The following is a 144,179-nucleotide window of genomic DNA, read 5'->3' as shown; positions in this document are numbered from 1 at the left end:
TCTATTAAGAACCCACTTGCAGTGTGCAGGGCACCGTACTAGCTGTTAGATAAAAGAAAGTCTTTAAGGCTCGATTCCCTCCCTTAAAGAACGTAGAGTCGAGGTGGGACTTGGTGTAGACATCAGTAGCCAGCCGAGTTGGCTATGGCTTCCTCCACAGGCTCCTCCCCGGTAGATTGAAAGCTCTTTGAGGGCAGGGAATATGTTCTGCCTCTTTTTTGTACCCCCAGCATCTAGCGCGCTACTTCTCCCATAGCAAGAGCTTAATAAATAGATTGCTTAAAAGTATGAAAGAAAGAGGAGGTATAAAACCACGGGAGTGTCGGGAAGGGACCCTCTGCCCCCCCTGACCTCCTCTACCTGCCTTTACCGTTTCAGACGGCCGCCGGCTCCCTGGACAACTTCTGCTCTGCGCCCAGCGGTGCGGCGACCACCCAGGTGGGACCCTACGCCTTCAAGATCCCATTGTCCATCCGGCAGAAGATCTGCAACAGCCTCGATGCTCCCAACTCCCGGGGAAACGATTGGAGGCTGTTGGCCCAGAAACTGTCTATGGATAGGTGAGTGCTCCGGGCTTCCTGCTCTCGCACCACCCCTCACGTCACCCTCCCAACCATGGCCATATTCACCGGCACTGAAAGGGGTTCTTTGAGTCCTCGCACCCCTCACCCAATCCCGTCTCCTTCTCACTTGGATTATCTTTAGCTCTGGATTTGAGCTCATCCTTCAAGCGCCGAGTCTCCACTTTGAGCCAGCCCCTGTGTTATGGAGGATATAAAGGGGAATATCAGATAAAGCCCCCAACCCTCAAGTAGCTTATAGTCCAGTGGAGGGGTTTGTAGCCCGCTGGCTGTCTCACTTCTCTGAAGACTTATGATGGCAATGTAGTTCTTTAAAAGTGTCTTGTGAAAATGATCTCATTTGTTAGCATAGATTGTTATTATCCCCACTTTGTAAAGGGAGAAACTGAGTCACAGAAATGCAGTCACTTGCAGCTAATCCCCCAAATGGGTCACAGGATTTGAATCCAGATCCCCCAAGTCCAGCTGTTTCCTTCTGCCCTCCCCTGATGCCGTCACCTGCTGATTCCCCCCCCCCCATTAAGGAACCAATGCTTCTCTCTCTCCACCAACCCCAGGTACCTGAACTATTTTGCCACCAAAGCAAGCCCCACGGGGGTGATCCTGGATCTGTGGGAATCCCTGCACCAGGACGACGGTGACCTCAACACCCTGGCCAGTGCCTTGGAAGAAATGGGCAAGAGTGAGATGCTGGTGGTCATGGCCACGGACGGTGACTGCTGATGCCATCCTGACTGCCACCCATGGACAGAGGAAGGGTGGAACTATAGGGGGCATGACAGGATGAGAGCACAGGGAAAAAAGGGGGTGAGTTTGGGGATGGGGAGATGTCCTCTCCCACCTCACCCCACAACTGCAGACAGGGGTCTCCCCATTCTCTTCCTCTTCCTCTTCCCACTCTCACTTACCATAACCAGCCTTAGGAAAGCTACACACTCCATTGACAAGAGAGCCTAGAATCCCCCAGCCCCAGATTCTATCTCTTCCTGCTCCAACCCTCCTGCCGCAGGGAACTTGGGACCACGGCTCTGTGATGGCGAGAGTCTCAGTCAAAGGGGGAGGTGACCCCTCCACCACCGCCCCACAAACACATATATGCACAACAGCTCCCACGGCCCTCGGAGACCAGGGCTCTCTCTAAGGCTTCTGGGTTGGATTTTCTTTCCATTTCTTTTAAATGATGGGTTTCTCTCTCCTCCTAATGCCCTACCCTGCTCTCCTCCTTTAACATCACTTTATGCTTTGAAGAAGTCCAGTATGAGCTAGACAAATTGCTTTCTTCTGTCAAAAAGAGAGAGAGAGAAAGAGAGAACTTTAGATAGATGGCGATTAAAAGATCAAAGAAGAAAACCACAAAAGCCGCAACGAAGGAAAAAAAAAAAGAGGGGAAAAAACCCAGTTTCTTAGGAAACGCAAAATGATTTATTATCCAGATCTTTGGATGAGTCCTTTTTAAGAAAAAAAAAGAAAGAAAACTAAAAACAAACAAAAAAAGATTTAAAAACTGTTTCCTTGAGTGGATGAGTGGTGCATTTGGGGGTGTGGACAAAGGTCACAGAGAACACAGAAATTGAGGGAAGAAGGAGGGAGAGAGGGAGGGAGGGAAGGAGACCAGCAGAGGCTGACTGGAAAAGAAATCAGTCTTGGGCTAAATTCAGAAGAGATGTGTGACAACAAGAAGGCTACATCACCTGGCTTTGCTCATCTCCAGATGCTTAAGAATTCCCCCCCTTCTCTGGGGTCTAGGGGGAGAAGGAAAAAGACAGGTTTCTGCTGAGCAGGGTGAAGGGAGGAGAGTGGGATAGCATTGTCGGAAAGGGTTGACGCTGGTAGATAGCCTGACTGATGTTGATGCTAAAATTATTAGTGGGGGGCAGCTAAGTGGTGCAGTAGATAGAGCACCAGCCCTGAATTCAGGAGGACTTGAGTTCAAATCCAACCTCAAACACTTAACACTTCCTGGCTGTGTGACCCTGGGCAAGTCACTTAACCCCAATTGCCTCAGCCAAAAATAATAATAATAACTGTTATGAGATTTAGAAGGTACCTGGCAAAGCCACTTATGAAGGAAGGCAGCCCGCCTGCCCAGGTTAGCAAAGGGGGCTAGGGTATACGTGTTGCGCCATGCACAACACGATTGCTGGTGCGTCCTGGCGGATGCTTATTCCTTGTTCTGGCCTCCCTGTATCCCAGATGGAGCATGCACTCCTAAAATCCCTGTGCGGGAGAAAAAAATAAGAGAAACAGACTCAAGCTGGATACATGTGGTGAGGAGGCCAGAGCCCACAAGCTAAGCCAGATTTGGGGGGCCAGCAGCTAGAGATCTCCAAGAGCTCCTTAACCGGCCAAGCCCAGCAAGGCCAACAGCTGGGACTCGGGGCCCACTGCTCCAGAGAATGGGGCGTCCTCTGCCCCTTACCCAAGGGTAACCGACTTCCTGGTATAGTGAAAAATACGAAATTAAGCGTCAGCGACTAGCTATGTGGCCGTGCTGGAATCGTTTCCTATTTCTGCACATCAATCCGAAAAAAGGAGGGGGGGACACAAACTGTGCTTAGAAGGGATTTTCCATCTTTTCCCATAGTTCCTCAGAGAAAGGGACTATAGTGCATTAGAACTCAGCTCTCACTACCTCTGTGGCTTAGGGAAAACCCCTAAATTCTCTGGGGCCCAGGGTTTTTTTTTCCGTTATGTAAGGAGAGATTTGGATCTGATGACCTCTGGCCTTCATCAGAAGTCTGGATCCTGGATTCTGAGGGTCTGGGATCAATAATCCAGTAATACTCCTCTGGAGGGACAATGGCTTGGGGGAGGGGTAGTGCCAAGGTGTGGATGGCATGGGCAGATATTTCACTCCTGCCTTCTCGAATCTCATTTCCAAGGGCTGCCTCCTCTCTAACCGTCCTTAGAGAGGTCTTTTCCAGGTGTTAGTATGTGAGAAAGTTTGAATGGAAGCCTCAGGGCTAGTTCTGGGCTATTTTACCAGACATGGAAGTGGAGGCAATATGTGTGTCTATTTACCTCCGGAGGCTGAGCCTGGCCCAGTGAGAACCCCTCGCAAGGGCCAGCAGTTGGGTGGGCTCTGTCCCAGGAGGAGAGGTCAGGAAGTAAGACTCCCTCACTAGCGTTCCCACAATACATCTATTTCTGGGAGGGGGCAGAAAGCATAGGAGGACAAAGGAAAAGGGGGACCTGGGACCAGGAAGGAGGGCAGAGTCCTGTTTCTTGAAAGTTCTGTCTCCTGAGGGGGCGAGGTCTTGCCCCGGCTGGTCCCATCCCATGGCAAACACTGGGTATTGCTATTTACAGGCTCATAATGAGCTCCTAACTCTATCCTCACACCAGCCCAGACTGGGAGCTTGCGCCGGTTCCCTCAGGTCTTCCTCTGGCTATTATCTCGGGACCTGCCGGAACATGTGCCCGCGTGTGATTGCTGGGAATTCACCCGAGGAGCCCGGCAGACCCTGTGCCTTTGAAGATGCCGTTCATCTGGGACGCGGCTCTTTTTACAGTGCGTGAGGCGAGGACAGGCTGGGCATCCGGGGCTGTGAGCTGGAGGCTTTATGGTGGTTCTCACAACTGGGTGGGGTAGGAGGAAAGGAGGGTGGGAAAATCTCCCTAACTCAGGAGGGGGCAAAAGCTGGACCATGGGTCTGGAGAGGAGGTGGCCATCCCAACTCGGGGTGTTTACCCTGGAGGGGAAAGTCTCCCCACAAGTCAGTTGTTAGTAATCAAATGTTAGCGACTGGCTGGAGGCAAATTGGACGCTGGAGCAGCTCAAGCGTAGGGACGGGGGCCACTGAGTGATACCGTAGTACACAGAGCCCCGGACTTCAGTCAGAAACACTTCCCAGGTTCAGATCTGACCTCTGATGCTTGGGAACTGTGGGAATCTGGGCAAGTCACTTCACCCTGTTTCCCTCAGTTTCCCCATCTGTAAAAAAAATGAGCTGGAGAAGGAAATAACAATTCTGGGATCTTTGCCAAGAAAACTCCAAACGGGGCTAGGCTCAGACACGACTGAAGCAACTGAACCATAATCGCAGGGATCAGGTGCCCAAAGAAATCATAGGGATTCTCCTGATCTTTAAAATGGGGAGGGGGCTTAGGCCTGGACTCATCCTTCCAACCACAAGTCTATGATCCTGCACCCAGCGACCTGGGTCTTGTTCTCTGTCAAATGAAGACAGTGTGGCATTAGATACAAACTTTGGGGTCCTGTTTCTAGCCTCAGTGATTTCTGTCATCTCCGAGGGAAATGCCGAGAAGCCCCAGCCTCCGAGGGCCTCGCTTTCCCAGCCTCCTTGCCTCCTTTGTCCCTTTTTCTACGACTCCAACACCTCCCTCTGCTCTTCTTGCGGATCCCCCCTCCCCTGTTGCTCTGTGATGGCCCTGGCCGGCCCATTCCCGGGCTCTGGGGTTGGCAGAGTAGATCGGCCTTGAATGGAGAGCGGAGTCTTCTCAATTCCTGGGAGTGATGGGAAGGTTCAGCGCCCAGAACCAGCTCGTGTGGGGCCCCCAGGAAGGATCCAGCTGCCCGGAGCTATAAATAGGCCCCATAAAGGGCTTCCTGAGCCCCTCATCAATAAGGTTTGCTGGCACAACTGCCTCCCCCAGAGGCAGAGCCGCCCAGAAGATGGATCCCGGTGTTTCTCCAAGGCTTCGCAGACCATCGAAGGGTGTGTGTGAGTGTGTGTGAGTGTGTGTGCCTTGTGCGTGTGCTGTATTCTATTGACTACATACGATGTATGCTCACTTATTTGTCTCCAGTCTGGGATATTTGAAGTGTCTATTCCTTGCTCCCAGAACCCTGAAATCAGCCTTTCCAGACTCCATGTGCCTCTCTGCTCTCCCTGCCTTTCTCTGTCTTCTCTGAGACCTTCTCCAGGGGCTCGGGGGCTCCTGGGGTCCACAAGTGGGCCAGTCTAGGCCCTGAGAGGGACCAGCAGCTCTGCCTGTGTCCCTGGCCGGCGAACGGACAGGCAGGTACTCACACGGCGGGAGGGGGGCTTCCGGTGGCTGGGGTGGGGGGAGTGTCTTTCCGGGGGGAAAGGGCCAATTGCTATGCTCAGTGGGCATCCTCTTTTCCTATTTATACATGGCAAGGGATGGGGCAGGGAGGCCAGGGGCCGGAATGGCAGCTCCTGAACCTGCAGCTGTTTTTTTCTGTAAAATCCAAACCTGTAAATAATGTCTAACGTTCCTATTGTAACAGAATTAATTTTTATGCATAAATTATATTTCCTAGTCCAATAAAAAATGAAACCAGGTGAATCCTGCTGCCAACTTCTGTTTTGGCACATTGGAAAACTGTGTTTGGGCTTCTTCTGTCCTTCACCTGACCCTGAAGGGAAAGAGGAAGGGATCATTAAGTCAATCAACAAACATCTCCTTTCTCAGGGCCACAAGTGTGAGAGCTTAGAAGGAGGAAACTGTCCCTGCCCTCCGGGGTTCTCCAGCTTAGGGAACCCCAGTATGATCATTCAGGAGCTGGTTAGAGGAGGGAGGGTACCAAAGCTGGTCCGGCCAAGGAAGGCTCCCTCTGGGATATGGCAGCTCAGATTTCCACAGGTGTCCATGCAAGGGTATGGTATCCATTTTACAGGTGGAAAAATTGGGGCTCAGATGTAAGTGAAGTTCCTCCCCCGCCAGAGTTAGTCTCAGAGCCGAGATCTGAATCCAAGTTTCACCAGTGAGAAGCTAAGGGATGGTATGAGCAAAGCAAGGAGTGTTTGTGGAGCAATGAGAGAGAAAACGGGCACAGAACCTACAGGGACGGTGGGCAGAGATGTGGTGTGCCAGGGGCGTTGAAGCCAGCTTGGTGAAGGTGACTTGGGGGCAAAGCCGGGAAGGGCCAGACTTCCCAGGGGGTGGGGAATGGCCTCCAGGTCGCCACAGAGGCCCCGCTACAAAGCTGGTGGCCCCTGGCAGAGCCGTGTCGTCCGGGGAGAAGCTGCTTACCAGGCACAGGTGTTCAGGCCTAGAGTAGAGAGAGCGGCCGGGCCGGGGTCTAGGATGTGAGGGGCCAGGCCTGGGACCAGAGTAGGGAAGGAGGGACAGCTAGCATGGGGCCTCGATGACTGAGCATTTGTCAGGCTGGGGAAGCCCTGGAGAACCAGGAAAGCTCTCAGGCCTGAGGCCTCTGGGGGGCCGCCCAGCCTGCCACCGTCCCCAGGGCTGTGGTCCCCCTCCTCCCCACCAGGGCCAAAAGCCTTCTCTTTCTTAGTGGGAGAAGAGTAAAATGGGGAGACAGCGTGCTGGCTGGCTGTGACACCTGTGCAAGGCTGCTCTCTCCAGAGGAAGGACATCCCCCAGCTACAAATCCCCCCTCCCCCGCCAGGTCTCTGGACTCACTGAGGAGTCACAGATAGCCATATTTATTTTCTTGCATCTCGCTGTAGTCGCTATTTGGGGTTTTTATGGTGTTCTGTATGAGTTTATACAAGCTTCCTAGAATTCCTCCTCTCTAGCCTTTTTCACGGTGCAATCATGTTCCATTACACTCACAGAATGCAGCTTTCTCCCGATTGCATCAGGGAGAAGGAGCACCTGCCCAGCCCTCCCGCTCCCGGCTCGGGCTCCCCGTTGCCCCAGAGCCAATTCCGTTGCCTGATGAAACTGGCAGTGCAACTTGACTGCTGGACTCCAGGGTCCATCTATCCCCCTGAAATGCCTCTGGGACCACATTACTGTAAGGAGGGAATGTAGACATATGGATAAATACAGTAATTGATGAAGGATTGGGAGAGGGAGAGGAAGCATTCATACAGAGGCTACTAGTGCTGGGCACTGTGCTAAGTGCTTTACAAATATCTCAGCTGATCCTCACAACAACCCTGTTATTATCCCACTTTTACAGCTGAGGAAACTGAGGCAAATAGAGACAAACTCCGTGCCCAGTGCATACAGATAGTGCCTTGTATATTCTACATGCCGCCTCAGACGTTTATTAGCTGTAGGGTCTGGGCCAAGTCAACTAACTTTTCTGTACCTTCACTTCCTTACCTGAAAAAGTGGGAATTGGCTTTGATGATCTTAAAGTTCCTGTTCTATCTAAATTTATGATCTAGAACCCATTCCAGTTGTATAATCTAGGTGCAAGACTCACCACCAACAGGGGGCCCTTTTCCCCTTTTCCCTCCCCGTTCCCACTACCTGGAATGCCTCCGTGTTATTTGAGTCTTCTCACAACTTGGATGACAGAAGGAATCACTCCCTCTATTCCTTCTAGGGAGATGGAAGGAATTCATGCCTTACCCCTGCTCTGTTACCGTACCTTACAGAACTTTTGCACCAGGCCTAGTCATCAGTCCAGACACATATATTTTTGGCCTTTCCATCTACCCTACAACTGAACTTTTAAAAAAAGATTTTGTTTTCCCCAATTAGAATATGAGCTCCTTGCAAGAAAGAATCATCCCCTCTTTTTCTATTTGTAGCCCTGGCATTTAAGATCATTCTTGGTATATAGTAGGTACTTAATAAATGCATTTTCATTCAGTCATTCATTTTTAACTTAATAAATTTTGTTGAATCAATGGGGAAAAATCATTTCTTCCTTTAAAATTTCCATTCTGTGCAAAGCTAGGCAGCATAGGGACTGTTTTTGTCAGAGACAGACCCAAACTGTGGAGTCAACTGTTTTTGATTGTGCTGAGTGAGGTAAAAGGAGAGAAGGGTAGCAGTGGGGAGGAGATGCAGAGATATCGTAGCTGCTTCTGCTTCTTCTGGGGGAATCCATTTATTGAGTGGATGTAAACAATGAAAGACTTTAAAAATGGATTGAAGGTAACAATTTCTGTGACCTATTGTTTTTAGGAAGGAGACAAACCGGACCAATTAGCTCTCTTCTGTCATCCTTTAGTATCGATAAAGTATTTTCTCACACAATTATCTCTACACTGCAGAACCCTTCATGATTAGGGGCTTCACTTTGAATTACTCTTCCAGTCATGAGGAGGCGTCCATCCAAAATATTCCTCTGGTACCTCATTATGGTGTGGACACGACCCTGTTCCGTATAGGTCGTGCAGGAGGAGTATAAGCCTAAGCAGCACCTACCAAGCCGGAAAGGCTTGTACATCCAAGAAAAAAGTACATCCGGAAAGGCTTGTACATCCAAGGCAATGGTAGAAGTCTAGTAATCCTATCTCAGGTCCTTGAACTCCTTGTGAGTTCAAATCTGGCCTCAGACACTTAACACTTCCTAGCTGTGTGACCCTGTGCAAGTCATTTAACCCAATTACCTAAAAAAAGATCTGAAATGAATTCCTACCTCAGACACTGTCATTTAACTCTTAGTTTAAGAGGGAAGTATTCCCAGAGCTGCATGATCAACCAATCAGAGGTTGGGAAGATGGGTCACATCCTCCCTTCTCTGCGAAAGTTAATCATCGAATTTGTCTCCAGCACCACTGTGTATCACCCATAGTTGCCCAATGGTCCCCCACTCTACAATTTTCCAGTTCTATACCAACTCCCGACTTCTCTCCTTCTATCCATCTCCTTTGGGTGATTATAACCTGACCCTCAGGCACTTATAATCATTAGTATGCAGTTACCATTAAAAAAGAGTCCTTCTCCCTAGTCTGTTGCCCAGGATACTGCCCCTGGATCACCTTGTTGCTGTAGCAGGTACTTCTCAGCTGGCAGGGGCCAAAGAGGAACTGGTCACTCCCACTTCTTTTTGCTTTGGGTGGGACAAAATGAATCACCCAGGACAAGGGGGCAGGATCTTTCCTCCTAACCTCCCCCTTCTGCCCTTCTCCAAGGTGGAAGCAGCCCTGTCCTGCCAGTTACCCAAGTTCAAAGCCTTGATGTAGCAGGATTCCTTGTTCTCACTTTCACTTCCCACACCAAATCTTGATATTTCCATCTCATCTTTCTATTCTCATGAAATTCTGCATCAGTCCTTGCCTTTTGCCTGGACCATAGCAAGCACTTCCTAACTGGTCTTTGAGCATTTGTCTCTTCAATCCAATCCCCTTCCCCAGTTGCCAAGGTGATTCCCCCAAAAGTCCACATCTCACCGGGCCAGTCCCCTCCTCTATAAATTCCAGTGGCTACTTGCTAACTAACACTGATCAAACATGACTGAGTCTTGATTTCATGGGACCATGTGTGTAAAGCAAGGAGGGACTTCAGGGACCACCTCGCCCAACTCCCTTACCCTCTCATCAAAAATTACGTTATGTGACTTGTCTAAGGTCACACAGGCAGTAAACATCAAAGGTGGGATTTGAACCCATGGTTTTTCCTTCATTGTACCTTACTGATTTTAATTTTTTATTTATGTAGAAGCATATAGTAAATAAATATACACATATCAGGAGCAGATGCTGAAAAGAATTTTTGTTTAGTTTTGTTTTCTGACAGAAATGCATAATCAAAAAGATGAGGAACATTATAACTATATCATAACTGGATAAAAGGCTATAAAAAAGGAAGGAGCAGCTAGGTGGTACCATAGTGCATAGAGAGCTGAGCCTGATATCAGGAAATATCACTCATCTTTGCATGTTCAAATCTGGCCTCAGGCACTTAGTAGCCGAGTGACTCTGAGCAAGTCACTTTACCTACCTCAGTTTCCTCATCTGTCAAGTGAGTTGGAGAAGGGAATTGCATTCTAGCATCTTTGCCAAAAACAAACCCCAAAAGGGGTGACCGGAAGAGTTAGACACAGGTGAAAATGAACTAAATAACAAAAGGACGGTTTTTGTTTTTCTTGGCCCCAGAGAGTAGAACTTATAGCAATAGATAGGAGAACAAAGTAGTCAATTTAGGATTGAGGCAAAGAAAAGCTTCCTAATAATTAGAGCTAATCTAACTGAACCAATTAGGAAAGGAATGGAATCTTTCTTACCGAAGATATATTTAAACCACAGACAGGATGACTTGTTATTGCATGTATTACAAGGAGTTTCTGTCCTGATATAGTTTGGACTAGCTGATCTCAGCTGCCCCTTCCAAATCTGTGATTTTGTTGTCCAAGGAACAAGTTATCTAAATCCAGAGAGGCTCATTACCGATTTGTCATTGGGTGATGAAATTGCTAGTCACAGTAAGCCTAAAACACCATCTACAACATTATGGAGGAGGAATGAACTTTATATTGGTGGAGGGAAGGGCTATATCAATAAGAACAGAGCTGTAACTAAAATGGGGCAACTAGATCTTTGCCACCAGGTACCAACATTTAAATGAAGTTTAACAGCATTTTAGCCCCTTGGACTTTTAGCCCAAGTCCAAGCCCAACTTGAAAATAAGAGAACTTAGAATCTAATTTGCAAGATTGATTAGCTAAAATAAAATTCTACCAGATGGCTCATCTTCACCTTTCTTCTCCCATATTTCTTCTCTGCATTTATAGATGAACTCTCTGACCTCCTAACTTATTTGAGTATATTTAGCAGTAGCCCAAAAAAGGAGTTCTGGCATCTGAGCCAGATAATTCTCCCATAATTCAATTGGGGAAAATGAATTTTGTGTCTCTAGCCCCATTATAAACATGATTAGCTATGGTTTCACCAATGAAATCTCTGAAGGATTAAAGTCTAAGAATATAATAAAATCCAACAGCACTATTCTTATTCACTTGCCCTGTGATGTACAGTTTGTGTACATTAAATTAGCAGTTAACTAACATGACCTATGACACAAAGTAATATGTAAGAATTACAATTTTTTAAAAATTACATGTGTTTGTGTGTATATGAACAAATATAGCCATGCTGGAATCGTGGAGATAATTAGATTTTAACATCTTACTGGTTCCATTTTGTTCCCAAAGTTTTTTAAAGTCTTGATTAAATTTTCTAGTGTTTGCATAAAAACAAAACCCAAAAGACATGGCTTCCAGTCCCTGACACAAGTGACTCTCTGTATCACCTCAGAACCTTATTGGGCCTTCCTCAGCAGCTGCCAGTGCATCCTTGCTTACCTCTCAGGCTCTTGTATTAATTGACTGAGATGATGATCATGAATATACTTTGAAAGACTCTATCCAGAGACAAGATTTTTATTTTCAAACTAGTTGTAGGATTAGACAGAAGGTACTATTGGTCAGGGACTTCAGATGCTTTTAAGAACTAGATTGAGTATGACAGGCATCTTATTGCCAGTTTCTCAGCTATGTCTCTAGGTATGTTGTTGCTGACTTGAATTGAAATGGCATCAGGAGGTAGTAGCTACAGAGAGCCAGGCACAGCTGTCAAGCTTTAGAAGAGAGATGGGAAATGGGGAGAAGATTCGATCCTTGACCAGATAAACTTACAATCCAAACATGACAAGGGGAACAAGTTTTTCTGAGAGCTAGATCAAGGGCAGTGAATTTAAAGGCTGTTAGAAGCACAGGTAGTCCCTCAGCATCATGGAAACAGCAGCTGTTAGCATTACTTAAAATAAGAATGTTCTAAAATGGTAGCCTTCTTTAGGGTGGGATTGGGAGGGAAGGAAGGAGAATTTGGAGCTTAAAATGTAACCAAGGGGATCAATTAAGTGACACAGTGCATAGATCATTGGCTCCCGAGTTCAAATCCGTCTCACACTTACTAGCAAGTCACATAACCCCAATTGTCTCACCAAAAAAGTAACCAAAAATAAATTAAATTAAAAATAAAAACTGAAAAGAAGTGAAAAAGTAAAATAGAAAAGCTCCAATGTGGCTCACTTTCTACCCAAAGTGAATTACTTTCCAACTCAGCCTAGGGTTAGAGTCGGGAGTTTCTGTCCATGGAGAAGAATGGAGTTATCATTAGTGTCCCAAATTGTCTTAAAATGTTGATTTTGAGAGAAGAATCAGAACAAAATGGGATGGAAGGAAAGGTGAATGCAATGAATTAATCTATAAAATGAAAGCAGATAGCAGAATGGATTAAAATTATAACCCAATAATATGATGTTCACAAGCAATCACTTGAAACAGAAAGACACACCAAGTTAAAATAAAGGGCCAGAGCAAAGATCTAATATGCTTCAGCTGAACTTTAAAAAAAGGCAAGGATGGTAATGTGATCTCAGACACAGCAAAAGCAAAAATACACTTAAGTAAAAAAAAGGAATAAACAGGGAAACTACATTCTGCTAAAAGAGATCATAGAAGATGAATAAATATTTAAAAATCAGAGCAGGTTTCTATGATAAAGGTCTTATTTCTTAAATCTACACTGAGTATAGAAAAGAACCAAATTTATAAAAAATAAGAACCAGTCCAATTGATAGTCAAAGGATATAAACAGGCAATTTTCATAAGAAGAAATCAAAGCTATCTTTAGTACTACTTTTTTAAAAAGCTCTAAGTCACTATAGATTAGGCAGGGTTTCTCAAAGTATAGCCTGTGGGCCAGATGCGGCCCGCTGAGGATGTTGCAGGGTTATGGCAAATGGGCTGAGGCGCAGAGACAGAGTATGAGTTTTTGTTTTTATTCTAGTCCGGCCCTCCAACAGTCTTAGGGACAGTGAACTGGCCCCTATTTAAAAAGTTTGATGACCACTGGAGAAAGGAAAATTAAAACGGCTCTGAGGTATCATCTCACACCTATCAGAACTGACAAATTCTAAAGGGAATGAAGGAAAAAATAGGTATAGTAATGAATTGTTAATAAAGTACTGAACTGGTCCAGCCATTCTAGAAAACAATTTGGAATTTTGCCCAAAGACCTATAAAACTGTGACCCAGCTACATTACTACCAGCTTTGTATCTCAAAGATTTCAAAGAAAAAAAAATACTTATGTGTACAATAACATTTATAGAAACTCTTTTTGTGTTAGCAGAGTTAGAAATCGAGGAGATACTCAGCATTTGGGGAATGGCTGAACAAGTTAAGTTGTGGCATATTATTGTGATGGAATATTATTGTGCTAGGAAATGATGAGGGGGTGATTTTAAAAAACACATGGCATGACCCATATGAACTGATACAACATGAAATTGAAAAACCAGTGTGGATCATCATACACAATAAAAGAGAGGTCATAATGATGATCAACTGTGAAAAACTTAGTTACTTTAATGACTACAATGATCCAAGACATTTCCAAAGAATTCATGATGGAAAAAAAATGCTATCCACCTCCGGAGGAAAACTAATGAACTCTGAGTGCAAATTGAAATATAATTTTCTCACTTTATTTTCCTTGCTTGTTTTTGAAATATGGCTAATAGGAAAATATATTTTGCATGATTTCACATGCATAATTGATATCATTTTGCTTGCCTTCCCGGTGGGTGGGGAAGGAGTTGAAAGGAAGGAAGGAAAGAATTTGGAACTCAAAATTTAAAATTAAAATAATGTTAAATAAATTTAAATTTATTTCAGGACATCTTTCCTACTGCTGGTTCTGAACATGGTTTGGCCTTGGGTAACAAAAATATATATATTTCTTAGCATTTCTAGATCCAAAGTCAGTCTCAGATTTACTAGCTGTATGACCTTGGGCAAGTCACTTAATCCCAATTGCTTCACCAAAAAAAAAAAAAGTAAACAAAATTAAATTAAATTAAAATTAATTCATAAAATTCATAAAACAAAATTCAAATGAAATTCACTCATATCCAAATTGTGTGTGTGTGTGTGTGTGTGTGTGTGTGTGTGTGTGTGTGTGCAGAGGTGGGGATGGAGGGAAGGAAAAGTGCTTAACATCTCTCTAGTTTATTAATCAATTCCTTTAGTAGAATGTCCTTAGCTCCCTTGATTTGCTAGAAAATCCCTTTCCCCATGTCGCCTTTCCAAGGGAGACAAATAGGTTAACACAAATGAACATTAATGGATAAATGAGGACTGATGTAACAAAAAACATACAAGTTAGGTGAATTCTACAGCTTACCCTCAGTTTCCCCAACTGTGAAATGGGTATGAAAACAATAGTCCTTACCTCCCAGAGATGTTGTGAGTTTCAAATGAGACAATCTTTCCAAAGTGCTTAGCCTGAGTCTGGCACATAACAGATGCTAAATAATGTTAGTTATATTATCATCATCATTATCACTGCATTTTCCCACAGCTTATTGCCACTCTAGTCCCTTGGTGATGAGCCATATTGCTAGAGAGTTCATCTTTGAGTCAGAAAGACCCAAGTTCTGATTCTGACCCATCACAGCTGCTTGACTCTGGACAAATCATTCAGCTCTTCATTATCCCAAGCAACTCTCGAAGTTGGTGAGTTGTAGAGCAGTTTGTTGATCTGCTTTGGTAGCTGGGGGTGGGGGTAGGAGGTGCAGTTCCTTATTTAATTTTAAATTTAATTTTAATTTTTAAAAAAGAATTAAAAAAATTAACTACTGAAGGGGCAGCTAGTTGGTGAATGTAGTGGAAAGAGCACCAGCCCTGAAGTCAGGAGGACCTGAGTTCAAATGTGGCCTCAGATACTTAACACGTCCTGGCTGTGTAACTCTGGACAAGTCACTTAACCACAACTGCCTCAACAAAAAATATTAACTAACCACTGCTGCTGTTACAATGCCCGGTTTGATCTTGGGGTATACAGATGATTATAATTCCATCTCATCTGGGCAGGAGACATCTAATTTTCCTTCTTTTTGAGTCATTCTTTCCTCTGATTTCCTCTCTGGATTATGGGTGTGGGGAGGGTACATCAAGCCAGAAGTTCAGGATTTGAATTCTGGCTTTTGTATTTGTTTTCTGGTTTTCTGGGTGATATTGAAGTCACTACATCCTCTGTCTGGGTTTTGGTTTCATCATCTTTTATTTATTTGTTTGTGCTCAGAGTCACATAGTAAGTGCCTGACAGATTTGAATCCAGTCCTCCTGACTCTAGCACTTGTGTGCTATCCATTGCACCACCTAGCTGACCCCACTCATCTCTATTTTTATTCATTTGTTTATTTATTTATTCATTTTTTCCCAGAGCAACTTTCCCAAGGCTCCCAAGGAACACCATCCAGCTGCCCCTGCTCATCTTTTAGATGGATAAATTGTACCACATGACCTCTCAGGCCCTTTCCAGCTTTAGAGCTAAGATCCTAAACGCTTTAAATGCAGAGTATTGTTAGCTCTAAGGATCCTAAGCTCTCAGTCCAAAGGCTGCATTGTACATCAATGGACGTGCTGTTTGTTCTAACCCTCCAGGGCCAGATGATTCCAACTTAACAACAAAGCCAGTAGGGAGGAGTGATTTGTGCGGAGCTCAGCAAGCCACAGTCCTTTACTGGTCCATTGGGTCTTGTTCTCCAGGCAGAGCCTGAGTCTCCCTAGGGGAAGGTGAGGGGGGCAGATTCCAGGATACAACCCACAGGAGCCTGGGGGAAGGCACATTACTTATTGGACTTTCCTTTGAGTGAAAGTCCTCATGTCAGAAAATTCTGGCCTCTAAGTCATCCGGGTCTTTATTTGGTGGTAATGGAGGCTCAAAGTCTCTTGTAGGTACTGAATCCCAAAGTTCCAGGGTTGGAAAGGACTACTCAACCACTTAGTTGGCCCCATAGTCCAGCCAAAAAGAAAGTGTTTCCTCCCCTGGCACATCCTAGAGCCAGAGGAGCTGGGTTGGAATCCCACTTGGCACTGACTACCCATGTACCTCAGTTTCCTCACCTTTAAAATGTGAAAGGTCAGACTAGAAGGTTTCTGAGGTTTCCTCCAGAGCCAGATCTGTGGACTCTGAGCTTTCAGTAAGGGGGAGACTATCCCCAAGGCAGAGTATTCTGATTATTTGGACATTTTCCTTGGCACCAAAGTCTACATTTAATTCCTTTCACAGGGGAAAAAAAAATGGTCCAGCTCAGATGGCGCTTCTTCCATGAAGTCTTTCCTGGCTCCTCTAGCTGGAAGAGTTCTTTCCCTCCTCAGATTTTCCCATTGTCCCATCTCACCCTACTCTCTACTGCATGTTATATATCCCAGCCCCTCAAATTGTCCCCAATTATGTGTAATCTCCTTTAGCTCCATTAAAAAATCTTTGCACTCTCAGAGAGCAAAGTGACTTACACCAAGTATGACCACAATAGGCTGTTCAATCTCCATGGTCCTCAATTTTCTCATCTGTAAAATGGGGCTGATAACAGGTTGTGGTAAAACTCAGATGAAAACATACAGTAATGCTTTGTAAATTCATCCGTGTCAGTTATCATTGTAATTAGGCGGCTAAGATTTGTCAGATGGAACTGAGTAGCACATAGCCAACTTTTTTAGGATTAGCAGGGAAGGGGAGCTGAGCAGAATCTCAGTGATGGATTGAAGGGAATGTTAATTGCTACCCAGGCAAGAAGGTTGGGGGATAGTTCCTTCCTCGCAATGGAGTCATGGACTCTTTAGTCATGCACCAGAGAAGGGGTCAAAGTTTGGAGGACAGGCTCAGAGAACAAGCAGGAGACTGAGCCAGACTTCTACTAGGCAGCCGGAGTACTGAGCAAAGGACCCATCTGGCTCAAAAGGAAACTGATCTTGTGGCTTGGAAGCAAAGGGAGAAGTCACAGAGGGACACAGAAGTGGGACAGGGAAAAACAGGCAGAAATTGGTGGGAATTCTGGGATGGGGCAGAGATGATCAGGAGGAAGGAGGGCAACCTTGGAGGGCTGAGGAGCAGCCTTGCTGTGGGTATCCTGTGGCAAGCACGCTTTGGTGCCCCAAGAAGAGCTGAAGGAGGAAAAACAAAGTTCTGCTAATTTCTGGGCTTTTAGGGAGGAGACCTCTAGAAAAGAGAAGGGAACTGTGGAAAAGGCTGTTCATGTGGCAGGGAAGCATTCCCCAGCGTGGCCAGCAGATGGCAATAGAGAACAGATAATTCTGTCTACACCTATGTTGCCACAGTAGGGCTCTACTGGTCACAGCCATGCTGCCCCCATGTTGAATGGGATGGGAGCTGCTGTAGTTTATCGGAGCAGGAACTCCCTCAGTGCAAGTCAGAGCCTTCCATGGGGCCTCAGATATTTACTAGGCAAGTCACTTAACCCTGTCTGCCTTGGTTTCCTTTTCTGTAAAATGAACTGGAGAAGGAATTGGTGAATCACTTTGCCAGGAAAACTCCAAATGAGGTTATGAAGAGCCAAACACAACACCTAGAGATCAGAAGTCACAGAGAGAGAGACATGGGGGGGGGGCAGCAGCTACTAAGACATTAAAATGGTAACTATGAGATCAAGCCTAGACATGGAGATCTTTTATTTTTAAATGTAAAAAATCATTCTTAGTGATCCAAGAACAGGTGACAGGCTGGCTTTGGCCTATGGACCATAATTTGCCAGCTCCTGTGCTATCATGAATGACGTATTGAAGTGGGAGAGTAGCATAGCAAAATGAAGTTGATGCTGGATCTAGAATCAGGAAATAATCCGGTCAAATTCTATCTTTGATCTGACTTAGTCACAGGAAAATCCCTCTCCCTCTCTGAGCCTCAGTTTCCTCATCTGTAAAATGTGATGATCATATTGAAATTACTTACCCCCACCAGTTTGTTCTGAATCTCAAAAGTAGCAATGCATTAAGCTTTATCTTATTTATTTATTTATTATTTATTTTTAAAAATATATTTCCACATTTATCATGCCACACAAGAAAAATCAGATTAAAAAAAGGAAAAAAGAGAATAAAACAACAAAAAGCAAGCAAACAGCAAAAAGGTGAAAATACTTTGTTGTGATCCATACTCAATCCCCATCTTTCTTTTCTTTTAGTTAAATTGATATTTTTTAAAGTTATATTTAAAATAGTTATGTTTTTAAAATATACATATTTGAAATGTATATTTTAAATAGTTATCTTTTAATATACACATATATATTTTTTTAAGTTTGCAGATCCCAATTTGAGGATCTTTGGGTGTACTTCTGATTTTTTAAAAATTAATTTTATAACATTATTTTGACAGTACTTTTATATAGATAATTTTTTTATACAACATTATCCCTTGTACTCCCTTCTGTTCTGAATTTTTCCCCTCCTTCCCTCCACCCCCTCCCCTAGATGGCAGGCATTCCTATACATATTAAATATCTTATAGCATATCCTCGGTACAATATATATGTGCAGAACTGAATTTTGTTGTTGTTGTTGTTGCAAAGGAAGAATTGTATTCAGAAGCTAAAAATAATCTGGGAAAAAAAACAAACAAAAAACTAAAAATGCTCACAGTTTATACTCATTTCCCAGTGTTCCTTTTCTGGGTGTAGCTGATTCTGTCCATCATTGATCAATTGGAATTGGATTAAGCTTTATCTTTTGCATTTAATTTAATTACATGTAAACAAAATCTTTGCATTTAATTGAATTTAATTACATGCAAATTAAAATTTAAATATTAATTAAAATTTTTTAAAAATTCCAATACATTAAATTTGGAAGAACTCTACATAGCACTGATTGTTAGCATCAGAATAATGAAGAAAATCTGGGAGGTTGCTAATAAGGAGCTCCGGCTTACAACTAAGGTAAGGGGAATGAATACTTAGGATTGGAAAACTACCCTGGGGGAGATGTCCCATTGTAATATATGTCACTGTGGACTGTAAATGATAAAAGGAATATCTGATCTAGGGTTGCAAAGGGGACCGCCCTGCCCAGGGAATCAGGGGTTCTCCCTCCCTGAAGGAAGGCTGACCCATTCCTCAGGAATACTGGAGGCAAACCTCCTGTTCAGGAATTTATAGCTCTATAAGTTCCCTCTCAATTCTCCCCAATTTTGTTATTCTGTGTAGTGTCTGAGAGTGCTGCAGTGACCGAAACACTCCACGAGGTGGTAGCATTGACCTACAGTGTCCTTCTCTCTCCTAGCAACTGATTGCCTTGATTAAAAGCTTCACATATCTCCTATGGGGCAGAAATCTGCGTGGGGCTGGAGACACAGAGGGAATCATTAAAAATGCCTGTGCGGATGGAAAATATTTAAGCTATCTCTGAATTGCAGGTCACTGCAGAAGAAAGGATGGATCTCCACTCCATTCTCAGAAAATGTAGTTATTTATCACTTACTGTTTGCCTCTAATTAGGGCAGCAGTTGAATTCTTTCACTCCCCTTGTGGCTAAGAGATCAGAAAAACTGACCAAAGCCTACTCGATCGGGCAGTTTGGGGGTGGGATTATATATCCAGCGCTGTGAGAGACCCCAGAGGCCATAGAGTTTAGCTCCATTATTATACAATTGAAGAAACTGAGGCAGGCAGGGCCTCAGTCAATTTTCCAAGCCTTGGGGAGAGTTTTGTGGTGGCATAAATTACAGAAGAATTGCTATCTGCATGAGAGAGTTTCCTTACCCAGGAGCTCCCTACACTGATGAAATCACATAAATGGAAAATAAAAACTTATCTCACTGCATAGTACTAAAAAAGTGTTTTGCTGACCTAAAAGTGCCATATAAATGTGAGTTGTTATTACTACTGAGGCCTACCTTCAAATAGCCTTTCTTGAGTAACTGAGCTTCATCTTCCTTGGAATTCCCTTGACCTTTATTAAGTAGGTATACACCCATTAGGCACTGACATGAATTTTAAATGACAAAGAAATAGCTATTGTTCACATAAAAACATGCACACCTGGGACCTCAGTCTGGGACATCTCCAAATCTCAAAAAAATTTATTTTGTTTAAACTTCCAAACCCTAAACCATTTGGAGCTATTCATCATCAAAGAATATCAAGGTATTTTAATAGAAGACTGATTGTAATGCCATTGGCAAACTAAGTCCTCCTGGGAGAATGGGAAGAGCATGATATTTGCAATCAGAAAAGATGAGTCCCAAAGATCTCCTTCCTGGTCATATACTCCAGGGAGATCAAAGATGAAAAAGACAAGTCCAATGTGGGCCAAAATATTCATGGATGCTGCTGAGTGAAACGAGCAGAACCAGAAGATCATTATACACTTCAACAATGATACTGTACGAGGATGTATACTGATGGAAGTGGATTTCTTCAACATAGAGAAGAGCTAATCCAATTCCAATTGATTAATGATGGACAGAACCAGCTACATCCAGAAAAGGACTGGGAAATGAATGTAAACTGTTATTTTTACCTTCTGAATCCAATTCTTCCTGTGCAACAAAAAATTCGGTTCTACACACATATATTGTATCTAAATTATACTGTAATATATTTAACATATATAAGACTGCTTGCCATCAGGGGGAGGGGATTGGGGGAGGAAGGGAAAAAATCTGAATAGAAGTAAGTGCAAGGGATAATGTTGTAAAAAAATTACCCATGCATATGTACTGTCAAAAAAATGTTATAATTATAAAATAAAATAAAAAAAAAATTAAAAAAAAAAATATTCATGGATGCTCTTTGGTGTTCATTTAAAAAAAAAAAAAAAAACCAACTAGAAACAAACCCATCAGCCCCATCCACTGTGTATGTAGGATGTGCACAAAATGTAGTGTGTGAACAGAATGGTAAATATGGTGAATGCAAAAAAACCGGGTAAGACTTTCAGGTACAAAGCAAAACCAAGTTAGAACACTATGCACACGACTACAGATAGAAACAAAATAACAGTAAGGCAAAGAGAAAGGCTGTGAAGTTACCATGATCAGTTCTGGCTCTGCTCACTGCAGAAGTGAGGGATGACTGGATATGGCAGGGCCATTTAAAATTTGAATTATATTGAAAATGCAAAATTTAAATTTTGGATATGTGAATGGGTTTACATCCAGAAATAACTGTGATAGAAAAACCAAGGCACAAATCTGACTTTTTTTTTCCTTTTTATTAAAAATATTTTTTTATTTATTTAACATTTTTTCCCAGTTACATTCAACAAATAAAACTTTTTAAAAAGATGACTTGAGTTTGAGTCCTGGCATTGCTTCTGTTGTGTCTCAGTTTCTTCATCTGTAAAGTGGTGGTATTACATTCATGTATGTGTATGTATGATGAGGTCAAGGTAGCAATTCCTAGTTCAAAATAAAATGGCAAATTCACAAAGGCCACTCTCTTTGCCAAAAAGTGAGTTTATTTAGGAGAAGAGGTTACAGACAAAATGAAGAGGTAAAATAGGCAGCAGGGGTGGCAAATATAATGTAGATTTGGGAGAGCAACAAGGTTGCCAAGGAAAGGAGTTTGTAAGAGTCCATTAAAGGAATATGTCATGAGACCGGACTGGCAGATTAAATCCATAGAAGAATTTAATGGACTAACCAGCATTAGCTATAGTAAGGAAAAAGATGTCATTAAAGGGGAGATACTGTGAGGAGGAAAGAGCACCTCATGGTGTGCTTAGTTTTGAAAAGAACTTAGCAAAGATCTTTTTGTGGACATATCTTTTAGAGGGGAAATACAACTTTAGGGGTTTTTCAGGGGAAGTACCTGAGAAGAATTTGGTGGCTAAGTGAGAAGGATCAAGGAGGAGCTAGATGAATTGCACTTTGCAGATCAGAACACAGATCTCTCTCAAAATATGCTAATCAATATCTCAAAGGTTGTTTTAAAATATCCAATGGAGATTCATAAAGAGTTCCATTCATACAATCCCTCTATACAATCAGGATAGTCTGGGACTTGGTTGTGCCTAACAATACCCAGTTGGGCTTCTTCCTGACAAGGGAAAGGAGTAAGCTCAAAGTCCACATTGTGTATATATGTATATGTAGGTGTATATTTATATATATTTGTGTATCTATATATAGATATATACATATTTGTCTATGTGTATGTATATATGTGTATATACATATACATACATACACTTTTCATACTATTGTTATAAGATACATAAGCTCTGTTTCCTCATAAAATGTTGCTTTTTTAATAAAGCTTTTTATTTTCAAAATATATATGGATAATTTTCAACATTCACCTTTGCAAAACCTTGTGTTCTAAATTTTTTCTCTCCCTTCTTCCCATCCCCTATCTACAAGTCATCCAATATATGTTAAATATGTGTAATTCTTCTATACATATTTCCACAAATATCATGCTGCACAAAAAAACCCCAACAATCAGATCAAAAAAGAAAAAAAAAAGAGAAAGAAAACAAAATGCAAGTAACAACAACAAAAAGAGTAAAAATATTATGTTGTGATCCACACTCAGTCCCACAGTCCTCTCTCTGGGTGTAGATGGCTCTCTTTACCAAAGGATTATTGGAACTGATCTGAATCATCTCACTGATGAAGAGAACCACATCCATTAGAATTGATCATCATATAATCTTGTGTTGCTGTGTATAATGATCTCCTGGTTTTGCTCATCTCATTTATCATCATTTCATGTAAGTCTCTCCAGGTCTCTCTAAAATCACCCTGCTGATCATTTCTTAGAAAACAATAATATTCCATAACCTTCATATACCATAACTTATTCAGCTATTCTCCAACTGATGGGCATTCATTCTGCTTCCAATTTCTTGCCATAACAAAAAAGGCTGCTTTTTTGCACATGTGGTTCTTTTTCCCTCCTATACGATCTCTTTGGGATATAGACCCAGTAGAAACATGCAAGATCAAAGGGTATGCACAGTTTGATAGTATTTTGGGCATAGTTCCAAATTTCTTTTCACAACTCCACCAACTATATGCCAGTGTCCAAGTTTTCCCACATCCCCTCCAATATTCATCATTTCTTTTCCTGTCATCTTAGCCAATCTTAGAGGCATGTAGTAATACTTCAGAGTTGTCTTAATTTGCATTTCTCTGATCAATAGTGAATTAGAGCGCCTTTTCATATGATTAGAAATGGTTCTAATTTCTTCATCTGAAAATTGTCTATTCATGCCCTTTGACCATTTATCAATTGGAGAATGGCTTGAATTCTTATAAATTTGAGTCAATTCTCTGTATATTTTAGAAATGAGGCCTTTATCAGAATCCTTGAATGTAACATTTTTTTTCCTCAGTTTATTGCTTCCCTTCTAATTTTGTCTGCATTGGTTTTGTTTGTACAAAAACTTTTTAGTTTAATGTAATGAAAACTATCCATTTTGTATTCAATAATGTACTCCATTTCTTCTTTGGCCACAAATTCCTTCTTTCTCCAGAGATCTGAGAACAAACTATCCTTTGTTCTTCTAATTTGCTTATTTTCTTGTATTCTTTAGGTCTAAATCATGAACAGATTTTGACCTTATCTTGGTATATGATGTTAGGTGTGGGTCAATGCCTAGTTTCTGCCATATTAATTTCTGATTTTTCCAGTAGTTTTTGTCAAATAGTGAATTCTTATCCCAAAAGCTAGGATCTTTGAGTTTGTCAGACACAAGATTACTATAGTCATTGACTATTTTCACAAAATATTTATAATGAATCTTAGAGGAATGAGACTTCAAAGCTTACTTGTCTTTTGTCTTCATTTTTTAAAAATTACATTTTTTCATGAACAAAATTCTATTTTCTCTTCAGTTCTTAAAAAAAATGCAAAAATTTTGTTATAAATGTACATAGTAAAACAAAACAAATGCCCTCATTGGCCATGTTCAAAAAATGTCTCCTTAAGAGGTAGATAACATGCTTCATATCATCACTCCTCTCCAGATCACCTGCTCCATAATATCTCTTACAAGTGACACATTTAGCCTCCATTAGTAATCTCAAACAATGGACCCATTAGAAGGTGGTGGTTAAATATTCCAACTTTGTATGCACTCTTTTTGGCACAACAGGGAGAGGCATGGAAATGGTTCCCATGCAGACAGATTTTCCCTACATCAAGTCAGAGATAAAAATTCTCCTAGTCTAAAAAACCCTGAAGGATTCTTGAAGACCTTCATATTCTCACTCCTATTGGGAGAGTATCCAGTGATTCTCCCTGGAGAATTTTCCCCCCAAATCTAAAATTTAGAGATGAATTCAGCTCACCACTCTTCAGAGAACATTCAACTGTCATCAAAGCCAATATTACATTTCTCATACTCTTTCCAGACTGGTATTGGCCATGTGGAAGACGCTGGGAGCTCTGAGTTTAGGGACCAGCTACCCAAGCAAATACCTCTGGAACCCATAGGGAATTACAGAGAAAGAAGGTGCTGTCCGGGTCCTGGAAAAGCTTTACTGCTCTCTACTGCTGTCTAGCATCCCTGCATCCTTGCAAATACTGCCTTCCTTTCCTTCTACCTGCCTTTTACTCTCATGGAAAAACACACCTCCAAAATTCATTCTGCCATTATTGCTGGAGTGCTGCAGTGTTGGAGGTCACTTTCTAAAACAGGCATTCTAACCCTGCTAATGTTAGGAGCACCAGAGCCCTCCCTTTCCCCTTCATCCTGAATATAGAATATAGAATCACACAAATTTGCTTCCCAAGGAGTACATGAAGGACTCTTTTTTTATAGAGAGCCACTCTTGCATCAGGTATTAATCATAACCCCAGAGTATCCTGAGCTCTTGACCTGTCTGAAAATGGACAGAGTTCCCAAATGGGCCAGATTGAAAAGACCATGGATATGGAGCCTGCGAAGATGGCGCCTAATCTCTGCTACTTTGTTACTTGGACTATTGTCTTCAGATGCCATATTCCATAGTATGCCAACATGTCCATGGGATTTGTGTTTGCCATTCCTTTTCCAACTCATTTTACAGATGAAGGAACTGAGGCAGAGTGTGATCCTTGCCACACTGCTAGGAAGTGTCTGAGACTTGTTTTGAGTTCAGTTCTTCCTGATTCCAGGCCCAGCACTCTAGCCATTAAGTCACCTGGGCAAATCATTTAACAAAGATGGGGGCCTGCCCCATCAGAGGTCTATCTTTTTGGATTCATAGGGTTTGGAGGAAAAGATCCCTAGATTTGGATTATGCTTCCTAATCCAGTTCTTCCAATCATGAATAAAGGTCCTCTATCTTTCTAGGTGACAAGGGGAAGGTGGATAGGAGGCCTGCAAAATCAAAACTATTTTCATAAAAATACTAAAACATTTTCATTTCCAACAATAAATATTGATAAAGTCCATATACACTCCTCAAGGAGTTTAATTCTTTTGAAAAAAATTTAATGATAGTTGTTATTTTTAAAATGTATGCAAAGAAATTTTTCAACATTGACCTTTGCAAAACCTTTTGTATTCCAAAATTTCTTTCTTCCTCCTCCCAACCCTCTGCCCTAGACAGCAAATAATCTAATGTAGGTTAAACACGAGGCACTCAATAACTCTTTCAATTATAAAAGGATCCTGAGATTTAACAGTTTAAGAATTGCTGCTCTAAAACTTCAGCTCATGTTGGCCCCAACTTCCTCTCTAGAGTTGTGCTCACCCTTCCAGGTTCACTTCTTCACAAAGGGATACAAAGAAGGAAAGAAAAGGTTTGGGGGCCATGGAAGACATACCACTGAAAAAGAGAGGTCTAAAAAACTTGGATTTGAACTCCTGAGCAAATTAGGATTAATTAATAAATAATTAATCATTTAATAATAAAATTAATTAATTATTCTCTCTGTGCCTCAATTTCCTGGTTTGTAAAATGAGGTGCTTGGTCTAGAAGGACTTTCAGGTCCCATCTCCTATCTCTAAATTTATGATCCTATCACTGAGCTCTGTGGCAGACAACACAGGTCCCGTTCTCTGAACTTTTGACTGAATCTAGGGAAACTATAACAAACTATGGGTCATTCCAGGGCAGCCCATTGGATTGTAGCCCATGGCTCTTCCCTTGCCCAGAGTCCCTGCCATCTTAATCCTGCAGAAGCACACCTGCAGGAGAATATCACAGTATCACAGGCCCATACATCAGCATTCACATTCTATTTGGACCACTGGGGTGGATTAACTCCACAAGACCTCTCTAAATCAAGTTCTGCTGACAGAGCAGGCTGCTCCAAACACCCTTTCACCAGACCAAGGCAATCCAGGCCATCCAACCTCATTGCATTTGGTGAAAAAGACAAGAGACTACTTATTCCTCCCAAACCCATGTTCTTTTCTTCTCCTCCTTATGCTCCTAAGCCCTACTCAAGCCCAATTCCATGTTCTAAAAATCTCTCATACATACTGCCTCCTCTCCTTCCACATTGTTTCAAGCTTTCATGATCACATAACCAAACTATTGTAGTAGCTGCTGAGGGGTCTCCAGGCCTACCCCAGCTTCCTGTGCTTGCTGATGTTGTTCTATCATGTCTGACTCTGTGACCCCATTTTGATTTTGCTTGGCAAAGATATTGGAGTGGTTTGCCATTTCCTCCTCCTGCTCATTTTACAGATGAGAAAACTGAGGCAAACCATAATTACAAGCTAATAAGTGTCTGAAGTTGGATTTGAACTAGTTTTCCTGACTCCTAGTCTGGGGCTCTATCTACTGCTGCCTGCCTACCTTTTTCTTGCTGTTAAAGTGGTCTTCCTAAAGCTCAGGTCATACTATGTAATTCTGCTTTATTCAAGAATCTCTAGTGATTCCCTATTACCTCAGGAATCAGATATAAAATCATCAGTTTCTCTTCTCTCTACAATACCCCTCGCTATTCCTTAAACGCAACTCCAGCCTCCCAAAACTCTTGCCTTTCAACTGGCTATCCCCCATGCATAGAATTCTATTCTGACTTCCCAGCTTCCTTCAAGACTCACCTCAAATGCCTTCTGTAAGAAATCTTTCCTTGTTCTCCCCAATGCTAATAGCTTCCTTCTGAAATTATCTTCAATTTTCCCTATATCATCTTGAATGGATACACTTGTTTGCACATTGTCTCCCCAATCTGAAGACCTATCTTCCCAAGTTCAAATCCAGCCACAGACATTTTCTGTGAATGACCCTGAGCAAATCTGGCCTCAGATACTAGGCCAGATTTGCTCAGGGTCATTCACAGAAAATGTCAGATACTTGCTGCGTGACTGAAAAATTTAATTTGATCCTATTTGTCTCAGTTTTCTCATCTGTAAAATGATCTGGAGAAGGAAAAGGCAAACCACTTCAATATCTCGGCTAGGAAAACTCCAAATGGGACCAATAAACAGGAGTTCTTATTCCTATTCTCAGTAACAATGTGAGTTTCTTAAGGTCAGGGATTGTCTTTGCTTTCCCAAGTCACTACTTAGTCCAGTACCAGGCACATAGTAAGTGCTTAATAAATAATTATTAATTTGCCAAAGATTTGACTATCATATTTATTTTGTACCTATTTTATATTACATGTTGCTTCCCCTAAGAAAATAGAAGCTCTGAAGAACAGAACCGTTCAATGTTTGTCTGTCTATTCCTGACTACTCCTGGCACATATTAGGAGATTAATAATGGATAAAATGACTTTAGATTTAGATGTGCTTTTAGCAGGGACTTCCTTCTTTATCTAATTCTTTGCTACATTTCTAGCAGAATTTGATATTCCTGCTCAATAACTTGCTAATAATATAATGTCACAATTGTAACACTTGCACAATTCCAACTCAGTTACATACAAGTAAGGCCGGGCCTGACTTCCCCATCTCTTGAAATTGTATTTCAGCTTTAAAATTCAGCTCTCCCATCCCTTCACGTCCTCCATCTCCCATTCTGTCTTTCCTACTAAACCCAGTCTTTGCATTATCATCAGCCATAATCCCTTGAAGTATCTGGAGTCCCAATCTCTTTTTAGTCTCTTTTTTAACCTCGCTGTCGGTCACTGCGGTATTTCGCAAGTGACTGCCCCAGACGCCCCTACCTCCCTGACTTTCTGTTGTTTGCAGTCTGTAATTCCTCATCCCCTGTAACCCCTACCATCTGATTGCTCTGCTTTGGCTCCAGGACTGCCGAGCATCGTTGGAGCAAGTGATGAAATTGAGCTGATTTCACCCACTACAAATTCATGGTACATGAACTCAGCTGGACCCTCACTGCTACTCAACAATCTTTCTTCTCTGCCCTTATCAATTCCTTAGCTAATCTCCCATAGCAACTACTTCAGCCCTTTTCTTCTCTCTTCTTTTTTCTTTCTGCACCCCAATCCTTGTACTTGCAGCTGATACTTAAACCTGTTATTTCGCTGAGGACACTGGGTCTTGTACTCTCAGCAATCCTTTCGATCATTCAGGCATTTATTAAGTACTTACTATGTGTCAGTCACTTTGAAAGACACTGGGAATAGAAAGACAAAAAATGATGCAATCTCTGCCATTAAAGAGCTTAAATTAATCTAACCCATTTCTCTTCTATTTCTCACACCTGACCAATATCATCTTTGCTGTTCTTCCATCCAGTATATTGAGAAGATGACAATTATTTGCAATAGTCTATCAGCCCTTTAATAAAGTTACCCTCTTCCTCTCCAGCTGTGTATATTCCTCCAAATATTCTTATTTATTTTCCAAAAGGATACGAGGAAGGCAGTGAGGATTACTTGCGATATCGAGACTTGTTTATGGACAGCCAGCTAACATATCCAGACACAGAACTTAAATCCAGGCCTTCTCAGCAAGACCAGTCCTCCTCTACTGCCCCACGATACTTTTCATTCATGCTGGAAACTGAAATTTGAGTAGAACCTTAAGGTTTGCCATGACCTTCACATCAGTCCCCCAATGACTTTGTGATGGAGGTAAAACATTATTGCTATTTTTTAGCCAAGGAAACTAAGTCTCAGGTTAAATATACATGTCATTTGTTCTTCATTTTCGAAGAGGACCAAGAGATCAGGCATGTGATGTCAAGACCATGAAGCAAAATAGATTTGAGTGAGAGAGGGTTGTGCAAAGGCAACAGCCTCACTTTCTCCCCTGGAGTCATCTGGGTCCAGTAGCAAGATGTAGATCAAAACTGCTTGAACTGTGGTCACAACACTATATGGGCTTGTGCAATGAATGTGTTGGTCACCAAAAAAATTGGCAACGGTGAAAGGTTTCTGAATGCAATGACCAAAAATTAATTCAGAATTAAATGAGTAATGAATCTGAGGTGTTTCTGGCAGTGTTTGCCCATGTGGTATTGTGTAGCTTCACTGCAGCCTTGGTTCTGACCACACAACTTGTACCTTTTGCACTGTGTATGCATGAACGCTGCCAGAAACCCCTGGGTTCAGATCTGAGAGTGGATTACATAAACATTTCTCAGGTGAAAAGTAGTCTGATATAGATGAAGATGGCCCTGGATGCAGTGGGGACCTCTCCTTTTTAAATATGTTCTTTAACAGATCTCAGTTTGACTGAGGCAACACCCATTCAGTGATTAAGGCTAAGTAAGCACTGAGGCAAAAAAATGGCTTCTTTTATCTAGTCCAAAAAAAATCTGGGAGGAAAAGACCTCAGACTTTCTGGCCAAAAGAGCAATAATCCTATTTATTTTTACTCTGAATCAATTGGGCCCAAATAATGACTATTTTGGCCACAAAGTCTGAGGTCTTCCCCTCCCAGATTGTTTTGTTTTGGGCTTTTTGGACTAGATAAAAGAGGCCATTTTTTTGCCTCAGTTCTTACCCAGCCTTAATCACTGAATGGGTGTTGTCTCAGTCAAAGTGAGATCTGTTAAAGAACTTAGCTTAAAAAAGACCAGGATCTCCCATTGCATACAGGGCCATTTCCAGCTGTCCTGATTTATATCTTGCCACTGGATCTAGAGGACTTTGGAGGGGAAAGTGAGGCTAGTGAGCTTGAATATACATAGCTTAGAATCAAAGGCAGGATTCAAACCCAGATTTGTTGGTTTCAATGGCAGGACTTTTCTCCACTATATTGTTGTTGCCTTTTTTCTTTTTGGAAGTGCATATCACAACAACTTAGGCCAGCTGTGTGGATCAAAGGTGGCAGTTGCCCACTCTAAAGCAAATACTTAAATGAATTAGAAAGGCTACTCTTTATTCATTTGTTCTTTTCTCTCTCACTATCAGGAGTCTCCCAGGCTTCTCTACCAGTGAAAATTCAACAACAGCAAAAACAACACAAGAGCAAAATACACTGGATTTGCTCTCTGAGAATAAGGCCAGCTGCTGCTCCCCTTCTGAATGGGGTCACAGTTGTATTTCCCTAATACTCGGGACTTGAGTTCCCATCTGGGATATTCTTTTACTGAAATGCTTGGTGATTAGCACCCAGTTTCATTTTACCAATTAACATATATTGAATTTAAAGGGGTATTTTTGAGATTACATTTTATGTCTCAGATAGAAAAGAAGATATTTATAGCAGAACAAAAGTTACAGACTTTCCCCCCAATACCTGGGGTGCACAGTCTTTCCTATGTCACTTTGGTATCTGGGAAGACTTAGCTCAGATTTTAAAAAGTTTTGACATAGCATTTGTTCTATCAAGTTCTCTTCCAAATCTGGCACAGCTGATTGATGAATATGTCCACAGTTCTCCTACTGCTGGGCTAGGCTAACACCAACAAAAATAACACCAAGCATTTATCTAAGGTTTTAAAGTTTTTCAAGCACTTTACAAATATTATCTCATTTTATCTTATATTTTTTCATCTTTTTACAGATGAAGAAATTAGGTCACAGAGAAGTCAACTGACTTTGCCTGGAATCGCACAACTAGTGTTTGAGGCAAGACAAAATTTAAATTTAAATTTAACTGTAAATCAAGTCTGACTCTTCCTCTAAGGTCATTCCTGCTAACATCCCCACCTTCACCCAACGATCTGCCATGGCCCTTCTTTTCTTCTTTCTATACTATTTCACTTGGTGATCTCATCAGCTCTTCTCAGACTTTATCATCTCTATCCTGAAGTTCTCTCAGATCTACTTAGCCAGACTTAGCTTTTCCCCTCAATTCCAGTCTCACATGTCCAACTGCCTATTAGATGTTTCTAACTGGATGTTCCATAAATATCTTAAATTCAAAATGTACCAAATAGATTTATAATTCAACCTCCACCTGACCCCAAGTCACATACATATACCCCTTTGGTCTTTTGAACTTTTCTCTTACTGCCAAAGGTACCACCATCCTCCTAATCACCTAAGCTCCCAATTTAGACACTATCCTCAATTCCTCACTTTCTCATCCTAACAGATCCGTTGCAAATTTCAAATTCAAATATCATCTTATGTATACAATTCCTTCTCTGAAAAGGGCTACCATCCTTGCCCAAATGTCCATCACCACATGCTTGGACTATTGCCTATGGTTCATCTCCCTGCCTCAAGTCTCTTCTCACTCCAGTCCATTTTCCATTCAGCTGTTAAACTGATCTTCCTAAAGCTCCAATCTGACCATACTACTCCCTACCCATCACCATTTAATAAACTCTAATGGTTTCCTCTTATCTCCAGGATCAAATATAAAATCCTCTGTTTGTTATTCAGAACTCTTCATTATCTGGTCCCTTTTCGGTCTTACCACTATTATTATTGTGCCCCCACTCCCACCTCTGCCAATGTGTATTGTGATCTATTGCCACTGGCCTCTTCAATGTTCCTCAAACAAGACACTGAAACAAAAAAGGTCATTCTATCTGTTTCTTTGGGAAAATAGAGACTATCACAAAGCCTAATAATCTGTGCTGCTGATTATAGGGAATAGTTAAGACACAATTATTCTGAGATCCCAAAAAGGCATGGGACGTGCTCCATTTGCTTTTTATACAGAGTATGGATATAAAGTTCCTTCCTGGTTCTATTTTATTATGTGGAACTTTTGGAGGCTATTGCCATCTACATATGATTCATGCTCTTGTATTATGTGGTAAAAAAAAAGTATTCTGATTTGACTTCTGAACTAGAACTTAATGGATAATACAAAATGGATGATCAATTTCTCATCTCTTTATTTCTGTCTCATGGTAGAAAAAAAATACTAGTTGAAGATGTAACAAAAAATAAAGATCCCAAAGTCCTGGTTTGAAAAGAATGTTTTGTGTCAACTGTTCTTGTTATACCTTATTAGGAAATATTTATCATTTTAGAGAATGTTCTCAGGTAACCTGTCCAGGATCACACAGGTATATGTGACAGAATTAGCATTTGAACCCAGGCAGCTAGATGGCAGAAGAGAAGGAATGCTTGAGTCAGGATGACTAAGTTTGGAATCCATCTCTGATAGTAGTTTTGGGATGTGTGGCAGGTTAATACTTCTCAGTTGAGCTTCCTCTTTCAAATGGGGATAATAAAAGTATGTAACTCATAGGGTTGTGATGATCAGATGAGATAGCCTATGTAAAGTGCTATGAAATTGTGAACTATTATTATTATTGTTGTTATTATTGTCACCCTGCTCCTCATTTGTGTAAAAGGAACAAGCTTTCCAGGATGCCCCATCTGGCTGCCATATCATCCCTTTCACCAGGCACAAAGCTGAGATCTAGCCACTTCTCATTCCCCTTCCACGTCATTCCCTGAAAGTTTAAATGACTCCATCCAGCACGTTCCTCCAAGCTGCCTCTTTCCCACTATCCTTCCTCTTACCCACCAGCCCTCTGCCTACAGCCATCTCAGGCTTGGGGCTTTCATCACTTTACCTGATGGACCAGAACGCTCTCACAGAATCCAGATGAGCCTCCAGTGCTAATTGCCAGCCCTCCCCATGGTTCAGCCTCTCAGGCTGTCAGCAGCCTGACTTAATCCGGACTGCTGCACATCTTCAACTTGGAATCAGAATATGATGGACTGCAGCAGCTCCAAAATGCCCCCCCAGCTGATGGATGATGGTGCCCGCTGGATTCCAGGATGGCCCCCGGAGCTCCCTGGTCTAGCATGTCAATGCAGCTGCAAATCTTTTTAAGACTGACTTGCAAACCTCAGACTGGCCTAATAATGGGCTGTTGTTCCTGAGTTCTGCTGCCCTCTGCTTTCAGTTGTATTTCCAGTAGTGGGGATAGAGCCACTCTATCCCTAGCATAGTACCTTTTGTGGCCACAAGTGTCACTGACCCAGCAGGTGTTTAGGACTAAGAGTTAAATCTATTATGCTAAAATGCCCCCCCCACATACACTTTTTCCCCAATGGTTATTATCCTCTGCTTAGGGTCAAGGTACGGGGTGTCCAATCAGGTCACTATGAGCTTGGAAGTCACTACCACAGATGAGGCACAAATAGTGTACATCAACATTTGTGGTGGAAATGGCTCTAAATGTGCAGATCTCACATTTCTTTTGTAATTTTGCTTTGCTCATAGAGAAAAGTAGAGCTGGCTAGTAGGACCCTCAGACAACTGAGTATTAGCAGTGGGACTTTAGAATACACTGGAATGGAGCTTAATCCATAGAATTTTAGAGCTTCAGAGTTGGGTGGGAGAGAAGAGAGATCATAGAATCCTTCATAGTCATTTTCAAGGTGTCAAGGAAGACAGGAACACAGAGATTCTGTAGTGTCTGCAGTTACTCTGAGGTTTTCAGGGAAGTGTCTGCAGTTACTCTGAGGTTTTCAGGGAAGTGTCTGCAGTTACTCTGAGGTTTTCAGGGAAGTATCAAACCTCAGTCTGGCTGGGACCCTTTTCTTGTGTTGTCTGTAGAGAAGAGGAGGAACAATGCTGGTGCTCTAGTCATGTGGTTGGCCGCCTGAATTGTCAATCAATCCATTTTATTGTTTATAAGACATTTCAGCCTGGGGCACAGTGTAACATATGTGACTAGCTGGTGTAGGGAGCACCACTAGAACAACATTCTATAATCATTGGACCTCACCGACCACTGAATCCAATCTCTTCATTTTACAAATAAGGAAAATGAGGCTCAGGGAGGTTCAATGACATACTTCTCCTAGACCACACAAGGCAGTAGAAGTGGGACCCTCCCTTAACGGTCCTCCCTCTTATACCGCACTTCCTCCCTAACACATATCCCAGCACCCTTTGCCTACTTCCAGCAATTGCCTTTCTCCTGGCCCTTATATTTCAAGTGGCTAAATGTATCCATTGTGTGATAATAACTCATCTTCATATCTTGCTTTAATGTTTGTAAAACACTTTCCTTCCCAAAAGTAAGAGTATTATTATTTTCGTTCTACAGATAAGGTAACTATCACAGAAAGTTTCAGTAATTTATCCAGCAATACACAGTTACTTACTATCAGCAGGATAGCTGGAACAAGACTTCAAATCCAAATCTCTTAGCTCCAAGTTCCTGACTCCTAGCATGACACACGGCTTTGGGCACAGCGGCAGCTGAAGTTAGGGGTTTCTAGGCAGAACTGAGTTTTTCTAGGTTGTCCTGGCTCAGCCTGCAATAGCCAAAAGGAGAGCGGAGGGCCAAGACAAGGAGGGAACAGGCATTGGAAGCTTTGGGGGGGGGGAAGGTTAGATTTCTGAAAAGATTTGGTAACATAAGATCAATTTATTGACACATTAATAAGCCTTATAAAGAAATGGTTGGTCCTCTTGAAGAGTTTATATTCTGTAGATAAAGGAGTATAATAATCAATCATCAATGAGTATTTATTAAGTGCCTACTATGTGCCAGGCTATGCTAGATGCTGGAGACACAAGTAAAGTAAATGAAGCAATCCCTACTCACATCATCCATGTCTGATCACCCCTTTTGCACAGATCGTGAACTTTGTCGATTAGAAAAGTAGAGCTAGCTAGTAGGACCCTCAGACAGCTGAGTATTAGCAGTGGGACTTTAGAACACACTGGAATGGAGCTTAATCCATAGAATTTTAGAGCTTCAGAGTTGGGTGGGAGAGAAGAGAGATCTTAGAATATGGAACACGGAATGGAGGAGCTGTAAGGGATCTGGGAACACACACTATACTAGAGCTGGGATCTAGAACATGGAATACCAGAGCAGGAAAGGGCTCTAAGGGCATAGGGTGTGTGTGTATGAGGCAATACTTAGGCTAGACAACATAGAACATTAGAAAAGAAAGGATTTAGAACATGATATTTGGAACCTTAAAACGAACAGAACAAAACTGGAAATTAACTTAATCCAAAGGATGTTGGGGAGCAGGAGAGGAGGAGTCACGGCCCTTAGACAATAGAAGGGACTTTTAGAATCTAGAATAGCAGAACACAGTGCATCAGAGGTGGAAGAGAAGGGACCTGGGACCTGGAGTAATAGAACACGGCACCTCAGAGCTGGAGGAGACCTCCCCTGGAGGGCAGGATTGTCCCTTTTGTCTTTGTCATCTCCAGTTCTTGGCCCGTGCCTGACCCACACGAGGTGCTCAATGGGTATTTGACAGACTAGGAAACTGAGGCCCAGAGATTCCCACAGCGGCCGAGCAGCCCGTCTGCCGGGTTCCCAGGGGCGGGCCCAGGCCGGGGGCGGGGAGAGGCCGCCCCCGAGGAAGGGGACGGGGAGGAGCCGGGAAGGGCGGGCGGAGCCCCGGGAGCCAGCTCGCTCTCTGAGGCTGCGGCGGCCCCGGGGGAGCAGCAGCGGAGCCCGGAGGAGGCGACAGTGAGTCTGGGGGGAGCGCGCCGCCGCGGCCCCGAGGGGGGGATCGGGCGGGCCCGGGCCCGGGAGCGCGTGGGGTGCGCGGGGTGGGCCCCGGCCCGGATCCTGGCGGTCGGAGCTCTTTCTGGCCCACCCCGCTCCCCGGCGGCCCGGCTCCTTCCTCCCCGTCGCTTTCTCTTTCTCTGTGGGGCTCCTGGGCCTCGCTCACGCTCTCGCAGCTGGCTGGGCCGGCCTGTAGCTCCCTCCTCCTCCCGGCAGCTTTCCCCGGCAGCGCCCGGCCTCCCCGGGCCTTCCGAGCCCCCTCTCGTCCGGAGCTGCGGGCCTTTCCCTTTCCCCCTCCGGCCTCCCTCAGCTCCTGGCATCTCCCACCTTCCAGCCTGCGCCCCTCTCCTTCACTCTCCCATCTCTGTTTTCTTCTCTTCTCTCTGCATACGGCCATAGTGGACCTCGGTTTTTTGTTTGTTTATTTACCCCTTCTTTTCCCACCCCGTAGATTTCTCGATGCTCCTGCAAACCAGCTTTGGGGCTGGGGGCGTAAATAAGAATAGACAAGACAGTACGATTTAGTGGAACCGGGAGGCCACAAACCTGGACTTACATTTCGGCCCCGCCAATAGTAGCTGTTTTACCTGAAGTTTCCTCACTTTCCTCACCTGTAAATTAAGGGAATCCTGCTGGATGAGATCCAAAGTTCCTTCCAGTCTAAAACTATGATCCTAAGAGGAACTAAAGCCGGCCTGTGCCGCCCTAGAGGTCTGATCGAAGATGAGCAGCTCCTGGAATTAGTGGCTCATAAAGTTGACCTCCCTGTGTCAGAAGGGATAATAATAGCTTACCCTGGCTAATAATGCTCCATGCCTTCAAAGCTTCCTCACTTGGATTATGCTCACTCTTCGAGGTAGGCAGTTACCCCATGGGGAAACTGAGGCACAGAAAGGGGAAATGACCTGTCGAAAAGGACAGAGCTGGTAAAGTTGCCACTAAAGCTCAAGGTCTTTTGCTTCCAGAGCCTGGATACTACCATGGCAGCGCCATTTCTTTGTTCTTTGCCCACACGGATTTCCTCTTCCCCAGGTGATAGATAATAAGAGCTAATATTTATATAGCATGTGTGCCAGGCATTGTGCTAAGCACTTTGCAAATATTAAGTCTTTCAGTCCTCACAACAATCCTGTGCTATTATATTTCCATTTTACAAATGAGGAAACAGACAAATATTACAAATTTTAACTCTTTTGATTCACACAACAATCGTGTGCTATTATCACCCCCCCTTTTATAGATGAAGAAACCCTGGCAAAAATTACACATTTTAAGACTTTTGATCCCTACAATAATCCTGTGCTATTATATTTCCATTTTATAGATGAGGAAACTGAGGCAGATATTACAAATGTTAATCCTTTTGATCCACACAACAATCCTGTGCTATTATTATCCCTGTTTTACAGATGAGGAAACTGAAGCAAAGCATTAAATGACTTGCCCAGGGTCACACAACTAATAAGTATCTGAGGTTGGATTTGAATTCTTCCTGATTCCAGGCCCAGTGCTCTATCCCCCATACCTCTTAGCTGCCACAGTGATGGAAGGCCCACTGGGGTTCCATAGCTGGTGACTATACAAAGTGGACACAGAACTTGGAATGATATTCCAAGGGTGTCTATCACTGAATACTACATTATTCCAAAAAAAAGTATTTTGGGTACCCCCTTATTCCATACCCCTGAGCTATGTGCTACTGCAGAAAAGGCAGTAGTTTCTGGCCAAAAGTTGAGTGATCAGGATCACTCATTAGCCAAGAAATAAGGATACAAATAATAGAATAGCAGAACTGGAACTTCAGAGACCCTCCAAACCATCTTTAGACCCAGAAGGAAACTCAAATCCAGAGGTTAACTAAGCTGAGCTTTAAAACCTACTCTCTGAGCCTCAATTTCTTCATGTGTCAAATGGGAATAATAATACCTACCCTATTTATCTTCAAAAGGCATCAAGGTATCAGAAATCAATTGCTATCTCCTGGCCTTGCACCCAGGAAAGTTTAAGTCCTAACTCTGATTCATAATAGCTGTGGTCCTGAGCACTCTTAAATTAGAGAGGGAGCTTCCACACTGGGAATTCCCCATGCTGACAAATCACAGGTCTGCTTTCTCCACTCATGCCCTCCTTCTTCAGAAAAAGTAACTAGTGTGCAAACTCATGAAGCTCAATGGTATAAACTGTTTTTTTTTTTTTTTTTTTTTCAAGTTTAAAACACTCTTAAATATTAGGTGGCAGGAGTAGGAGTGACGGTGGGGGCAGTAGGAGAAGGAAAGGGCAGAGGTCTCTATTTAAGTTCAAGCCTCTTAACTCTGTGGAGAGTGTTCATTCCTCTATACCAGAGGCATCAAATTAAGGTAGAAACAGGGCCACTAAATTATACATAAGCATCCTGACAGATCCTCATGGTGACCTAGAGAATTACATATTAAGAGATCATTGGTAGTGCCATAATGCGCAGAGCACAGGCATTGAATCAAGACTTGAGTTCAAATGTGCTCTCATTTTTTGTGAGACTCTGGGCAAATCACTGCTGTGTTTGCCTCAGTTTCCTCATGTGTAAACTGAGCTGGTGAAGGAAATGGCAAACTAATCCATATCTTTACCCAAGAAAACCCCAAATGGAGTCATGAAGAGTCAGACACAAATTGAAAATGTTCTATTATATTTTTATTTTGTTAAATATCTCCCAGTTTGATTTGAATCTGTTTTGGGGTCTTTGAGTGTTTGACACCTCTGTCTACATGATTCAGACCCTTCAGGAAAGCAAGAGAACACTGGTTTGTTCCTATTCTTTGGTAGCCCATCCCTTGTCCCTCGGTTTTGTGGTCAGCCTCTGTCTTCTTTCATTTTCCCATCTAGAAGCTGGTAAGCTAGCTTCTGAAGTCTGGTAAGGTTTCATTCTATATTAATGCCTTGGACTGAAAGAAGAAAGACAGAGAGACAGAAAAAGAGAGAGAGACACACACACACACATACACACACACACACATTCTGAGAGACAGACAGCCACAGAAAGGAAGAGGAAGAGACAGAGAGAGAGAGAGAAGAGAGGGAGAGACAGAGAGAAAGAGAAGAGAAACAGAAAAGAGAAGGGGAGAAGAGAGGTAGAGATAGAGAGAGCCAGAAGAGAAACAGAAGAGAGAGGGGGAGAAGGGAGGGAGAGAAAGACAGAGAAAGAGAGGAGAAACAGAAGAGAGAGGGGAAGGAGAGAAGGGAAAGAAGAGAGAGAGAGAGATGGAGAGACAGAGAGAGACAGAGAGATGGAAAGATAGAGAGGGAGAAAAGAGAGACAGATACACAGAGAGAGGGAGAGAGACAGAGGTAGAGGGAGAGGAAGAAAGAGAGACAGACAGACAATGAGAGAGAGAAAGAGAATATTAATGGTTCATTTTGACTCTAACCCTCCTAACTCCCAACTTTGAGAAACTTGCTCAACCTTGACAATCCTTTTCTCCACGATGCCCAAAAATAATTAACAAGAAAGTCACTCAATTCGGTTTGGATGAGGTGCAGAGTGAGCCCTTCAGGTATCTCCTCATTTTTTTTCCCTTCCCAGAGTGGGCATAGAGTGTCTGGGGAAAAGCCATTCCTCTCTTCCTTTCCCTGCTGTTCCATGTGATTCAGAACTTATCTGCTTAAACATTTTAAAAAGTGAAATCAAAAGTCAAACCATGCTGGCGAGTTTGGAGGAGCAAGATTCTCTGCAAGTTGCAGTTGAGCTTGGAACGTGCTCAGGCCGGGGAGTTTAAAATAGAAATGCTGACACCAATGCCTCGATGCCTACAGCTGGACCAGCTTGCTTTGCAGCCATACAGAGTTATATGTTACAGTTATTAGTCTGGCTGGGTCAGATCACCCCAGTGGGGCCCGCCATTTGTTTCCTATCATCTCCCATGCTTCTCCTTCTTTAGTGGGTTATCCCACCAGATGAAGACAGCCCCATTTTGTCCAATTTGATGTGAATGTAGATTCACTCTCATCTGTCCTGGCTTTTCTTGTGATCCTGTTTGGTTTGAGGGAGGAACAAAGAAAGGGACTGATGGGGATCCCATCTTTAGCTTTATGGAAATATATCTGATTTTTTTTTCAAACTTTAATAGGGAGATGCTATAGAAAGCACAAAAATAGATGTTCTCTGAGAGCCAAATTCAACACCCAAACAGTCAGGCATTGCTTTATTTTGTGTCTGAGACCAGCAGGGAGACTGCTGCCCAGGATGTGAGAGGTGGGGAGAGTGCTACTGGCTAGGATGAGTGACTCAAGTGCCATTATTTCTGTGTAGCTCCAAGACTCTGAAATGCTGTCCACACCCTTTGTGTTTCCTTCCCCCAGGAGAAATCTCCCATCATTCCACCCTGGTTACAGTTCTGCAGCTAGATAATAAAGGTAGAGATAAAAGAGGGGTCCGAAGCAAGCTGAATTGAATAAGACTCTGTTAAATATATTCTCTCTCTCTCCAGCGTTCCTAGAGTAGTTCAAGATAGGAATTTGACCCAAGATAAGGGAAGTGGCCCAACAAACCAGGCTTAATTCAGGTTAGACTTGTTACTTAGGCTTGAGATTGAAATGAAATAAGTCTCTTAAAAGAAAGTCTGATTGTTAGCAAAACTTAGTTATAGCAGACAAAGGATATTCAGAGCAGGGGGAAGACATCCAGCAAGGTTATAGCACTGATTCAGGTGGGCACAGTGTCTCTGCCTCTGTGTTCATGGTGGTCCACTGTCATGACGCCTGACCGAGGTGCTGGGTGAGTGTTCACATTTTAGATTTTGTTCTTAGGGCACCAGAGAGCTGCATCACCAGTCAGAGCCTACGGTTCCCTGAACTGACTAAATACGGAGAAGGGTTACAATCCTATTAAGGAAAAGTCAGTCTAGTTTATAAGGGAACAAGGTTTTAGGCTACTGCACTTATCAGAGAGTAATGTCCACCATTCTCTCTCCTTATACCTAAAGTTTTCCTATCAGGTTTTGGAGGCCTCCCTGGGTAAGAAATCCCTATTTTATTTAATTCCCCCCCCCCCAAGTTTTACTGTTGCCTTTAGTTTTTAACACAAGTCATTCCTCTTGAACCACCTCCCCCTACAACCTTTGTCCTTTTTAACAAAAGAAAAATATAACCAAATAACTAAATATAACCAAACTAACCAAATAAAGTGACCTTATCTGACAGTGCCTATATCACATACTGTAACCATATTCCTCCCCCTCTCTCCCGGGAAGGAATACATTTCTTAAAATTTCTTTGGGACCAAAATTGTCATTGCAGTTAATCATAATTCTTTTTCTTTACACTATTTACATTATAGATATGATTTTCTTGATTTTGTTTATCCAAGTCTACATCATTTCTGAACTTCCCTCCAATGCTTCTCTAAATTCCTTGTATTTGTTATTTTTATAGTTAACTTTTTTTAGTAAACTTATATTCTGTAAATTCATATATTATACGTTTTAAAAGATATTTTCCAATTGATAGGCATGCAGTTATATTCTAGATTAGTGATATAGTTGTTGTTTTTTTAAATTTTTGTTACTCCAAGCATTACAATGTATATTTTGAACCACATGGCTTCTTTTTCTGTCTTTGACCATCTTGGTCTACATACCTAGTAGTGACATCATTGGGCCAAAGGGTATGAAAGGTGATCTTTCTCACATGATTCCAAATTTTGAAACTTTAACTATAATAAAGTATATGGTCTATGCATCATAAAATTCAAAAGCTTTCTAACTCCTTCTGAAAGTCAATTGATCATTCAAACAGTTAAGAAATATTTATTAAGTGCTTCTGTGCCAGGCACTGTGTTAGGCATGGGCATATGGAGAAAAAAAGGAAATGAGTTTTACCTTCAAGGAACTTAGATTCTATAAGGGAGGGGGACAGCATGGACATATTTTAGTATTTACAGAACAAAAATAGAGTAATTGTTAGATGGGGACACCAGCATGAGATCAGGAAAAAGCTTGCTGCAGAAGGCTTCAAGTTGGAGAGAAATGAAGATTTCTGAATAGTGAGTGATGAAGACGTATTTTTCAGTTTTGACCCTGAATAGACTGTACAAACACCCAGAGATGGAAAATGGAGTATTATGGGGCACTAAACCTGAATTCAGGAGGACCAGAGTTCAAATCTGGTCTCAGACACTTAACATTTCCTAGCTGTGTGACCCTGGGCAAGTCACTTAACCCCAGCCTCAGGGGAAAAATAAAGAAAATGGAGTGTTATGTATAAGGAATTTATTCAGTGTGATTTTTTTTTTAATTTAAGTTTTTATTGAAAAATGTTTTAATCTCATATCATCATGATTTCACCAAGTTCCCTCTCATCGCACCCTTCCTAAGAGCCATCCCATGAGACAAAGAGTAATATTTTAGATTAGCAAAATTGATCAATATGTCAAGTATGTCCAAAAACATGTGCAATTTGTAATACCAGTGGACTTCCCACTTCCACAAAGGGATGCATTGGGAGTATCCTCTCATCTCTTCATTCTAGTCTTGTTTGATTTTTATTTTGTTCTATTTCCTTTGAGGGTAGACAGGGGGAGGCAACTGGGGTTTAGTGACTTGCCCAGGTTCACACTGCTAAATGTCTGAAGCCAAAGTTGAGGCTCCTGAAAAGGAAAATACTATGTTGTGATCTACATTCAGTCCTCTGGATGCAGAAGGCTTTCTCCATCGCAAACCCATTGGAATTGGCCCGCATTGTCTAATTGTTGAAAAGAGCTTTGATCAGAGTTGATCATAATCTTGTTGTTGCTGTGTACAATGGTCTCCTGATTCTGCTCATTTCACTAACCATCAGTTCCTGTAAGTCTCTCCAGGCCTTTCTGAAATCATCCTGCTGATCATTTCTTATAGAACAATAATATCCCATAACATTCATATACCACAATTTATTCAGCCATTTCTCAACTGATGGGCATCCACTATGGTCCTTCTGACTCCAGGGTCCAAATTCAACCACTGCATTACTTATTTGTCCCTGTCACATTTACTTTTTATTTTGATTTGTTGGACTTACATTGTTGTAGTTACTGTGCGTATGTTGTTTTCTTGCCTCTGCTTACTTCATTCTACATCAGTTCACATAGCTCTTTCCACATACATCTATTTATCACATACATCAGTTCCTATAGCATAATAATATTTGATTACATTCATGTACCACAATTTGTTTAGCCATTCCCCAATTGATAGACATCTACTTCTCCCCCCCACTTAGCTTTCACAAAAAAAGTATTGCTATTGATATTTTGAAGTATATTGGAACTTTTTTCTTATCAGTGGTTTTCTTAGGGTATAAGTCCAATAGTGAGAATTCTGATTAAAAGTATATAGGCATATTAGTCACTTTATTTGCATCATTCCAAATTATTTGACAGAACTGTTGTACCACTTCATAGCCCCACCAACAATGTGTTAGCTTGCTCACCTTCCCATAACCCCTCAAAGAGTGACAATTGTCATTTTTTTGTAAATTATTTGCCAATATGCAGATTGTGAAGTAAAGATTTCAGTTATTTTGATTTGTATTTCTCTTATTATTAGTGATTTGAAGTGTTTTAAAAATATGGTTGTGAACACTGTACTTCTTTTTAGAACTATTTGTTCATATCCTTTGACCATTTATCCATTGGGTAATGCCACATACATACATGTATATGTATATGTATATATATATATATATATATATATATATATATATATATATATATATATATATATATATATCACATTGCATTTTTTGTTAAAGCTTTTTACTTTCAAAATATACGCATAGATAATTTTCAACATTCACTCTTGTAGAACCTTATGTTCCAAAATTTTCCCTTCCTTCTCCTCACCCACTCCCCTAGAGAGCAAATAATCCAATATAAGTTAAACATGTGCAATTTTTCTATACATATTTCCACATTTATCATGCTGCACAAAAAATATCAGATAAAAAAATGAGAAAGAAAGCAAAAAGCAAGCAAACAACAAAAAAAGGTGAAAATGTTATGTTGTGATCCATATTCAGTCTCCACAATCCTCTTACTGGATATAGATGGTTGTCTCTATCACAAGTCTATTGGAATTGGCCTGAATCACCTTGTTGTTCAAAAAAGCCACACATCCATTAGATTATCACATAATCTTGTTATTGCTATATGCAATGTTCTCTCAGTTCTACTTACTTCATTTAGCATTAGTTCATGTCTCAGCTCTTTGAAATCATTCTCCTGATCATTTCTTATAGAACAATAATATTCCATTACATTCATAAATCATAACTTGTTTAGCCATTCCCCAACTGATGGGCATCATCTCAGTTTCCAATTCCTTGCCACTACAAAAAGGGTTGCTATAAGCATTTTTGCACATGTGGATCCTTTTCCCTTCTTTAAGGGAATCTTTATGATCTCTTTGGGATAAAAACCCAGTAGAAACACTGTTGGATCAAAGGGTATACAGTTTGAGAGCCCTTTGAGCATAGTTCCAAAGTGTTCTCCAGAATTGTTGGACCAGTTCACAACTCCATCACAATGCAGCAGTGTCCTACTTTTCCCACCCCCCCCCTCCAACATTTATCATTATTTTTTCCTGTAATCTTAGCCAATCTGAGAGGTGGTTAGTGGTACCTCAGAATTGTCTTTTTATTTTATTTTATTTTTTATTAATTTTTATAATTATAACAATTTATTTGACAGTACATATGTATAGGTAATTTTTTTTTTTACAACATTATGCCTTGTACTCCCTTCTGTTCTGAGTGTTTCCCCTCCTTCCCTCCACCCCCTCCCCTAGATGGCAGGCATTCCTATACGTATTAAATATCTTATAGTATATCCTAGGTGCAATATATATGTGCAGAACTGAATTTTGTTGTTGTTTGTTGTTGCAAAGGAAGGATTGTCCTCAGAATTGTCTTAATTTGCATTTCTCTAATCAATAGTGAATTAGAGAATTTTTTCTTATGACTAGAAATAGTTTTAATTTCTTCATTTGAAAATTGTTTATATTCTTTGACCACTCATTAATTGGAGAATGGCTTGAATTCTTATAAATTTAAGTCAATTCTTTATAAATTTTAGAAATTATACTTTTATCAGATCTTTTAGATGTAATTTTTTCCAGTTTTCTGCTTCCCTTTTAATCTTAGCTACCTTGGTTTTGTTTGTATAAAATCTTTTTGACAAAGATACTGGAATGTTCTCCAGCTGATCTTACAATTGGAGAAACTGAAACAAACAGGGTTAAGTGATTTTCTAAGAGTTACCCAGATAGTAAGTGACTGAGACCATATTTGAATTCTTGACTTGGGCCCAGTGCTCTGTCCACTTTGCCACCCAGATGCCCTGACATAAAGTCTGGTTCAAAATTTAATTTCTGCCAGACTACTTTCCATTTTTCCTAGCAGTTTTTACCAAATAGGGATTTTTTCCTAGATAATTTATGTTTTCTACTTTGTAAAACACAGGGTTATTGAATTCTATTGTTTTTGAATCTCTATTATCTAGTCTGTTCCATTGATCTCGATATTCTTTCACCAAAGCCAGATGATTTTGATGACTACTTCTTTATATTTTGAAGTCTGGAAGTGCTATTCCTTGTTTGTCCTTACTTCTTTTTATAATTTCCTTGATATGCTAGGTCTTTTCTTAAAAATGAATTTTGTTATTATTTTATTAAGTTTTGCAAAGTGTCTTCTTGGTAATTTGATTAGTATATCACTAAAAGTATAAATTAATTTTTGGTAGTATTGGCATGTCCTAGCCATGAACACTGAATATTCCTTTAGCTATTTAAGTTGTTCTTTATTTCCTTAAGGATCACTTTGCCATTGAATTTATTAAAGTCTTTTATGTGTTATGGGAAGTTAATCCTCAGATATTTTATACATCTTTCAGTTATTTAGAATGAAATTTCCCTTTCTATTATTGCTTCTTGTGTTTTGTTATTATTACAAAGAAATGCCTTGGTTTGTGACTCTATATTTTATAGTCTATAATATCGCTAAACTTCCTAATTGTCTCATTTAGTATTTTTGTTCATTTCCAATATTCATATCATCAGCAAACAAGAATAATTTTCTCTCTCCCCTTTACTATCTTTATTCCTTTTATTTCTTTCTTTTATCTTATTGCTATTCCTAACATTTTAGAACTATATCATATAAAAGTGGGAAAAATGGGCATCCTTGCTTCACTCTTACATTTACTGAAAAATGTTCTGGTTGTGTTTGATGTTTGCTTTTGGTTTTGGATAGATGCTTTTTATGATATAAAAACAAACCCCTTTGCCTATGCTTTCCAGGGATTTTTTATATATAAAAGTTCTGCACTTTGTCAAAGGCTTTTTTTTTTCTGTGCTTTTTGAGATACTTGTGTGGTTTTGGATATTTTGTTTTTAAATATGATTAATTATGTTTTCTTAATGTTAAAACATCTTTGTATCCCTGGTACAAATTCCACTTTATCATAATGAATGACTTCTTAGATAAATTACTATAGACTGATAGAATTTTATTTAAAACATTTGAGTCAATGTTAATGATATTGACTATAATTTTCTTTGTGTTTTATCTTTCTCTGGTTGGATATTAGGATTATGTTTGTTTCCTAAAAGATTCTGATAGGGTATTTTTTCTCAATTTTGGGAGAGCAGAGAAATTTGTAAAGTCTGGCTACTAAATGTTTTTTTTTAAAAAACTTTTAAGTTTGATACTTTTCAACAATGAGGTGATACAAGGCAATTCCAATGGATTTGTGATGGAAAGTGCTATCCAAATCCCGAAAGAGAACTATGGTGACTAAAGGTGGATCAAAGTATAGTATTCTAACTATTTGGGGGGTTGTTTGCTTGTTTTTTTTTCCTTTCTCATGATTTTCCCCCTTTTGATCTGGGTTTTTTTTTTTTTTTTTTTGGTGCAGCTTGACAAACATGGAAATATGTTTAAAAGAATTGCACATGTTTAACTTATGTCAGATTGTTTGCCGTCTGGGGGAGAGGAGAGAGAGAAAAAAATGGAACATAAGGTTTTGCAAAGGCAAATGTTGAAAACTACCTTTGCACATGGAAAGATAAAATATTACTACATTTTAAAAAAGTTTGATAGACAAAATCCTTACCATTTCAGGGAGGGGGGAGGTGAGAGAGAGAGAGAGAAAATTTTGAGCTCAAATTGTTCAAAATGATTGTTAAAAATTGTTTTTTACATATGTTTGGGGGAAATTTTTTTTTTTTAGTTTGATAGATATAGGGTTTTTTTCTTTTGGCAGTTCCTTTATAGCTATTTCTTTTTCTGAGATTTTGTTACTTAAGGTCAATGTGATTCTCCTAGTCTGCTTTTAATTCTGATATAAGCCTTTCTCTGTCTCCCAATAGTGGCCATTGTCTCAGAAGATGGATTTTATCAGAGCTCCAACTCAATGTACAAAACTCCAAACAGCCCTTCACCAGATGAACATTCTCCCTTGCTTGAGGGACAGCCAGAAAGCCATTATAACTCCCCCAAGCCTCATGATCGCTACCATGGGGCCTACATCATCTTTTTCAGCATGGGAATTGGTTCCCTGCTGCCCTGGAACTTCTTTGTCACTGCAAAGGAGTATTGGATGTACAAACTGCAGAACTGCTCTTCCCAGGGAGCCTCAGATATTCAGGTAATATCCTCTTTCTCAGAAGAAGTGACTGGTGGGCTAGAGAACCTTACCACATTAAGAATTCACAATACAATTTATTTAGAGACATCTTGATTTGGTAAGATAGTTTAAGATCACAGCTGTCAACTTGGAAAGGACCAATTCCTCAAGTGGCAGAGCTGGGATCTGAAACCAGGTTTAAGCAAAGGATTGAATTTGAAGTTCCAGAGTTTTTGAAACTCTGGCCTGGGACTCACCGCAAGTGCATTTGAAATTTGGCTTGACCATTTGATAGGAATACCACTTTATTTAGTGTTTTAATATTAAGTTTTCTCCAAGTGCTTTCCTTCCAAACACCCTGTGAGATAGTTGGTACAAGCCTTGTTCTTCTCATTTTATAGTTGAAGAAAGTTGAGATTTGGAGAAGTGAAATAATTTGCTGATGATCACGTAACTAATAAGTGGGAAGGTCAGCATGTGAACAAAGGTCTTCTGACTCCAAAACCAATAGCCTTTCCATTAGACCCTGTACTTTGTATCTGTGTTATCTTGAACAGTCACTTAAACTTTTTGGGCCCCATTCTCCTCTGTATGAAATGAAGGTAGGAGATTAGAGTAGGTCAGAGTTTCTGACTCAGTGGGGGTAGGTGAAGGACAGTAAGGAACTACTTTTTTTCCACTTGAAATTTTGAAATTGAGGGGGTGGGAGGTGCTGAGGATAATGTTATTAAAAAAAATTACTCATGCATATATACTGTCAAAAATTTTATAAATAAAAGTAATACATGTTAAAAAAAAAAAAAAGAAAGAAAAGTCACAAGAAGTAGGAAGAGGAGTTGTATAACAGCAGTCTCTAGCTCTGCTCTTTTTTAATCTTTGGACATTGAAATACCTAGGAGCCCTTATCTCCTCTACCCCATGACCAGTGGGGCATTTGAATATTAAATATTCATAAGGATATGATAGTGGTTTTTTCAGAATTTCAAGGTTTCTCATGCAGTGAAGCGATTAGTCTTTTTCCATTTGGCTCCAGAGGGCAGTACCAGAAAAAATGGGTGAAAGGGCAGGCACTGGATCTGGGGTCATAAAGACCCAAATTCAAATTCTGCATCAGATATTTATTAGCTGCGTGTCCCTGGGTAAGTCATATAATGTAACCTCTACCAGCTTCAGTTTTCTTATTGATAAAATGGGTATAACAATAACTTCTACTTCACAAGATTGCTGTAAGGATCGAGTGAGATATATAAATGATTAAGTGTTCTCAGAACTTAAAGTACTATATACATGTGAGCTACTATTATTATTTAGGTTCAATGCCAGGAAAATCTTTCTAGCAATTCAAATTGTTCATAAGTGGAATGAGCTGCTTCTAGAAGGGGGCTGTGCTCTGTGGGTAGCTTTCATACTTGTAGAAAATTCTTAGTGTTTTGTGTGAAGATTAATCATTGTCTGTCAGATCATCTAGAAATTTTCACACTCCTGAACTTACCCTTGGAAGAGCTCCAGCTGGGGTGAGGGAGTGAGGGGTTGAGGTTCATTTCATCAGAATCCAGAGAAATCCTAGATTCTTTCTACTATTCTTCTCCTGGAAAGAAAATCTGGCCCAAGAAATCTTTCTTCTTCTTCCTTCTCCTCCCCTCCCATTCCTCCTCCTCCTCCTCCTCTTTTTCTCTTCCTTCTTCTTTTCTTCTCCCTTCTCCTTCTCCTTCATTAATATAGGAAAATTTGAGAAGAAACTCCCTTTTTAATGAAGATAAGCAACTTCTTTTATATACATACTTGATATATGTAAACACATTGTTAAAAGAATGGGTTCATGATCTTTACCAGACTGCCAAAGGAATCCATGACTGAAAAAAATTTGAGAACCTGTGGGAGAATATCAGACCTGAATTTAGTAAGATAAAATTCTATAAAGGATAAATGTAAGACTTAAAATGGGTTCAAAAAATCAATTTCACAAGTGCTTGTTAGGAGAGACATTTTGAAAAAAAAAAAAAAAAGCAATTTGTAGTCTTAGAAAGCTGCCTGGGGCCACTAAGAGGATAATTAACTTGCCCAGAGTCATCTGTGCCTTTCTGCCTCCCCACTTCATTCCTCTCTCTTTCCCCATTACAGAGAACGGACCAAGTGAATGTTCTGTGCACAGCAGAGATGCTCAGGACAAGCCTCTGGTGTTGCCCAAGAAATCAGCTTTAATCTGTGCCATAGCTAAGCCTGTAGCTCTAGACAAGTAGGAAATGGAGTCAAACGATGAATGAACATTCTTAGCTTTCATTTTATTTTTGCATCATTAACAGGTGAAGTCCCAGATGCCCCCTGGTGGCTTTCTCAGGAAGAGGTGAAAATACCTTTTACAGGGAGGGAAACTGAGGTGTTGATGTTGCCTCAGAGGTGGGATGCTACCTGGTGCATTATCCTACCTTTTGGGTTTCCATAGAAACTTAGACTTGACTGAGCTGGTTTATGACTAGCTTTAATTTATAAAGCTTTCCAGCTTTCTGTCATCTTGTCCATTACCTATAAATCACATATGGTCCTTTGTGCTTGATCTGGCAGATTTTACAGCTGGCCCACATCTGAAACGCTCCTCCCCTCCATCTCTGGGCTTCACCTGGGGCAGGTGGGATGACCTGGCGTGTGAGGCTGGGGCATCTGCTTTCAGGATCTTCTCTCCACCTACTCCCACCCCTCCGGATATTCCCCGGGAACGGGCCTCTTGCAAACTGGACATTTGCTCCTGCCATTCTCCAAGGCTGAATCCTCTCCAGCTCACAGCATTTAACATTCCACAGCCCTCCTGCGATGCTTTATAGCTTTTTTCCAAGGGCTGGCAGGTGTGGATGTAGTACCTGCTGCAGCATTGAGCCCCTGGCTTTTGGCATCCGAGATGAGAGACTTGTCACCTCTCGATTCATGGGCCAAGCCTTCTGCAGAAAGCATGCTGCTGCGTCTCCCTGTTTCTCCTGCCATTTTTCTTTACTTAATTCCTCATTGCTGCCACCCTCCCCGCTTCCCTTGCTCTTACCCTCTTCCTGATTTTCCTGTAAGACTCGGCTAATCTGACATCCTCACCTGAAGGCCACTTTTGGTGGAGATGGCAGAGGAGGAGGGTGTCAAATGATTCCTGTCTCCAGTCGCCACCTGCAGCCTGATTAGCTGTGGGTTTTTTTCCCCTTGTTTACCCAGAGACGAGTGCTACGTGATGGGGCATACATATTCCTGGAAATCCAGAGCTATACAGACAGCGTGTCAACTCAGAGAACCCAGAGCATCACCTGGAAATCTGCCTAGAGCTCCCTTTCCTCCTGTATCTCTTCCCACTCCTCCTTTCTACCTAGGATTGCTTGTGTTATTGGTTTTAAATGGTTTTAGAGAGCAGTGTTGTTCCATTATTGCTTCCTTACCCTCTAGAATAAGACTTTCTCTCCAATCTTTTGGTTGTTAGGGCAAATTTGGTGGGTCCAGGATTAGAACAAAGTAAAGATCGTAACACCTGTGGCATCTCACTGTCATACATAACATTCCCCCAGGACTATTTTAAATTCTAGGTATTCTGTAAGGGGTCTGCATTAACTCAAAGCATAAGCCCCTATTAGTGTTTTCACTCTTTCTGGCAATTAGTTAAAACCAAAGGTGCTTAAGGAAATAGCATAATAAAATTTGTAGTAGAACGTTCTCCTCATAAATGCTTTCTGTTTCACAAATGTATACTCCATTAGTAAGGAAAATTTGCATGCATAGGAATCTTACCCAAGGGGCCCTGATATCATAGCACTGCTCTCAGTAGGCTTGATCTTTTATGGGCACTTGTCTTTGCCAGCATATCTCTGCTGGGAATTGCTCCTTGCTAGTGTATTCTGATCTAATTTCTTCAGGACCATTCTAGCCACCTCAGTTTTATTTTGCTAGGATACAGTGGCTAGAGTTGTTGCATGATGAAAGCAGACTGAGAGCTCTTTAATCACAACTATCCTACCCACATAACAAAAATCAGACAGAATTCTTTCTGAGCTAAAAGAAGATTTTTTTTTTTTGCCTTTTTTACTCCTGTGTCAGGGCTAGAGATGAAAGATTTGTTGCTGTTGTTGTTACTTCTGACTATCTGACTCATGGTTAGCTAATCTTTTATATCCTCAGTCTTTGGAATTTGGGTTAGGACTGAGGGAGACAGGTGAGTGTTCTCCAACCATTATCCAAATTCCTGCTTTTATTATGCACATTGTTAGCAGCAAAGGCTGAGTATTTGTTGCTGCATTTTAGCCAAGGAAAATCTCAATATCTCTGTCAAATGACAATACATAGTGGACTTTTTGTATTTCATGGGGCCTCCCAGCCAGAATCACCCAGTCATTGAAGAAGTGAGTAGAGGATTGGTTGAATTTTTATACAATCTGGTGGATGCAGAGAGAGGAGAGTGTCAGTTCCAAGTCTATTGTTGTTTAATGTGTTTCACGGGATGATAGATGGTTCACTAGAGAGTGGCTCATTCAGTTTAGTAATTATTTTTGCCTGGGCTCATTCTGTTTAATGTAAGAAAAAAATTCCTAACATTAGGAAATATTAAAGAATGGAATGGGTCACTCCTAGACATTGTAAAGAATGGAATAGGTCATTCCTGGACATATTGGTGCCCTTCTTGTTAGAAGTCTTCAAATGGTAGTTGGATGACCCTTGGGGGGAGGTGTTCTAGATGGAGTTCTTGTTCTTCAAAGGGTTGGACAAAATGGCATTCAAGATCCTTCCATCTCTAAGATTCTATGTTTCCAGGAAGAGAGTTGTTCTAAAAAAATGCTCAGACTTCAGAAAGGCTTTGGTGAACTATAGATGTGATTCCCTCAGAATAACAGTGAAAATGGACAAATCCTGGTTACATGTCTGGGAAGAAAAATCTGGCTTCCTGGATACCTAGTCATGTTATGGTGAGAGAAAAAAGATCCTGTAACTCGAACACATGACTCAAAAGGGTGGCCTTTATCTAGAGCAAAAAATAGAGCCTGATTCTAGGATAAAGAGTCTGACAGCTAGTAAGAGTCATTCATCTCCTGACAGTCAGTCTAAAAGGAAGAGTAAGTGGAAGTAGAATCAATTGAGTCATGAAGGTCAAAGAGTGTTTTGCCAATACTGAGTTTGATGATTAAATGTTTTCTATTATACCGAGGAACCTCCAAAATGGAATTAAGTGAAGCATGAGGATTTAGGTTAGATTTAAAGCAGAATTTCATAACAATTATTAAACTAAAGATTAGCTTCCAATGCCTTAGAATCCTATTGGAAAAGATCTCAAATCAATAGCTCAAGAAGGAATCCCAATCTGAACCTCCTTAAATGACCATAGATGTGACTCACCCCCAGGGGCACTTTTCTCTTCTGCCTTCCCTTGCCCCTTCCCCTGACCTTGGGCCACCCAGACCCTATTCCAGCTGCTTGACAGCTCATGGGCTTTGATGAGATGGGAAACTAATCTTATTCCTTCCAGTGGGATGAAGGACCAAGTCTCCTAGGTTCCTCTAAGTCTTATCATCTGCCTTGCTTCCATACCTGCCAGCTTTCCAGGGACAATCATCTGAGCTCAGGATGTAACCTGAGGACCCCTGGGCCTTGCTTTGTGCCTTGCCTTTGCACCATTAGAAATTCTAGGCCTTTGCCAAATGCTTGACATTTTCACTTTCTTCAATATGCTCTTTCTCCCAGTTAAACTTCTTCAGAGCAGGAACTGTCATGGATTTTATTTTTGCATACTGAGCTCTTTGAATGTACTCTGCACATAGTAAGAAGTTAATAAATGCTTTTTCATTTATTTCATTTTTCATACTGTAGCTGCTTGAAGACTTACCTAGATGTGGGACTCATTACCCCCACTCCCCAATTCCATTTTGGAATAGCTCTAATTGTTGGGAAGCATTTCTTCTTATCCCAAATCTGCCACGTTATATTTTCAATCCCTTGGGGACAAGAAAACAAATCTAATCTCTTCCAGGTATCAGCCATTATACATGGCTGACCACATTATACATAAACACCATCTCTAAATCTGCTCTTCTGCATATCTCCTAGGGCCCCTATGCTTTGGTTTGGTCTCCTCTCACCATTCTTTTGAATGCTCCCCAGCTTATCAATCTTCTGAAACTGAATTGTGCCTCTACAAAAAGGGATGAACTAGAAAGCTGCTGCTGTAACCCAATCCTTGAGTGTTTAAATCCACGCCGATAACATTAGGCCCGGTGCAAATGTTGATGGGTTGAGATTTCTTTTAACCTGAATGTCACTGCTGCTGCAGCTCTCCACATCTGTTGATCAAGGAGTTTTCATCTTTCATTTTGCTTTGATTAACTCATCAAGACAGTTCATGCTGTCCTGTCTAATCCATCAGGTGCCTTGGCTGTGAGAAGGAACATTAGGTACCTTCTTTGGGGACAGATGCTCTCCTTTTGGGGGAAGGAAAGCCTATTTGATGCTCAGTGAGTAAGGACCCACTTGATAGGCAGAAGGAACACTTAAGCCCTTTCTTTTTTCCTTAACTCATTGCACAGGCTCCAGGAAAAAGACAAATGGCAACCTAATAGATGCTAAGGATACTTTAGCAACAGGGATGACTGGAAGCAAGAATGAGTAAAAAAGTAAAACCAAATGAAGGAAAATCCTGTCTGATGCTCAGAATGCTGAACTGGAAATCAAGATATTCTGGTCTAATTCCTAAGTGATGATGTTATTATATATATGGATCAATCTCTCTGTGACCTTACTTAAGGAACAGTGTTCTTTGCTCCTGGCAATTTTTATGAGTCACATTAATGACTTTGTATCTTTTCCAATGCCTCGTTGCCTATTTTATGTGCAACAGGTGCCTGATAAATGTATTTAATTGATTGAAGTATTGGTTCAAAGAATTGAGAATATTTATTCTGGAAAAGAACATTTGGATATTATCATTTCTCCTCAGATTTTTCATAGGTTGAGCTGGTATTGTTCAGGAATTTGACCCCGTTGTGGGACTTTAAAAGTAGTTTTAGTTTTATCAAAGGCTGATCTTCCAATTATGGATTGATTATAATGGGCATGAGAGTAAAGGACATTAAAATATAGATGCTACAAGAGGGAGCAGTTGTGGGAAATCTGATCAGTGAGAAGGAGTGAAAAGAAGGGGAAGGAAAAGGTGAGAAGGGGCCATAAGTTTCATTTCCACTTTGGTCCATTTCAAAACTTCTGTTTGTATTAGGACTTTGGCAGGAATCTATTAACAGAGACCAAATTCAGCTGAGCAAGCATGCATCTGCTCTAAGGGGAAAAGGCTTGCTATATATAAATAATGCCTTGTCTAGGGGCCCCAATATCAAATTGGCATGGGAAGCAGACAGTTTGCTATGGCAGTTAGCCATGAGTTAGTTACAAGAATGAAACACAACCAAACAGCATAAAAAACAAAACTAAGGATTTTGTTTCTTGCAATTATGGAGGATAAGAGGAATTTTTTTTCAGAGACATGCAGAGACTCTGCTGAATTTGGGTTTCTTCCAGGGCCAGGGGAAAATGTGTATGGGGAAAGTACAAGTTCATTTCATTTTTAGAACCAAAAGTAAAAGGTTTGGAAGAATGACTTTATCTTCCTGGTCATCAGGGAGGTCGAGGAGTTTCTTGAAAGAATGGAAGAAGTAATTCAAAGAAAGATTTTTTTTTAAGCACGGCTACTTTTATTATTATTCTTATATGGCACCCAGTACAGTGCCTGGCATATAGAACATATTTAATAAATACTTGTTGACTTGCTGCCATATGAAATTTAGGACTAAGAAAGACAAATAAGGATTTAGGAAGGAAATAGCTCATTAAGAAGATGGTCTGTGAGAATGGGATCTGGATTTTTCAGCTGTGACTTAATATGTAGGAATGAAAGGCTCTTGGCCGGGGATGAAGCACACCTGACAAGGGATGGTAAAAGCACATTTGCTTGGAATGCCATGAATCTGACCAAGTGGACTTTAACTGACAATAGAAGAGGAAGAAGGAAATTTCTTGTATAATATGCTGAGCCAGAAAACAAAGAATATAGTAAGAACAACAAAGAAAGAAAGATATTTAATAAAGACCAGTAATTAACAGAAGACAGTATCCAAGAAGGGAGCCAGCAATGAAACCCCTAAGCCTCAGATAGGTGTGCATGTGTGTACAAGCATGTAAATAGAGATAGATATATCTAGAGATCTAGATAAGTGTGTATGTGTATGTATATATATACCTGTGTGTGTGTATGTGTGTATATATATACATATATATATATATATGTATATATATATATAAACAAGATGTAGATAACTAATTTTTTATTTTTTGTGTATTGTACATTCTTTTTCCTCGATTAGAGAAGTATATCTTTTTTTTTTATTAAGCTTTTTATTGACAGTACATATGCCTGGGTAATTATTTACAACATTATCCCTTGTACGTACTTCTGTTCCAACTTTTCCCTTCCCTCCCTCCACTCCCTCCCCTAGATGGCAGGCAGTCTCATACATGTTAAACCTGTTAAAGTATAGTAGATAAATAATTTAAAGAACACACACACATATTTTTCCATTCTAGATCTGTGATTTTTATCAGGGTAGGTCATGCCCAATGTGGAAATATTCTCCACTAATTCAAGTTTAGCACTTCATGTAATTTATAGCCCTAGAAAGTTGCTTAAGAAAAGAAAACCAGGTATATTGTTTGACACACACTTGAAATTTTGGGAGGGATGATTTCAAAGAAATAACAAAAAAAGAAAAAGAAAAAGAAATAACAATAGAATTTTATGGCCTAACATTCTGCCCATCTGACCTTCATAAGTACAGTTCACCAACTTCAAGTAAACAGTATCCCAAGGTATTGAGAAGAAAATTGGTCAGTGCTTGTGATTTTGGAAAAAAATAATGAGGTGTCTTGGCAGAAGTGAAGAACTAGACAAATAAAATGAAACATCTACTTTTGGTTCTGGCTATAGGGTTGATTTACTTTGCTTGACTTGTTTATTATAAGGAAGGCTTCTATTTGGCAGAATATGAGTTAAGTGGATAATGAGAAAGGAAGAAAGAAAAAAAGGAAAGAAGAAGGGAAGGGAAGGAAGAAAGAGAAGGATAGAGAGGAGACATGAGAAGGAAGGAAAGAAAAGAACATCAATAAAATATTTTAAAATGCTCACAAAAATCATGGTGAACAATATTATATGTAGATAAATGTTAAGTCCAATTAGTATAAATCTGTGGACTTGATTTTAAATCCTGTAAAATTTTTATTATTTTTAAAACTTGTATTGGGGCAGCTAGGTGGCCTAGTGGATAGAGCACCAGCCCTGAAGTCAGGAGAATCTGAGGTCAAATATGGCCTCAGACATTTAACACTTCCTAGCTTTGCAAGTCACCCTTTGCAAGTCATTTAACCCCAATTGCCTCAGCAAAAAAGAAAAAAAAAGGAAAGAAAACTTGTATTGATATATTTTCTTTTTATATTGCTAACCTTTATAAATATTTATCTCCCCCATCTCCAAGAATCAAAAACCAAAAAGAAGTTTAGCCAAACTATCCAACAAATTAACTAAGTGTCTATGTGACATTTTCCACTCACATTCCCTCACATCTCTATTTTCTCTTCTTTCCTTTGGAACTAAACTCAGTCATATGTATACACCATTCAGGCTTTTAAAAGTTTGTTTTGTCTAGAATGTTTTATTAAGGAAAGACAAAATGGTGTAGTGGAAAGAATCTAATTTTAGTGTCAGAACCTTAATATTTCGATTGACTGACTATGTGACTAACCCCTGGACTTTCCTTGTCACCCTAGCTTCAAGTACCTACCCCTGCTTTCATTTGTGTATGGGTATGTTCGACCATTTTCAGTTGTGTCTGACCCTCTATGATATCATGTGGGGTTTTCTTGGCAAAGATATTGGAGTATTTTGCCATTTCCTTCTCCAGGTCATTTTACTGATGAAGAGTTGATGAAAATTGAGATGACATGACTTGTCCAGGGTCACACAGTTAAGAAGTATCTGAGATCAGATTTAAACTCAGGAAGAGAAATCTTCTTGATTTCAGACTTGGTACTTTCCACTGTACCCCCAACTGCTCTTATCTTGCATGTACCTAGTTATTTTTATTAGAATGTGAACTTCTTGAACTCACCTTTTTTTTTAATGCCCAGCACTTAACACAATGCCTGCCATATATATATAGCACGTTCTTAATAAATGCTTTTTTGTTGATTGACACATTACATAACCTCCAGATCCATTTCTTTATTTGTGAAATGAATGGTTAGATTAGATATTTTCTCTGTCATTTCTAGCTAATTTCCATATGGTTTGAGAGCATATAGTAAGAGAGCTAATGAACACCATTAGTCAGTATAACTTGAAGATCAGAGCATGCCAGTTGATCTTATGTCCCTCTTTGATAGGATTCCTAAATTAGTAGGGCAGGAAAATTCCTTAGATATAATATAGTATCTAATAAACTATCTTGCTACTTCTGTGAGTAAGATGGTTTTCCCTGGCTGTCCCACAAGCCTGAAACACTTTCCCTCTTCAGTTCTGCCTTATTAGCTTCCTAGCTTCCTGTAAGTGCCAACTAAAAGTCCATTTTATTTATTCAAAGCTTTTTCCAACCCCCTTAATTCCAGTGCCTTTACTCTATTAATTATTTCCTGTTTATTCTGAATATAGATCATTTTGTGTATATTTGTTTTCATATTGTTTTCCCCATTGGTGTATAAGCTCCTTGAGTGTTAGAGACTGCCTTTTGCCTTTTTTTTTGTTACTCTGATGCTTAACACAGTGGCACATAGTAGGCACTTAATAAATGTTAATTTATTAGTTACTAATATTATGCTAATTCAGACCTGGTTGAATGATCAGATCTAAAAAAGTAGTTATTAAGGGACCAGTATTAATAATGATAACTATTTCCATTGGCTAAACCAAGATCTCTGCCTTTAGCTCTACGCTACTCGGCATTTTCAACAATGACTTGGGAATAGGTGACATGCTTATCAAATTTTAGGTAAGAGAAGACTCATTGGATGATAAGGTTGGAATCTACAAAGGATCCTGATAGAACATTTGCATAATCTATTGTGGTGAAATTTAATAGGGGGTAAACATAAAGTCCTATACTAGAGCTCAAAAAAAGTGAATTTCACAAATACAAAATGAGGGAGATGCACTGAGATAATAGTTTGTGTGAAGAAAAGATCTGGAGATTTTAGTGGATTGTAAAATCAATATATGTCCAGCGTCTTATGGCAGTCAGAAGAGTCAATAGAATCTTAGGCTACATTAATAAGAGGTACAAACAAACTCAAGGGGGTAATAGTATGGCTATCTTTTGTCTTCATCAGACCATATACAAAATATTGTGTTGGGTACAATCTTTCTTTCTTTATTTCTTCTTTTAAAAAATAAGCCCCCTTTTTTAATCATCCTTTCTTCTTATGTCACCTTTATCTTTCAAAATATACCTCTTCAGCTCAAAGAGCCATCTCTTTAAATAAAAAGTAAAAATGAAAAAAGAAAATCAGTTCAGCTGAACTAACCAACATTTTAACTGAGTTTGACAGTATACACTGTTTCTTACTTCCTCCTCACTCCTTTCTCTTTGCAAAATTCAATTGTGTCTTTTCTTCCCATTCAAGGTTATTGTAATTAAGAAGTGTCCACTTTCTATATTTAAATATTCTTTTCATTTACATTATTGTAGTTATCTCATACATTGTTTTCCTTCTGCTTATTTTGCTTTGCATTAATTGTGTTTGTTTTCTCGGGTTTCTTGTATCAGTCATTTTATTATTCTTCATACAGTAATTTTTATTATTCTGATACATTTACAAATCCCAATTTGTTTAGCCAAACCTCAATCGATGAGCCCACTCTTTATTTCTAGTTTTTTTTTTCTTTTTTACTACTACAAACAATGATGCTATAAGTATTTTAGTACATAAAGAACTTTTCTTTGGCTTTCTTGGGATTTGGTTGTTGTTGTTCAGTTGTGCCTGACCCTTTGTGATTCTATTTAGCATTTTTTTTTCCTTAGGAAGGATATATTACTATTATTACTTTGGTGTACACAGTTCATAGAGGAGGCAATTATAGTAATGCTATAAAATTCACCAAGTGCTTCATACATGTTCTCATTTGAATCTCAAGTAACCCTATACAATAGGCTATTGTCTACACTTTATAGATGAGGCAACTGAGACTTGGGCAATGTAAATTACCCTTGCCATACACCTAGTATCAGCTATTCCTGACTACAAAATCAGCACTCTGTCTATTAGTGCCCACTTTACAAAGATTTCAGATCTCCCTGGAAACACTTTTCACACAAATAAAGTTAGATGTAAACAATTGGAAGACTATCAAGTACTTATGGGTAGACCAAACTAATATTATAAAAATAATAATTCTGCTTAAATTAATCTACTTATTCAGTACCATACCAATCAAACTGCCAAGAGATTACTTTATAGAGCTAGAATAACAAAATTCATCTGGAAGAAAAAAAAGTCAAGAATTTCAAGGGAATTAATGGAAAAAATGCAAATCAAAGTAGCCTAGCTGTACAATAACTAAAACTATATTATAAAGCAATGGTCATCAAAACCATTTGGTACTGGCTAAGAAATAGAGTAATAGATCAGTAGAATAGGTTAGGTTCACAAAATAAAATGATCAATCACTATAATAATTTAGTATTTGATAAATCCGAAGATTCCAGCTTCTGGGATAAGAATTTACTATTTGACAAAAATTTCTGGGGAAATTGGAAAATAGTATACACCCTATACCAAGATAGGTCAAAATGGATTTGTGATTTAGACATGAAGGGTGATACTATAAGCATATTAGGAGAACCCTTGTTCTCCTATCCCTTGATAGTCAGTCTCTCAGATCTGTGCAGAAGGAATTTATGGCTAAAGAAGAAATAGAGAAATTATGAAGTTAAAATGGATATTTTTGATTATATTAAATTGAAAGGTTTTTGTACAATGACTCAAATTTATAAGAATGCAATTCCTTCCCCAATTGATAAATGGTCAAAGGATAGGAACAATTTTCAGATGAAGACATTAAAACCATTTTTAATCATATGAAAATCACTACTGATTAGAGAAATGCAAATTCAAACAACTTCACACCTCTCACATTGGCTAAGATGACAGGAATAGATGATAATAAATGTTGGAGAGGATATGGGAAAACTGGGACACTAATACATTGTTGGTGGAATTGTGAAGTGATCCAACCATTCTGGAGAGCAATTTGGAACTATGCCCAAAACTATAAAAACTCTGCATACCTTTTGATCTAGCAGTGTCTCTGCTGGATCTGTAAAATCTTTAAAAAAGAGAAAAGGACCCACATGTACAAAAATGTAGCGTCCCTTTTTTGTAGTGGCAAGAAACTGGAAATTGAATGAATGCCCATCAGTTGGGGAATGGCTGAACAAGTTATGCTATGTGAATGTAATGGAATATTATTAGTTCATAAGAAATGATCAGCAGGCTGATTTCAGAAAGACCTGGAGAGACTTACATGAACTGATGCTAAGTGAAGTGAGTATAACTAAGAGAATGAATGTTGTACAAGATTATGTGATGATCAGCTATGATGGATTTGGATCTTTTCAACAATGAGGTGATTCAGGTCAATTCTAATAAACTTGTGATGGAGAGAGCCATCTGCACCCAGAGAGAGGATTATGGAGACTGAATGTGAATTCCAACATAATATTTTTACCTTTTTATTGTTCACTTTTTTCCTTTCTCATTTCCCCCCTCCCTTTGATCTGATTTTTCTTGTGTAGCATGAAATATAGAAATATGTTTAGAAAAATTCTACATGTTTAACCTAGATTGGATTGCTTGCTTTCTAGGGGAGAGGGGAGGTAGGGAGAAAAAGTCAGAACACAAGGTTTTGCAAGGATGAATACTGAGAACTTTCTTTGTATATATTTTGAAAAATAAATAGCCATTATTAATTTATTTTGCTGAAGCAATTGGAGTTAAGTGACTTGTCCAGGGTCACACACCTAGGAAGTGTTTTGCCTGAGGTCAGATTTGAACTCAGGTCCATTATTATTTTTTAAAAATAAAAGGGATGTGATATGAACTGACATATTGAGGGCCCAGTGGGATTGTCAGTGCCAAGAGGGCATAGTGGGATAAAAGGTAGTGAAGGTCATTGAACAGAGATTAAACAGGATGGTAACTATACCAGCTTTCAGTACTCTCCTATAGAATATAAGCAGCTACCAGGATTGCAAGGACAAAGTTCTCAGCTATTGAGAAATACTTAGCTGGCTGACTTGGTTGTTTTAAACTATTTCTGAAAAAAAAAATTAAACTGATGTTTTTCTCTCTATCTCTGTCTCTCTTCTTTTTCTTGCATTAACTCAATTGCTGTCTGATAATGGCTGCAGACTCACCATACCATTCCCAATATATACACTTCATGATGACTTTTCTGTTTTGAGCTTTTGCGATCTCCTAGCTTGGGAGAAAAAAAGGCCAACCTGAAATGCTGTCAGTCATGCTTTTGATGATCTTTGATTCTTTAATTCCCTCTTTATTTTCATCCCTGGTGCCCTTCCCCTCCCCCACCACATTTCCTCCTCCTCCTCCAGCTATTGATTTCTCTTCCCTTTCTGTCTCTGATTTTATTTCTTCTTGGGCAGATCCTTAGAATCCAGAGGCGATTTCCCACTACAAAACTAGAACATGGCTTAGCTTTTAACTGCTCAAGTGTCTCTCTTATGTGATTGATTATCACAAGTGTCTGAAGAACATAATCCAAATGAGACTCTTTCTGCGGAGAAGTTCGTCTCATTTTTACCTCCAGTCATTAGACTGAAAGGGGACTTACATGATCAGTCTGGACAAGGACATGGCTTAATTTGGTCTTTGTCCATCCTTTCCTAAAACTCACAAACCCAGAATCCTTTGGGTGTGCTGGAAGTTGACTCTTTGGGAGGAAATGTATTATGGATCTGCTTTATGTCTTTGAAGAGAAATAGTAGGGACTATTTCTGGGACTGTTATTTTGTGAGATGGGAGAGGGGAGAAAGTAAAGGGGGGAGAGAGACAGAGACAAACACACAGAAAGATGAAGAGAAAGAGAGAGATGAAGAAAGACAGCAATAGAGGGAGGGAGGAAATAGGAAAGAATGGGGGCAGAGAGACAGAGACAGAGAGAGAAAGAGAAAGAAGAAGGAGGAGGAGGAAGACAAGGAGGAGGGGGAGAAGGAGGGGGAGGAGGGGAGGAAGGGAGGAAGGAAGAGAGGAAGAGAAGGGAGGAGGGAGTTTTAAGTATAAAGACTTAACCATGGCCAAGGATATTCTGAGACAAAAGTCATTTCTCTCAAGTTCCTATGAAAGTATAACAGGTACCAGGGAGCTGGACTTCTTCCCTATCCATTGTTTATTTCTGACTGACAGTGAAAGCCCCAGACTTCAGAAAATTATTCTCAGTCATTCAGTCAGAAACTTAGACCTGTGATGCAGACACCTGGGGGTGGGGGGGAAGCAACTGAAAGTACTTTGGCCAGCCCTCCCTCCCTCCTTCCATCTCTCTTTTTTCCTCCTCTCCCTCTTCCTGTCTCTCCCTCCCTCTCCCTTTCCCTCCTTCACTCCTTTCTTTTCTCTTTCTCTCGTTCCCCCCTCTCTGTCTCTGTCTGTCTCTTTCTCTGTCTCTCTGTTTCTCTTTCTGTTTCTTTCTCTCTGTATGGGGCGGGGAGGACGATTTGGAAGGTTTTTCTTCTGCTAACAATCATATGAGAGAGTCCAGGCTTCAAAATAAGAAGGAAAATAATTAGACCTCACTCTAGACTGAGTACTGAACTTGTAAAAGTAACTTGTTTATTTGGGGCTGTTTGTTTAATTATGATTTAATTATCCAGAGCTTTGCTAAAACAATCAACAAGCATTTTTAGTTCTTGTCTGACCCTGGATACAAAGTTGTATACAAAGACAAAGAATAAAACGTTATTACTCTCAAAGAGATTAAGTTCTATTCTTTGATATAACAAATATATATAGAACTATATACAGAGTAAATAGAAAATAATTAGGCAGAGAGGGCATTAGCAGTATTTTGATATTTTTTTACAGTGGGGAGGTTAGAATAAAACAATCTCACTTTCAAAGAGATTACATTCTATCCTTGGATGCAACAATTGCATATAGAACTATATACAAAGTAGTTAGAGAGGGAAGGAGGGAGGGAATTAGCAATGTTTTGATTTTTTCGGGGGGGGGGGGGAGAGAGGTTAAATCAGGAAAGGTTTTATGTAGAACATTGTTGTCAAACTCAAATATAAATGGATCTTTGGTGTATATTGACCTAGAAAACCTTAAATTAATACTATTTATATTGTATTGTACTTTAAGGCAGCTAGATGGTTGAATAGAGTGCTGGTCTTGGAATCAGGGAGACTCATCTTCCTGAGTTCAAATCCAGCTTCAGGTGCTTACTAACTGGGCAAGTCTCTTAGTCTCTATCTGTCTGAGTCTCCTTATCTGCAAAATGAGCTGGAGGAGGAAATGGCAAGCCACTTCGATATTTTTGCCAAGAAAACCTCAAATGAGGTCATGAAGAGTCAGACATGACTTAGATAAATCAACAATATTGTGTTTCTATTTATTTTGATAGACGTTTCCCAACTATCATTTTAATCTGGTTTACAGAACTCCTGGGCCCCTCCTGGGCCCCTCCTGGGCTGTGAGTTTAGCCTCTCTGAGGTGTTACTAGAGCTGTGTGTTGAAGGAAGAGAGTGGTTGTGTGAGGTGGAAGTGGAGGTGGATGTGAGGGAGAGAGTTCAGGGCAAGACAAAGGTCCAGTGATAGAAGATGAAATGTTTTGTGTGAAGAACAAAGAAGGCCATTTGACTGTACTGAATAGTGTGGAGAGGGGAAAAGATATTAAATGGAATTGGAAAGAGGTTGGGGCCAGATTATGTCTTCACAAGCTAATCAGAGGAGTTCCCACTTGTTCCTAGAGGCCATAGAAAGCCATTGGCATTTATGAGAGGGAAGTAATTGTATGGAGGATGGACTTATTTGGGAAGAGACCTGAAAGACCAAGTAGGAAGCAGGTGCAAACATTGAGATGAGAGATTATGACAGAGGGATCTTAGATTTTAATCTGGGAAGGACTTCAGGGACTATCCAGTCCACCATTTTACAGATGATGACATGGAGAGATTAGCTTGACAAAGATCACTGAGGTAGGAAGCCACAGGTGGGATGTGAAGCCCCGTCCTCTGACTCTTTGCACTATGGGTGGCTGTGTAAGTCAGGATGACTTATGTGAAAGACATTGTGCAGTGTACAAGTGGAAGGCACAGGCTCCCCTCAGGGAGTTCAGACTCGAATTGGGGAGATGCTACTATTACACTGCATTTGCCTCTCAGATAGAAAATATCGATTGCCCTCTAGAAATGTACAACACAAGAACATTTCGACCTGTGGCCTTTCATTGATCATTGCCAGGCAGCAGTCTTTGAAACAGTCACAAATGGCTCAGCAACTGCTCTGAGCCATCTGCATTTGTTTCTTAGAGGCAAAGGGCTTATGTTTACCATCCTAGCCTAATGAAGGCATGGAGGCTAATGAAGGGGGTGGGGACACGGTGAAAGGCTGTGAAGGAGCCCATCCACCCCTAACTTTCATGGGGGCCTATGAGGGTGGGGGCCACGAAAAGAATGCTAGGGCTGCTAGAGGTTTAGATAAGTTAATTAAATGACTGGGACTGGCTGTGAGATGGCTGGCCAGGCTGAAAACTCTAATCTGACTTTGATTGTAATGAATAGAATTCACCTTTTCCCCCCTTTCTCCTTTTATTTCTTCATCTCTGATTTCTTACAGGGCATTTAGATTTCTGACTCTGCCTTGATTTATCCTCCTGGTACTCACTTATTAGCAGTTACTCGTTGGCTGATGGTTTGTTCTGACCTTTGCTAATAATTATCCATGTGACCAGTCAAGTAACCTTTGACATCTGCTTCAATCCTCCCAGCCTCCCCTGTGGGCTCTGGAACTCTTGCCTATTTTGACTCAAATGCCTAATTAAGACTCACCCCCAGGTCTCCCATCCTTGGGATCTGGCCTGGTAATTTGTATGGTTTTGTAAAGTATGTTACAGACATGATCTTATTTGATTCTCCCATCAGGAAGGTATTACAGGGGGTTCGATGTGTGTGTGTGTGTTTAAATGTATCTGTGATTTCCTCTCTGTAGGGAGTCTGAGTGAGGAAATCCCACTGTCCTTATAGATTGGGAGTTCTCCTTGGACTTCTTGGCTTAAGATGCTGTCTGGTCTTGTGGGAATTTCATGAACACCTGAATCCATGTCCCTCTGACTCTTCTATAGCTTTCTATTCACAATTCCTTCTATCCTGTCTCCTCCTCCAGGTGATAAGCTGCTCATTTTATCGAGAAATCAGTGGAAACCCTGAAAGTTAGACTGACTTGTCCATCCTCAGAGGAGTAGTGTTTGAAATCAGCTTTCTCTGGGTCTGAGCTCATCTCACTTGCATTGGGCCCCAAACCCAAAGACCTTCTTGCCCCTGTTTCTTTTATGACAACATTTTTCTTTTCTTATCAACTCTGACCTTCCTCCAGATTCCTTCTCTCCCTGTTTCATTGTGCTGAATTTGGAGTAAAAGAATTTGGATTTAAACCCTCTTTTTGCCACTGATCACCTCTCTGACTTGGTCATAGAGTCACTTAATGCCTCCAGGTCTCTGTATCTTTATCCACTAAAAAATAAAATGAAGTGACAAATCTGATGACCTTTAAGGATCATTCCAGATCTCATTCTTTGATCCAGTGCTTCTCTAGTCAGGGCATCCAAGCCATTTGAATTTGCCAGGGAGCTGGACATCCGTCGTCTTGGAATTGCTCATTGACCAGGCCCTGGGGTGAGAGGGCACCCCCTTTGCAGTGCCATCAGGAGCAGAGGACTTGGCTCTCCAAAAGCAAGTTTGCTACCACAAACTCTTTCTGGCTCCAGCCTGCTTGCTGCTGCTAATTTCATGCCCCTGTGATCCAGGTAATGCTCTGCTGCCTTGAGCCGCCACCCCCGGCTGGAATTGCTTTTTTTCACCCAGCAGGAGCCCAGCTGCCTTTGCTGCCGAGTTCTTGAGGCGGCAGCTGAACAAAAGGTCTTTTGCAGAAACCACTCTGAAGCTCGGGGGCCCGAATCTGCTGCAGCTCATGACTAATTTGCTACAGTTTCTAAAAAGTGCCCAAATGGCATTGGATGGATAGAAAAGCAGACTGGGGTCTGCCAGAGATAAACGGGCTGATTTCAGACCTGTCTCCCCTTCCCCAAACCTGATTACCTGGTCTCCAAACTTGGAATTGCATTCTTCTGGAGGAGACCCTTAGCACAAGGCCTCTCAGCATGGCAGAAGAGAGGAAATGTTCCTTGTCATAAAATGGGACTAAAATCTGGCCAGCTGGCTTTAGTGGATTTTTCAATTGTGTTTGAAAATGAGTCACTTCTTTTCCCCTGGCATCCATGAGCAGGCTGGAGTTTTACAGATGAAAACGAGTTTCTTCATCAGTATCTTAAATATATTAAGACTCCCAGGGCCCCGAATCCCATAAAGACTACATCACAGACACGACCCTAGTAATCTGGGAATCGCTATTCAGTAGGACACCCCCTGGGGCAGAGCCTATTCGCTAAGGTTAGTGCTGGACATCTTCCAATACTCCCATAAAGTGCACTATTAACTTGGAGAGATTTTGGAGAGCACCAAGTTAAGATCACAGGGTTAGAGATTTTGAATTGGAAGAAATTTTGGGGGTCGGCTCCTTAGCCCAACCCTTTCTTTTTGGAGGTAGCTTCTTGTTGCTATTGAAGACCGGGACATCAGGAAAGTGGTCCCATGACTTGTAAATGAATTGGCTTTGAGTGAGGGAGGGCTGTGTAAAGTCACCAGTCTCACTTTCTCCACTGGAGCCATTTAAGCCCAGTGGCCAGACATAGATAGGGATGGGTAGAGATGGCCCTGGAGGCTGGAGAAATCACAGAAGGATGAAGTGGCTTGCCCAAGAAAATTGGGCGCCCCATGTCTTCTGGCTCCAAATCCAGAATTCTTTCTACTGCACTTCATGAATGTTCAGTTTGATTTAAAATGGCTCATTCGGTATAAATTTAAATGTTTTCATTACATTCTTGAACTGACTATAGGCTGCCCTCCTGAAATGAAATTGTATCTAAAGGAATATGTTGAAAAATAATTATCCATGTGAAAAAGTCTTATTTCCTGTGAAAGGTTTGCCAATTCGTTTTTCAAATACATGTTTGGTTCATCCCCCACCCCTGCCCCCATCGCTTTCTTTGGCAATATCACCTTGGTTGGTGTTCTCTTACTCAGGCACTGATCATAGATCTCTCTTGAGTTTTGTGTAAAGCAGCTCTGGGAGAGGGGCCTCTTGGCAGACTAATAGGGTAGTTTGAGTGGCCTCCAGCAGACATTATTTTTTTAAATGTTAAGAGGGAACTCAAACCCAGAGAAATAAAGAAATGTTTACAGAGTATTGCACAATGCGGTCCAGTGGAAACAGTCCCAGATTGGGAGTCTGAAGTTTGGAGTTCTTTCCTGCATGACCTCAGGCATATCAATTCATTTTTCTGTGCCTTGGTTTCCTTATCTGTAAAAAAATGTGTTTCACTAGATGAACTGTAAGACCTTCCAGCTCTAATCCTATGATCCTTAAGGCAGGAAGCCTTTTCCCTCTTGGTCAAGGGTTTCACCCATTGATATTAGTGAGAAGAAGATTGTAGGGTAGAGCCTGGGGAAGCCTGTCATTTCTTAGCTGAGTGGGGTCTTTTCTTTGGTGAAAAATGGTGCATTGAGGGAAAAATGCTTGATGTCAGCCATAACTTCAAACAGCACAATCTGATTTTTACAAACTAGTTAGGTCAAGGAATTTCCTCGCTAAAGTTGAATGTCTGAGCACTCCCATGGGGGAGCACCTGGCTGAATCAGGAGCCCTGGGTTCTAGTCTGACTGTGCCTCTAATTTATCATCTATGTGGCCTGGAACAAATTCAGTAACTGATTGGGATTCCACTTTTCTTATCTCTAAACTGAGAGACCTTGCAGGTCAGCTCGTCTTACTGATTCAATTTATACAAGAGGAAAATGGGACCAAGAAATGTTGTGACAATCTTCATGTCTCGTAAGTAGTAAATAGGAAAACCAGAATGTGAAGCCATTTTTTCCAGAGCTCTTTCCTTTGTGTCTGCTTTTTCAAAGGTCAGAATCATAGTCAGAGAACTGGAAGAATAAACCTTAGAGGCTATGTCTAGGGAGTGAAGTAAATAAAGCTCTGGGCCTGGATTCAGGAAGATTAATTAAAATCTATAGTCAGACACTTACTAGCTGTGGGACCCTGAGCGCTGTCATTGACCTGCTTTCTGCCTCAGTTTCTTCAACTGTAAAATGGGGATAATAATATCATCTGATGCTCATGACTATTGTGAGAATCATTTTACTCTCTATTTTATTACTAAGTGTTTAGAGCACATTGCCTGGAACATAGCAGGTGCTTAATAAATGCTTTTTTTCTCCTTCCCCTGACTATCTGCTCCAACATTCTCATTTTATAGATGAGGGAACTTCTACAGATGAGGGAACTGAAACCTAAAGAGGTCGTGGGGCCTCTCAGTTACATTTAGCTCACACATGCTAAGAAATCATATGAGTTAACACATGTGAAAAACCTTTGAAATCTATAATACAAAGTAAACTGATAATTCTTTCAAAGGCATGACCAGTGATGATTTTTGACCTTCAGAGAGTACAGTTATTTCTCCTCAGGAAACCAATGCATTGAAAATACAGGATGATACCTAGAAGGACCAAGTATTATCATAAGAGGGCATACATTGGCAAAGAAATTAGACTAAAAAAGGGAAAGAAGGATGATTATTTTAACCACTTTCCTCTGAGATATTCAAAATGGTGACATCTCCCCTGTTTGTCCTCCATGGAACTTAGCTGGGAACATGTTTGGTTTTTGTTTGTTTGTTTTGTTTTTTTAATTGTGGCTTCAAAATTTCACCAGATTTCCTGTCACATTGACAAGCTTTCCACCATCTAAATTTATGGTTTGTTTAGCTCTTTCAGGATCTATTGAAGAAAGGCTCAAGGAGACAGATCCAACAAATGACCCATTCCCAAATCATCCCAGTTGAACTAGCATAAATAGCAAAGCAGCCATCTTGGCAAAGATTAAAACAAAAGTGGGTGCAAATTTTAGTGGGTAAGGAATCTGAGCCATTTGTTCTGAGTCATATGTCAAGGTAGCTCAGAGAATCCCAGTCAGAGAAATGAAAGGGATCTTACATTCCATCTAAATTGATTCATTCATTTAATTTTAATATGGTTTTTATTCATTTTAGACATAAATGCAAAACAAAAAAAAATTGCCATGTACAACAGAAGAATAAGAGAAGATTCAAAAATAAAACAAATTTCCATTTCAAGAAAACCTATCTAAGAAATATTACACATTGTTTTCAAAGCTACACAGCTTTTCTTTGCTTTCTTATAGATTTTCTTTTGTTTTTTGCTTATACACTTTTTACTTTATTTTCCCCCTTTCTTCTTACCCCTTCTCCCTTCCCTAAAGAAGGGTAAAATTAAACAGATTCATATACATAGCTATATATACTCATACATACATGTAAGCCCACACTATGGATATTTCCACTTATCTCTTTCTTTGAAGATGGATAACATCTTTCTTTGCAGCTCCAAGTCTTTCCATATTTTTCTAAATTAACTAGGTCATCATTTCCTAAGTCACAGAAATATTCCAATACAATCATATCCTATCTGAGAGATTGTTTATGTAATTCCCCCACCCCATTTTCCTACATTCTTTTTTTGTAATTGGCTACATTGGTTTTATTTATGCCAAAAATTTTTAATTTAAAATAATTGAAATTATCTATCTTATGCTTCAACAAGGTTCTTACTTTATAATACAGTTTAAAGTCTGATACTATTGAATCTGGTCTTTTAAATCTTTGTTCCCTAGTTTCTTTGAAATTCCTGACCTTTTATTCTTCCAAATACACTTTTTCTCACTCAGGAGTATAAATTTTTAGTAATCTAATTGGGATGGCTTCCAATAAATAGATTAGTTAGGTAAAAATTATTAATTATCATTGTAAAAATTATATTGGTTTTACCTAGTTATGAAGAATAACTATTTTTTCAATTATTTGGATCTAACATTATTTGTATTAAAAAGTATTTTATCTTTATGTTCATAAAGTTCCTATGTCTGTTTTGGCAGTTATGTTTTTAGTATTTTATACTGTCTAGTCAATTTAAATGAGTAATATTGCTGACACAAAGTGTAGTTTCCCTATTTTTCTCTTGTGATTAAATCTATTTTAGCTTTATTTCTGAGGTCATGCCAACTATCCTAGCTTTTTACACAATAAATTATGCTCCTGTCCTTTACTTTATCTTTATGTGTATCTCTCATTTTTATAGTATTTCCTGGAAGGAACATATTGTTGAATTCAAATTTCTAATCTGCTATTCTTTTTTATTTTATAGGTAAATTCATCCTATTCATATTCTAAGCTGTAATTATTTGTTGTGTATTTTCTTCCTTCTTATTTTTTCCTTACTATCCTTTTCATCCTATCTACCTTATTCCTCCTTACTCCTCTACTTTTCTTTTACCTGCTACTTTGTCTTCCTCTTCTTTAGCTTATTCACCTCTCCAAATATCACTCCCTTATCCTCTTCTTCTGCTCTATTACCTTGCCCTATTTTTTCCATTCAAGATTATATTTAACTTAACTTGGGTAAGTTATCCTTGTTCAAAACCCTAGTTCTTTTGCTCTACAAAATATAATATTCTAAGACCTATGGTACTTCAAAGTAGTAGCTGCTAGATCTTGTATAATCCTTATTGTAGTTCCATGATGGTTAAATTGTTGGGACTTTTTCTTCCTGGTTGCTTATAATATGTTTTTCCTTAACCTGGAAGTTTTGAAGCTTAGCTATGATATTCCTTTGAATTTTCCTCCTAGTATCTCTTTCAGATAGTGATCAGTAGATTTTTTTTCTTACTTTGCTTTGCTTTCTTGTTTAAGAACTTCAGGGTAATTTTCCTTGATAATTTATTATAATATTTTGTATTAAGATTCATTTTTGGTCATACCTCAGGCAGTGAGATTATTCTAATATTGTCTCTCCTTGATCTGTTCTATTGATCTGTTGTTTTTCTGATGAGATGTTTCACATTCTCTTCCATTTTTTCATTTAAAATTATTTTATTATTTCTTGCTGTCTTAGAATGTCATTGGAAAAGCTTTCGCTTTTCCAATTCTAAATTTTAAAGAATTGTTTTCTTCTTCTCTTGTCTTTTTTTTACTTCCCCCCCCCCCCAAGACAATTAGGATTAAGTGATTTGCCTAGGGTCACATAGTTAGGAAGTATTAAGTGTCTTAGGTCCTCCTCATTTCAGGGCCAGTGTTCTATCTACTGCACTATCCATTTGACCCAAAGAATAATTTTTTTCCTTAAGTTTTTGATTGTCTAAAGTTTGTTGACTTACTTTTTATGATTTTCTTAGATTGCTCTTATTTTTTTCTTTTTCTTTTCCTTGATCTCCTTTATTTGATTTTTAAAGTTTTCTTTTTCTCCTTCAGAGTTCTTCCAAGAACTCTTTTTGTAGTTGGAACCATTTGACATTTCTAATTGAAAAAGAATGGCTTTTTTAAAGCTCCATTATCTTCCTCTGATTATCAAGCCAAATCTTCTCTATCCCCATAATAGATAGCTATGGTTAGGTTCTTTCTCCTTTACTTACTATTTTTTATTTTCTTTTATTTTGTTTTCAGCAGTTATTAGTATAAGCAAGTTTTTATTTTATTTTATTAATTTCATAATTATAAATTTTTGACAGTATATATGCATGAGTGATTTTTTTTATAACATTATCCCTTGTATTCATTTTTCCAAATTTTCCCCTTCCTCCCTCTACTCCCTCCCCTAGGTGACAGGCAATCCCATACATTTTACATATGTTACAATATAACCTAGATACAATATATGTGTGTAAATCCAATTTTCTTGTTGCACGTTAAGTATTGGATTCCGAAGGTATAAGTAACCTGGGTAGATAGACAGTAGTGCTAATATTTTACATTCAATTCCCAGTGTTCCTTCTCTGGATGTAGTTGGTTCTGTCCATCATTGATCAGCTAGAAGTGAGTTGGATCTTCTTTATGTTGAAGATATCCACTTCCATCAGAATACATCTTCATAGTATAATCAAGTTTTATTCCTGAGGTAATACTGTTATTTTCTGAAGTTTGTCCTGAGTCCCAACCTTGGGCTATCCTTTTCATCCCTAAGCCACAGTTAGAGCCTCCCAGCCATGCTGTCCCCCAGATGCTCTTGTTCCTTGTGTCCCTCAGATGACTGAAAACTATAGCTATCTTCTCTGCCATGTAACTGAAACCAGGGTCTCTGCTGTCTTGCCAGTGCCCATAGCCAGAAGGTTCTTGCCCTCTGTGACCACACTTACCACTCATGTGCTATCTCCTTCTCCTCCACAGCCACAGCCCAACACATGTCCGATCAGCACAGCTGTGTTTGGCATCCTTCAATAGTGAAAAATACTCTAATCTTCTTCTCTCCCAAATGACCATGTATTGAGTGTGAGGTGAAAGTTCTTGAAGTGGATGCTTCCTCCCAGTCCCAATTGCTCCCAGATCTTGTTGCTTGTTGAGTCTGCAGAACCTGGAGGTGTTTGCACTTCACTCAGACCAAACCTCCTATGTTGGAGGTTAAATCTTTCCTGAGGTCTTCTCAAATCATTTTAGGACTACTACTTTATTCTGACAGTTAGCTACTCAATGTTCCCTCTGACTTGATGTCTTTTTTGTTGTTGTTGTTGTTGTTGTTGTTGTTTTTGAGGAGAAGGAGGAGGAAATTTTGAGAGCTGAAAGTTTTCTTACTTTGTCATTTTCCCCAGAATCCTCTGTATTCATTTTCCATATAGGTTCCATAAAGGTTAAGTGACATGTTGAAGGTGTGTGTGTGTGTGTGTGTGTGTGTGTGCTACTCCTGATTATGACCCAACTTTCTCGAGCCAAAGACTCATGGGAGGACCAGTTTATCTTGAATGACCAAAGATGAAGCCCTTTTGACTCATCAGCCTCCTCCATGCTGATTGCTAACTGACTCATCCTCCTTCCCTCCCACTCATCAGCCTTTAACTGACCATATGGAGTGTCCATTTTCACCAAGGAAATGCAATTCTCCTCATTTTTTCACCCTGGCTTTCCATGTCTGTGGTTTAGCAGATCATTATCCTTGTGACTCCTTGTGTTACTCTTTGTACCTTAGGGGTAATTTTTACTGACTGGCCCCTCAGGGTGTCTTGAGGGATAAATAACAATAGAATTCCTACAATGGACCCTCAGTCATTAGCGCCAGTGAGGGGAGCATTGCCCTGAAGAATCCAAAAACACTGGGTAATCCAAAAAATAACTTCTATTTGAATTTGTAATGTAGTAGGCTCAGGGCTTAACAAATCCTCCCCCTGTCAGCAGCTGAGACAGTTCAATTTCAAGTTAACAATTATTTAAGCATTTCCCATGTACAAAAACACTGTAATACTGTCCTAGACATTGGAAAGCCAAAGAAAAAGGGAAAAAATGTTTCCTGTCCTCAAGTAACTTCCATGCTACTGTAGAAATAGACTGGACATATCAATAAGTAAATTATTTGTTAATTTAATTGCTTGTTGATTTACTTATTGACAGTGCCATTCAGTAGAATGGATGCTACTTTATGGATAAGAAAGATGAGGCCCAGAGAAATTAATGATTTGTTTAAGGTCCCAGCAAGGGACTGATGCCATTTTAACTGAGCTTTCAAGGAAGCTAAGGATTAAATGGAGGTGGGAGGTAAGGAAAGAGTGATTTTCCTGATATATCAATGTAGAGTGTGATGTAGAGTGTGTGAAATAAAGTGATGGGAAGTAAGTTTATAAAGGTGGAAGAGGCAACTGATGAAGGACCTTAAATGCCAAGGTGAGGAAGTTGAATTTTATCCCAAGGCAATAGGGAGTCACTGAGTTCCTTGAGCAACTGTGTGGAGGATATTTTGGAGAGGGGAGAACTGAAAGCAGGAAGGCCTCTCCAGAGATTTTTGTAATTGTCCAGGGGCTAAGCTAGGGTGATGACTATGGGAGTGGTGAATAGGGGATATGTATGAGAAATGTAGAATTGCTAAATTCCCCCCAACAGATTGACTATGAGATGATGAGGGGGAGAGAAGAGTTGAGGATGTTTGAGGTTATAAAGGTAGGTAGGTGGTACCAGAGTGAATAGAGTGCCAGATCTGGCACTCATTTTTCTTAGTTCAAATCCCACCTTAGACACTCACTAACTGTATGATCCTGGGCAAGTCACTTAATCCTGCCTCAGTTTCCTCATCTGTAAAATGAGCTGGAGAAGGAAAAGGCAGATCATTCCAATATCTTTGCCAAGAATATCCCAAAAGGGGTCACAGATTCCCATGATTGAAATAACTGAACAACTAAGGATGTGAACCTGGGGACAAGAAAATGATATTTCCTTTGTTAGAAATAGGAGGGGTAGGCTCCGTGGTGTAGTAGATAGAGCACCAGCCCTGAAGTCAGGAGAACCTAAGTTCAAATTTGTTCTCAGACACTTAACACTTCCTAGCTGAGCAACTCTGGCAACTCATTTAACCTCAATTGCCTCAGCAAAAAAGAGAGAGAAGGAGGGAAGGAAGGAAGGAAAGAAAGAGAAAGAAAGTGAAAGAAAGAAAAGAAAAAAGAAAAGAAAGAAAGTAAGTTAGTTTTCAGGATGATTAGGTCTAGGGGAGAAGATAATGAATTCCTTGACAGTATTTATTTGAAACTTATGGGTTTTTTTTGCCTTTTTGTTTCTCTTGCTTTATTGGGAACCAGTCTTGTGGGTCTGTAGAATTGTAATAGCTTCTTCTGAAAATAATTCCCCTTCCCATAAGTTCCTTCTTTTTGTCTTCCTCTTTGTTTTTTGTTTTTTGGGGTTTTTTTGTTTTTTTTTAAATGGCAGAAACAACCCTGTGCATTCACATATCCCCTCTTCTGGGTTTGGCCAGCCGGAAGGACCCATAGGGGGCTGGATCACCTGGTGACCCACAGAGAGAACTAGAGATGACTGGTATAAGTGACCACCAGCTGATCTGCCTTCAGTGCTGGTTACTGTTGCTAAGGGCCATCCACCTCATCATGAAAGCCTGCCAAGCCTGAATGCTGATCTTCAGACTGCTGGTTATAACTGAACTTCCTTAGTAATAGTTTTCTTAGAGAATTATCCAGCCTATTGTACTCCCCACCCCCCAGTCAAAATCACATGCATTGATTAAGGACTTAATGTGCAGTAGGCATTGTATTAAGTGACTGAGATACAAAAACAAAAAATTCCAGTTTTCAAGGATCTCATAGTTCTGCTCAGGGTATACAACTTATCCCCTGGCCCGGTTAAGAATTTTCCTTCCTTGCCCTGGGACAGAATGATTCTCTGGTGGTCCCCAGAAGCAAGAACATATTTCTCCTTGTTGGGCAGATAAGACAGCCATTATGTCTTGGGAACAAAGATCATGAGCCCAAGCATTCAGTTATTCCACAGGCTTTAGCCTGATACTGAAGCTATGGAGATTTTGCCGCTCCCCATGGTAGGGACGTGGCAGATTAACCAATTCCTTACTCTGACCAATATTCCCTCCACAGAGAGAGGCCTACCCATCCACTCTGGACAAAGTGGATGATGAACACAGATTGTCATCCGTGCAATGGGATGGGCAGCCTATTGAGTGAGTCCATCAGTGTGCTTACATATTTATGTCTCTGAAAGACACTGCTGATGGATAAGGACCCAGAGTTGGACATGAGGAAGAGTTTGGCCTTGGGTATCACACTGAGCAAATTGGGCACCATTCTTGTTTGTGAACCCATGCTCTTCCTTCCTGAAGAAGTTCATCATTTTGGGGGCAGCTCCATGGCACAGTGGATAGAATACTGAAGTCAGGAGGACTTGAGTTCAAATCTGGTCTCAGACACTTAGCACTTCCTGGCTATGTGACCCTGGGCAAGTCACTTAACCCCAGCCTCAGAAAAAGAAAAAAAAATCCATCATTTTTTAACACCAGCATTCTCCTAGGTATACTACATGACTAGCAATTAGGGAACGATGATCTTTGCAGAAATTAAACTGTAGGTGACTCAAAAGCTGTTTGGTGGGTGTCAGTAGGCCCTAATATATGGCTAGTAGTGACCTGAAGTGGGCCAGCAACTGTGAGGCACAGAAGGACCACACAAGAGTGTTGTGCTGGTGTCTACAAAAAGAGTAATAAAAAAATAGGAGAGAGAAGACTTCCAGTGGGTTCTCAAGGTCCTTGAAGATTTCCTAAAAAGATACAGATAAAAATCATATTAGATAGTAAAGTTTTTCTTCCATGAGCACATCCCTGGTTCTCACTTCTTATTTTCTGTTTTTTTCTCTCACATCTTTTTTCCCTTTTGCTCTGATTTTTCTCTGCCAACATGATTCATAAAGCAATGTGTATTAAAAATAAATTATTTTTTAAATCCAAAAAATTTTTTCTTCCTTTGTTATGTGTTAGATTGATAAAAATAATAATAGTATTTATATAGCATTTTAAGGTTTTACAAGTGTTATTTTATCCTCACTACAACTTTGGGAGTTGGGTGCTCTAATTAAATCCATTTTACAGATAAGAAAATTGGGGCAGACAAAAATTAAGTAATTTACTCAGAATCACACAGATGATTAAGTGGCCAAGGCTGAATATGAACCCGTCTTCCTGACTCTAGTCAAGAAGACCAAATCCTGTCTCAAACACTTTAGTATGTGTGTTTTTATCAACCTCAGTTTTCTCATCTGTAAAATGGGAGTGATGATAATAACACTTACCTTCCAGGATTTTTTGGGGGGATCAAATTTTTTTGTCAAATTTTTGATCATATTTGTAAAGGGTTTTACAAATCTTCAAAAGCTATGTAGATGCTAGTTCTCTTGGCTCTGTTATTAGATGTTTCCATCTATATCTGGGGAGGGAATCCCACCCCAGTGAGATCCCAAACCCTTTCCACCCAAGTTCTCAGGTCCCCTGAAATCTACCCACCATGGATCCCAGATTAGAAATCTCTGAACCTCTTGAAGCTCTTTGGGCATCTTTGCCATCACAATTCCCATTCTGCCATGGGCTTGACTTCCTTTCCACATCACATAGTGGATAGAGAGCTAGACCAGGAGTTAGGAGGATGCGAGTTCCTATCTAGCCGTAGACACTTAAGAGCTGTGTGGCTTGTTTAGAAGAATTGCACATGTTTAATCTATATTGGATTGCTTGCTATCTTGGAGAAGGAAGAGAGGTGGAGGAGAGGCAGAAGAGGCAGAACAATTTGGAACATAAAGTGTTTGCAAAGGTGATTGTTGAAAACTAGCTTTACATGCATTTGGAAAAATAAAATACTATTGAAAATAAGAGCTGTGTGATTCTGGAGAAATTATGTCTTCTTGGTTTGCCTCAGTTTCCTCATCTGTAAAATAGGGATAAAAATAGCACTGTCCTCCAGAGTTGTTGTGAGAATCAAATGAGATAATATTTGTAAAGCACTTAGTGTAGTGCCTGGCGCACAGTAGGTGCTATATAAATGCTGGATATTATTATCATTTACCTGAAGGGAAAGGAAGGGGAAAGAAGGAGTCCTTGAGGTACATTTTGTTTTTGTGTCCCTAGTACCTATCTCAGTGCCGGGTAAATACTTATTTTTTGGAGGTGGAGGGGTTGGGTTTGTGCTTTAATTGGGATAAAGCCAGTCCACAGGAAACTCCCCCCACTAAAGCAGACTGACCAGCCCTTTCTTCTTTCTTATCTTTGGAACACTGAGAGATTAAGGGATTGCCTCCCACCACCAATAGGAATCTGAAGTCTTTCTGGCTAAGGGCCACCTTTCTCACTACAGATGCCATCTTGCTTTTCTGCCTAGTATACAGTAGGTTCTTAATACATGCTTGAACAGGGTGGTAGACTAAGGCCCATCTTATAAAGTGCCATGGCCAAATGAAATCAGAATCACAGATTCAAAATTCAAGGGATCAGAGACCATCAAATCAGATCTAATTCATCTCTTCCTATGAATATTCCCAGAAAGTCTAGGCCTTTCACTTATAATGTGAAACACAATGTGATTGGCAGTTCACATTTTATGACAGCAAAATGCCTTCTTTGGTCATTTTTACTGCTTTTTCCTCCTCTCTTAAAACCTGAAAAACTAAAAATTATCTTTGAAATTGCACTGAGTCCACTGCCTTAGATTGGGAGCTAATTTGTCTAACCCTGAATCAGAGGAGTGAGAATAAATATTAAGGATCAGAGGAGATGCTTGGGGGTTTGCTTCCTTTCTGGTTGGGTGCCATTGGCACAAAGCAAGGGAGTCTGGGGGCCGGCACTGACTGCTCACCCTTGGGAAGGAAAATTAGCTATAGTTTTGGTGTGGATGATGGAGCAGGCTGTGAGCCTTGCTTTAAACTCTTGGGCAACTTGGTTTTTCCATTGAGCAAATACAATTTCCAAAATGCTAAAAGTTTGGGGAAATCCTGCTGTGGCAAAGGCTGATTGATTTAGATCAGAGAAGTGAAGCCTCAGGGGAGCTCAAGTCTTTATGGGTGTTCGGGGGAACTGAGTGGAGGGTGGGGATCAGTTATTAATGAGGTCCTCAGGACAAGGCAGTTCATAAGGAGAGGCAATGGGGAGCAGAGGAAAAAATGCTGTTCCGGACTGAAGGGCCGGGATTGAAATCCTTTCCCTGATGTTGGCCGACCAGTGTGACCTTCAACATGTGACTCAATGGGTTCTTGAAGCCCCTCAAACTCTCTTCTCTGCTCTGTCAATGAACCAATTAGGAACTCTTTATTAAATTCTACCATGTTGGGCACAATGTCAGACACAAATGAAATGCCCTTAAAGAACTTACCTTCTATCAGGAAAGATTTGTTTGTGTCTGTCTGTCTGCCTGACAAACTCAAGTTGAATCTTTAGTATTAACATTTCTCCCCTAGTTTTCGTGGGTCTGGACAATCAACAACAAAATCATCAAGCCTTGATTTGTAGCATTTGTTGATTTCACTGAAACACCTTTAAGTAACTACCTGTAGGGAGAAGGCATTGGTGTGAGCAACTGGGGGTTCAGGAGAAGCTTCAGGTGATGCTTGAGCTGAATTTTGCAAGAAACAAGGGATTCTAAGAGGTGAAAATGAGGAGGGATGGCATTGTAGGCATAAGGGACAACTAATGCAAAGGCTCAGAAGTGGGAGGTGAAGGTTCATGTAAAAAAATAACTAGAGAGCTGGTCTGAAGAGTATATGAAAGAGAATAAACCATAATGAAGTTGGGGTGGTAGAAATAACACAAGAATCTCAGAATTACCCAGAATTCATGAGAATGGAAAAGTTCTCAGGGGCCGCTTAATTCAGCTTGTGCAGGGACAAGAGGCTTCTCTATGACATACCCAAAAAGACTGATCTCCCTTTGCCTGAAACCCTTCCATGAAGAGGAAGAGGGTTTTCTGCTGAGGGAATCCTTCCTCTCTGGGATGCCTTAGAATTTTCCTTCAAATGGGGCCAGGTTGTGGAGATAAACATGTCCACAAATACTAAAGAGTTTTCTTTTGATCCTAAAGACAAGCAGGAACTACTGAGGTTTCTTGACCAAGGGAATGATATATCATAACCATTTTATTACTGTTACTACTTTGTAATACTTTTATTATTACTAATATTACTGTTTTTAATACTACTACTAGTGATAATAATAATATCTGGATTTTTATAGTACTTTTATATGTTTATAGTATTTTATTACTTGATTTGAGCCTCCCAGCAGTCCTAGAAGATGGATCCTGTTTTTACCCTTATTTTACTGGTGAGATTCCTTTCACTTTGGCAGCTCTAGGGGGGATGGATTGGAGCATGAGGACGATTGAGTTAAGAAAATCAGTTAAGAATCCAGTGGAATCAAAGAAGTGGTTCAAAGAAGATGTGATGAGGGATTGTACTAGGATGGGGCTGATTTTGTGAAGGAAGTAACAAGAATTGGCAGACGCTTTATTGGATAAGGTTGAAAGGGGGTCCTGTTCCTCCTACTCTGAAGCCAGAGTAATCATCCTTCAGATGCCATAAAGGTCAGCCTAGTTCATTCCCAAGTCAGCCTGCCTGGGCACCCAGGGATCATCCAACACCCGAGTGCCCGGGACTATCCAGTATTGGAGCAATCACCCTGGTGCACGGTGCCTACAATTGACAAGGTTCTTAAAATCAGTAAGCGATGGCCGGCTCGCTCTTTGGACGGGAGAGGAGAGAGCCTGGGGAGGAGAGAAGAGCAGAGGAGGGTTTGTTAAGAGAGTTAACTGCACTGGGCAGAGGTGATGGGGGGATATGACCTGGCTCAGAATCAGGGCTCATCAAGCTGCAGCCTGACCTCCCTAATAAGCATCTGGATGTTATGTGTGCTGGGTCGTGATGTCCCCTTGGGCTGTTGTGGCATCTGTCACTCTCATTGAAGGGGACACGAGCAGCTAACCATCTCACGTGCCCCTTTTGGCCATTGTGCCTTTTTTGCTAACTCCAGGAAAATGCACTTCAGTATTAACTTGACCCTGATTGCCGCGTCACTGCCCCAGCCTGGTGTGACCTTATGTAACAGCCCCACTGAAAGAGAGACAAAGCTGGACAAAGTTTCCCAGTAGGGAAAGGCATAGACCACATTTCTAGCAGTTCCCCTCTTTTAAAATGAGATCTTTTTGTTTTCTTTGACAATTTTGGGGTCACTTGAGTTTCTGCCCATAGCTAACCTTAGAAAAGTGGGCTAGATTGGAGGCAGCAAGGTGGGCTGCCTGGCTTTTTTAGTTTCAGCATCAAAGGTAGTATGGCTCCTTGTGTCTGGAATATGCAGAATCCCCCCACTGCACTGCCCTTCTCCTGGAGTCCACCTCTCTCACCACGTTGTGGGGTCTGGTCCAGTCTCTCTAAATGATGGAAAGGGCTCCCCTTTTTCTAACACAATGTACTCAGACTCAGACTCTGCAGCTGCTACTCCTACTTCATGCTCCGCTTCCTGAATTACCCCCTTCTTTGTTATAATGCTATTCAGTGTTTCCTCTTTCCCTCAAACTCTGGCAGAAACTAAGGATTGATTCTTTTTTGTTTCAATTTAAGAAACAAAATTGAAATCAGTGGCCTGAGTCCTGGCTCCTAGGGTCAAAGGCCCTGGGTTCAGAAGCTACCTCTGATGCTTTTTCTCTCTGACTTTGAATGTGTCACTTCATTTTTCTCATCTGTAAGATGAAGGATTTAGAGTATGATTTTTTTGGTACAAGGTACTGTATAATGGGATGAGAATAAAAAAGACCAAAGTGAAATCATTTCTGCCTTCAAGAAGCTTATATTCTTCTTGGGAGTCAGAGATGGATGCTTCCTTCAGCTGTTCTTCATATAGTATGATTTCATGTTTCCTCCTCAGCCTGGTCCCCCTTTTCTGGATATTCTTCCACCTGTCAGTGTCCTTCCTAGAAGGTGGGTGTTAGGAATGAATGAAAGATCATTTATTAAGTGCTTACTGTGTGCTTATCCCTGTTACATGCTGATGATAGAACTAGAAGAAAGCAAACCAATCCTTACCCTCAAAAAGCTTACATTCTGATAGGAGAAGACAAAAGCTACAGTTGGAGATGTGTTGTTAGGGGTTTGCAGCTGGCTGGGAAGTGGGCGCAGGGTGCCAAGAGGCAGGAGTCAGAGTTTTTCTGGGAGGAAGAGGTGAGCTAGAGTGTTATGGACATGGCGACCCAGCACTCCAAATGTATCCAGAGCACACAATGGGTCTATAATCTCCCTACAAGTAGTTCCCATGAAGACAAGTGATTTTTAAAAATATGCTTGTGTGCTTTTCCATTGTTACAGGATTTACCCATTCAACCTATGCACAGGATGGGGAAGATGGGGACCGTTTGGGCCACTGGGAATAGGAGAGGGAGAAGGGCTTTGAGCTATAGAAATCTGATAGTTAAATTAATGCCACAATTTCTTTCTTCCCTAGTAAGGAATTAGGGAAAGTACCTCTGATGCCAATGGATTCACTTGATTGTCATAGTAAGCACTTAATAAGTGCTTTTTTTCTCCCTCCCTTCCTTTCTTCCTCCCTTTTTTCTTTCTTTCTTTTCCTTTCCTTCTCCCTCTCTTCTTCCCTCCCTCCTTCCTCCTTCCTTTCTCCCTCCTTCCTCCCTTCCTTCCTTTCTTCCTCCCTTTCTCCCTTCCTTCTTTCCACCTTTCTTCTCTCCTTTCCTCCTTCTTCTCTCCCTCCTTCCTCCCTCCCTCCCTGCCTTCTTTCTTTGCCTTCCTTTCTTTCTCTCTTTCTTCTTTCTTCCTTCCTTTCCTTCTCTCTCTCCCCTCCCTCCCTCCTTTCCTTCCTTCTTCCCTTCCTTCCTTCCTTTCTTCCTCCCTTCCTCTTTCCTTCTCTCCTTTCCTCCCTCTATTCTTCTCTTCCTCCCCTTCCTCTCTTTCTTTATTTTTCATTGCTGGACCCTATAGTCTTAAAAAGATGTGGAGAAACTGGATTCTAACCAGGGAAGGACTTGATATCTGCTTTGAGCATCTGACTCTACTCCCTTCCTACGTTTTACCCACTTTCTGATTTCTTTATTTACAGAACTATTTTGAGAGTTATATTTCCATCGCCTCAACAGTGCCTTCCGTTCTGTGCCTCATAGGGAACTTCCTGCTAGTCAACAGGTAAGTGACAGTGAAGCTCTCCTCTCAGAGATCTGCTTGTGCTCCTTTCTCTTCCATCTCTGACTGTTCTTGTCTCTGGAGGTGGGAAAAAGAATCCCTCTGGCTTGGGAGTCCAGAGACTTGGGTTTAAGCTCCAACTGGGCCATTTTCTACATTTGATCTGGTTAATTCACTTCCTATCAGTTTCCCATCTGTACAACATGGAGTTGGCTTATGGCTCTAACATTCCATCCACTAGTTTGAAACTTTTGCTTTAAACTATTGCTTTTCAACAATTTGTTTTGCAATATACCTAAGTCAACAAATGTGACCCCTGTGCGCAGACTCAACTGTTGCCTCCAGTTTCCTTCCTTATGGGAGCCCCAAACCTGCTTAAAGACTAGAATCCAGTGACAAAGCATGTCTCCTGAATGAGAGAAAGAAGTCATCAAATTCATACAAATTAAAATAGACCCTAGACAAAAGGACTTGGTGACTCTGGCCCATCTCTTTGGGAGCCTGAATTTTCTAAAATCCAGAGGCTGTTCTTTCTTCTTAAATGTTGGACTTATAAATTGAGGTAAACCGCCTTGTGCTCTGAAAATCCCAGCTTCCCACGAACATGGGAACTTAGAGAGAGAGACTTGTAGGATCTATTCCCAAACCATGCTAACAGGAAAGGGAGGAGCTGGTATAGCAGGAATGAACATCGAATTAGAGTTTGTAGTCTTCTGAATCAGTTGGAAGAATTAGCAACAGAATTTTGGCTTTAATCATCTTTTGGCAGATGGTCTGGTCTCATCTCCCATGGATCGGCAGCTTTGCACAGCCAGAACACTCAGAGTTTCTTCTGAGATATGGGTGTCCATGAAATCCTCCCACTCAGGGAAGGGAGCTTACTTGTAAGAGGAAGTAGTAGTTGTTTAGCTTGAGGGCCTCTGGGCCAGCTATGCATGCCAAGGGGTGCCCCTGGCCCAGAGAGCTCCAGACATAAGCAGAGGGAAGGAAGTAATGGTGAGTGGGAAGGGGGAAGGGAAGAAGTAATCATACAGCGCCTACTCAATGGCCAAGTGAAGATCCCTACCAGCTCTTAGATTCAATGCTTGATTTCATTTAAGCTGCCATCTGGTCTTAGATTCACCCCCCAGATCTATGGCTGGGAGAGATGAGTGTGAGTCTAAACTTTACCTTTCACAAATGAGAAAACAGTGCCCAGAACGGGTCCTGGCTTGCTCCAGAACACCCAGATGGTGATGTAAGGTCTGAACTCGTGCCCCCCTCCCCCATTGCTGTGGAGAGGCAGACACCCCCAGCTGGGGTAGGGGCTGTCACATGGTTCTGGGAGAGTGACCAGTTAGCTCTTCCCCAGTTAACAGTCTGTTTTCACTTCCTCTCCCAGGGGTTCCTAAATCCTGGGCTTGAACTCTCTCTGCCTCATCTCACATGCACAGAAACATTGGGACATGTCTTGGCCCCAGGGCCACTTCCTGATGTGCTTAAATACCCGAGGAATCACAGCCAGTTTCTTCCCCTTGTGGCCATCCCCCTTCTTGCCCCCACACCCTGGCCCCACCCGCATCACATAAGGGACGAAAACTTCTTCCAAAGAATATGTGGGATGTCTCTTGTCTCCTAACTCCTCTGGTGCAAATCATCTCCCCTCCACCCAGCTCGATTTCCTCCTCTTTCTCCTCAGAAAAGAGGGAGAAGAAACAGCATGTTGCAGTGGGTAAAGCACTGGATTGGGAGTTGAGAAGATCTGGATTCAAATCCTACCCTAGCTACTAGATGTATGACTCCTCCCTGAGTTTCAGTTTCCTAATCTGCAGAATGGGAGAGTTGGATTATATTTTCTAAAGTTCCTTTCAGCTCTCTAAATCAGGCAGCTAGGTAGCACCAATTTGGAATCAGGAAGATATATCTTTTCAAATTCAAATCCAGGTTCAGACACTTACTAATTATGTATCCTCTTTGCCTCAGTTTCCACATGTGTAAGGTGAGCTGGAGAAGGAAATGGCAAACCACTCTAGTATCTTTGTCAAAAAAAAACCCAAATGGGTCATGAAAAATTGACCAAAAACTGAACATCAAATATTCCATGCCTTTAGTTTAAGGCTTGCTCAGAAAGCTCCCTAGCTCCTCCTGGGCTGGTGGGTCTGGGTAGGAAAAGGCTCTGATGGCCTACTTCTCCCAATGATCCCCCTTCATTCTTTCAGAGTGTAGGTTAACTACTACTTATGGTCCCCCAAACCTCCACCTGGTCTTCCCTTCCCTCTTGCCAAGCTTTGTCAGGCAAGGCCTGAATTTAAAGGCCCTTCTCCTTACACTCACACTTTAGGCCTTTCCTGTTCCCTCCTTATGCCTGGAGGTCTGGGAATCAGCCTTTCCTAGCCCTAAATCTCACCTTCTAGATAAAGAGGTGAGCAAACTATAGTTTGGGGGCCAAATCTAGCCACCTGTTTTTGCATGTTTTTGAGACCATTCTTGGTTCCAGAACCATACAAAAACAGGTATGGGGTTAGAGTTGAGCATTAGCCACATTTGGCTGCCTTAAAAATCTCCATCAAGGCCAGAGGCCTTTCCAAGAAAAGAGGAGCAAACCTGAAGGCCGAGTTCCAATCCTGGGTGACCTTACATGAGTCATTTCACAGATCAAAGCCTCAGTTTGCTCATTTCTAAAGTGAAAGGTATGGACTAGACCTATTCCACCTCTAAATCTAATTGTCTTTTGGTGTGGACATTAATTATTTTTGATACACATTGCTGTATGAATTATATTGGGAGAGAAAAATCATAACAAAAAGGAAAACCATGAGAGAGAAAAAAAATAAGTGAATATATAGCATGTGTTGATTTACATTCAATCTCTATAGGTTTTTTTGGATGCAGATGGTGTTTAATGTTCAAAGCCTATTGGGATTGCTTTGGATCACTGAACCACTGAAAAGAACTAAGTCTTTCATAGTTGATCATCCAACATTCTTGCTGTTATTGTATATAATGCATTCCTGGTTCTGCTTGTTTCACTCAATATCAGTTCATGTAAATCTTTCCAGGCTTTTCTAAAATCAGCTTGGTCATCATTTTTTTGTAGAACAATAATATTCTGTTGCCATCATATACCACAGCTTATTCAACCATTCCCCAATTGATGGGCATCTACTCATTTTCCGATTCTTTGCTACCACAAAGGGAGCTACTACAAACATTTGTGCACCTGTGGATTCTTTTCCCTCCTTTATGATTTTGGGTCTAAATCTATTTTAGCTTCCATTTATTACCATCTCTTCTGAGTCAGAGATGGCCTTTAGCCACTAACACTCATCCCTGCTGCCCAATAAGTCTTGTACCTCACCTTATGCTTAGCATCAGAGTTGTACTCTCTGCCTCAGAATAGCCGTGTGCCCCTGGGCAAGAGACAAACCTCTCTCAGCCTTAGTTTTCTCATCTCTAAAATAGGGATAATGACTGCATCTACCTCCCAGGGTCATTGTGAGGATAAACTGAGTTAATGTTTATATAGTGCTTGGCAACCCTTAATGCTAGTTTTGCTGTTGTTATTGTTAATAATGTTGCACCAGCTTTAAAACTTTGGCAGTTGCCTAGCATTGAGCTGTCTGTCTTCCGTCAAAGTCACCATAAATCTGGTCCAATACATCTTAGCTTGCTGAGATGCAAATAAGCAGGGCCACGTCCTGAGCACTAGATGGCACTGCTCCAGAAAAACTAAAATCTGTTTCTCTTAAAAATAGGACAGAACATAATTACTGGGAGGAAAGGGCAGGGATGGGCAAAGGGGAAATGAATATCTTACGTCCACACAGGCCAATCTTGTTCTACCAAGTGGGGAGCTATAAACTCTGTGTGCTCCATGATCCAGCAGTTCTACAGACTTTAGGATTTATGAAGCGCTTGAGATGATAGATAGATAGATAGATAGATAGATAGATAGATAGATAGATAGATAAATAGATAGATAGACAGACAGACAGACAGAAAGGGGGGGGAGAGAGAGAGAGAGAGAGAGAGAGAGAGAGAGAGAGAGAGAGAGAGAGAGAGAGAGAGAGAGAGAAGAAGAAGAAGAAGAAGAAGAAGAAGAAGAAGGAGGAGGAGGAGGAGGAGGAGGAGGAGGAGGAGGAGGAGGAGGAGGAGGAGGAGGAGGAGGAGGAGGAGGAGGAGGAGGAGGAGGAGGAGAAAAGAAGGAAGGAAGGAAGGAAGGAAGGAAGGAAGGAAGGAAGGAAGGAAGGAAGGAAGGAAGGAAGGAAGGAAGGAAGGAAAATGAATGGATGGACAGACAGAAAGATAAATAGCTGGATGGATGTGTTCAAGTGTTAATTTACATATATACATAGACACACATTGTGTGTCTATGTATATATATGTATATAGTGTATGTATATGTGTGTGTATACATATATACATACACACACATATATACAGTCAAGTACATACACACAAGTTTCAAGTATACACATAGACACACATTACCTCCATTTCATCCTAACTACCTTCTTGTTGTTATTGTTGTTTTAGGGTCATTTCAGTCATGTCCAACTGTCCATGATCCCATTTAGAGTTTTTTTGACAAGCCACTGGAGCATTTTGGCATTTCCTTCCCCAGTTCATTTGACAAATGAGGAAACTAAGGCAAGCAGGGTAAACTGATTGGCCCAAGGACAGAGCTAGGAAGTGTCCGAGATCAGATTTGAATGCAGGAAGATGAGTCTCCCTGACTCCAGAACCAGTACTCCATCTCCCATGCCACCTAGCTATCCCCAACAACTTTACAGGTGATGATACATGACGTGCAATGTGGTCATCACTATATTTTTGTTTTAATCTTTATTTTAAATATTCATTTTTTTAGAATTTGAGTTCCAAATTCTCTGCCTCCAGCCCTTCCTCCATCCATTGAGAAGGAAGCAGTGTGATATCCATTATACATAAGAATGCTGAAGGACAACTAGCTAAGGTGGTAGATAGAGCTGGACCCAGAGTTAGCGAGAATCTGAGTTAAAATCCAGCCTTTTTACTTAGCTCCATGTCTCTGAACAAGGCATTTAGCCTCTATTTGCCTCAGTTTTCTTATTTGCCAAATGACGATAATAATAACACTTAGTTCCCAAAGTTATTATGAGGATAAAATAAGATAATTGTAAAATGCTTTACAAATGTTATATTAATGCTAGCTATTATCATTATTATAAGGAAACTGAGGCTGAGGGAGGTTGACTTGCCAAGTGTCACGCAGATAGTAAAGTATTATTCTATAGTACATAGAGTCATGGAAATTATCTGAAACTCTACCTAGTGCACCCTCCTGGGGGAAGAGGAAGGTGCAGAGAGGATGTCACATGATCAGACCATCCAGTAGGTAATACCTCCGGGGTCACTATCCTCCTCCCATCTCTTTTCCCTCCTCCCTCTACTTTCCTCCCCTTATATCTCACCCCAAGTCCCATATGCATGGCTGGGACTCACAGGTTCCACTTGCACATTCTGAATCCACTCTCTGATCTCACACACTGACACACACCAATATTTCTCTGTTGCCATAACCCATATTATCACTTTTCTTTCTACGTTCTGGTACCCATGGCTTCCAGTCCAGTCTCTTGAATCCCCAGTGAATGTCTGACAATCCCAAGACTCCTTCTGGGTGCTCCTCAATGCCCCCTGTAGAACTCCTTCCCCCAGCAACCATTAAGGACCTGCCTTGTCTCCTCCCTCTCCCCCAGCATCTATAGCTCTCACTCCACCTGCCCTTTTCTTCTCCCTACTCAAGTCACCAAACCTTTTGGAGAAAAGAAGGAAGCAAATGGAGAGAGAGTATGTCCCTCCCCTCCCCTCTTTTCAGAGCTTGGAATAAAATACGTATGGGATGTTACATATATTCCCAGGATTTTTTAAATGTATTGATTGTTTTTGCTGATCTCTGTCTCTGTCTCTGTCTCTGTGTCTGTCTGTCTGTCTGTCTGTCTGTCTCTCTCTGTCTCTCTCATTCTCTCATACTCTCTCTCCTTCATTCTCTCTCTCTCTGTCTCTCTCTCTCTCTCACTCGTTCTCTCTCTGTCTCTCTCTTTCTCTCTCTGTCTCTCTCATTCTCTCATACTCTCTCTCCTTCATTCTCTCTCTCTCTCTCTCTTTCTCTCTCTCTCTCACTCATTCTCTCTCTCTCTCTCTGTCTCTCTCTCTCTGTCTCTCTGTCTCTGTCTCTCTGTCTCTGTCTCTCTGTCTCTCTCTCTGTCTCTCTCTGTCTCTCTCTGTCTCTCTCTCTCTCTCTCTCTCTCTCTCTGTCTCTCTGTCTCTGTCTCTCTGTCTCTGTCTCTGTCTCTCTCTCTCTCTCTCTATCTCTCTCTTTCTCTCTCTGTCTCTCTCATTCTCTCTCTCTCTCTCTCTCTCTCATTCTCTCATACTCTCTCTCCTTCATTCTCTCTCTCTCATTCTCTCTCTCTTTAAATAAATTTCTTTGTTCCAAAGAATGCATCTCTTGTAGGAAAAGGAAGGAATACAATGTAAAACAAAATACAGCAATACATTTTTAAAGGAAGAGGGTCTGTGCTGGTTCGTAATAGGGAGGGAGAGCAGGTTAGCTGCCTTCATTGGAACTGAAGCATAATGGGGATGGGGGTGAGGAATATTGAATTTTTCAGTCATATATGGTCCTTCATATCTAGGGGATGCTACGACTGTGCAATAATACCACACCAAGATCTGCCCTTTGCAGGGGGAGGGAAACACTGAAAGATCCAACTTAGGAAAGTGCTTCTAGTGTTCCATCTGTTTCCAAGCTGGGGGGGAAATAGTTTTTGACTAAAGTGGTTTTTTATTTAATATGTGAGATTGAAATGTCGCCTCTTTCCCCCTTATGGAGGACCCAACTCTTTCTGCCTGGCTCATCTATAATCGCCAAGTGTTTTATTATGTTAAATTTGCAGCATCATAAATACTTATGAGGAGGATTTACATTTTGGAGATTTGTGAGAAAATCAGTCCCCTGGGGTCCAGATCCCTCATGAGAAGGGATAGGAGGAGGCTGGGGGAGACTGGCAGCTACTGTGCAGCCTGCAGCCCATTCCCATCATGGGTCGGATCTCAGGAGGATGGCTCTTAATCAGGAGAGCCAGGATGAATTTGCCAATTTAGCAGCAATGTGTATCTGACACCTATCTGAGGCTCCCGGGGCTATTCCGCTGTCCCCCAATTGACCCACATAAAGGGTCCCACAGAGAAAGTCCTCCTCAGATCTCACCTTGGCTACTTGTATAATCTTGGGCAAGCTACTGAATTCCTCAGTTTTCGGTTTCATCATCTGTCAAGTGAAGAAATCCATGTTCCCCGCTCTAAATCTATAATCCCATGACTGGAATAGAATCCCATGGGCTAGCTGAGCCACTTCAAACAAATTATTCTGTCTCCCTTGGCCATGTAGAATTAAGGGGTAGCTCTAAACCAGGGATATGGAGCTATGTAGTCTCTTGAAGGGCTGCCTCCACCTTCCTCCTAAACCCAAGCACACTGGGACTTGGCTTTCTCCATCAGGGCAGGAGGACCAGCTAACTGAGCCCTGCACTGAACATTAAGTGCGCTTGGGTGGGCCCCTTTGCACATGGTGCCATTTCATAAATTTTTATGATCATAAAAAACATCCCAGGGCATAATTACTGAGGGCTTCAGACTCACGACTAGAGGTTCTGGTCCATGGGGCCAGTTTATTCAGCAGGTTATTAGAAGACAGAATGTGCTCAGGGAAACCAGGGTTTCTGGGACTAGAGAAGTCTGGTTAGCTGAGGGACCTTCTCTTGGAGGCCAGAAGAAGCTTAAAATCCACTCCCTTTGAAAATCCACTTAGTGTTTCCTCCTCAGTTCTTTTTCTTCTCTTGCTCCAGGGTTACATTGATAAGAAGTCCTGTAGTCTATAATAAGTAACCTTCCTGTGCAGGTGCTTAATTCCCTTAGAGTCGAGGACATGTGATGCTTCCACCCTGCCAGCTGTATTCTCCTGAGTTCTTGGTGGTTGTTGTTAGTGCATTTAGGGTCAGTGTCCTCTCTTCCTGGTTGGAGAGCCACAGCCCTGCTGCTGGAAGTTGGTTTGTAAAACATGTATTAAGCACCTACTGTGTGTCATGGGCTCCAAAAGTCAATCCCTTTGTAAGGGGCTCATGGTAGCTGATATGCAAGCAGCTTGGTACAAATGAGCTGTAACAGGACAAATAGGAAATGGGACAGTGTGGGATCAGTTTTATTGCTGTTGTTTTCTCCACTCCTTCCTTGGTGTAGGGAACTTCCAGTGAGGAAACTATTCTCACCAGCAACTGATTGGGAACTGTCTTAAAAAAATGTTAAGGTGGGGCAGCTAGCTGGTGCAGTAGATAGAGCACCAGCCCTGAAGTCAGGAGACCTGAGTTCAAATGTGATCTCAGACACTTAACACTTCCTAGCTGTGTGACCCTGGGCAAGTCACTTAACCCCAATTGCCTCAGGGGAAAAAATGTTAAGACATATATTGGATTATTTGCTGTCTAGGAGATGGGAGGTGGGGAGAAAGGAAGGAGAAAATTTGAAACACAAGATTTTGCAAGGGTAAATGTTGTAAGCTAATTTTGCTTATATTTTGAAAATAAAAAGCTATTCTCTAAGAAAAAAATGGTCAAGGTAGAATGACACTAGAATGTGTCAGAGATGATTCTCGAACTCAAAACTTCCTCATTTCTGAAGCTATCTCTATCTACTATACCCTGCCTAAGGATATCCTGGCTCTCCAACCAGGATTAGAAGGACCTTAGATACCATCTAATCTAATGGATCATAACCTTTTTTGTTTTTGTTTTTTTTTGCTGAGGCAATTGGGGTTAAGTGATTTGCCCAAGGTCACACAGCTAGGAACTGATCATAATCTTTTTTTGAAGTTATTTGGCAGTCCAGAGAAGCCTAGTTACTCAATATTTTTTTAAAATTAATTTATAATTAAAGGAAATGCTAAATTTCATTTAGAGGGTAAGGAAAATAATGAAATGAACACTTTAGTAAGCATAATAATAATGAACATTTTGTTTCCATCCAAGTTTGCAGACCTCCTGAAATCTATGATCAGATTAAGAACCCAAGATTTCATTCTCCCTCATTTTATAATTGGGGAAACTGAGGATCAAGGTTATCTGTCCACATTCACACACTCAGCTGGTGGATCCTGGATTTAGAGCTGGAAGAAAATCTCTCTTTCATTTTACAGTTGGGGAAACTGAGGCACAGGGCTAAGAGATTTCAGTGTCAAAGTTAAGACCTGAGCCTGTGGCCTCTGACTCCAGAGACTGTCCCAGTTTGGGAAGGGTTTGTGCTCTCTTCCCTCTCATTCATTTCTTCAGTCACTCCTTGCCCAGAGGAATGGTCACAGCCACTCGGGGCCAGCCTTGCCTCTCTTGGCAGCAGCTTCCTTTACACTCATGCTCCTTTCTCCCAGTGGGCCCTCCGTTACCCTAGGAGCTAGCGTTACCTAGGCGAACTGCCAGGGCACCTCTCGCTCCTGCCACTGCCTGGAGAGTGCTCCCAGGATGGAGATCTCGGTGGGATGCAGGCCCTCCCTCAGGGGGGCGAAGGTTATAAAGCTGCTCCGGCCCCAGAGGAGCACCAGCCCCCACTGCATCCTTAAAGCAAATGCCTCCAGCTCTCCCCGGAGTTGTACAATTAGCTGCCTCCGAGTCCAGAGCTAGTGCCAAACACAAGCGCCTCCGGGCATCCTGGAGAGATGGCTCCAGCTGCTGCAGTCCTGCCTTGGGGCCCTCAGGCCCAGTTGGCATTTCCACAGCTAGGACGCTCAGGACTCTGGGAGCTGGAGGAGTCACTTAAAGATGGTGCTGTGAAGGGAACTCTGACAGGATAATCACCGGGCTGCACCTCAGAAAACCTGTGTTCTCATTCAGCATGCAGCAGAGTGACTGCACATAGTAGGTGCTTCATGAGCATTCTTGCTTGCTTGATTATTGATGTCAGCTCAGTGGCTGCTACATAGGGAGTATTTAATAAGCATTTCTGGCTTTCCTGATTATTGATGTTGCCATGGTGATGGGCACATAGTGGGTACTTCATAAACATTTATTATTTGATTGTTGATATCAACACTGTGGCTGGCACATAGTGGGTTCTTAATCTTTTCTTGCTTGCCTGATTATTAATATTTCCACAGTGGTTGGTACATAGTAGGCACTTAATAAGCATTTATTGTTTGTTTACTGATGTCGGCACTGTAACTGGAACATAGTAGGCACTTAAGCATTTCTTGCTTGCTTGCATATTGATGTCAGCACAGTAGCTGGCTCATAGTAGGTAGTTATTTATTGCCTAATGGATTATGGATCTCAGTCTTGCTTTGACTCAACGAGTGGCTTCGGCCAGCCATTTAAGTCTCTATTTCATTTTCTCTATCTATATTTTAGAGCCAAAAGCTATGCCAGAAACCACTTAATTAACTTCATTCATTTTATAGATGAGGAAATGAAAGACTACAAAGCCTAAGTCACTTCTCTAAGGCTCCACATTATGTTAAATGGGGCTGATGAAACCTGCTTTGGTTTCAAAATATATGTGTGTACATGTACCTAAATACAAACACATTTTATATATGTGTGTGTGTGTGTGTGTGTGTATGTGTGTATGTATATATACACACACACACACACAGAAGCTTAGTAAGGACTTATTAAATACCTACCATATGCCAGGCACAGTGCTCTGCCCTTTATAAATATTATTGTGTTTTGAGCCTTACAACCACCTTATGAGGGACATCTGTAAAAAGAGATGGTTGAACACAATTGCTCTCTTAAGGTCTCTTCGAGCTCTAAATGTATGTTCTTAAATAATAGATATGAAACTACTTTGAGAAAGATTCTGTATAATTACTAATTTTTTTTTTTTTGTTTTATTTAGCATCCCAGTCCTATAAACAGTTTTTTTTTTTCTTTCAAGCTTTTATTCCTGAAATTAAGCCAGACACTTTCTTCTTCTCTTCTGGTCCTATTTTCTTTTGCAATTTTATTCCTTTCCTCTTTTCCTTGTCCCTTCTCTCCCTCCCTCTTCTTCGTGCCCAAATCTCCCCCAGATTTCTGGTGAACCTTTCACCTCCCGGCTCTATGAGTCCCCTTGTGATTTTGTCTGGTATGGATAATCCCTCAGAGAATACTCCATCTGACTAGGACTATTTACTTCTTCAGCCCTGGGTCTCCCAGGAGAACATTTGAGATCCCCTAGGGACCTCCAGGCCAGAAAGTTAGCCAAACAAATTAACCAATCTCATTGGCAGGGTGTCGGTCCATGTTCGGGTCTTGACCTCCTTGGCCATTCTGCTGGTGGTGTTCGTGGTGATAACGGTGCTGGTGAAAGTGGACACCTCCTCATGGACTTTTTCCTTCTTCATCATCACCATCATTTGCATGGTGGTCCTCAGTGGTACTGCCACCATCTTCAACAGCAGTATCTTTGGTCTTGCAGCCTCCTTCCCCATGAGGAATTCTCAGGCTCTGATATCAGGTAAGAGCTGATATTGAGGTGGGCTGAAACCCAGGCTGCGTAACTTCTTCCAGGGAAGGAGGACATCACACTGGAGTAGAACCTGAATCATGTATTGATTAGCTCTGATACTTCACAGATCCTGAATGATAGTAGACAAACACCGAATCCATCCTCACCTTCCACTGTTACACAGCACTGAGTAACTGTAACCCTAGGGGTAGGCTGGACACAGTCTTTTGACCTTTGGAGTTGGCTTGCTTTCTGACAGAGTAGGCCCAGGTACAATGTGACCCACAAGTCTAATTTTGCCTTGAATTAGGTTTAAATGTAATTAAGAAATACTGAACAAAAGAAGTAAAACCTAAATAATGTTAATATGTGGTCTTCTAAATCAATATGTGGCCTCTGTGGTTTAGTGGCTCCTGTTTTGATTTGAATTAGATATCATTAGTATAAGGGACTGCTTCGTTTTTCAGAAAGGATTTATTTGCCTAGTCACTGTTCTGTATGTGAAAAATAAGGATTTTGATTTTTATGCAATTCAATTCAAAGCTACTATTTATTATATATTATGCTCCAGGCTCTTATACTAGGCACTGAAGATAACACCTGAAAAAAGAAAAAAACCAACAAGCAGCCCCTCCATAAAAGGAGATTTCATTCAACTTAACCTTTTTTTTTTTTTTTTTTTTTTGGTGTCCTGAGCCCCTTTGATATTAGACTATAAACTTCTGAAGAAGACTTTCTCTTGCCTTTTTATTTTTCTTGTATCTCCAGTGATTAGCACAGTGCTCAGTACACTACAGGTATTTAATAAGTGCTTATTGACTGATTGGTGAAATCCAAAGACCTCTTTTCATAAAATTCAAAAAATAAAAGACATAAGATTACAAATTAAATCAATTCTATTGAAGCACAGTTATCAAAATATGAGGAGAGAAAGCAAATTTACATATTCCTTTGAATCTACAGATTCTCCTACGGTAACTAGATCCTAGTTTAGGAAGAAACAACATGTCTGGGGATAAAAGTAACATAGAGAGTGATTTGGGCCAGGATTGAGGAGGGGGTTAACACTGAGGAGTTCAGGAAAGTTTGGGAGTTATCTGACCTTGAAAGGAACTAGATATTCCAAAAGGAAGAAGGAGGGAGACCATTCTTGGCATAGGTGACAAAAGCCCATTACATATGTGGAATATCAAAGAGGATCCCCCTTGACTGTAATCTGTAGAATAGGAGGTTTGTGTGGTAGAATGGAATGCAGAGAGTTAACAACAACAACAATAAATTTATAATCGTGTTCTCTATGAGATTATATGTCAGGCACTGCTAAATACTTTACAATTATGATCCCATTTTATCTTCATAGCAATCCTATGAGGTAGATGCTAGTATTATTCCCATTTTATAGATGAGGAAACCGAGGCAGACAACTTTTATTTTTTTAGTTTTATTTATTTATTTTATAATTATAATTTTTTTTGACAGTACATATGCATGGGTAATTTTTTTTTACATTATCCCTTGTATTCACTTTTCCAAATTTTCCCCTCCCTCCCTCTACTCCCTCCCCTAGATGACAGGCAAATCCCATACATAATAAATGTATTACAGTATATCCTAGATACAATATATGTGTGTAAAACCAAATTTCTTGTTGCATGGTAAGAATTGGATTCTGAAGGTATAAGTAACCTGGGTAGAAAGATAATAGTGCAAACAGTTTACACTCATTTCCCAGTGTTCCTTCTTTGGATATAGTTGTTTCTGTCCATCATTGATCAACTGGAACTGAATTGGATCTTCTCTATGTTGAAGATATCCACTTCCATTAGAATATATCTTCATACAATATCATTGTTGAAGTGTATAGTGATCTCCTGGTTCTGCTCATTTCACTCAGCATCAGTTGATGTAAGTCTCTCCAAGCCTCTCTGTATTCCTCCTGCTAGTCATTTCTTACAGAACAATAACATTCCATAACATTCATATACCATAATTTACCCAACCATTCTCCAATTGATGGACATCCATTCATTTTCCAGTTTCTAGCCACTACAAAAAGGGCTGCTACAAACATTTTGGCACACACAGGTCCCTTTTCCCTCTTTAGTATTTCCTTGGGATATAAGCCCAGTAGTAGCACTGCTGGATCAAAGGGCATGCACAGTTTGATAACTTTTTGGGCATAGTTCCAAATTGCTCTCCAGAATGGCTGTATTCTTTCAAAACTCCATCAACAATGCATCAGTGTCCCAGTTTTCCCACATCCCCTCCAACATTCATCATTATTTGTTCCTGTCATCTTAGCCAATCTGACAGGTGTGTAGTGATATCTCAAAGTTGTCTTAATTTGCATTTCTCTGATCAATAGTGATTTGGAACACTCTTTCATATGAGTGGAAATAGTTTTAATTTCATCCTCTGAAAATTGTCTGTTCATATCCTTTGAGTATTTATCAATTGGAGAATGGTTTGATTTCTTATAAATTAAAGTCAGTTCTCTATATATTTTGGAAATGAGGCCTTTATCAGAACCTTTAACTGTAAAAATGTTTTCCCAGTTTGTTCCTTCCCTTCTAATCTTGTTTGCATTAGTTTTGTTTGTATAAAAGCTGTTTAGTTTGATGTAATCAAAATTTTCTATTTTGTAATCAATAATGATCTCTAGTTCTCCTTTGGACACAAATTCCTTCCTCCTCCACAGGTCTGAGAGGTAGACTATCTTATGTTCCTCTAATCTATTTATGATCTCATTCTTTATGCCTAAATCATGGACCCATTTTGATCTTATCTTGGTATATGATGTTAAGTGTGGATCCATATCTAATTTCTGCCATACTAATTTCCAGTTTTCCCAACAGTTTTTTTTTTTCAAATAATGAATTCTTATTCCAAAAGTTGGTGTCTTTGGGTTTGTCAAACACTAGATTGCTATAGTTGTACCCTATTTTCTCCTGTGTACCTAATCTGTTCCACTGATCAACTAGTCTATTTCTTAGCCAATAATAAATGGTTTTGGTGATTGCTGCTTTATAATATAGCTTTAGATCAGGTACATCTAGACCACCTTCATCTGACTTTTTTTTTCATTAATTCCCTTGAAATTCTCAACCTTTTGTTCTTCCATATGAATTTTGTGTTATTTTTTCTAGGTCATTAAAATAGTTTCTTGGGAGTCTGATTGGTATAGCACTAAATAAATAGATTAGTTTGGGGAGTATTTGTCATCTTTATTATATTCGCTCGGCCTATTCAAGAGCACTTAATGTTTTTCCAATTATTTAAATCTGACTTTATTTTTGTGGCAAGTGTTTTGTAATTTTTCTCACATAATTCCTGACTTTTCTTTGGTAGATGGATTCCCAAATATTTTATACTCTTGACAGTTGTTTTGAATGGAATTTCTCTTTGTATCTCTTGCTGTTGCATTTTGTTGGTGATGTATAAAAATGCTAAGGATTTATGTGGATTTATTTTGTATCCAGCAACTTTGTTAAAATTGTGAATTATTTCTAATAACTTTTTATTAGAATCTCTGGGGTTCTCTAAGTATACCATCATATCATCTGCAAAGAGTGATAGTTTGATTTCCTCATTACCTACTCTTATTCCTTAAATCTCTTTCTCCACTCTTATTGCCGAGGCAAGCATTTCTAATACAATATTGAATAGTAATGGTGATAGTGGGCAACCTTGTTTCATTCCTGATCTTACTGGGAAAGGTTCCAGTTTATCGCCATTACACATTATGCTTACTGACGGTCTTAAATATATGCTCCTGACTATTTTAAGGAATAGTGAGGCAGACAACATTTAAGTGACTTGCCCAGGGTCACACAGTAAGTGTCTAAGGTTGTATGTGAACTCAGGTCTTGCTGACTTCAGACACAGCATTCTATCCACTGTGCCACCTAGATGGGAGGTGAACTAGAATTTAGTGGTTTTCAAAGTGTGGTCCAGAGAATCCTGTGTGGGTGTCTCTAAAACCCTTTTAGAGGGTCTTCAAAATTAATTTTTTTCTAATATGATAAATATCTTATAAATATAACTCACAGAAACAAAAACTCTTTGGACAGATCCTTAATAACTTTTTAATAATATAAAAATACCAAAAACAAAAGTTTGAGAACCACAGGAGTAGATGATCTTCTGGATTCTTTCTGTCTCTAGATCTGTGATTGATGATGGATTTCTAAAGCAGTCTTATTAAGAACTCACACTGTGCTGGGCATTGTGATAAGGACAAACACCAGGGAAATTGAAAAAGACAAGAATATGGTCCCTGTGTTCACATTTTCACAGAGGAAACACAACACAAACAACATATAAGATATAGAGAGTTTAAATGGGGCAATTAGGTGTGCCAGTTCTAGAGTTCCTGAATTCAAATTTGGTTTTACTAGCTGTGTGACCCTAGACAAGTCACTTAACCTTGTTTCCCCTAGTTTTCTCATATGTTAAATGAGCTGGAGAAGGAAATAACAAACCATTCTATTATCTTTGCCAAGAAAATCCTGAATGATGTCACAGAGAGTCAGACATGATTGAACAACAAATAAACCCACTTAGTCCCTTCCTTTAAGGAGCTTCACTCTAATAAAGGGTTATGTTATTATTACCTTGATGTACACAGATTGTACAGGAGGCAATTATAATAACGCTATAATAGGCTAAACAACAATAATAACGAGAATATAAGTGGGAGCCGATCTCAGAGGGAAAAGCAGCAATGTGAAGGGCAAGACCTTTCCATGCTTAAAGAAGGGTCCACCAAGTGCTGAGGACTTTCTTGTCTCAGTCCTCTTCAGCCCAAGCTTAAAGGCTGATTCTTTCTTCCCCTGGTATCTTCACCAGGGGAAATGACTTTGGACCTTCTATTTGCACTGGTCACAAACAAGTGGTTTGTCAGTTGTGGCATTTGCATTTACTTTATGTTCAGGTGTGTTCTGAGAAAGGGAGAGAAAGGTGGGATGAAGTATGGAAGAGATTTGGTACTTAACCCGGATTTTTAACCTGGATTTGACCTCTTCACAAACATCTGGTAGGGACCATGCAAAGAGTGAGAGAGGGGTGAAGGTCCCTCAGACCCTATGAGATTTGGGGGGTGCTCTCAACTTGGAATATCATGGCTCAAACATGATCTCTGGTGGTTGTTATTTGTTGCCTTTTAATTGAAGGGAGAAACAACCCTGGAATTCTGCAAGTGTTCATATCTCAGAAAACAATTCATTTGCTTTATGTTGGATTTTTTTTAAAAGCCCTCATTTGCATGTATTTCCATAACTGATGAGATAAAAGTATGAAGTCATGAAAGATGAGCTCCCCGGAGGCTTGCCTTGTTGTTGATGATAATATTGTAAATTCTCTACAAGGGGGAGAGAGAGCTTGCGAAAAGCTTGATGGAGAGGAATCAATAGACAGTGATTTTTAGATATTCTTCCTTAGGGCAGCCTGGGAATTTCTTAATGAGTTTAACCCCAAATATTACCAGAAGCCCAGGTAATAATTACAGATCCTTAGAAACAGCCCCTCTGCCCTGCTGTGAAAGCTTTCATGATGTTATTGCTATTTAAAAAGAGAGAATTAGCAAATACCTGAGAAAGGGGATAGGGGATGTTTAACTCTTTCACTCCAAATCACCCATCTCCATAGGAGTTCACTGGAGACCAGTGACTTCCTCTCCTTTGGTGACCATATTCTCACTGCTCTAAGCCATAAAGATGTAGGCAGAGTGGATGGTGCTGTACAAGGCATAGTTTTGTCCCACCAGGGGCCAAGCTGACTGCTACCACTGATAAGACAATTTTCAGGCACAGGGGAAAGTCAGGATAGTAGATGAGTTTGGGGGTACCATGGTGTCATGAGAAATAGGGGGCTGACAAAGCAGGAAGATCCATCACCAAAAGAAGTTAGAAGCAAAAGTGCTGGGAATGCTGGGAGGGAGTGTGACTCCCCCCTCCATTTTCAGTATTTTTAAATTGTAATTAGCTTCCCTTTGCATCCCCTGTCCAGACCTGGCACTGATAGGACAGTGTGGCCAGGCCCAGGATCCTTCCAGGCTTCTCAAGCAATCAAGTCTTGATTAAGCACATCCCTGTGGAAGACAGTAAAAGAGTCCCTGCCCTTGAGAAGTTTACAACCTAGTTAGGAAAGACAACATGTAAATCTGTAATTATATACAAAATACATACAAAATAGATACAAGATAATCAGGGAGAGAGGTATTAGCAACTAGAGAAATCAGGAAAGACTTCATAGAGAAAATGGTGGTTAAGCTGAGCCATGAAGATAAGTAGGGATTTGAAGAGGCAGAGGAGAGATGGGATGTCTTCCAGGCATTAGAGCAAGTGGAGAGAGGAGGGAGGTGTAGCTTAAAGAAAGGGACAAAGACTGGAGATGGGTTTGTGTATGAGGAGATGGAAGGAGGCGGTTAGAATGAAGCACTGGGGACTGATGGGCAATGTGACGAAAAAAATATTCTGGGAACAGTATGTGGAAGGCTTTTAGAGGCCAAATGTCTTGAACCTATAAGTAATAGAGAGCCATTGTCATTGACTGAGTGTGAGAGTGATGGGGTCAGGAAGATCACTGTGGCAGCTGTGTGGGAACTGGATTACGTTGCTTGGTACAGAAAGAGCACATAGGAGGTCATTGCCATGGTTCAGGCAGACAGCAATGCACCCCAAGTGGTATCTGTGTGAATGAGAGGGGATCCTGTGAAGATGCAAAAGATAAAGGCTTGTCAGACATAGGGTGAGTGTGAGTGTAGAGCTGAGGTTCTGAGGGGTGGATGGGTTTCTGATGGGTGTCGATCAGGTATATTTCACCAAGGAGTCAATAAGATATCTTTTGCTAAGGAATTCCTTGAGCCCATGTGCGTTGGAAGTAGTTCTGAAGATTGTAAGCTCCCTGAGGGCAAGCATTGGTTTATTTTGGCCTTAGAATCTCCAGGACTAGCAGAGTGCCTCACTGCATTGATGGCTGGTCAAAGGCAAAAGGAAGGAAAAAATGGAATGGGGAGACAACATAAAAAAATGCATATACATATATTTATGTGTGTCTATACTTATATATGTGTACATGCCCACTTACAGATTTAAATATATAGAGATATAAATATATAGTGATTTAGATATATGTTTTTTCTTATGTAATTGCCCCATTGTTCACTGTTCCATTATCCCCTTCTCTTTCCATAACTGTGATCTGATCATTTCCTACAGGTGGGGCCATGGGTGGGACCATCAGTGCCGTGGCCTCATTGGTGGATCTGGCAGCATCCAATGATGTGACAAACTGTGCTCTGGCCTTCTTTCTGACAGCAGACATCTTCATCGTGATTTGCATCGGGTTGTATCTGATTCTTCCCAAGCTTGAGTACGCCAGGTAAGAGGGATCGGCTATCTTGACGTCTTCTATGTTCTGACAGAAACTGGATTGTGGTGTTGCATGCAGAAGGGAGATAAGGGTGGGCTGCAGGCAAATGAGGTGAGAAATGAAAGCCCAAGAAATGGTGGAAGTGGGCTTCTTAGCTGAAATTTCTCAACAGCTAGAGCTTACGAACAGAGGCAGGGAATCTGGCCCAAGAGGCTACTGGGAGTGATGTTCTTCCTTTTCCCCCCTCTTTTCCTTCTCCTTCTGCTTCCAGCCTCTTGCCTCCCTTTCCCCCCTCCTCCTTTTTATATTCTACCATTTCCTTTTTTTACAAATAATTAGTAACACCTTGCCTTCGGCCCTTTATGCTTTTTAAAATGTTTTCACATTTAGGGTTTCATTTGATTCTATCTGTGAGAAGAAAACAAGGCAGAAATCATTATTCTAATTCTGTAGATGAAGCAATTGAAGCAGGGGACAGGCCAAATTACTCACTCAAGATCATATCACTAGTCGGTGACAGAGCTGGAGAAGGAGAGCCCAGATCTTGTGATACCCTGAGCCAACTTTGACCTGCCAAGTGGCACCCCTGAACATGATTACTTAGCTGAATTAGTGGCACTCAGTTCTAGAGAGCTTGCTGGCATTTGCTGGGTGATCAATACATATTTGTAAGTTAATTGTTTCTTCTTCTGGTAGGGAATGCTGGATGTAGGATTTGATTAATGAAAGGAACTTTCTACTGATGATTGGGAAGTCAAGAGTGATCAATGATTTGATGATGGTCTCTAAACCAGTATGTGCCTAAGTCAGGAGATGAACCCTGATCTTCACAACTCTAAAATCAGCCCCAACCTCTTTATCATTCATCTCTCAGAAGAGGGGATGAGTGAACAAATGAACTAACCTACCTATTTTGGATTCCACTGGAAGGAAGGATGGAAAGGTCCTCCCCAAAATCAGTATTGCTATTCTATTCTGATCTTCTAGACCTCATCAATAGTGCCTAAAGAGGGATCGTTGTGTGATTCTATAATCAAAAGGGGAAAAGAGGTGCTCTGATTGGGCAGCTGAGTTGTTTCATTATTTAATGGGGATTTATTATAGCCTTAGCTAACTAACATCAGCTGGTTCTGATTTTTAGAAGAAAGGACAAAGGCCATATGAAAATGGGTTCTGAAATGTTTAGAATTGTCTGGAAAACATGAACTGACCACTTCAGGTGGAAGTCCCTCTGAGGGACATGAAGGTAAAATTGTGTATTTCCATTGCCAAGCCATTCTAAATAATGCTGGTATGAGAAGGGACAGGAGGAATTGGTGGGGCCAAGCAGAGTCCACAAGACCTCCAGAATCAAACAGCACTTCCTCTGGAAAGCCCTCAAGATCAATTCAAACCTAGGTTTGACTAACTATAAATTCATGGACAGACAGGTCAGGATAGCATTTAATGGCTTTGTAGGCTGAGTGGTCACAACTTCTGGATGTGAATGAAACAACCCTGAAACCATGGGAAACTGCCAGCAGAGAGAGACCGGGGTGGTTTTTCCCGAGTCCACTCAGTCTGAACCAAATGAAGAAAGTACATTTTAATTAAGAGTAAAAGGTGTAGCCATTGCATGTCAATGAGTTGATCAGGGCTCATCTGGCTAACCGGGGATGGAAAGGGGAGTTAGGTAGCACTGGTTGGATGTTCCTTTTAAAATGCAGGTTATTGAAAGTGATAAGGGTAAACTGGTTCAGAGAATTGGACTTGGAATCCCAGATTCTGGGTTCAAATCTCAACTTTCTTAATTTCCAAGAGGGATGTATCTGCCTGTGTAACCTTGGGCTAGAGATTATTTTCTGAAAAGTGAGGACTTGAAATTGAATGGTCAATAGCAGTGGTCCTCAAACTTTTTAAATAGGGGCCACTTCATTGTCCCTCAGACTGTTGGAGGGCCGGACTATAGAAAAACAAAAGCTCACACTCTGTCTCTGCCCCTCAGCCCATTTGCCATAACCCAGCAGCCGCATAAACGTCCTCCACGGCAGCATCTGGCCCAAGGGTGTAGTTTGAGAACCCCTGATCAGTAGTATCAGAGGCAAACAGAGAGCTGTTGTCTCCTCTACTGAGAACTCTTTAAAAGTGGGACTGATTTAGCATAGTAACTGGTACACACTAGGTGCTTAATAAATGCTTGTTGATTTGGCCATTTGGACCCTTCCAGCTCTAAATTTGGTGTCCTACAACCAAAAGCGAAGAAAAAATGGAGCAGAAAAACAAACTAGAACCTGCTCTACATAATCCAGATCTCCTAGTATGAAAATTCCCTCTACTGGCACAGACTGACAACTCTTCTCTAGCTTTAGAGAGTTGTCAAGGGGCATTTATTATGACTTGCCCATGGACACACAGCCAATATGTAGCAGAGGCAGGACTCCCAGCTTGGATCCTCCTGGTTCAAAAGCTGCAGTCCGCTTTCCACCAAGCCAGGGTACTTCTTGAGTAGAGTGATGTGCCAGTCAAACTGAGAAAGCAAAGGAAATGGATTACTATCTACAAAAATACAAAATAGCCAAATTAAGAAAACAAGGTGAAAAACTGCTGGTGCTGGGTAAGTATGGTGGCTTAGTAGAGCTTGCAAGGCAGGGCTTTTTCAGCCAGAGAAATTTGGCACAGAACAATCCTTCAAGCTGTTTAAAAAAGAGGGAGCTAATGGAGACAGAAGGAAGTAAGATGGTGCCTTTCTCTAGTCCTTGCTTATGAATCAGGATGAATTCAAGATGGAATGAAGCGACCTATTCAGTCGTGCATAATTTTAATGCTGGGGGAATTTCTCCCCAACCAGACTTGATATATTTTATCTCATTTTTCCTTATCAATCCCCTGCAAGGAAAGTGCAACCCAGATAGTCTCCTGCTGGTTTTTCAGAAACCTGAGGCCCACAGGGGTTAAATGACTTATTCAAGAGTACTGGCTTCATTTTCTTTTTCTTCAGAATGTCTTGGAATGACTTTGTCCATGTTTTTAATTTACTTATCTATGTACATCTTGAATCCTCCTCTGAGAATGTCAACTTCTTGAGGACAGATACTGCTTTTGTTTTTGTCTTCATTCTCCTCAGGGCATAAGCAATTAAAGAACATTTGTTGAATTGAATTATGTCTAATCTGATCTACTAAGGGCTACCATAGGGCCTCTTAAGGATTGAAACAACCCACTTCCTGCTGACCTTTGTCCAGAACTCTTTTTCAATAGCTCTTATAGTAGTTGGGGTATTTAAATGAACTGATGTAACTAATATATTATTTTTTATTTTTGATAAAAGAGTGTAATCTGTATTTTGGTAATTTGTATAGTTTAACAGTCAAATGTTGAAGAGACCAAGTGCAAAAATTTTCAGAATTACCAGCAGATGCCTTGTGCTGCCCATCATGTACTAATCTAATAGAATCCTAGAGTCTGACTTAGAAAGGGTGACTACGGAAGTGGGTTGTTGTGACTTTACATGGTGGGAGTTGAGATGCTACCATTGCAAGGCTCTGTGGTCTTTTCCAATGTATTTATTTATTTGTTTTCCTGGTTCTCCTTCCCTTCTCAGCTAAGGGATCTTCTCTTGTTCTTTGATTATATTTTTTCTTTTGTAGATGTTTGTAGGCTTGGGAGTGGGAATACCTGAGTTCAGGTTATTGCCTCTGATATTTCCTGGCCATAGGCAAGAAATATCTTTAACCCTCTGTTTCCTAATCTGTTAAATGGGGCTAATACTATATGTGCTCCCTGACTTACAGGACTGGGAGACTTAGATGATATAATGCACATAAAAGTACTTTGCCATATTTAAGGCAATATATAAACTTTAGCTTTTTTTCAGTTTTCAAGTTAATCTAAATTTTTATATCCATATTTTCAATCTATAATTAATGGCCTACACATTACAAACAATATCCAATTACCACAAAATTTTAGCATAGCAGTAATCTGAAAATTCTCCCTCCTCACCCTATCATTTGACTTTGAAGTTCATTTTCATTGGATTTGACCAATTTTTCCCAAAGTTAATTATTATTATTTTTTTTTCCCCTTCAGGTATTACATGAAACCAGTACAGCCAAGCCATGCATTTTCAGGAGGTTCCTTTAGTGAAGAGGAACAATCTTCAAGCCGCCTTAAACTTCCACCACAGAGTATCAGGCTACCAGACCCAAGCCTGCCTCCTCTCTACTTCCTTCTGAAGAAGACAGCTATGCTGGGCTTCTGTGTTATCTATGTCTTCTTCATCTCCATCATCATTTTCCCTGCTCTTTCCTCCAATATTGAGTCAGTCAACAAAAGTTCTGGATCTCTATGGACCAACAAGTTCTTTGTCCCTCTCACCAGCTTCCTCCTGTACAATGTTGCTGACTTGTGTGGCCGGCAGATCCCTGCCTGGATTCAGGTCCCGGGGCCCAAAAGCAAACTTCTTCCTATCCTGGTTCTCCTAAGGACGTTTTTTGTTCCCCTTTTCATTTTCTGTAACTATCAGCCTCGGCTCCACTTGGACAAGGTATTCTTCAATTCTGATGTGTACCCATGCATCTTCATCTCACTTTTAGGATTCAGCAATGGTTACCTCAGCACCTTGGCCCTAATGTACGGCCCCAGGATCATGCCTAAGGAGCTGGCCGAGGCTACTGGGGTGCTGATGTCATTTTACCTCTGTCTGGGTTTAGCCTTAGGTTCAGCCTGCTCTGCCTTCGTGGTCCATCTCATTTAGGAGGACAGAAAAAGATGGCAGTCCTTCTGCTACCCTTGAAGATATCTCAACAGCAAAGCAAAATATCATGAGAAGTAACAGGTAGGGTATCCAGGGTGCCCTGGAAAAGGTATCTACATCTTCTGTAAAGAACCTTTTGAAGAAGAGAAAGGCCGTTAGTCATTCATGGACCATCAGTTGATTTCTGTTACTTGCTATTTGGAGGTGAACAAAAGGAAGCAGAGCTGGCTGCACTCAAACTATTGGAAGACTAAATAGGAATAAAGACACATCCAGACATATAAAGAACATATAGTTCTCTGGAGGAAGCATTATATAGCACATTTAACCTAACTAAAAGGGACACTAAAAAGAAGGTTCTGGGTAGTGAATGGAAGGCCATCACTGGCGTCAGGAAAACCTGCCATTGAAAACACACACTAGACCCCTTTGTCTCTCCATGGCCCAGGCAATACTGTACGACTCAAGTTTGCAGATGAGTCATCAGCCTGTATTGTTGGAGGGCATTTCCACTCTGGGATTTCCCTAAACTGGTGAAATCATGGGTTTAGACCAAAACAAGACATTCTGCCTTTAAGTATATTCCTTATTTACCATGGGTCTAACAATTCTATTTTTGTCAGTAGTTGGAAACTGGGTTCTAGCTCTTCTTATCCATTCAATCTCTCACTTCTGTGGTCTGTGCCAAACTCTCCACAAACCTCTTTATACTAAGCTTCAGTTCCTTGGGGAAACTTTAAAGCTTTGTCTTTTCTGAGATACAGAATTCTTGGTGCTTGCTGGATAGCTGTGGGCTCTCCCTGCAGCTCTCTTCAACCCTGACGGATTCCTCTTTAGAATGACTCTATTGCCCAGAGGAGCTGTCTTCAGATATCCTTTAATTCTAGAAGTCTTACATTCATCTAGGAAGATGCTACTTGTAAGATACATCCTCACAAATCCAGGGACTCCAGTCTATTCTTCATTTTACAGATGAGGTGCCAAAAGTCAAACAGAAGAGGCATTTGCATAACGCTTTAAAGTTCACAAGCACTTTATGTTATCTTGTTTGTACCTCAAAACAGTCCTATGGGTGGGTAATACAGGTATTATTTCCATTCCACAGATGAGAAACCTGAGATTTAGCAGGTCACCATGAGCACAAAGCTGGTGAGTGCCAGTCAAGATTTTCCACATTTCTCCCCCAGGATCTATTTTCTATAGCTGTCTATAACTGGAGTTTGTAAGAGCAACTTTTTGAGAGGGGACATGTTGACCAGGCAGTGATGGCTGTGAGGAGTTGGGGTATCCAGGATACACTGGGCCCCTGCTTGCTCCCTGCCAGCCAAGGCCTGTAGCAATGACCCCAACATTGAGGTGGCTTGGACCATGAAGGCTATGCAGCATGCTGGGCTTTATTCCAATTTTCAGATGACCCTCTGATACTAAGACCCACCAAAGTAGGTGACCAGATCTAGTCAGAGTCCCAGGAGAACTTTGGAAAGCACAAGATAGATGTGTTGGACCTAGAAGAGCTCAGAGCAGAACCATGGAGACCATTCGATATGAAGTTCAATGGTATTGTTGAAGATTTCAATTCCTGCATGCTACTGCAGCTAGATTATACTCAGGAATATAATAAAGAAAACACCATCTTGCTAATAGGACACAGTTTTTTGCTATTGAAATAGCCTGGAACCAGGAAGGTTCTAACAGAGCTGTTTACAATAGTGCTCAACAGAATGGAGAACCAGAGAAAGACAATGCAGTGTCTAGGTAAAGATCACAGGAGCTACCGGTCTTTCAGACCACTGAACCAAATATATAAGGGAACTTGCAGGAATCTTTGTTGTTTCCTGACTGGACTATCGGAGGCATCATACAATCTCTGCTCAAAATTTAGTTGGATATAAAAGCCACTGTTCAGAATCAGTTTTTAAAAATGATCTCATGACTAATCTGGATAACATACAAATATGCAGAAATACTATCCATTGTTGGGTATGTTTGTGAACTTTATATGGAAACTTTTATAAAAAGAATTTTGTTTAAACTTTACCTTTTCTTGATGTTCTCAGAAGTCAATAATTCCTGAAATGTATGTGCATTTTAATTCTTCTTATTCTAAGACAACTATTGTTTTATTTGTTGTCAAATTTGCTATATCTCTTGTACATTTGTGGATTAACAGTTTATTCTCTAGCTGTAATGTCTAGAAATAGACATTTGGTTACAATGGTAACCTGCCAGTTATTGGCATTATGCCAATCATTATATGCCTTAATATCCATGCAGTGACTGGAACATTTAAACAGCCAGATGAGAATACATTCAGTAGAAACAAAAAAGAAAAAAGGAGAAATATTTGAACCCAGATCTTTCCTACCCCCACATTCACTCTGCCATCTTGCTGACTCCAAATTCAGTGTTTTTACCACTATACCAGGGATTCTCTTTTGTGTCCTCAACCCCTTTGGCAGCCTGGTGAAACCTGAGGACCCTTTCTCAGAAGAAGTGATTTAAGTGCATAAAATAAAATATATAGGATAATAAAGGGAACTAATTGTATCAAAATATAATCATCAAAGTCCATGAAGCTCAATTTAAGAACCCCTTGGACTTTATTATGAGGATGCCCTCTATGTATAAATCAAAAACTATGGATCACATGCAGCATTTTTTTTTCAGCATGAAAATAAGCTTAATTTTCTATATTTCACTCCAAATTTTCCCTGGCTCCCTCCATACTGGGTCTTTGGACCAGCAATGATGTATTCTGCCGTTATAACACCAAAGGGATCCATAGCCAGTTTAGCCCAAGAACTGCATTCTATACCATGCTTCCTGACTGTCTTATGAAATTGTCAGAGATGACATGGTTGGATTAGTATGAATGTCTCCTAAAGTTCAACACAAAATGTATTTGAAACCAACAACTCTGGAGAACTGGGGTCTTGGGAAAGAGCTTTCAGGAGAAGAAGGGGCAAATGGGGAGACACACTGAGGGAAAGGAAAGGCTTTCTGGGTGACCAGGGAAAAGTTATCCACCTCGATGAGCTTGTTTCCTCAAACATAATAATAAGAAAATACAATACCTACCTCATGAGATTGTTGTGAGGAAAGTGAGTTTTCAAACACTAAACCTCTTGATAAATATACGGGACTGCATTGAGATCATGCCGTGTCAAGATCAGTTGAAAGAATGAGGGGTGTTCATGCTCAAGAAAGGAAAATATAAGGAGACAGTGGCTATCTTCAAGAAATCGAAAGATTATCACAAGGAAGGATTAGACTTGTTATTGCTCACCTTAGGAAGACATATCCAGGAACATGGAGTGGGAATTTGTAAAAGGCCAAATCAGGTTTGATTCAAGGAAGAGTTTCCTAACAATTAGAACTCCCAAAGTAGAATGGGCCATCTCAGAAGGGAGTTAAGTTCTCGCTTAATGATGGTCTCCAAGCAAAGGACAGATGACCACTTGTGGTAGATGGGTGAGCCGAGCCTGAGACCATTTCCAATTCTGAGATTGTCCGAGTTCTGCCTCCAACTAGCAAGGGAACTGCATCCACAGTCAAGTGCAAAGTTAAAAGGGACCTTCATTCAGCCTTATTGTCATTCTGTTAGCTTAGGTGATGATATGTTTCTTCTCACTGAGTAAGATATATGAGACATATGGATTTACAGTTATTCAAGAGAGCTTTAGAGTGGTCCTCAAGGAGTCTACAGGTGGGGCTCTTGTACTGTTGCCATTTATAATGTGACAATGTGTGTACATGTTGTTTCAGGGACCAATTAATGCTTGTGTACTTAATAAAAAAATAGATGGTATTCCACCTCAAGCTGGTCATCCCATTTTTTTTTTCAGAGAGAGAGAAAGAGAGGGGAGGAGGGAGAAAGGAAGAGAAGAAGAGGAAGAGAGGGGAGAGAGAGAAGGGGGAGGGAGGGAGGGAGCAAGAGAGAGACAGAGAGAGAGAGAGAGAATGAGAGAGATACTCAGAGAGACAGATACAGAGAGAGAGAGAGGGTGGGAGAGAGAGAGAGGTAGTTTATTCATAAGCATGGTGTTTCTGAATAAGCTGATCTGGAAACAGAATCACTGATGCTCCCAACACTTGATATTTTCCAGTCCCCTGCTGTGCTCTTTTGTCTAGTACTGGGGAACCAGGGTGACTGTGAAGGAGCAGTGTAAACAAGAGGAGAAATGGGCCTGCCCAGAAGGTTGTTCTGCATGGCCCAGGGACAATGACCTGTCGACCACACAGTAGCTGCAGGTCTCTCTCCCTCCCCTCAGTTGCTACTGCAAAATACTGATTAAAATGGGAAACAGTCAGTAATCTACCCACTGGCTGCAGCTTCTATTTTCAAAAGTTTCAGTCTAGTAAACTCTCATGCTTTTTAGCCAGAGAATTGAAGAGGATACTCTTGATGGATTTTTTGAAACTTTAAACCTTTTCTATTTAAAAAAGAACTGCTGCTTTCCCTCTCACTCCATCTTGACCCCAAACACACCCTTACACACTTACATGTATACAACACTCTCCCACAGGCACTCATGCTCCCACTCACAATATACACATTCACATGCATTCACCCACCTATTCACAAACACACATGTGGTCATATGCAAACACACATTGTTCATAACCATTTGGAAGTCTAAAACTACCACTCGTAAATGGGGGTCTTTTCAACTATTATTTAGTCCTGATTTTTATGTTGTTGTTCACTTGTTTTTCAGTTATATCTGTTTCTTTGTAATCCCACTTGGGATTTTCTTGGCAGAGATTCTGGAGGGATATAACATTTCCTTCTGCAGCTTATTTTACAGATGAGGAAACTGAGGCATAAAGGGCTAAGTTACTTGCCCAGGGTCTCACAGCTTACTAGCTGTGAATGAGGCCAGATTAAAACTCAGGAAGATGAGTCTCCCTGCCTCCAGGCCTGGTGTTCTATCTATTGTACCACCTAGCTGCCCTGATCTTCATAATGTTGATTATTTTCCAATGATTATCAGCTCCCTACTTGGTTTATTATTATGGTTTTTAATAGATCATACAAGATCATAGAGCTAGAAAGGAACCACAAAGGCCATTTGGTCTACATGCCTTATTTTGTAGATAAGGCAATCAAAGTTCAGGGAGATAAGTGACTTGACCCCGAAAAATAAAGAAAAATGGTGAGCATTTCTGTATGTTTTCTGATAATATCTATGTACATTCAAATGCCTTCTAAATCATCAGAATCTATCAAATCCTTCAAGAACCTTTGGCCTCCTTGCCTGAGCCTCTCAATGTTGATTATTTGGGAATAACTTTCTTATTTTTTATTAAAGCATATGCATAGACAATTTTCAACATTCATCCTTGCAAAATCTTGTGCTCCAATTTTTTTTCTCTTTTCCTTCCCCTCACTCCCTTCCCCTAGATGGCAAGTAATGCAATATATATTAAACATGTGCACTTCTTCTATATATATTTTCATAATTATCATGATGCAAGAAAAATCAGATCAAAGAGGGAAAAAATGAGAAAGAAAACAAAATGCAACCATACAACAACAAAATGAAAATACAGCGTTATGATCCTCAGTTGATGAATTTTATTTTCAAAAATTCTTTTGGTAGGTAGGCTTTCAATTTTTCAATGGAAAAAAAATATTTTTTCTCCTACTTACCTCTCATTGAAAAAAAACAAACAAACCAACCTTGAAATAAATATGAAAAATGAAGTAAAACAAAATAAATTCCTGCATTAATCTTGTCCAAAAATGTCACCCATCCACACTCTCAGCCCATCACTTCTTTTTCCAGGGAAGGGCAGCATGCTTCATCATTGGTCCTGTGGAATCATGGTTAGACATTCCATTGAGTAGAGCTCTTAAGTTTTTAAGATTCTGTCCTTACAATATTTGAGCTGTATTTTGAGGAAGTGAATTGGGAAAGTTGATGTAGGGAAGAAGTCCGTTTCAGGCACAAGGGACAGTCAACACAAGACATGGATATGATAGGTGGATGAGGAAGAGAGAAAAGGCCCATTATACTAAATGTTAGAATAGTGTGATTTTTATGGAAGCTAGAAAAGTAGACTATATCAGGCTCTAAAAGCTAACAAAGGAGTTTATATATATATATATATATTTTTTTTTTTCTTAACAGCAATAGGGAACCACTGTTATTGACAAAGGAATCACATGGTCAAATTTGCACTTAAGAAATAATACTTTATTTTAAAAGGAAACTCCATGATTATAGAAATTTACAATTCTACTATATCCAGGATGAAAGAATGTGGCCAGAGTGAGCCTGTTGGTTCAGGGACGAAAAAAAAAAAAGGTGGTTTGAATCAGTCTTCATATTCCCATCGATTGCTTTATTGGAGGAGAAAGACACAGGCGGTGCTTGATGTTTAGAAGCTGTCTGATTATCCATTTTGTGGTCGATTCAGGTCATTTGCTTATCCTCCTCTTACAGCTGCTCATTTTGGGGATATTTCACTATGCATTATCCCCTCCTACAGAGAGTGAGTGGAGAAAATAAAAGTCCGTTTGGCAGCTCTGGTAAAAGGCTCAGTCGGGGAGGAAATTGGAATAATTGGTTCATAGAAAGATCTGTTTCTGGGAACCAGTGATCTTTCTATTACCAATTATTTCAATATTATTATTGCAGTCTGCATATGACATTTCTGGGCCTTCTCAATGAAGTCTTTGATTAATCAATATTATACAAGTTTCTTAAGAATAAGAACAGATTTGGTGTTTTTTTTTTTTGTTTGTTTGTTTTGTTTTTTTGGTCTTGGTATCGCCAGTACCTAGGTAGCACCTATCATGTAGTTCATGCTTTTTTTAAAAAATGCTTATTAATTAATCGATTACTCGAAAAGATTAACCTAGCAATCTATATATTGAATGGATGAGAACTGACTTTTGTCTAACCTCTGGCATGCAGTTGGCAAGCCAGACCATTGAGTGCATTCCATCACCATGGATTTCATTAGGTGTGTTTACCTGGGCTAGATATTGCAGATGGATAATGAATTTAAGCTCAGAATTGAGTAAAAAGAAGAAAGCACTTGGAAAATCCCATGGGGCTTTTAATAATCTCAAATTGCTTTTCAGCATAAAGCTCATCTTTTTTTCAACACTTATGCTTTCTTAGTGATGCAAGCCCTAGGATATCATAATCTCTGAAATATCCAAGCTGCGATTAACAAAATGAAGTTTAGTGCTTTATAAAGCCCCTTATATATATTATGTCATCTGATCCTGATAAAAACCTAGAAGATAAGTGACATTATTATCCCCATTTTACAAATGAAGAAATTGAGGCAGAGGTAAAGTTATTTATCCAAGATTATATAGCCAACAATTGGCTGAGATAGGATTCAACTTCAAGTCTAGTACCAACACTGAGGATAAGAAGGTAGGTTGGATTGGGCTACATTGTGGTTGATTCAAAGGACAGATGTATGAAAGACTCAAACAGTCCATGGGATATTATCCAAAAGGTAATAAAAAACGGCATCCAAGAAAGTGATGACCAGAAAAGGAAATGGGTTGATCATGAAATAAAAGCAACAGACCAAAGAAACATAAGAAAATCCAGGAAAGGCCTCTAGGGACGATCTTTGGGGGTTGATGGGAACAAAGGAAGGAAGGGTGTGGATGAGCTGTAGTCTACACTCAAAGTGAGTGCACTCAGACAAACTGAGATCTGTGCAAATATAATGAAGTAGAAAACAGAAGAATGCCCTGTTCCACCACATGCTAATAATGAACTTAGAGGAAAGAGTCATTCCTATTGTTACTAAGATGGCTTCCCCAAGACTTTAGAATAGAAAAGAGATCTCAGTGACTGACAAGTCTTTTGACTGAAATGATAGATCATGGGTGAGCCAGATTCACCATATTCTTCTCTAGGATTAGACTGCTGATCTCCAAGGTGAATGGGTTATATCAGTGCCAAAAGACATTTTGCCCATTGCCCTAAGGAACGTTTTTCACATGGATGAACAATAACAAGTTTTTTTCTATTGTAGGTTAAAAAATAAGATTATATGGTTCAATGATAAAGGATTGGATTATGCTCTATGAGTTTGTAACTCAAGATAAGCTCCAAACTTCGGTGTCTCCAAACCACTGAATCTTAACCCTGGGAGGGGCTTTCTTATCACCTTGCTCAAGGTCCATACTTTATCACTGAGAAATGGGAGACCCATATAGGTAAAGGGATTTGCCTAAAGCCACACAGCAAGTGAGGGCAGGGCTGAAACTAGGATTCAAGTCTTGGAGTTCTCAAGCTATTCTTTCCACTCTGCCAAATCCCACCCCTCCATCTGAATAACAGTGGCTCCCCCCAAAAAAACATAAATGTTAGCAAACCTAGTCCTTTTCTATATGTATTCTGCCTTCACTTTCTTGAAATAAATGTTAAACTTTTTTTTTTCTAATGATGAGTTCTGGAAATGTGATTCTCTTTCATCCTTTTAATGGTTTGAAAGCTCTTTTAGCTTATAGGATGGACAGTATTGTCATCTTAACCCTAAATGGAACACTTGACACAGAATTCTATTCATTGGTAACTTGTCTGGCCCAGTGACCATGAGCTCTGAGCAGAGGTTCTTCCTTCTCTGGTTCATCCTTTACCCTCTTATGAAAACAATCTTCCTAAGGACACATCTATGTTCCCTCATGGTCATACACCTTTATTAACTCCAATTATGCTCAGAAAGAATAAAATATATATTTTTCCTGGTACTTTAGACCCCCCACAATCTGCTTCCAACATACCTTTCCAATTTGGTTTGATTCTACTTGTCTTCATTTCAGCAAAAGTAAGATTTTTGTTTCTCCACAATTTTATCTTGCTCTCTCCTGCTTCTGCATATTATATGCCAGAACATACACTCTTCCCACATCTCCTTCTGTGAAAATCCTTCTTTTCCTTCAAGGTTTAGCTCAGTTGCCATTTCTTCCATGAAGTCTTCCTTGATCACTCTCCTCTCCACCTGAAAGTGATCACTTCTTCCTCAATTTTTTTTTTTTTTTTTATAGCATTTGGTCTTGGATTCTTCTTTGTCCCCATCACATTCTACCTTATACTTATTTGTGCACATATCCTTTAAAAAAAAAATTGACCACCTAGAAAAAATAACAACAAAATTCATATGGAAGAATAAAAGGTCAAGAATTGCAAGGGAACTAATGAAAAAAAACTCAGAGGAAGGTGGTCTAAGTGTACCTGATCTAAAGCTATATTATATAGCAGCAGTCACCAAAACCATTTGGTATTGGCTAAGAAATAGACCAGTAGATCAGTGGAACAGATTAGATACAAAGGACAAAAAAGGGTACATCTATAGCAATCTAATCTTTGACAAACCCAAAGATTCCAACATTAGGGATAAAAATTCATTATTCGGAAAAAACTGTTGGGAAAACTGGAAATTAGTATGGCAGAAATTAGATATGGATCCACACTTAACACCATATACCAAGATAAGATCAAAATGGGTCCATGATTTAGGCATAAAGAGGGAGATAATAAATAGATTAGAGGAACAGAGGATAATCTACCTCTCAGACTTGTGGAGGAGGAAGGAATTTATGACCAGAGGAGAACTAGAGATCATTATTGATCACAAAATAGAAGATTTTGATTACATCAAACTAAAAAGTTTCTGTACAAATAATACTAATGCAAACAAGATTAGAAGGGAAGTAACAAATTGGGAAAATATTTTTAAAAACAAAGGTTCTGACAAAGGTCTCATTTCCAAAATATATAGAGAACTGACCATAATTTATAAGAAACCGAACCATTCTCCAATTGATAAATGGTCAAAGGATATGAACAGACAATTCTCAGAGGAAGAAATTGAAACTATATCCACTCACATGAAAGAGTGTTCCAAATCACTACTGATCAGAGAAATGCAAATTAAGACCACTCTGAGATACCACTACACACCTGTCAGATTGGCTAAGATGACAGGAACAAATAATGACAAATGTTGGAGGGGATGTGGGGAAATTGGGACACTAATACATTGCTGGTGGAGTTGCGAAAGAATCCAGCCATTCTGGAGAGCAATCTGGAATTATGCCCAAAAAGTTATCAAACTGTGCATACCCTTTGACCCAGCAGCGCTACTACTGGGATTATATCCCAAAGAAATACTAAAGAGCGGAAAGAAACATATATGTGCCAAAATGTTTGTGGCAGCTCTATTTGTTGTAGCTAGAAACTGGAAGATGAATGGATGTCCATCAGTTGGAGAATGGTTGGGTAAATTGTGGTATATGAAGGTTATGGAATATTATTGCTCGGTAAGAAATGACCAGCAGGAGGAATATAGAGAGGCCTGGAGAGACTTAAATCAACTGATGCTGAGTGAAATGAGCAGAACCAGAAGATCGCTGTACACTTCAACAACAATACTGTATGAGGATGTATTCTGATGGAAGTGGAAATCTTCAACATAAAGAAGATCCAACTCACTTCCAGTTGATCAATGATGGACAGAGGTAGCTACACCCAGAGAAGAAACACTGGGAAGTGAATGTAAATTGTTAGCACTAATATCTGTCTGCCCAGGTTACATGTACCTTCGGATTCTAATGTTTATTGTGCAACAAGAAAATGATATTCACACACATGTATTGTACCTAGACTATATTGTAACACATGTAAAATGTATGGTATTGCCTGTCGTCGGGGGGAGGGAATAGAGGGAGGGGGGGTAATTTGGAAAAATGAATACAAGGGATAATATTATAAAATATATATATATATATATATATATATATATATATATATATATATATATATATATATATATATATATATATATATAATTAAAAAAAAAAAAATTTGACACAGGGCAGCTAGGTGATGGATAGGGTACCAGCCCTGAAGTCAGGAGGACCTGAGTTCAAATCTGGTCTCAGATACTTAACACATACTAGTTGTGTCACCCTGGGCAAGTCACTTAACCCTGATTGCCTCAGCCAAAAAAAAAAAAAAAAAAAAAAATAGACCCCATGATTTCATCGATGTAGGAGGTTTCTAGTGAGAAAAATTCCTCTACAATAAAGATCATCACCTGTTCTTTTACCTGCAGAGTTGTTTGGGACACTAAGAGATAAAGTTATTTGCCTAAGATCATATTTGTCCAGATGTATACAAGTCCTCGTGATCCCATGGTTTTCTCGGTAAAGAGACTTGGATAGCCTGTCATTTCCTTCCCCAACAAAAGTTACAGGTGAGGAAACTGAGTTAGAGTTAAGTGACTTGTTCAAGGTCACACAGCAAATGTGTCTGAGGTCAGATTTGAACCTCACTAATTCCAAGCCCAGTGCTACCTATTGCTACTGTGCTACCCAGTTGCCCAATAATAATAATGGACTTTTATATTATATGTTAAGGTTTGCAAAGCAGTTTTACAAACATTATGTCATTTGACCCCCACAATCACCCTATTGATGAGAGATAGGAAAGGAGGAACCCTGTTTTATTTGGTGCAAATTTAGTCCCATTACGGCACAGTGTCCCCTGTAAATGAATTTACAGGCCCAAAAACCTAGATTGATAAAAAGGTTTATTGTAGAAATTTAGAAGTAAAGTTTAAGGTAGAAAGACGCCAGGGCGTCACTGGGCGGGCAGGAATCCTTATATGGCTGGAAGGATACTATGTTTTGGGGGGGAGGGCTCCTCCCAAGAGAGAGCTCCAGTTTGGCTCTTTCTATACCTAAAAGAGGCTTGTGGGCAATGCCCCAAGTTCCTGTCAGGCTTTCAGCCAGGGTCAGCGTTGAATAGAATTCAACAGGTTTAAACTGTGGAGGTTAGGAAAACTCAAGTTAGTTCAGATCCGGTGGGGGAATGGGACAGCTTGGTGACCAGGATTTGTAAATTAAAGGTCAGCTGTGGGGGTTGGGGAATCAGAAAGGAATCTTAAAGGGATCTCAACTCCCATCACTATGAGGTAAGTATCCTCATTTGATGGATGAGAAAACTGAGAATGTTAAATGATCACACAAGTCATAAATGAAAGAGGTGGGATTCAAACACATATCCCTCCTGACTGAGACTGCAGAAATCCCTCCATTGCACTTTGCTGCTGTCATTAGATTGCAAGCTCCTTGAGGTCAGTTACTGTAATGTGTGTTTTTCTTTTTATTTAAAACATAAGCCACTGTATTTTATCTTTGTATCCTTAGTACTGGCACATAGTAGGTACTGGAGGTCATTGTTGTTTGTCCTTTGTTCTTGAAGAGGACCACAACTTCAGGGAAGTGATGCCAAGCCATGCAAATGAGCTGGATTTAAGTGAGGGAGGGCTGTGCAAGGTCACCTGCCTCACTTTCCCCTCCAGAGTCACCTGAGTCCAATGACCAAATATAATTTGTTTATTTTTTTTAAATATACATTGCTTTATGAATTATATTGGGAGAGAAAAATCAGAACAAAAGAGAAAAAACACGGAAGAGAAAAAAATAGAAAAAATAAGTGAACATAGTATGTGTTGATTTACATTCAGTCTCCATAATTCTTTTTCTGAAAGTGGGTAGCATTTTCTATCCAAAGTCTATTGGGCTTGCTTGGATCACTGAAGCTCTGAGAAGAACCAAGTCTTTCATAGTTGATCATCACACATTCTTGCTGTTACTGTGTACAATGTAGTCCTGGCTCTGCTCATTTTGCTCAGCATCATGCAAATCTTTCCAGGCCTCTCTAAAATCAGCTTGTTCATCATTTTTTATAGAACAATAATATTCCATTCCCTTCATATATCACAACTTGTTCAACCATTCCCCAACTGATAGACATCTACTCATTTTCCAATTCTTGGCTACCACAAAAAGAGCTGCCACAAACATTTTTGCATATGTGGGTCCTTTTCCCTCATTTATGATTTCCTTGAGATACAGACACAGTAATGGCACTGTTGGGTCAAAGGGTATGCATAGTTTTATAGCCCTTTGGGCATAGCTCCAAACTGCTCTCCAGAATGGTTGGATCATCTCACACCTCCACCAATAATGCATTAATGTCAGTCGCCAGATATAGATCAAGACGAGACCAGAGATGGCCCTGGATGCAATGGGAGACCTGGGCCTTTTTAAGTTAAGGTCTTCAACAGGCCTCAGTTTGACTGAGGCAGCACCCATTCAGTAATTAAGGCGAGGACTGGAAGAATGTCTGTTGAATGGCAATCATGCTCTTCTAGGTGGGTTTTTTTTTTCCTTCCTAGACCCTATTGTACTGTTGGGACTGAGGATGGAGCCCAGACAGAACTGTATTGGAGACTGAATGGATCTGTCTGAGAGGAATGACAGCAGTTAGCGATACTGGACTAAATGTTTCTGCAATATTTAGTGTGGGATCAGTGGTAATTGGTAACAGAGGCAGTGGTGCTTTATAGGCAGTCAAGACATAAAATTCATCCAAGCTGAGGGGGAGATTTACAGGACATGTGGTGGAGAAGAGGAAGCTTCACGGCCTGGCTTTATGTATCAGACACTTAGAATGTCTCAAGTGAAAACTCCACCTTCCCAGGCTAATCTTCTGGAGCGTACAGAGAAATATGACCCAGGCAGATCCTTCCAAATGTGGCAAGTCTTTCAGTAGTTTTTCCTTCTGAGGGGCAGAAAGGGGAAGGAGATAAAGAATGAAATCCTTACAAATCCTTCTGATCATCCTTCCACAGAAAGCCCTGTTTGGAAGCAGAGGACTTTGCTTTCATCCTTAGCACTCTGGAAGACCGAAATTAAAATCCTGCATCAGATGCTTGACTGTGAGACTCTGGGGAAGTCACTTAACTGCTGACTCAGTTTCTCTAACTGTTAAATGGGAATAAGAGTACCCTACATCTCAGGGTTGTTGTGGAATAATATTTGTAAAGTATAAACATGGTGCCTGGCATGTAATAGGCACTTGTTTCCTTCCTTCCTTGGTATTTTGGGCAAATCCCTTAATTTCTGAGTCTTAGGTGCCTAATCTATAAAACTAAGAGTTTGGGTTAGTTAATCATAAGAGTTAACATTTACACAGCTTGCATAGATTATCTCATTTGACCCTCAGTACAACCCTGAGAGGTAAGTACTTATATTAATCCCATTTTGCAGATGAGGAAATTCAAAGTGAGTGAAATTATGTGACTTGCCAGGGTGATTCTGCTAGTCAGTGTGATCACACACCTGTCTGAGGTAGGAGTCAAACGCAGTTCTTTCCAACTCCATTTGTCATTCTGACCATTTGTCATCAACCTGCTGCTTTTAGCTCTGAATCAAAATTCTATGATCTTACAATATGAACACCAAAGTCAAAATTCAAACACTAAAAAGCCACCCAAGGTTCCAGGGTCCAATTCCTTGAATCCATGATGGATTACACTTAAGCCATTATACCCACCATATGAATTAGGAGAGAAGATTGATGAGACAAAATTTTGATATGGGTCAGGATAAGAGACTAGTGGGTACTCCTTGTTTCTTTATTATGATCTCTCTGACCAATCTCCAAGGCAGAAAGCCTCTCACGGACTAGATAAGTACCCAAGTGCTACAGCTTAGATGAAGCCTTTCTTAATCCTTCTAGTTTCTCATGCATTCCCCTTAGAAATTATTTAATATTTATTTTGAATAAATGTTACATTGACTTCTCTGTGTATATGTTGCTTCTCCCTAATAAAATGTAAGTTCCTTGAGAGCAAAAATTATTTCATTTTTGAATTTGCTTTAATGCCTGGCGCATAGTCGGCACTTAATAAATGCTAGGTGAATGACTGAATGAGAGAAGGGATTTTTAATGTCTAGTATACAGCAGGCATTTAATAAATGCTAGGTGAATGATTGATTGAACAAGAGAAGAGCCATCAGGAGTTCCTAGGAATCTTTACCTGATTGTATTTAGTGAAGGGGTACAGGGTAGAGTTGAGGGAGAGGACTAGGTCCTGAATGAGCATATTTGGGCTTCAATCCTGACTCTGCCATTTATCTCATACATGACCAGAGTAATTAATTTCTCCTCTTTCAGACTTGTTGAAATGAGGAGGTTGGACTGAGGTAACTTCTTAGGCTCCTCACTGCTTTAAATTCTCTCTCATCACTAAGTTAGAAGAACTTGTGTTTTCACTTCCCAATAAGTGAAAATTTCCTCTTACCTTTAATGGGGGGAGATGAGGAGGAAAGGTGGGGATCATCAAAGGTAGGCCACTCAGCATGGGGTCTGGAGTATAACACCTTCTTCTTGCCACCCAGTGTTTGTTAGCTACTGAGGTGTTAACTGTTTCTTGTTTTGCTGAGTTTTTGCTGAAACTCAAAAAGGGAAATGAAGCATTACCAAAGAGCAAACTCTTCTAAAATGGAAACTGAATAGATTGCATTTTCTCTTAATTTTTTTTTTTGGGGGGGGTGTGGAGGAAGGCAGGATTCAAACTCAAAAGTCTGGCCTAAATTTATTGACATTAGCTGCCTGGGCATCTAGCTTCCTTCCTTACAAAAGCATTGTTTGTTTTTTTCACTTAATAGTATTTTTTTTTCAATTACATATAAAGATAGATTTTAACATTCATTTTTATAAGATTTTGAGTTCCACATTTTTCTTCCTCTCTTCCTTCTCTTTCTCCCCTTTCCAAGACACCAATAATCTTATATAGGATATACATGTACAATCATGTTAAACATATTTATATATTAGTTATTTTGTGAAAGAAGAATCAGTACAGAAGGAAAAAAATCACAAGAAAGAAAAAAGAAAAAAGTGAAAAAATTATGTTTCAGCCTTCATTCAGTCTCCATAGCTCTTTCTGTGCATGTGATGGCACATCACAACTTTATTGGAATTGTCTTTACACAAATATTGTTGAGAAAGATAGAGAAATGACCTCCTGGAAAACAATTCTGACCTGCTAGTTCTTAAACAAAGAACTCATTTGCATAGAATGTCCATGGCCTTGTCCTTTTTTCTAGTTGGGTTCAATCATTTCCATTGGATCTTGGAGTTCCATTTCTATTTTGGTATATCCTAATTCTCTTCTCTACTAAGCCTATATAACCCCCCAAAATCTTGTATTCTACCCTTTCTTTTCTAGTTTCCCTTGTCCTCCCAAAGCTCAGACTGGAACCTGGGAAAAGATATAACAGGATATAGAAGGAGACCAAGAATGGCCACAGTCCAGTGAAGGCAATCATGACCTTGTTCTCTTTTTTCATTTTCCCTTTTATCTCAGACCTTAGCACACAGTCCAAAAAAATCTAATTGCCAATAGTTAAGTTGAAGATTGAATTCTCTAATGATCAGAGAAATGCAAATTAAAACCATCTTTATGCTCACTAGATTGACAAAGATGCTTTTAAATGTTAAAGATCAATGGTGAGAAGGTTGTATAGAAACAGGCACACTATACCACTGCTGGGGGAGCTATGATTGCTTTGGAAAACAATGATAAAAATGATAAAAAAAAAATGATAAAAAGTCCAAAGCCTCTCAGTAAGTACCTTTGGGTCAGCCAGTTCATTTCCACTAATATTTTGGAAAGAATACTGGACTTGGAATAAAAGACTTGGGTTCAAATCCATAGATTTCTGCATTCTGACTGGGCTATGCTACCTTGGGCAGAGAGAATACCAAAAATTCAATTTTTCTTATTGCAAGATGGGTGGTTGGGTGGGATGATCTATCTCTGAGGCCCCTTTCATCTCTAAAATCATGTGATCATCATTTTGCCTCCTATGTCACCTACAGATAATGGTAATTCCCACTCAGATAAAGTAACAATACAATGATTTTAGGTATGAACAAATGCCCAGTTTCCCTAGCAAGATGATATCTTCCACCCGTATCATCAAATGCCCAAGCCATCCTGACCAGCTGACCTACAAGAAACGTTTCTGATTAGCTTGGTAAATCCAAGCATAGCTCCCCTTGGTCTTTCCTCATTCCCTTTGCTTCTGGGAAACTGTGGCTTTTATAGACTCAGCAACACTAACAAAATGCTTAGACACGTGTCAGGATTATAAAGGACATTGATTTAGAGCTGGCTCTCAGAGGTCATCTGGTTCAACCCCTCATTTTTACAGATGAGGAAACCGATCCTCAGAGAAGGGCTTGCCCATGTCCACCCAACTGTGGAGCAATAAGGAACAGAAACAGAGTTTGCATCCAAGTACAATATGCTACCCACCATACCAGATTCCTTCTCATCAGCCTAAAGGTGTCTGTGTAGGGGGGCTAGCCCAGATAATTTATCAAATTTTCCTCTAGTTTTAAAATGCAATGAAGAATCCACTTCATTTTTTAATGATGCTTTTTGGCAAAGATAGGTGAGGAGAAAAAAGTGTCTGAGATTTCAGATCCTCTATTTGAAACTCTCTGGAGAAAGTCAATTACAGAGATGCCTGAGGAAAGGTGCTCATAGAAGATACAAGTGAATGTAAATAGAAAGAATGATGAACAAAAACATACATATGTGGGTTGCAATACACAATGTATTGTGTGCATATATATACATATGCATTTACATATGTATACACTGATATGTGAGCAGACCAAAAGAAAATTGCACATGTCAACTGAATTTCAAAGGAAATAGAGGAAGCAACGTCAAAACATTATGAAAATTCTTAAGAACTTGAAACTGCTGGGGATAAGCAGAAATGTCCTATGGCTCAGTCATGGAGTGAACAGAGGAGTCTGCATTCTGATCCTTGTCTGATCCAGATTGAAGCCTGGGATGGCTTCCTCTTTTAAGTTCATTTTAACTAGGCTAAAGAATAATAGCCCTTTCCTTAGGGCTTAGAAGTCAAAGGTTAGGGAAAATCTTTGACTTCCTCATTATCTAATCCCATACTACTTTCCATGAAGATCACAGATTTGGCTGCAATGGATCAGTCTGCCTGTTTTTCCACAGTCCTGTTATCAATCAATCTAATCAATTTTTTTGATAACTTTTTTATTGACAGAACATATGCCTGGGCAATTTTTCTTTTTTACATTTTCCCTTACATTCACTTCTGTTCTGCCTTTTCCTTTCCCTCCTTCCACCCCCTCCCTTAGATGTATATCCTAGATACAATATATGTGTGCAGAACCGAACAGTTCTCTTGTTGCACAGGAAGAATTGGATTCAGAAGGTTAAAACAACCTGGGAAGAAAAACAAAAATGCAAACAGTTCATACTCATTTCCCAGTGTTCCTTCTCTGGGTGTAGCTGATTCTGTCCATCATTGATCAATTGGAATTGGATTAGCTCTTCTCTATGTTGAAGATATCCCACTTCCATCAGAATACATCCTCGTACAGTATCATTGTTGCCGTGTACAATGATCTCCTGGTTCTGTTCATTTCACTCAGCATCAGTTCGTGTAAGTCTTTCCAAGCCCCTCTGTATTCATCCTGCTAGTCATTTCTTACAGAACAATAATATTCCATAACATTCATATACCATAATTTATTCAGTCATTCTCCAATTGATGGGCATCTACTCAGTTTCCAGTTTCTGGCCACCACAAAGAGAGCTGCCACAAACATTCTTGCACATACAGGATCTTTTCCCTTCTTTATATCTCTTTGGGATATAAGCCCAGTAGTAACACTGCTGCAATCCAATCATTTAAAATGATATTTAAATATCATTAAATTAAATGATAATTTAGTGGGTTTATTTGTGTTTCTCTGATCATCAATTTGAACAACTTTTCAGCTACTTATCAATAATTTGTGTTTCTTCTTTCAAGTACTGCCTGTTCATATCTTCTCCCTATTTTGCTATTGCCAGATGGATCTTTCTATTATAAATTTGCACTAGTTCTTTATGGGTGTTGGGAAATAAATCTCACTATTATAAATTTACATCAGTTCCTTATAGATGTTAGGAAATGGATCTTACTATTATAAATTTACGTTAGTTCTTTATGGATGTTGCATGTCAGATTTTAATCTGATTTTAATACACCCAGGACGTGCTTATTTTAAATATTTACTGCAAAGATAGTTTCCCAATCAGTTCATCTTCTTTAATACTTATTATTGGATAAAATTATTAGTTCTTCTGTAATCAAATGTACTTGCAAAGAGTTCACTCAGATCCTTTTTGGTTCAAATTCCTCCTCTGATACTTAGAACATGTATGCTCTTAGGGAGATCATTTCACTTCCTTATCTGTAAAATATGGAATTGAGTCTCTGGGGTCCCTTCCAGCCCTAGATCCAGGCGTTCTTCTATCTCATACTCCATCTCTATGGTCCTCAATTTCCTCCAATACAAAATGACGAGTCTGGACTAAGTACCATAGGGGTTCTGAGGTCCCTTCTACATCTCAATCTATCACCCTGTGAACATTCAACTTTGCCTCCTGTAATGTCTTCTATTTGTTCCATAGATACGAGTTTTCTTTCTCTCCACAATATGGAGAAATAAATCATCCTGCTTTCTTCTAATTTTTTTATAATGTGAAGCATGCAGTGCTCCCATTCCTGGCAGATGTAAAAAGCTATAGAAATACATAAGGATGGCTTAGCCCCAGCGCCAAACCCAGCCTACTCCAGAGCCTGCCAGCTGCAGTCTCTCCCTGCTGGCACCTCCTTGGGGGATTTCATCGGAGGAGATTTACAAGGCAGTGACATGCTATTTCTTTAAATGAAATCAGCAACGAGAAGACCATGTTGAACGAATGCTTGTTAAAAAAATAAAAATAAAAGGTCCCCCCTACCTCCCTTACCCCAATGCCGGGAGAGAAATATGTAAAAGCCTCGATCTGGGGACATTCAGGTAGTCCAAGAGGGGCTGTTTTGTGTGTGATTTGTGGTCGGGACACGTGGGGGCCAGCAGCGCAGATGTGTGCTGTGTTGTGCCGGGAGCGCACACGCGCGCTTAAATCACACCCAGAATTTTTGACTAGTGCTGCAATTGTACTACGGTATTGGGCCAGGCTGGCCTATTTGGCTGTGCATTAGTAATGAGATGCTAAACAGATGGCTGCCTGAATGCTCCACCAAGGATGGGGGGGGGAGCTCGCAAAGTTCTTCAGCCTCATCCGGGGAGGGGAGCCGGAGGAGCATCACCGGGAATCAGGCTTTGGCTAGTTCCAGGTAAACCCGAGAGGAGAGGGAGTTCTGGCTTCATAAATCATTACACCTCGACAGGATCTTAGGTCAGTTTCCTTAGTTTACAGATTAGGAAACTGAGACCCAGATCACATTGGCCTAAAGTCACTTTTGTAACTGACAAACAGGATTTGAACCCAGATGTTCCGATTCTAAATTCGGAGAATTTTCCATTAGACTAAAGGTTCTTAGCATGGGGTCCTTGGAACCTCAATCCCCCAAGGAGTCTATGGCAAGAGTTCAAAGGGTACATGGGGGTGAAGGGCAAGAAAAAAAATTTCTATCCATGGAGGATTGTTTAGCAGAAACTAGATAATTACTTCTTGAGCATAGGGATTATATTAGCTTTTCTTGGTATTGCCAAATTTTACCACTGTGTTTGACCCTTAGTAGATACTCAATAAAATCACCAAGTTCTGCTTGTTGAAAAAAAGAGAAAAAGGAAAAAACCCTCTCATTCCCCCCAGGAATCTAAGGCTGGATTTCAAAGGGAACCAACCCCTCCCCTTTTTTTAAATTCTAATAGAAACTTAGCATTTCTTCTAAAGCCTTATTTTGAGAAGATATTCATGGGTTTCACTGGATTGCCAAAAGCGTCTATGATACCAGAAAGGTTAAGAACTGCTGCCACAAATTATAGCCTTCCATCTCTCTAAGCCACAGAGTTGCTGCATGATACAGGAATTAAAATAAGCATTTATTAAGTTCCTATTATGTGCCAGGCATTGTATAAGCACTTTACAAATATTATCACATTTGAATCTCACAGTACTCTTGGAATATATTCTTTATCAAATATTCATTTGGCTATTGAGGAAACTGAGGCAGACAGAAATTTAAATGACTTGCCTAGGATCATATAGCTAATAAGTGTTTGAGGCTCAATTTGAACTCCACTGCATCTCCTAGGTGCTTCAGATACTCACTAGCTAAGCTGTAAGTGGAGAGACTGGGAGATTTGGAAACCTGAGTTCAAATCCAGACTCCACTACCAATACCTATGTGACCTTGTCAATCTCCCTCTTTTGGATTCAGTTTATTCATCTATAGAACAAAAAGGGATTAAAAATTCTTTAAAATCCCTTCCAGTCTATATCTATAATTCTATGACTGGCCCAACAGCAGATATTTGGTGGCAGAGGTGGTGTCCTAAGTCCTAATATAGGTAGCATGGACCAGTGGAAAGAGCATCCAAATTCAAGTCCCATACTTGCCACAATGAAGCAACTAGGTAACACAATGTATAGAGCCACTGGATCCAGAATCAGGAAGATCTGAGTTCAAACCTAGTCTTGTACTCACCAGCTGTGTGACCCTGGACAAATCATCCTCTGTCTACCTCAGTTTCCTCAACTATAAAATATGAATAATAATAGCAGTCACCTTAGAGGGTTGTGGTTATAAGGATTAAATAAGATAATATTTGAAAATATATAACACATAATACATGCTTATTCCTCATTCCTAGTACCCAGCAAAGGATAACTTTGCTTTGAGGCAATCAATCAACTTCCAGATGAAAGACATGCATTAGGTGGCCTCCAAGTTCATTTCCAAGTTGAAATTTGTAACTACAGAGCAGGTAGGGAGATTGAGTGATGTGTGGAAGCATGGGAATGAGAATCATATTAGGGCTCAGCCCTTCTGTACCAGGTTTTGAGAGTTTGAGTTATGGAGCATAGATCTATAGCATTGAGTTGTCTACTTGAAAGCAAATTTGGCCTGGGTGTTGGGGGAGGGAAGGATACCATATGAAGGTGAGAAGAATAGAAGAAAGCAGATAATCAGGAAAGCAACAGGATACCTAATGGTGAAATTCACTTTGTCAGGAAGACATAGTACTGCTCACCCTCTGGTGTGGGTAATTGGGGGTCTGGGATGGAACTTCTCCATTTTCCTTTTCTTTGGAGATGGGGTTACAAATGGGAGGGGACAGCACTGGCTCATTGGAAGGTCAAATATTGGAGCTGAACCTTAAATACTTTGGCCACAAAATGAGAAGCTAGGACTCATTGGAAAAGATCCTGATGCTGGAAAAGAATGAAAGCAAAAGGAAGATGAGATGGATGGAAAGTGTCATGGAAGCAATAAACATGAACTTGGAGACTTGGGGAGAGCTTGGAGACTTGGGGAGATTGTGGAGATTAGAAGAGCCTGGTGGGCTATGGTCCACAGCATCATGAAGAGTCAGACATGACTGAATGAATGAACAAATCTCATGGCCTGCTTGGTCTCTTGGAAATGGACCCCCCTCTGCTAGGGGAAGACAAATCTACCCTTTAATTAGTCCCAAACTAGCTAAGAAATAACAAATCTTGGGATGGGGTATTAAAACAAACAAACAAACAAACAAAAAAACCTAATCTACAACAAATTCTCTTTCCAATTTCTTTAAGGAGAGCTTGGAAGATTATAGAGAGTATTAGACAGGAAGGAAGGAAGATCTGAGTTTCAATCCCATCTTTGACACTTCTTTCCTGCCTGTTGGGCAGGTAATTTAATTTCTCTGGTCTTCAGTTTCCTCTCATAAATTGGTGACCTCCAACTCTAGAGATTATAATTGTTGGAGAGATTTTACATATATATATATTATATATATATATATATATATATATATGCATATATATATACACACACACACACACACATATATATGTATATATTTATGTGTGTGTGTGTGTGTGTGTGTGTACTATATTTGGGAAATCTATCTGTTGATATCAGTATCAACATGATACAGTCATGAGACTGACTGAAATCTCTCTGGGGCAGATGAGGTAGAAAGGAGAGAAGAAAAGGCTGGGCCTGCTTAGGGCCAATGCATTTCAAACCTTAAAATGCTATAGAGATGCCAGCTGCCACTATTTTTATTTTCATAAAGACTGGATGCCATGCCAAACACTACTTTGGAACAATGGGTCTGTCCAGCTGGCAGCCTTCACGTGCTTGAAACTGCCCAGGTGTGCAGACAGAGCCACGGTGGACAGTACTTTTAACATGCTCACAGCCAAGGGGCTGGGGCTGCTCCTTGCCAGCCCCCTCTTCCGTGCCTCCCTCCCCAACTCCAAATCTTGGCCATCAGCTCAACGTCTTTCCCATAAAGCTGACGTCTTTGATTCCAAATGGGCCTGGAAACTGGGGCAAATTCAAAGGCAGAGGACCACTGCTGGGTGCCGCTGGCCGCTACTGGCTGGCCCTCTCCCTTGAACTCTTTCATTCTCTCTGATGTCTGGTTGTTGGAGTTCTTAGTTCATCCATGTTCAGCATTGCACATGCTCCATAGAGGCACCAATCACCATTCCTCTGTCTCTATGTCTCGTTTCACTTGATGAAAGGTAATGCATTTGGCTTGCCCAGCCCCAGAAGTGACTTGTGGTAGCAAAATAGACTTAGCTCCTTCTTCCTTTGGGGTCCAAAGCCTCCCTGTACTTTCTACCTGACTGATGAACCCTTTTCCCTGAGGTTCCCTCCCTCCCTGTGTCTCAGGCTCTGCTTACCTTCGTCATCATGGGTGAGTCATACAGCTCCTTGGAACCTCAGTTTCCTCTTGTGTGGAATGGATTATTCCTCCCTCATTCTACTGAGAAGGGAAACAAAGTCCCAAGGATGTACAGCTTATAGTAACAAGAACTCTCTGAATACAAATTTAATATTTCTCCATTTATAATGTTCATGTTTAAGATACTTCCCTGAATCATACTGGCTGTCAGTGACAGGGTCAGTATTGGAAGCCACTCCCCCAATCCCTACTCTTTCCATAACATCCTAATTTTTCCAATCAGTCATTTAATTAACCATTAATTATTAAGTGCCTACTAGATGCAGCAACTGTGATAGGTACAGAGGATACAAATGCAAAAAGTAAGGTTGTTCCTACCCTCAATGAGCTTATACTCTACATTCTGTACATCATATAGATCAAGGTAGATTACATGCTGTAATCCTATGTTGGACCTGGAGCTGAAATTATGCTTTCACAACATGCTGTCCTCCTGCATGTCTCCTTTTTGGGCCAGCTAGGTGCCTGGCCTGCCATCAGGAAGGCTAATCTTCCTGAGTTCAAACCTGGCCTAGATACTTATTAGCCATGTGACTCTGGTCAAGTCTCTTAACTGCTGTTTGCCTCAGTTTCCTCAACTTTGAAGTGGGGATAATAATCATGCCTACCTTACAACATTATTGTTAAGATCAAACTAGTTGATATTTCTTGGTATTTATAATTGGCAATTAGCATGTGCCTGGCACAAAATAGTAGGTACTTAGCAGATTTTTCTTTTTTCTTTCCTTTTTTCCCTCCCTCCTTCTTTCCTTCCCTCTCCTTCCTTCCTTCCTTGCTTGCTTGCTTCCTTCCTGCCTTCTTGCCTTCCCTCTTTCCTTTTCTTCTTCCCAGGGAAAGAGGAAAAGGGTGTGTGTGAAAGAAATAGTTCCCTTTTTAGTGCTTATGATCTCTCTCTCTCTCTCTCTCTCTCTCTCTCTCTCTCTCTCTCTCTCTCTCTCTGTCTCTCTGTCTCTGTCTCTCTGTCTCTCTGTCTCTCTGTCTCTCTCTCTCTCTCTCTCTCTCTCTCTCTCTCTCTCTCTCTCTCTCTCTCTCTCTCTCTCCTTTTCCCCTTTCTTTCTCTGTCTGTCCTGTCTCTATCTCTTCATCCCTTCATCCCTCCTTTCCTCCCCTCCTCTTTCCCCTTCTCTCTCCCTCCTTCTCTTTCTTTCTTTCCTCCTCTCTCCCTTACTTCTTTTCTTCCTTTTTCTCCATACTCTAAATTTGTTCTCAATTTAATAGAGCAGTAGAGTCCCTAATTCTCTCTTAGGGCTTCAGCCTTTTACCCCTGAGCTGCTAATTCTACCTTCTGACTTAATCATCATACTTAGCACATTCAATAAGGCTTTTTCATCTTCAAAGCCCTGTGCAGGCATTAGCTAATTACTATAATCCACTCAGCTCCCAAGGCATCCCAAGGTGGCGAGAAGCAGGAGGTTTGGGTCTTCCTGGTGGGGAAACTGAGAATAAAATTCCATCCATTCACCCACCAAACATTTATTAAGTATTTCTGTGTACAAAGACACTGGGCTAGGCCTTGGGGAAGATATATAATTTAAATCAGATACATATCTTGTCTTATATATAATGGTCACTTATACAGTGACCATATTAAGGTAAAGAAAAGAATTACTGAAAAAAACTTCAGTCCTTCAATCCATGCAGGGAACACTCATGATTTCAGGGTGCTCTGATCCATGTAGGGAGCACTCATGATTTCAGGAGCCCCATGATGAAGCATGTTTCTTGCATCTTGTAGAGAGGCTATTAACAATAGCCATTTTCAGACATAATCCAAGTATTTATTTATTTTTTATTTCTTTGTTAGATGAGACAGTTTTATTGTATTAGAAGAGGGTGGACATAGAAACATAGACATAAGAAGATAAAAGGACCTTCATAAGATCATAGACCTTATAAATCCTCTTGTCTAACCATCTCATTTTACAAAACAGAAAACTGAGGCAGATTAAGTGACTTTCAGTTCAATGTTATTGGATTTGAAGAGTTGACATTGGGGAAAAAATATAAGAAAACTGGAAAGGTAGCAAGGTGCTACTAGGCTATGAAAGGCTTTGAATGTCGAACAGAGCATTTGAGACAACTGGAGTTTGCTGAGTAGGGGATGACCTAAATGGAAGATGGACTGGAATGGGGGGGGCAGGAAACTCCCTGGCAGCTATTGCAACAGTCTAGACATGAGATGATCAGGGTCTGCACTAGAAGGGTAGGAGTGTCAGAAGAGAAAAGGGGATATGTATCTGAGATGGTGCAGGAATAAAATCTGTAAGCTTTGACAACAGCTTGGATATAGGAAGGTGAAAGGTAGTGAGGATGCTTTTAGGCCATTTTTATCTGATTGCTCTTGGAGAGGTGGGGAGCTACTCCCTAGTGGGTCCTAGAAGAAATTTGGGTAAGCAGGTAGAACAGGAGTAATAGTCATGGAAATCAGAAGATGTACACTTCTTAAAATTTCCATTGCACAGGAATCTCTAGAGCAATCTCTGCTCTGAGGGCTGAATGAGAAATGGGGGAGGAGGCACTCATTGCACCTGTGGGCCTGGGAATGCCATATATGAATTGCCTGATCGAGTCCTAATCTTTATATAAGGTGAAGGAGTCTCACAGCATCTAGCCATTATAATTTGGAGTAGAGACTTGTCTTCAGATATAGTTTGAGACTGGGGTGGATGGCAGAAAAAACAACCCTTTAAGTCAGAAAATAGAGATCCTGCACAAATCAATCAATCAACAAACATTTATCGGGGTGTGTGAGGATTTAGGGTGCTGTGAGGGTTTGCTGAGCCCTTTTCAGGACTACTTACCCTTGCAATGGCCATATCCCAGTAAACTTCAGAAGATGGGCTAAACCAGAGTGAGGGGAAGTGACAGAACTCAAACTCATTGGTAAGTTAGAGAAATGTCCACTCCAAGCAGGTGAAAACTTTTTGCATAATGAGCAGATGAGAAAAATTGGTTTCAGTGACCTGGTTCAGCTGATCCAGGTTCCATAGAATTCATAAAGCTTGGCAAGACATCAAAGATACTAAGATCATCCACTGCATCCAGGCCATTGCCAATTTCTTGACTTTTGTCTTTCCACTAGATTTCAGTGATTCTGGAAGAGAGAGCAAGGCTGATGACTTTGCACAATTCTTCCTCACCTTAATCTAAATTATTCAGGAGTCAAACTATCACCTTCTTATGTCATTAGTCTTCTTCAAAAACGAAGGATGAGCAACAACATATAACACCCACTCTGTGCTGGGCACTGTGCTGAGGCTGGGATACAAACAAAGGCAAAATTTAGTCTCTGAATTTGGAATGACCTGAAAATAGGGTAAAAAGAGGTAGAATTAACAGGGATTAAAGTGTACCTTAATGGAGTACCTCATTACTTCAAATTAAAAATTCTAGTGACAGTTTTAAAATTATTTTAAGATATAGAAAAAAGCATTTTTCTTGCAAAAATAAACAAAAACAAAATCCCTGTAGGATGAATGTTGCAGGGAGTGCGGGAGCATGGAGCCCCAGGAAATCTTTGTTAGGAGAGGGAGGAAGCCATTCATAACTACAAGGGCCATGGTTAGTGGCAAACTTATCAGCTTCAGAGAACCCTGCTAGCTTGAAATCTCTGATTCTATGATCCCTCTCTGCCCTTGCGTTGCTGCCACTGGGGATCTTTAGAGAGTGCTTGCATGATCAAGTAAGCGGCACCCAGGACACCTGGGTCTTCTTTTAATTCAGTTGATGCTTTGTTGCCTTGGCAAGCCACTTCCCATCCTCGTCCCTCTGCTGACACGTCTTGTTCTCATTTCCAAAACCCAGCTGAAGCCCATTTTCTTTAATGGAATGATAATATCTCACATCAGCATTGTGCTTTACATAACTTCATCTTCCTCACCTCCAAAATGGGGCTTCATGAGACTGAATAAAAGAAATTGTAAAGGCATAAATTTCATGTCCACAATGACCTTGAGAGTTGGATGGAACAATTCCTTCCACACAGTGGGTACTTATGAAGTATCCATTGAATCGAATCCTTGTTTTAAAGGTAAAGAAACTGAATCTGAGAGGGATTGAATAGGGCTTACCCAAAGTTACATAACCAGTTAGTGACAGATCAGGATCACACCTCCCCAAGTCCTGGGATGGGCAAAAGAGGATGCTGTGGGATATCCTCTGGTGCACTGGGTTGGAGTGCCAATTCTATTTCTTTGCTATTTTTTACTTGTGAAAAAGTGATTTCCTTTCCTTGAAGCTTTCTCTATAAAAGACTTTGGACTATTTGATTTTTAAGTTCTCATTTCCCATTAACTACCTGAGGTTTTTAATTACCTTTGAACATGCATGTTACTTTCAGGGGCATTCTGAAGCCAGCTTGGACTACTAGCTTGAGAGCCCATTGTTAAATTTTCAATATGTTCTTATACCCTGGAAATCCCCAATCATGGCAAATCAAGGCTTAATTTATTGTGTTTTTTTTTTTTTATTGTTCAGGCTTAAGAAAGAATTGATGATAAAGATTATACTTAAAAGTGTACATACATACTGGATAGCCTGGTTGTAAAACACTGTATTACCTTATAAACATAGCTTGAGCTCAGCAAGAGTGTGGTAGAAGGTTCAGGGAGTGAAGTCGTCAACAGGCCTGGTAACTTGACAACAACAACAACAACAACAACAACAACAACAACAACAACAACAACAACAACAACAACAACAACAGTTTACATAGCACTTTAAGGTTTGCAAAGTGCTTTACACCCATTAGCTCCTTGGAGCTATGTCCCTCCATATCTTCTGAAGAAGATCATAAACCTGTGTTTCCTCAGCACCTAGGACAGAGCCCCTAACACTTGGAGATTACTATTAGTTAAGAATTTCTGTCCATAATAATTCAAACCGTCTTGGAGAGATTTATGAAATCCTTGCATGAACTAAAACGTGCCATGGGAGATTGGAGCACAGAAAAGGAAAATCTGAGGATTTTTCCCCCTCCTGCTGAAATAGGGGCTGGCATTGAGTCTTCTAGTGACTGGAGCTGTCTGCCAGGCTCCTCAGCAAATTAGCATCTTTCATTGTCCATTGTCCAGTGTATATACTTCCCAGAGGTCATTGCTTCTCAATCTTGGCTGGTCCCTAGCTAAGGAAGTGCTGCTTTTTAGCCAAGCATGTTTGCCTTGGTGACTCTGTGCCCTTTGTGCCATTTGAGATGGGTTCCACCCGCTCTCAGGATCTGGAGTAAGAGAATGCCATCATGGCCCTGAGATTGGCATTTGGCTTCACTGGGTCTGTCTTGGAACAGACCTTCAAGCTGGTGCCTCGGTCTCCCCAACCTGGGTCTCCACTTCAGTTCAGGTATGTGCTAATGAGGGCTTCGGCTCCGTTGCTTCTGCCCTGCCTTGTGTGCCAGCTCCCCCTCTGAGAGCTGCAGAGCCAGCACAGATGCTCTATGACCGGAAGCGCCTGGTGAGGGAGGCCCACTCATCTGCCATTGCTTGCCTGAGATGGATGGTTATTACAGGGCCTGCAGCTAGAGAGAAGGGACTGCTGATGTCTTCTCTCACCTGCCAAATCGGCCCCTGGCACAGTGCCCTCTTTGCTTCAGTGCCCTGCTGATAGGAATCCTGCCCCAGGGTCAGGCAGAGCTTTTGGCAGAGAATGAGGATTTCCTAGTCCTAGTTGCAGGAGACAGACTTTGAGGCATCCTTTTGTCTCTAAAGGTAGGGTCAGCTGGGTGACACTGAGTCTAGAGAAGGGGTGGAAAGCATTCTGAGTAGTTTTCCCCTTTTCTCCTTAAGGTCCTTTTTATGGCAGGTTAACTAGTGAGCCAGAACCCTAGACTGAGAAGCAGGGTGGCTGGGTAGGCAGATAGACCAGGTCACCAGGTAGGGAAGCAAGAACTCTTAGTGTGGTTCCCCATGGTGACACTGATACACATGCTTACCCTATCCCAGTGAAGTAAGAATAGGGCAGTAACCAACCAATCAATCAACAAGCATTTATTAAAGTGTCTTCTATGTCTGAGACCTGTTCTTTAACCTTAGCTTAAAAAGGCCAAGGTCTCCCACTGCATCCAGGGCCCATCTCCAGTCATCCTGATTATACCTGGCTACTAGACCCAGATGGCTCAGAAGGGGAGAGTGAGGCAGGTGACCTCACCCAGCCCTTCCTTACTTAAATGCAATTCACTTGCAAGTCATAGTATCACCTTCCTGGTGCCATGGTCTATCTCCTTCTGAATCCAGGATCATCTCCAGTCATCCTGATTATATCTGGCCATTGGACCCAGATGGTTCTGGAGGGGAAAGTGAAGCAGGTGACCTTGCACAGCCCTGCCTCACTTCAACCCAACTCACTTGTATATCATGGCATCACCTCCTGAAAGTCATGGTCCTCTTAGAAAATGAAGGACAAACAACAAATATATGCCAGGCACTATAATAGGTGCTGGATACATAAAGACAAAAAAAAAAAAAAAAAAAAAAACTTCAATAGCTTCTGTCCTTAGAGAATTAACATTCTTTTGGATTACATTTGGAATGGGTAGATCCTACTTACAAAGGGTAGTTAGGAGAGGCAGAGAATTGAAACTTCTAGACAAGAATGGCTCATTTATATTGTGAAGAGAGCCATCCACTCCTAGAAAGAGAGGACTGTGGGAACTGAGTGTGTGTGAATGTGGATCACAGCATAGCACTTTTACTCTTTGTGTTGTTGTTTGCTTGCATTTGGATTTTTTTCATTTTTTTTTCCTTTTGGATTTCATTGTTCTTGCACATCATGATAATTGTATAAATATGTATACATATATTGGATTTAACATATATTGGATTACTTGCCATCTAGAGGAGGGGAATGCAAGAAGGGGTGAAAATTGGAACACAAGGTTTTGCAAGAGTTAATGTGGAAAAATTATCCATAAATATGTTTTGAAAATTAAAAGGTTTTAATTAATTAATTAATCAATTATAAAGAATGGCTTCATTTAAACAAACTATTCCTTCGCTATGGATTTTGGATCTATCTAGTACTTAGCTCCTACTTAGACCCAGTCAGACCTTCTCAAAGAAACTACTTGAGTAGCCATTTACATATAAAGAGCACCAAAGGCCCCTGCAAAAAAATATACCTGAGAGTAGGGAAAAAATGGATGGGCCGGTATTTTTTATTAATACATATGTTTATTATTCTAAGGAGATAATTATCACCCCTAGAAATACAGGAAGCCTGGTCTTGAGGGAATTAGTTATAGTACTTGGACTTCTATATGTAGGGATGTGAAACAAAGCAGAAAAAAAGCCCCGAGCATTTTGTAAGAATAATAATAAGGCCCTGGGAATAGAGGGATCATTAAAAGAAATTGAGACTCAGACTAAGTATTTGTCCCTGGATAGTTTCAAACTATTTAGAAAAGAAAGGGAAAGGGGGATAGATTTGTACTGGACCTGGCCTGTAGGTGGCGCTATCTATCAGGTGGTCTTTGAGACTTCAGGCGGAGATGGGACTGACCAGGGGAGAGTAGGTGTCCATAACTGTTCCCATTCCTTTCAACCTAGGCAAGGAACCTTCCCTATCCAATAACTGTTCAACAGTTTAACTTTTCTCACTGCTTCCACCATCTCTTAGCATTTAATAGCACACGTATAATGTTTTAAGGTCTATAAAACACTTTACAAATATCATCTCAGTTTATCTTCACGAGCACCCTAGGCAGTATTACAACTCATGACACAGATGAGGAAACTGTGGCAGACAGAGATGAAATGGCCTGCCCAGGATCACAAAGCCAGTAAGTGTTTGAGACAGGATTTGAACTCATCTCCCAAAGTCTAGCTCTCTGCTCACCAGCCCCTCCAGTTGCTAGCTATCCACTCACCCACCCACCTGCATCACTTATCCCACAGAGAAGTTATCTGAAAAACTACAGACCTGCTGTGTTTTGACAGCAGCTTCTAAACAACACATACAGTGTTCTTCTTCACTATGCATAAATAGTCTTCCCCTTACACCTTCTTTGTCCTCTGTAAACTCGACCCCTCCCCTCCAACAAGTCTCTGTTTTGCTGAGCTCAGCATCCGGAGCAAGGCTAGAACAACTATTCTCTTGTCTCCCACATCTCTGGCAGCCATCACTCTGTACCTGTTCTCCTCCAACCTGGGATTCTCAAATCTCATCTCACTCCTCCCCTTCCAGCTATATCTACATGCCACATGATGCTGGAGCAACTGTGGTCCGAACACAAGGATTCCCTTGATCTATCACTCACAGAATCTTTAACTTCCCTCCATAGTCCATTCAAAGATTCCTTTAATGAGACATGACTTTGAACTCTTCTTGAAATGCTCTTCTGAGGCTCACTCAGGTCCTGGCATCCTCAGAGATACATGATTATAGTTCATAGGACTTGGGCCAAAAGAGACCTTACAGATTTTTTTTAACAGATGAGGAAACCAAGGTCCAGAGAGATCCTGATTTCCTCACATCTTTTTTTTTTTTTCAGCTCTCTGGACTCTTGCTATCATTCTTCAGAAAGTATTTAAGAAACTCTTACACGCTGAAGTACAAATGATTGATACAGCTCATCCCTCTGTGGGTGGGGAAATGTATTTGTAATTCAATGCCAGTCAATTCCATTTAAGAAGTATTTAATTAGGCACTTACTAAGTGCCAGACTGAGTTCAAAACCCTCAGGGAAAAGAACTTTAATGGTAGAATCCATGCATCAACTGCCAGCCTGTGGGGGAGATGGTTTTTGGACAAGAGATTTGCTCACAATCCCTGGCATCTGACTATATTGATGGACACTTATTCCACCACAAATAAAGCCACCTTGGCTCATCTGCCTGTGATTTTCCTCCACCTGCACAGGCCAGTTTCTCACTCATGGGGTGATGATGATTCTCCTGCCTTCCCCTACCAAAAACCTCCAAAGTCTCAGGGATCTGCTTGGGAGGAGCACCTGTCTGTGACAGAGCTTTCACAAAGTGAGGGACTGAGGGAGGAAAACAGTGCGCTCTCTGCTTCTTCTATAATAATGATGAAATACATTATAAAAATGATGAAAATAACAATAAGAATCAAATTTTATAGCCCTTTATAATAACAGCCATCATTTATAGAGTACTTTAAAGTTGGCAACTTACTTTATTACTAAATAACATATTTAGTATTATTAAATATATCTAATTTCAATCTCATAACCAACCCATGGGGGAGATACTATTATCCTCCTAATTTTACAGATGAGAAAATTGATGCTCAGAGAGGTTATAATGACTTGACTAAGGTCACACAGGCAGAAAGGTATTTGAGGGAGGATTTGGACTGGGGTCATCTTATCTATACAGTCAGGACTCTGCTGGCTGCTTTTATGATAAAACCCCAGTTTCTATACCTTTCATCTGACTCAGAACATTCTCATAATAATACCATAAGGTAGGCAGGGCAACAATTTTATGCCAAAAACATTTGATAACCTAAGTGAAATGGATAACTACCTACAAAAATATAGATTGCCCAGATTAACAGAAGAGGAAATACATTACTTAAATAGTCCCATTTTAGAAAAAAAGAAATAGAATAAGCTATTAATCAACTCCCTAAGAAAAAATCCCCAGGACCAGATGGATTTACAAGGGAATTCTACCAAACATTTAAAGAACAATTAACTCCAATGCTATATAAACTATTTGAACAAAATAGGGAATGAAGGAGTCCTACCAAATTCCTTTTATGACACAGACATGACACTGATACCTCAGGTAGGACGAAAACAGAGAAAGAAAATTATAGACCAATCTCTCTAATGAATATGGATGCAAAAATCTTAGATAAATATCAGCAAGGTAGGCAGGGCAAATATTATTCCTATCTGCATTTGTATAGATGAGAAAACTACATATCAGAGTACTTCAGAGCAAAGCATTCAGCAGGTAGATAGCAAAGCCAGCACTTGAATACAGGTCTTCTACTTTCTAGCTTCCTACTCTTTCCACAACACCTAGGACTGTCTTCTCCGGCAAAGGGGAAGGGGAAATGAAGGGAAAGTCTTCCTCTAAGCACCCTGAGTCAGGACCACGGCCAGGGTCATGCTGTCAGTGATTATTAACTTGTATCTCTGACCACTCGCAAGATGAGTCCTGGATCCAGATAAGTAGAGGCTGCAAGGAACAAGCTAGCTAAGCAGGGTCGCTTCTGTCAGATGAGAACAGAGTCTTTGATTACTTATGCTGATGCCGTCACATCCCTGTATGCTATTTTCCAAAGGGAAAGAGGCCACTTGGGGATAGTGGTTGAAGAAGCTCTAATTCCTCTCTGGAGTCAGATCCTGGGTGAAGGACATGGTACAGAGGTCAAGCAAGGTGGAGTAGCCGTGATCTGGGGAGCCCAGTACTCCCCAGCACCCATGGCATTGTGTGCCAGGCTGTGCCACCATCTCATATACATGTTTAATTCATGCTCCGGCATGCCAGCCTGTGCCAATTTTAATTAGCTCCTAACTTTTTTGCCATTCATTTTACTATGAACACTTTATAAATAAATGATGGGAGAGGGAGCAGGAAGCAGGGCAGGAATGGGTACAGACAAGCAATGGGTCTTCTGGGGGTGAGAGGGTGGCAATATTTTCTGAGCCAGGTTGTATTCTGTGGCAGAGAAGGCTTGTGACGGAAGAGGAATTTATCTGGGCGTCTTCTCTTCTGCTGACTTGGCAGCCCTCATCCAACCCTATATGCACGCCTTTAATTTTTTTTTAAAGCTAGAGTTGAACAGACACAGATGTGCCAAGCTCGGCGGGGCCCACAAACCAAACTCCAGAACATACATGTCTGTTTTATAGAGGCAGGCACAACCCCGGGAGAGAGCAAGCTCAGGAAACAAAAAAGAATTTGGAGGGAAAAAAATCCCCTACTCCAACTAGATCAGCAAAGAGAAAGAAATAAAGGGAAAATGTGATCTCTGCTACACAGGGACATGAGCAACTGATAGTAGAAGATATTCCAAAGAAAGATGCATTTAAATATTCTCCCAGCCAAACAAAAACAAACATCCCATCCTACCTTCATTACTCTCCCTCTAGGTGAGGGGAAAATGATAGGAATCTCACCGACTTGGGGGTAGGGTAAATAAATTCATAGAAAAATAAATCTGGAAGGAATGGTCGAATTCACTTAGTACAACCCATTCATTTTACAGATGAGAAAACTGAGGCTTTGAGAGAGAAATATGTTATTCAAGGCAGCAGAGCTAATTAATTAACAGGATTTTGACTCCAGGCCCCTTCATTTTAGTTCTGTATTCTTTCCATATCTCAGAGACAGATTTGGTATAGAGGATTTTGACAAGCTGAATATTTGCTAAGATGTTCACCTCCTGATGCTTCATTCAACAGATATTTATGAGAACTGCCTTTGAACATCATCCTCAGTTAGTTGCTGTGAATGATATGGGATATTTAAGATAAAGACCTCTGGTTTGGGGGCCCTCTGAGTGCATCTCGGGGTCCTAAAAGCAGGAGCCTGTATCTAGAGATAGGAAGTGCATCTGTGATTCATGGGGATAGAGATCTCTAAGATATTCAGCTCTGGGTAGTACATTTTAGGAAGTATATAGACAAAGGGCCATCCGGAAGAGGGTAACCAACATAATGATGGTTGTTGAAACTGTGTCATATAGGGATTGGTTAGAAGACTTGGGTAGTACCTGGAAAGGAGAAAACATGGTAATTCTCCTGTAGTATTTGAAGCACTGGCAAGAGAAAGAAGGATTAGACTTGTACAGATTGTCTCCAGATTCCAGAAATATGGACAGAGTGGAAATTACAGAAAAATCCGCTCAGTGTGACAAAAACTTTCTAATCAATAGAGCTGTCCAAAGATAGAAGGGACTTCCTGGAGATAAAGTGTACTTCCCATCACCAGAGATTGAATGGCTTTTCAAGAATATTGTAGAAAGCTCTTAGATTTCAGATATGGTTTAACTAAATTATCTCTAAAGTCCCATCCATGGGCTTACCCCTCTATTCCGAAACTATCAATAGCTCCCTTTTGCCCTGAATGTGAAATCCTCATATTGAACTTGATCTTAGCATTGAAGAATCTCAACCTAGCCCATCCATCTAGTTTTGGCTCCAATATTCCTCTCCACAGATCCTCCCTTCTGTCAAATTAGTCTAGATTATCCTCATCATCAAGCTCATTCCTATTCAATCTAATGCAGTAAACCTGCTTTAAGCACTTATTATATACCAAGCACTGTGCTAAATGGACCACACCTTTGCCCTTCTGAGATGCCCTTCCTTAATTTGAATCCTACTTATCCTTAAAGGCTTAACTCAACTTGCATTTCCTCAAGGAACCCTCCTCGGCCACCCCAGCCTACAATGATTTCCCCATTCTGACCTTGTGTAGTATTTATTCTCATTATCATTTTTCCTTTCACATTTATCATATAGTACCTTGCCTTGTTGTTAGTGATATTTTCATGTGTGTGTTTATTGTCTCATTAACTAAACTGACAGCTTCATGAATTCAGTGAATAGCTTGCTCTTTATATCTCCAGCACTGAAAGAGTAAAAATATTTTTAGCTGATCCAGAGAGACGAGTGGATTGCTATTATAACCTAGCTATCCTGTTCACCCAAAACTCAGAAGTCCTCCAAAAGCAGCTAGAAAAACTTAATCTTCAATAATTTTTATCAACAATTTGAATGAAGTCATAAAGGCAATGCTTTCCATTTTTGATTCAAAACTGGGAAAGAGAACTGATATTATCAATGACTGAATCAATATTCTCACTGTCTCAACAAATTGAAATTACGGATCCAGATCAGCAACATGATATTTAGGACAGTTGAATGCAAAGTCCTATGTTTTGGTCCAAAACACTAATTGTACAATCACAAGATAAAAGAATCTTGAACCAAGAATTCCTGGACTTAACTACCTCAGCTTTCTTCCCTAAGGAACCTCTCTTTTATATTTGTTCTCCTGATTGGTAACTCCCTTGCTTGGACCCCTATTTTATGAAATTCCTCAGATATTCTCTCTCTTTTTTCCTTTGATATCCTTATTCTCTCATTTTTGTTTTTTAAAGTGTACTATTTTATTTCCCCCCAATTATACATTAAAGCAATTTTTAAGCATTTGAGGTTTTTTTTAAGTTTTGAGTTCTAAATTTTGTCGGTCCCTCACTTTATCCCTCCTGAACTTTCCCCTTCTCTTAGATGGGAAGCAATCAGATATATTTCCATAATAGACATTTAATACAAGAAGATTCAAATAAAAGAAAAGGCTTTAATTTTTAAAAATCAAGGCAAAATGAAAATTAAAAATAGAATGTATCAGTCTATATTCAAGCAATATCACTTCTTTCTTTGGAGGTAGATAATATGCTTCATCATTAGTTCTCTAGGATTATCTAGGATCATTGTATTGCTGACAAAACCAGTTAGGTCTTGACTCAACTCACTCACCAGACATATCAACTTCCTGTTCAGCTGACTTGCGGTACAGGTACACTCTTTCCTTCTTTTCAATTCTCTTTTATGTGTTGTCTTTCCTGATAAGAATGGGTTATCTTGCTTGTATCTGTATCTTCAGTGCTTAGCACAGTATTGGCTCTGAATAAATATTCTGTTTCTGTTTCTCTGTGTTTCTGTTTCTTTTTCTTGAATTCCTTAGTTATTCAC

The 144,179-nt window shown here is 40.5% G+C and overlaps 2 protein-coding genes and 1 long non-coding RNA gene across 4 annotated transcripts in view; 2 read left to right on the top strand and 1 right to left on the bottom strand.

Moving 5' to 3' along the window:
* UNC5B (unc-5 netrin receptor B) overlaps window positions 1-5,891 on the top strand; it is a gene marked incomplete in the record, with an annotated part of 112,052 nt that extends 106,161 nt beyond the window's left edge. The window contains 2 exon segments of the mRNA XM_074296907.1: window positions 379-560; window positions 1,139-5,891. Coding sequence (XP_074153008.1) covers window positions 379-560; window positions 1,139-1,304 — 348 coding nt within the window.
* A 29,712-nt stretch (window positions 5,892-35,603) lies between these two features.
* On the top strand, window positions 35,604-110,690 carry SLC29A3 (solute carrier family 29 member 3). 2 transcript variants are annotated; one of them, XM_074296905.1, is made up of 6 exons: window positions 35,604-35,694; window positions 47,109-47,386; window positions 83,187-83,269; window positions 94,548-94,774; window positions 101,983-102,145; window positions 106,205-110,690. In XM_074296905.1, coding segments are annotated over exons 1-6 (1,419 nt in total). In that variant the 5' UTR covers window positions 35,604-35,693; the 3' UTR covers window positions 106,872-110,690. The 2 variants fall into 2 exon arrangements, with proteins under 2 accessions (XP_074153006.1, XP_074153007.1); XM_074296906.1 differs by lacking the exon at window positions 35,604-35,694 and adding an exon at window positions 40,008-40,483.
* Window positions 110,691-113,056: 2,366 nt separating this feature from the next.
* LOC141558959 (uncharacterized) lies at window positions 113,057-122,132 on the bottom strand. The gene is made up of 3 exons (XR_012487189.1): window positions 122,010-122,132; window positions 115,636-115,986; window positions 113,057-113,360 (listed from the first exon to the last, which is right to left on the bottom strand). It is a non-coding gene; the product is annotated as an uncharacterized LOC141558959 (long non-coding RNA).
* Between the last annotated feature and the right edge of the window lie 22,047 nt (window positions 122,133-144,179).

Source organism: Sminthopsis crassicaudata, chromosome 2 (genome assembly GCF_048593235.1).
Source record: "Sminthopsis crassicaudata isolate SCR6 chromosome 2, ASM4859323v1, whole genome shotgun sequence".
Lineage (NCBI taxonomy): Eukaryota > Metazoa > Chordata > Mammalia > Dasyuromorphia > Dasyuridae > Sminthopsis > Sminthopsis crassicaudata.
This window is presented reverse-complemented; position numbering and strand designations above follow the sequence as displayed.

What these genes read in the sequence shown, in the direction of transcription:
- SLC29A3 (XM_074296905.1), top strand. An exon ending in TTCTCAGGCTCTGATATCAG is followed by an intron (nt 94,775 to 101,982) that starts GTAAGAGCTGAT and finishes CATTTCCTACAG; the next exon opens with GTGGGGCCATGGGTGGGACC. An exon ending in CCCAAGCTTGAGTACGCCAG is followed by an intron (nt 102,146 to 106,204) that starts GTAAGAGGGATC and finishes TTTCCCCTTCAG; the next exon opens with GTATTACATGAAACCAGTAC.